This window comes from Zootoca vivipara, chromosome 11, assembly GCF_963506605.1.
Source record: "Zootoca vivipara chromosome 11, rZooViv1.1, whole genome shotgun sequence".
NCBI classification, from domain to species: Eukaryota; Metazoa; Chordata; class Lepidosauria; order Squamata; family Lacertidae; genus Zootoca; species Zootoca vivipara.
The window spans coordinates 24,565,733-24,709,911 of record NC_083286.1 but is presented as its reverse complement, the minus strand read 5'-3'; the positions used below and the strand labels follow the sequence as shown (position 1 = coordinate 24,709,911).

Genomic DNA, 144,179 nt, shown 5'->3' with positions numbered 1-144,179 from the left:
GGCTGTTATCCAAATGGTAAAGCCCTCTGGTAGAGCAGTTTGGGTGGTCAGCCATACAAATTCCTCATAAACACTCACATGAATATCAACTCTTCGGAGACCACCCAAAGATAGGTGGGTGTTTTCATACGAACTTGCACAATACACCATAGCTTGCTGTATTTATAACTTGCCTTTCCTCCAAAGACCTCAAGGTAGGATATGCGGTCCTCTTCATTTTTATTTTCAGATACAGTAAGTGGTCAGCCAGTGAGTTTAGTGGCTGAGCAAGGATTAGTCTAACCTAGTCTAACCATTGCACCATACTGCCTGTACAAATTCTGAGCTTTTTTAAATTGCAAGTATTGTATTCACCCTTTTCAGGTGCATAGACCCATCCACATATGCTCTCCAGAGTTGTGTAATTCCAGAAAAAAATCCCCATAATGCATAATGGAGGCTCTCTCTCTCTCTCTCTGGATAATCCGTATAGGGGATGGGGCTAAGAGGTCATGCCCTGGAAGCATACCTGAAAAGATAACAGGTAAAGTGTCCTCTGCAATAATAATTTTTAAGGGAGAAACGAAAGCAGCACAAACTGTCTGGAACAATTATATATTGCTAGAAATGAGTGCTATGAAAATCCAGTAAAGAAAATAATAATGTTGATTTTGGAGCCATGGTGGATGGATGCGTCCTTAATATCTTTCACAGCCTTAATTTACATTTCATGCAAGTGTGAGGATCTCATTCATAGCAGGCAGCTGAGGACTAAATCAATATTGCTTTCTGCCTACTCTCAGCCATGGAGAAATTTAATATTTCAGGAAGGCTCGGTAGTTAATTTGGATTTTAGAGCAAGCCTTTTTCAAATGTGCTGATACGAAGCACAAGATGGCAGGATTTCAGAAGGCACTCGTATATCATTATGGCTCTCCCCACACCCACCCGTGTTTTGCCTGACTCCGTCTTCTCTGCCTCAGTGACAGAAAATTGAATTCAGTAAAAAGTCTCTTCATTGTTTGGAATAATACTGGGAAAAGTGAATTGTTGTTCTTGCTTTCCTTGCTTTGTTAAAATTCTTAAGAGATCGTTCAGATCATTAAAGCTGAAGAAAGTCTTGCATCTGCAGCTAAGTGGTTTTTCCTGTGCACCCCTTTCAAGAGAAAGCAGCTGAGAGTCAGGCTTTAGAAATGATCTGGAGGAGAGGCTGGTAAGACAACAAAAACAATGGAGTTAACAAAAGAGAGAGTGACAATTGAGAATAATTGCATATATCTGTTGCCTTCCGCACACAGCTTCAGATGGGAGCTGTTTGTGTGCATCCTTTCACAATCAGAATTAGGGTGGGGTTGTATATTTACTCCCGCACCCAAACATACATGCATACATTTCGACTGGGATCCATCCATCCGTCTGCTAAATGGGGAGCTTTTTAGGGTGGTGACTTACTGTACCGACAAGTTGACAGAGTCCACCCCCCTCTCTTCAATAGAAATACTGCTGCTGGTTTTTTAAGCACCAGTGAAACAACCCAATAACATTCCTGCTTGCTTTTGAATAGAAAAATGCAATGAACAATTGTGACATAGCATTGTTCCTGGGGCTGTTTAAGGAAGAGAGTAATGGCTGACCCCACTGAACATTAACATGCTCTTCTAACATGTAAGAATCTACATAGATTGGGGGGCTTTGAGACAGGATGTCTGCTGTGACCTATTTCTAGGTCCCATCGTTCAGCCCGGACACTGAGGTCCAGCTCCGAGGGCCTTCTGGTGGTTCCTTCACTGCGAGATGTGAGATTATAGGGAACCAGGCAGAGGGCCTTCTCGGTAGTGGAACGCCCTCCCATCAGATGTCAAGGAAATAAACAACTATCTGGTTTTTAGAAAACATCTGAAGGCAGCCCTGTTTAGGGAAGTTTTTAATGTTTGATGTTTCATCATGTTTTTAATACTCTGTTGGGAGCTGCCCAGAGTGGCTGGGGAAACCCAGCCAGGTGGGCAGGGTATAAATAAATTATCATCATCATCATCATCAATATCTGGCAACAGACTGGGTTGCTGGGTTGAATCTCATTCTTATTAGAAGACATTGGCACTGTAGTGGTCCCTGGCCCAAATATATTCCTTTTATCAAGATCACTAAAGAGTTATGTTCTATAAAGTTTCTGAAATAAGATAGACCATGCAGGTATCTGCAAAAAAGCTTTGCATTTCCAACCACTACCAGTATATTCTTTTTTCAGTTTGTGCATCATCTTTCCTGGAGCAAAATGCAACTGGCATCCGTCAAGTAGCACTCCACCCAGACTGCAGCTGCTTGCATCAGCCCTGACCATTGTGGATTTATTGGCGGCATAAAGCTATGAGACGTCATGAAATCATGAACTTTGCCTTTGTGAAGGCAGCCTCTCGATCTTGTCGTCAATAACCAGGACATGGTGGATTAAAGTTGTAGGTTTAGTTATGATGCTATGAATTTATTTTGCAAATACTGGATCAAGTTCACCATTCTAAAAAAATAATAAATAAATAAATCCCAATTCCATAATGCTAGTTGGAACTTGCCCATGTCATGTGATTATTTGCCCTAAGCATTCTATTCAGCTTAATGAAAGATACATTTCTCTTTGTTTAGCCTGAGTCTGGATTCAAAGCTCTAATTCAGGCCAGGTTCAGGGTTCTTGTGTTAATTCACAAAGGTCTTGGTTCCTTATGCTCCACCTTGATCACTGAGAATGGACTCCCTCAGGATGTTGTGGACTTTCCTTTCTTGGAGGTTTTTAAGCAGAGGTCAGATGGCCCTCTGTTGTGGATGCTTTCACTGAGATTCCTGCGTTGCAGGGGGTTGGACTAGATGATCCTAGGGTTCCTTCCAACTCTGCTATTCTATGACTATTTATAGGACACTTTTTGTGGACAATGACTGTGCAGAACTCCCACTTTTTCCTTTTTTTCTTTAATTGATTTATTTTCTTATTTTAAAAAAATGTAAAAATGTTTTAAGCAAATAGTGAAACAAAATTATTTGACCCTTTCCCCTGGAGCATTCTGTGTTTTAAATGTGCACCTCATACACTTAAGAGAATTGAAAATATACAATTTGGGTCCTGCCACCATCACTTCCAGCTCTGCCCCAAATATTTGAAAAGGTGATTAATTTTAATTCAGAAATGTACAGGTTTAATGTAATCACCAAAGCTCCAAGATTTCCATATGGTCTCTGTGATTGCTTATTTTTCTTAAATATTTAAATGCAGCTCTTTATACCGTACTTGTGATCCTCTGAGCTAATTCCCACCCAACCAGTTTGACAGTCTAAATATAGCATTTCTCCTATTTAAAATTTCACTGTTCTCTTTGGCCTAATTACATCTCAAGATAACAATCCTAATTATAACATCAGGGAGCCCCCTGTTAATTTGTTAATCATTGTATCCTGCTTAGCTAATAAACACCTCAGTTTTGGACCTTGGGGCTCTGGGCGTTACTACTTCATCATAACAAGGCTATAGCTTATCCCCCCCCCCCACTTCATTGTAGATATGGCACTTATCAGCTGAAAGTCACAAGTTAACTACTTTTTATTTTAGTTTTCTGTTAGTCCGCCAACTGGATAGTTTGGGAATCTTCTACTGTAAATAAATAGTTACAGCCCTGCTCTTAAATTTATGTAAAGCTTGCTGGGATCCATTGATTTTAGACAGAAAAGAGTTTTGCATTTTGTATTATTCATTCATTCATTATTAATTAAATCTATACTATTCCTGTGACTCATATGTTTTAACTGTTTCTAATATTGAATTTTAGCTTCTTGTAACCCACACTGGGACCTGCTCAGGAAGGGCAGCTAATACATTTAATAATAGTAATGATGATGATGATGATGATAACAATGATCAATAATAACCGCAATTGCAGGGTGGCCAACACAAAAGAGCTTAAAACAATACAATTAAAATAAATATATATATTTCAAACAATTAAAAGCAACTGAAAACAATCACCTATACCGAATAATTTCACCGTTGCCAGGATCTTTCAGCCGTCAACCAGGAATGTTTTCAAATTCTTCTAGAATGTTAATAGTGATGGAAACCGATTCAGGAGGGAGGGCATCCTGCAAAAGAGGAAGGAGAAAAGCCTGTCATGGGTCAACACCAAGCAGCCAGTGGCAGTGCCACCAACAGGTTAGGCAAATTTTCAACCAGCATGGAAGCTCTCTTTATTTCAGGATAGTGAAGAATATAACATTTAGGCATATGCTTGGGAGTGGGCAGGGAGCTATGCCTATCGATCATATGAAAAAGCCTTATATTTGTATTATTATTATTATTATTATTATTATTATTATTATTATTATTATTATTATTAGAGTTTATATACCACCCTATATCCGGAGGTCTCAGGGTGGTTCACAGAAAAGATCACATGTACAACCAGTACAAAAACATCAACCCAACAACACACACACACACACACACACACACACACACACACCCCAGAAAAGAGCCACATTTTAAAAGTGTATAGGATGTCAAAAAGATCAACCAAAGGCCTGTTTAAAAAAGGAATGCTTTTGCCTCAAGGTGTGCAATGAAAGCGCCAGGCGAACTTCCTTGGGGAGAGTATTCCACAGACAGGGAGCCACTGCAGAGAAGGCCCCATTCTTGTGTTGCCACCCTCCGGACCTCTCGAGGATGAGGCACACAAAGAAGGATCTCAGAAGATGCTCTCAGGGTCCAGGCAGGTTCATATGGAAAGAGGCGGTCCTTGAGGTATTGCAGTCCCGAGCCATTTAAGGCTTTATAGGTCAAAACCAGCACTTTGAATTGGGCCCGGAAACTAATCGGTAGCCAATGCAGTCAGACCAGGATTGGAGTAATATGCTCAAACTTGCTCCGGTGAGCAACCTGGCCGCTGAATTCTGCACTAGCTGAAGTTCCCCAACCGTCTTCAGAGGTTCTTTAGCTCAGTGTTCTCTACCCCCACGGGTTGGGAATGTTTCCAGTCCAACAGCAACATCCCCTTGTGGGAAGGAACATCATGGGGGCAGAAATGAATCCAAGCCCTACATTTGAGCCATAGGCTATATTGCACCCCCCACAAAAGTCAACTGTTTCTACATACACATCATCCTTATTGCCCATCCGGGCAAGCAAGAGACGTTATTACAGCCAGGCAAATGCACTCAGAGTCTGTGGAGCAGGGCAGGTGAGGGGTGTGACAAGAGAAGAGTCTGAGAGCTGGATAATGAGACCTGAGGGGAGGGCAGCAATGCCATTTTTGCAGAAAAGGAATTCCTCACTTGTCCTCCTATAATGGCAATGGTGCCAGCTGAGAGGTGCCTGGACTGAGTTCCAGTGAGTTCCGGCTGCAAAACAGCCCTGCATATATCTTATCTAAAAAGGCCTACCCTGCCTCCACCACAAGACTACTGTCCAGAGTCTAAAATGCCTAAATTCAACGGTGGTTGTCTTAACATACTGAGATACGTACATAAGCCTTTGGTCTGGGTCGTCTGTCCTCGGGCTGCCCTTTCTGGCCTCCCTTTTCCGCATGCTCTAATAAGCCAAGAAGTCTTCAATTAACCATAGTTTCCAATTGCATCTGCACTGGGAAACTGCTCGGGTCTTAAAGCACACCTTCATGTCTCAGTTCATTAAGTGTAAATAATCATTATCTGAACGCACGGCCAAAGAGTGCAGAGTGCATAACTGCAACACAAGCAATTTATCATAAAGAGAAGCTCAAGCTTGGGCTTCTAACCTGCAGAGAGCACCACTCAGTTAAACTGGCTGAGACTCCGAAGGCGCAGCAGCCAGCTGTTTTTAATGCAGAGATATTTGGGGGAAAGGCAGCTTTATGATGCGAAACTAGGACATATTAATCAGAATTGTTTTCGACGCATTAAGACTAATTCCAATGCACCTTTTTTTTATAAATATTTAATGCAGGAGTAAATAAATATGCCACTCAACGAGAGAGAGAGAGAGTGTGTGTGTGTGTATTTAAATGAGATGAAAAAGGAGGGAGATAACTAGGCAGGCAGGACCTTATCTATATATGTTCCCCTCTCACTAGGCTGTGAATTATGAGCCTAGATTTATGGTACTGATGCTGCTTGATGAGGCATTTTAATGACTCTCTAATTCAAGCAGAACACACAGATACACACAGACCTTCAAATATAGGTCACTCCTCTGCGCAGGCCTTTCCTCGCAGCCTGGCGTAATATGCTCAGAGATGCAGAATCTCCTCTTTGCGAGAGTCGAGATGAGCGTGAACCTGCTCCCCGGTGCATTGGCAGCTGCTTCTGCACACGTTGTACTGAGAGGAACGAGAGCTTCTCTTTATTCCTATCGGGAATAAATAAAGAAGAAATTCCCTGTGGATTGCGCCCATTGTTGCTTTGGAATTGGTGGCGTGCATACATGTGAGGCAGCACACGGTGATGATTTGGTTTTGCGAGAGCTGAGAAAAACATCGTTACGGTTTAACTAATTAAAACGTGGCAGGGTTTGTTTGTTTGTTTGTTGTATTACTTGAGCAGAGCCTGTTGAAACATAGTCCCTGGCTATGATTGGATGCCAAGCAGGACAAGTATTTCAACAAGCAATTGCTTCTCCCTCGAATTCAGCTGCACAAACCCCCCACAAAAAAATTGCTGGAAACTGTAGTTTCATACTCTTCAACATTTCTCCAGTGAAAAGAGGGATGTCCTATTTAACAACAACAACAACAACAACAACACCCCGCCCATTTGACTGAGTTGCCCCTGCCACTCTGGGTGGCTTCCAACAAATTTTAAAAAAACATAATAAAGCATTAAACATTTAAATAACTTCCCTCTACAGGGTTGCCTCCGGATGTCTTCTGGAGGTTTTATAGTTATTTATCTCTTTGACTGGGGGGGAGGGGTGTCACATAACTGCATACCCTTCAACATTTCTCTGATGAAAATAGGGACGTCATAAGTAAAAGTGGGATCAAATCCGAAACTGGGGTGGCTTCTATAAACCTGGGACTGTCCCTGGAAAACAGGAGCACAGACCCTCCAAGTGTCCCTCACAGAACGACAATTACCAGCACCTTTAACAAACCTGGGTAGCCTCAGCAGCTAGAAATGCCATTTACAGGCTGCAATGGCCATGACTGCTGTGACCGTTCTTGGACTGGGAGAGCTTGTCCACAATAGTTCAGGATTGGGTTGCTGCCGCAGTGTTCTCTCTGTGGGACTTTGCCTGTGCTTGACCCAGAAGCTGCAGTTAGTGCAGAATGCTGCGACACAATTGCCGGCGGGAATGAGGCCGGGTCGGCATCTAACACCTTTGGTCAGAGACCTGCAAATAGAATCTTATCTGCTATTGGGTCAAGTTCAGGTTGTTACTCTTGGCACACAAAGCCCATAACATCTTGGGTCTCATTTGCTCACTCCACTGCTTTGATCTGAGGAACTGGCACTGTTACAGGTCAGGTGCCACATAATATTTGCTGTGCAAAAGATAGAAATCTTATCTTTTGGTGTGTCAGCGTCTGCGCAAGCCTTCAGTGTACTCTTTCTGGTGCCTGCTAACAGCATGTTTCTTTAGGCAAGCCTATGCAGACATTTTGAAGCTTTTAACCTGGTTTTGCCTCATTGCTGATTTTAAAAAAATTGGGGAATGTTTTAAATACTTGTTTTAACTGTTTTCCACCAATACTTTCATCTTCCATTCTTTTGGCAATCCGCTCCGTGGTTTTATTGCCGTCAGGCAGTGTATAAATACTGCAAAATTCTATATATAAAAATGTAAAAATCGTGAAATTCCGTTCGACACTTTTCTCCGTAACCGCTTGACCGATCGTCCTGAAATTTTGACACAACGATCCAGGCAACTCCTAGAGCGTTGTTGGGGGCAAAAATCCCTCAAATCGCACACCTGCCCAGGTACAGACCTGCTTTTCCACCAAGTCAAACAGCACCCTCAAGTGGAATTCCTCCCACAGTACACCCCCTCCCTTCCTGAGAAATCTAAGCCACACCCACAAACTGAATGACATCATCATCAACCAAGCAACTGAAATACACCAAGGCAGCCATTTTATCTAGGCCTTTGTTTTAGGCCCCTGACAGGCTGACAGGCCTCCACTAGGCCCGGGGAGGGGGATAACCCACAGCAACACACTTGGGGGCACAGCAAGGGGTTTTACTTTACCATTTAGCAACACTACCCCCACCCAAAAAACCCCCACCAAAGAACCAACATTGCCAAGTGGAGGTCGGGGCCTGCCTGGGGGGGGGGGGTTGCCACAGACCGCAGCACAGCCTTCGATTTATGTAGGCCCCTGCACGGCAAGGGGTTTTACTTTACCATTTAGCAACACTACCCCCACCCAAAAAAAAAACCCCACCAAAGAACCAACATTGCCAAGTGGAGGTCGGGGCCTGCCGGAGGAGGGGTTTGCCACAGGCCACAGCACGGCCTTTGATTTATGTAGGCCCCTACACTGCAAGGGGTTTTTACTTTACAATTTAGCACCACTACCCCCAAATAATCCACAAGACAAAAATAAATATGACTTATTTTATGGGTATGTCTTATTTTAGGAGAAACAACTGATTGTAAGCCTCTGTGTCTTTTTTTTTTTTTATAAAAAAACAACCATTCACTTTCTCTCCCCAGTTTAAGTCCTCAGATATTTGCAGTGCACCCCCACCCCACCCCATTTACAATTCCCTACCTTCCCCTTGCCACTTCCTGGGTTTTTTTTATGGAACTGAACAACTCGGGTACTTCAAAACGCACCTTCTGTTGTCAGGCCCTTGCAGGGCCAGACAGAGGCCCGGCCCACGTAGATAAGATAATGTGTCCCTGTTTTTAACCCTTTTGTTACTTTTTTCATTTTACTGATTGTGAATATGCTGACCGAGGCCCACTTTGGATTCAGAGGCCCGTGCCAAGTGGCCCATATGATCCCCCTCCTTCTGTCTGGGCCTGTCTGTTGCTACAGGGCTGTGGGGCTTCGCTATTTGACCCCCCCTCCCCGGGTTGGGATTCTTTAAGTAGTTCTCTGGGTCCCAGGGCACATCATCACGCCCAATCCTTAATCTAAACATATAGAAATGTTCACGATACATGCGCAGGGGCCAATGTATGGAGATACAGGGGGGAGGGGACAACAGAGGGCTCAGACAAAAGTAAATACTGGGAAATGGAACCCAGAAACCGACAGCTCCTTCTCCAAGGATGGGGGCCAATGTAGGAAGATACCAGGGGTAGGGGCCAACACTCCCCAGGAACAACAGAGGGTTCAGACAAAAGTGCATGCTGGGAAATAGAACCCAGAACCTAACAGTTCCTTTTCGAGGGTGGGGGCCAAGGTATGGAGATACAGGGGGGAGGGGCCAACACTCCCCAGGGACAACAGAGGGAAGGATATCCTACCGAAACACAGGGATGAGCCGGGGTAGAGGGAGGAGGGGCAGGATACGTCATGGATCGTGACAGGGTGGGGGGGGATCACAGGAAAGAACCACAGCAACGCGTGGCCGGGTCAGCTAGTAAATAGATAAATGTGCAGCGGGATGCATTTTATTCAGACCCAATGATGATTTGTGATAGCAGTGGTGCAAAAACTGGCGCACTCTTCTTGACAATTCACAGGAAGCTTCTGGGGTTTTTATGGGGAGGGGCAGTGTTAGTTCAGGTGTTGCCTTTTGTAACTCTTCTGTCTCCTTTACATGCAAAGAATTATGGGATGGATTCCTAACAGCCTGGCTTGTTTCTATCAGCTGATCATTTTGAAGTTCACTAGTGAGCAAGTTATACATGACGCACAGCAATCTGTTTCGAAACAACTTGCCATCTGCTGCAAAAGTAGTATCTGAAACAGCTCCTCGGTTTCCAAAGCTTCAGATTTGCAATGATTAAAGAATTTCCAGGAAGCTTTTTTTTAAATACGTCAAATGTTTATGCAATGTGTTAAAATACTTATATCCTGGGACAGCTCAGTCAACAGAGCATAAATCTCTTGATCTCAGGGCTATGGGTTTGAACCCCATGTTGGGAAAAAGATTCCTGCATTGCAGGGGGTTGGACTAGATGACCCTAGTGATCCCTTCCAGCTTTACAATAATATGATTCTACTGCCTATAAGAGCACGGTAGCGCTTGTGATATTGTGGAAGCTGGCTGACTTGTTTTACACTAGCATGTACTGCTGCCTGTGTAAAAAGATAATGCAGCTTTAAGATCACTGACTGCTTTAGGCAAACAAACCCTGTGACCTACTTCATCCCGCTATACACACTACGAGAGCATGAAAGAAATTCCACTCTAGGGTTCCCTCCTCCCAGTAAGCAAAGCCATCTGCTGCATTCAGTGGAAGACATGACCGTAGTCATTCATTTTCTTTTCAAATGTGTCTTATAGACTGACACCAGAACTGGAAGAATAAAGACAATCAAATATGGGACGTTATAGGAACTTAACCACGCCAGGCAGAATTAAAGCAGTTAAAATAATCTTACTACCTACTTTTATTTTCAAATTTTGCCAATTATGGTTCTGCTCAGAACAATTGCTCTCTGGCAAGCGATATTTGCAGAATCTATGCACTCGAGTTCCAAACTGAGGTCATGCAAAGGCTTGATGCATAACAACCCCCAAAAAGGGGGCTGAGAGGAACAAAGCCTATTTAAGGTACAATGAGGTCTTTCAACAGAGAAATGCAATAGCGTATGTTCATGAACTGGAGAATATAGTTTGGATGTGGATGGAGGTTACAACAGAGGAGAAAACTAAATTAGAATCACCGATTCTAGGTTGATTGCCCATAGAGAACTTAGACTGGATCTGTAACCCTTTCACAATCAGGCTCCAGGAAGAAGTTAATCAGCCTATTAGGCTGGTAGGATCGTAGAATACAACAACTGATTGGCCTGCAGGGAAAGACCAATCAGGCTCCAGGAGGGAAGCAGAATCAGCCAATCAGACGGGGCTCACTGTGTAAATAATGTATATAAAAGCCTGAGGTGTTTTTTTTTTGAGGGGGGGGCATTTCATTCACTGTTTTACAAGCTGCAATAAAGAGCATGAAGTCACTACAGGACTCCAAGTATATTTCATAGCTCTTTGCAGTAGGTGTAATATGTGTTATGAAATTGTGCCCCCCCCCATACACTGATATGTCGTACTAAATTTCATTCAACACCAGTGGCCATGGTGTGGCATAACAGTGAGGAGCATGGATAACTTTATCCCTTCAGCTCACACCTGCTTCTGTTTCCCCTATGAAAACAGCAAGAAAGGTTAAAAAAAAAGTAAAGGACCCCTGGATGGTTAAGTCCAGACAAAGGCGACTATGGGGTTGCAGTGCTCATCTCGCTTTCAGGCCGAAGGAGCCAGCGTTTGTCCACAGACAGCTTTCTGGGTCATGTGGCCAGCATGACTAAGCCGCTTCTGGAGCAACAGAACACCGTGATGGAAACCAGAGCACACGGAAACACCATTTACCTTCCCGCCGCAGCAGTACCTATTTATCTACTTGCACTGGCGTGCTTTCGAACTGCTAGGTTGGCAGGAGCTGGGACTGAGCAACGGGAGCTCACCCCGTCGTGGGGATTCGAACCGCCAACCTTCTGATCGGCAAGCCCAAGAGACTCAGTGGTTTAGACCACAGCGCCACCCGCATCCCAGCAAGAAAGAACAGTGTGTGGGTGTACTACCCCCAAAGCCCACCATTTTGCTCACTTGATTTTCCAGGTTAAGGGGACTAAAATTGCTCTCTCTTTTTGGAATCAGATGACACAGAAATGAGTGCTAAACATGCACTATATTCTATTCGTTTTGCGGACGTGGCTTTTATATCATCTGAAAGCTCAAATGCAATGTGGAAATTAACAGAGGGGGAAATATTGTGGAAATGGAATAAACAACCATCTGAACGCAGCAGTAGCTGAGGACTTTCAGACCAGAGACCCCACCCTTGCCCTGCCCAGCCCTACCATATGTTAAGGGGCATTTTACATGCAATGCTAGTGCTTCACCTCTGAGCTACATCCCTTTCTTATAACACAGGGTGATAGTCAACTAAGTCGTACTAGGAATAGTTTCACTGAAATGAAAGAACGTGTCTACTCTGAGTATGACTAATATTGGTTATCACCCATAGTGTTAAGTTTCTCCCATTTTGGGGTTCATATTTCCTTACGTGTTGCCTCTGTAAGCACAAAAGCTTCCAAAATGAAAACTGTACCAAAGACAAGATAAATTATACACATGATGTGACACAGCTAATACAGACACTATGCAATTTATGTCTGCATGGTTATACTTTGCGATCGCATTTCAGTCCAAAGCACATTGAAATCAAGAGGTATCTCTCTGCTGACTTCTAGGTGCTTCAGGTTGGAAGCATCACATGCCGAAGAGGCAATTTGGAGACAATGTATGCTGAATTATCCCCACTTGATTCTCCTTCAGCTAACTCTGTTGGGTGGTGTTCCCTCAAAGTGGCTTGATATTTATGATGATGAAGCAGAAAGTTAAGGTTTTACCTATTGGAATAGCCCAGGATCTCAGTAACAATCTATGTATACAGTACCCTTCCTCCAGTGGGAAAAACAAAATAGTAACCTGTGGAGTTTAATATTATGTTGACCACTTCTACACAGTCTACAAAGATCTTGTTTCTAAGCACATTATTAGATTCTTCATGATTGATGATACTACCACAGGGCAGCAGTTTAAACTCATAATCCTTTCTCACTGTGAGACATCTCAAGACTAGTTTTTCCAAAAATAAAATAAAATAAACCTCAGGCAGTTGCTAAAGGATAGCTTATTCTGACTAATTTCTGTTTATTCTTCTAAGGTACCCTTCATGATAGAGTGGCAATTGCATGAGGAAGACCCATGCAATCATCCACATGCGTTGCGTTGTGAATTCACAATAGCTCCACAGTCTTCTGCCTGTTATCCATGTATAGATGTTGAGCAACGTGAACTGAAGTCATTGTCAATCCTGCAGGATAGGAACACAGCTAACTAACAAAAATGTTAATCTTTCAAGGGAGTGCTTGAGAAACAAGAAAAGATTCTTCTCTGTTTAGATTTGGACACAGATTGGGGATGGATGAAGCTTTCTTTGCTAGGTAGAATTTCAGCCATTAAAATGAATGCATTACCTAAGATGAATGCATTACCTAAGAGTTTTACAAACCATATTACCAGGAGGAATTTGCATAGAGTCTGGGAGAAGTATAAAAAATTGTTGGAAAGGAAAACACTTCTATGGTTATCTCCCATTGAAGCAATTACAATTAAAAGACTTAATATGGATAGACAATGGGTGACTTATAGGGAACTATTGGATTTTACAGGGAGGGTACCCAGGTTGAAACCTATGGAAGACTTAAGGAGTTGAGTCATAGATTGGTTACAATACCACCAGTTAAATGAGATGTTTAAGCTAAATTTAAAAAATGGGATTTGGGACCAAAGCTCACAATTTGAAAGAGAATTATTACAGAACAAGGATAAACATTTGTCTAAAATGTCTTTTGTTTCCCATTCTAATTATACGAGTTAGTTAAAACTTCAATGACACACTGGGCAATAGATATAGGGCATAATATAAACTTGGAGCTCTGGGAGAAAGTTTGGAAGTATGATTTGAAATTTATTGCATGTTATTCACTGGAAGAGAATTATATGAAAATGATTCATAGATGGTATTTAACTCAGAGTAGGTTGCCTTAGATGTATAAGTTAGAATTAGATATGTGTTGGAAATGTAAAGAAATGGAATATACTTTTTTTCATATGTGGTGGACATGTAAAAAGGTAAAAGAATATTGGGAAATTATATATAATAAGCTGAAAAAATGTTTAAAATACCCCCCCCAAAAAAAAACCCCACCCTAGAGTCTCTTTGTTAGGAATAATCTGGATAGAAATTCCCAGATGTCAGAAAAAATTATTTATGAATGCCACAACAGCGGCTCGAGTTTTGTAAGCCCCAAACTGGAAAGTGAGCGAGGTGCCAGATAAAGAGGACAGGCAATTTAAGATGTTAAAATATGTTAGAATATGCAATGACTATATGGAAAATAACTGTACACAGCTGAAAATGCTGGCAGCATTAAGATAAAATCAACAGTGTAATTACTGTTTGAGGGATGTAAAAATGGAGAACTGACAAAAATGGTTTTTGTAAAATATGCAGGAAGAGAAGATAAAATGAACCAAGGAAGTTGAGGGAGGGAAGTTGTTGGACATTTAATAGTATGTAAAATGTTTGTTTTGTTTGTAAAATTGAAAATTCAGTAAAAATTCTTTTTTTAAAAAAATTATTTGCACACGGAGGGACTAAGTCTGGGACCAGCATAGCTTTAATTTTTTTAAATGTATGTAGCATTTTGACTACTCTTGGACCAGGCTGGCCCTCCAGATGATGTTGAACCATCATAGTTAGGGTTGATGGGCATTGTAGTCAAACATCCAGAGACCCAGTCCCTGATTTAGACCTTATTAGGCTGCGTAGACACTGTTCCTTCACAGTACATTCTTTCCCCCAAAGAATCCTGGAAATGTAGTTTTTAAGGGTGCTGGGAATGATGAACCTGTGAAGGATAAGCTAGAATTCCCAGGGATTTTTTGGGGGGGGGGGAGCCGTGTTCTCTTTTTCCAGGATGCATCCTTTTTTTCCATGGATAGAGTCATCACAGCGACCCATAGCTAAAAATAGAAGTTGCCAAATGTGTACCAGAGGGCAGGGGCATAGGAAGATAGGGACGGGGGACGGGGGAATTGCCCCAAGCGACACGATCCCAGGGGCGCCATCGCCGTTGCCTGCCCCGCCCCCAAAAGGCCTGCCCCGCCCCCAAACTCAGCGCGCCCCGCCATTGCACATGCCATGCCCCGCCCCCAGAACGTGCTCACTTCTTCTTTCCAAAAAGTAGGAGGGGAGGGGGAAATTGGGTGAATCTGGCAAATGCAACTATGAGCTTTCAGGCAAAATGCACACATGTATCAGGGATATGTATTTGGCCTTTCATTAAAGGACACTTATGAACTGGGTTGCATATATCCCTGTCAGGTATGAAAGCATTTATAAATAATGTGCAGTATTGATCCAGCTCTATAATGTCTCTCTTTCTCTCTGTTGCTATTTGGTTTGAATGATTTCTTTCACAGGCTAAAGCATATTATTCTATATGGGAAATAATTATTTTGGGCATGGGTTATTCTCGGGGGTTTTTGGGAACAAGAAATACAAGTGAGAAGGTCATACGGTAACAATATCTGTGACTATTATTATTATTAAATAATAATAATAATAATAATAATAATTATTTATTTATACCCCGCCCATCTGGCTGGGTTTCCCCAGCCACTCTGGGCGGCTTACAATAGAAAAATGAAATAAAACAATTAAACATTAAAAGCCTCCCTAAACAGGGCTGCCTTAAGATGCCTTCTAAAGGTCTGGTAATTGTTATTCTCTTTGACCTGTGATGGGAGGGCATTCCACAGGGTGGGTGCCACTACTGAGAAGGCCCTCTGCCTGGTTCCCTGCAACTTGGCTTCTCGCAATGAGGGAACCGCCAGAAGGCCCTCGGTACTGGACCTCAGTGTCCGGGCGGAACGATGGGGGGGGGGGAGACGCTCCTTCAGGTATACTGGACCGAGGCCATTTAGGGCTTTAAAAGTCAGCACCAACACTTTGAACTGTGCTCGGAAACGTACTGGGAGCCAATGTAGATCTTTCAAGACCTAATATTGGTTAAAGAAATCCTTTCATTTGGCTGTGCTTCCAACACTACTAGGTCTTATGACTGTGGTTTGGTGGATGCTGTCTGATACAGAGCCTTTGTTTTAGAGCAGGACCTCAAGGGAATGATATAATGCAACAAATAATCTGTGGATCTCAGAGCTTTCACAGCTAAGCACTTCCAATGAGTCACTGCTGGCAAGGCAAGCAAATGGTTGTGCAGGGAGGGGCATGATTTAATGATGTGGATGACGGTGAAGATTTCTGTTCTGGAGAACACATTCTCTCTCTCTCTCTCTCTCTCTCTCTCTCTCTCTCTCTCTCTCTCTCTCTCTCTCTCTCTCTCTCTCTCTCTCTTCTCTCTCTCCCCCCCCCTTTGCCAGTGTCTTTTTACAACTGGCTGATTTCAGCAAATCTTTGATTCTGCAGTGCGTGGTTGGCCGTGATCTTGATGTGTTCATATTACACAGCATTGAAATGAGCCCAAGGTCACATCAAAGCAGAAGCACAGAGTCAAACATTTAATCTGTCAGACATTATCTAAGCATGCTAGGGATTTGATGAGTTATGCTCTTGTAAGTAGCACAAACAGGTCCCTGTTACTTGGAGAATCTCTTCATCAGGTTATTGTACAGGAACTCATAATGGGGGAGGGGAATGTTTTAAATGTGTAATATTTGTAAAAAAGACCTCGGGTCATTGCACACAGCCCAGCCCACTGTGCCCTTGATGTTGTCCGAATCCCTGCAGTGGCAGCTGTGGCATGGCTCACCAGTCTATGAACTGGCAAGGAAGAAGATGAACGGGGAAATCTGGAGTTGAGTCGCACAGCTTGGAGGCAGGATGATACAACACCCCAACACCATCTTCTCAGATGGCAACCTCTTTAGACACACCCATCAGCAGCACAGAACAAACTCTGGCTCTGGGATGTGGCAAGGGGCCTTAGGGATTGGTTGCAGATGTGAGCAGTTTGGTGCTGCAGTTTCAAGAGTGTCGGCTCGGGTGGTAGGTAAGGCATTGGGTCTGAATCTTTAACATCTGGGTACCCCATTAAAGGGGTCTGGGAAGAATTGCTGTCTGGGAGCCCACATGGGGGCTGATGGACCACAGCACCCCTTCAAGAGGTGGCCCTAGAGGGAGTGTCACACTCAATGTGTGTCGGGGTGCAACCTCCTTTACAGGGGCAACCCATCCCATTGTCAACCAGCAGGCAGGCTGGTTTATCTTGTATACATACCCGATGCCTTCTCCTAATCCGGTTTACGTGTGTTATCAATAAAGTTGTGATCTATTTCATCCCAATAATATTGTCCTTTGTCTTATTTAATATGGTTGACCCCCATCGCCGAGCAGCTTCCTCTTCACAATTGGAAATGCAGTTAGAGTAGATCCACCTCTGGGTCCATCCAGTTGTCAAGATACTACACAGAAAGCCCATGGAAACATGGAAGCATGAAGGTGGTTGCTATGGTCCCAACAGCCCCTTTTACCACAGTGTTTTGTTGACTGTGTATCATGATCACTCTTCACAATGTTTTCCTTATGATTCCCTGCAGAGAGACCTTTTACATCGCTGTGTTGTTTTTAATGACGTTTTGTTCTATTAATACCTAAATGAGTAAGAGCTTCCTGATGCCATCTAACTGCCTCTTTAATTTGGCAGGCAAAGGCAATTAGAAATCTGGCAGGAAAAGAGCTGAACTTGTACATCGTGCAGCAGTAGGATAACCTACCAGTAGGTGCTGCAGTACTTAAGCAGTTTGCGGAAGCAGGCCGGGAGTTGGCAGCCCTGGTAGTGTGCTGAAAGCAGGATCAACTTTGTCCAAGATTAGAAATTAAATTCTGACCAGACCCAACTGGATTCATGTATATTGGCCAATGCTGCGAATCGTGGGTCTCTTCACTGTGGGGTTGCCATACGTCCAGGCGAAAATCCCTTCGATGTCCAGGAAAATCCGTACGCAACCCATGTCGGAAGTCTAGATTTTGGTGAATTTGCTTTAAAATAGCTCAAAAACTTAATTTTGTTGAGATTTTGCAAAAGAAGCTCAACAACTTTGGACAAAACTAAAAACAGCTCAACAGGTTTGCCCCCTCCCCAAATGCTCAACAGCTTCGCCAAAAACGCCTTTTGTGTCCAGATTTGCACTTTTTGAAATATGACAACCCTTATTCACTGTCAACCTCAGCTCTGTCTTCTTCCCTTCCTCTCCACACATCTCTGCTTGGCTTCTCCCTCCCTAACAAAGCTCCGCCCCCAAAGCACATCAGGCAAGTAAGCTTTAACCATTGTTATTTCTATGCAAAGATAACCACAATATTGAAATTAATTGCTTATTATGGTCACTGACCAAGAGCTGCATTATAGCTGCATTATTGCATATCTCCTGTCTCATCCCCCCTTTGAAATGTGACTGCGTGTTCTTTCACCAGGAACTAGTTTGGTTTGTTTTTTTAAAAAAACTGCATCCATAATGGACCTGAAATTGTTTCTATATATGTTTCTGTTATTTTGTTGTTGTTGTTGTTGTTAGATCACTTTGGGATGTTTCAGGGGAAGTGGCTCTTAAACAAAATAAACAAATAACAGTTTGTACAGCATTTGTCACATTGTAAAGAAGCAAAGAGATATAGTGGCTGCCTTGTGAAATAAGGCTGTCTTAGAATCACTAGACTCTGTTGCATAACTATCCTATATAATAAAGTGCAAGTGTCTCTGCGTCCAAGTTTTCCGTGTGTCCCGTTTTGCGCCCAATGCGCATGTGCCCCAGGGACACAGGGATTGGACAAAGAGACTGCACGCGCGCACTCTCCCCCTCCTCTGCCTCCTCCAACCGCCGCTCCCGGCCGGACACCGCCTCACTGCAGGGCACGTCAGGGAAGCGAGGGTGGAGGCCGGCGGAGGCCTCCTCCTCACAACCCTCCCTGGCCCGTGAGAGGAGCGGCGGGAGGCCGCGAAGCAGCGGCGGCGAGGTAGGTGTTTGTGTCCCGCGTCCTTCCTGTCGGCGGCTGGGGGAGAGGAAGAAAGGAGGAGAAAGCAGCGCTTTCTCCTCCTCCGTTCCTGTCCCCTTGCCGCCAACAGCAAGCACAGGTCCCAGGGTTCGGAGAAGCGCCCGTTATTTGGAGAAGCGCCCGTTATTGAACGGGCTGAAATACACTAGTTGTGACATAATTTCCATTACACTGTATTTTGGTGCTGAAGAAGAGTGCGGCCCATTGCATTTCAAACTACTAGACCCATTCAGGTCCAGTAGTATTCTAATACTTAATAAAGCAGTTGCTACATTTAAAATGCTATAGTTACCATCTACTGCAGGCATCCCCAAACTCGGCCCTCCAGATGTCAGTGGTCAGGGATGATGGGAGTTGTAGTCCCAAAACATCTGGAGGGCCAAGTTTGGGGATGCCTGATCTACTGGGTACTGTATTATAATTTCACACACACACACACACACACACACACACACACACAGAGAGAGAGAGAGAGAGAGAGAGAGAGAGAGAGAGAGAGAGCGCTTATGGGTGGGTTTAGGTGTAAAATTGAGTAAAAGACATTCCTCATTCCTCTTTGAAATACTTTGAAATGTGAAGGTGAGCCAGAAGATAGCCTGATCTGCGATGTCCCGACAGCAGCACAAATCAGCACATGCCTGCTTTGACACCATAGCAGCTCATCTGAATTCAGCTCCTGTCTGTTCACGGACCAAACAAATCCAGACAACGTCAGCGTTCCAGATTTTCCTTGTAGCCCTTCTAGTGAAAGAGAGCACTCTTTTCTCATTGGTGCACTATTGAAAAGATGTCAAGGGCAAACAGCTGTACACTGTGAATTGTTTAGCTATTGCTCCCAAGCCTTTGTTCTTTGACCCATAGCGCAATCAGGAGAAAGCAGCAAGAGGCTCGGGAGACAGAGTTGCCCCCCTCCACCGCTCTCTTGAAATGTTTCTGAGCTGAGCCCATTTCTGGTCCGTTGCTTTTGCAAAAACGTCAGGCTAGCATTCTAAGCAATGGAATCAAATGAGGGGAAATTAACCTGTGCTGAAAATTTTCCGTTAGACACAGCCTTCAAATACTGTTGGTAAATATTTGTATTTAGTGTGCATGCATACTCAATAACCAATACAGAGGCCTGGGGGGGGGGAACTGTCCCCTACAAGAATGTTTCTAGGATAAGACTTCCAGAGAAAAGAATGCCTAAACTCAAAGACATGAAGAAGCAAAGTACCACTAAGCCCAAGAAAAACCTGGAAAAATTACTGATTAAAGGTAGAAAGGGCAGGCCAATCATTCTAGAGAAGGCATAGGCAAACTCGGCCCTCCAGATGTTTTGGGACTACAGTTCCCATCATCCCAGACCACTGGTCCTGTTAGCTAGGGATGATGGGAGTTGTAGGCCAAAAACATCTGGAGGGCCGAGTTTGCCTATGCCTGTTCTAGAGACTGTAAGCACATTAATTGTGTAATTCTGTTAGCTATGCTTGCCTTAGGGTTGAAGCTACTTGGAATTTTGACCCTGTAAGCTGCTGTGCTGAAGGAGCAGCTCAAAGGTTCCAGCATTGATGCATGAAGGAAACTTGCCTTCCTCCATGGCATTGGAGCCTTACTCCAACCTTGATGCACAGCTTTGCTGGTCATGGTTGTACAGAAGTGTCATAGCTTGGTGGTAGAGCAACTCTTCTTTTTTTTTTAAGACTGAGGCACTGTTTGTGGATGGTTCCCTAGACTGGGTGGATGGGAGCTTGCCTACTCTTGATGGGGTTACACTACCTCTGAAGGAGCAGGTACCTGAAGGAGCGTCTCCACCCCCATTGTTCTACCCGGACACTGAGGTCCAGTGGTGAGGGCCTTCTGGTGGTTCCCTCACTACGAGAAGCCAAGTTACAGGGAACAGGCAGAGGGCCTTCTTGGTAGTGGCTCCCACCCTGTGGAACACCCTCCCACCAGAGGTCAAAGAGAACAACAATCACCATACCTTTAGAAGGCATCTTAAGCCAGCCCTGTTTAGGGAAGCTTTTAATTTTTGATGGATTTCTGTATTTTAATGTTTTGTTGGAAGCCGCCCAGAGTGGCTTATTATTATTATTATTATTATTATTATTATTATTATTATTATTATTATTACATGGGCCTGCTCCTGAATCCTTTGCTGTTGCTTGAGGTTCAGGTGGCCTCGGTGGCACAGAGCATCTTCCATCCGCTTCAGCTGGTCGCCCAGCTGCACCCTTATCTGGACAGCGATGATGATAATAATAATAATAATAATAATAATAATAATAATAATAATAGCTTAACCTCTGTTGTCTATGCAGTGGTATCATCTAGGTTAGATTACTGCAACACGTTATACGTAGGACTGCCTCTGAAGACAGTATGGAAAATTTAGTTGGTGCAGAATTTGTCAGCCAGATTGCTCACTGGGGCAAGATGGTTTGAGCATATTACACCAATCCGGCCCGACTGCACTGGCTGCCATTTAGTTTATGGGCCCTATTCAAAGTGTTGGTTTTGACCTACGGCTCAAGACTACAATACCTCGAGGACCGCCTCTCTCCATATGAAACTACTCGGACCCTGAGATCACCCTCTAAGGCAGGCATCCCCAAACTGCGGCCCTCCAGATGTTTTGGCCTACAACTCCCATGATCCCTAGCTAACAGGACCAGTGTCAGGGAAGATGGGAATTGTAGTTCAAAACATCTGGAGGGCCGAAGTTTGGGGATGCCTGCTCTAAGGCCCTTCTTCATGTGCCTCCTCCATGTGAAGTCTGGAGGGTGGCAGCACAAGAATGGGCCTTTTCTGCAGTGGCTCCCCATTTGTAGAACACACTCCCCAGGGAGGTTCGGGTGGCACCTTCATTATACACCTTTAGGTGCCTGGCAAAAAATGTTCCTCTTCAACCAGGCCTTGGGGTGATTGACCTCCAATATCCTTTTAAATGTGTTATGGGAGGGGGAATTATTGGTTTGTTGTTATTATTTTCACTGTGTATTTAGTGGTTTTTATATTGTAGTTTTATGTTGTGAACAGCCCTGAGATCTGCAGATGAAGGTTGGAATCCAAATTTTAATAATAACAATTCTACATACAGACACTCCCAGGTTCCATCTCTAGGTAGGGCGGAAGGAAATTCCTGTCTGATAGCTTGGAAAGAGCCATCACTGGCCTGTGTAGAGCATGATGAGATTGAGGGGCCAATGGCTTACTTAAGTCTAAGACAGCTTCCTCGGTTTCTAACGAAATCTGTACTCTTAAAATGTATACAGGGTGCCAGGGGTAAGTGGATCAGCTGAGCCAAAAGTCCATGGCAATTGGCCACATTCATCTTAGCTCAGGACGCCTTTGCATCCATCTTCTTTAGGTTGTTCTGTGTTGTTTTCATCTGTATTGCCATAGTTGGTTTCGGTGCTTTTTGTGAATAGTCATACTTGGATCAAGGCCTAAGACAATAATTAATATACCATTGGAAACAAAGATAATCCCAGTTAGCAAGTCCATTCTTGAACGCAGCCAGACTGTTTGCTACCTGAAGTTATTCAGAATAAATATTCTAGGCTTTGGTAACAATTAAGAAGGAATTGTCTCCCATCCAGAGAAAATGACATATAATTCAAACATTTCTTCATGTTTATCACATGGGAAATGTGTTTCACCTACAATATAAATAAATGCAAAGATTAATCCCAGGAACGCTAAACAATGAAATCATGTGTGTTTTGTTTGTGATCTCTGACCTGACGTAACAGACCTTGGGACATGTTTATGTCATATTTTAGTAGCAGATGACAAATTGCTCAGTTCAGATTATCTCCTGCTGCAGCAGCCAATTTACTGGCAACAGTGCAGGGCATTTCCTAACAAAGGAATGTTGACCTCCAAACTAGCGTCTCTCCTCTTTCACGGTTTTTTTTTAAATAAAAAAACTACAGCCAATCTCATGTAGAAGGTGAGAGAAGGATATGATTTGCTTCACATCCTGAATTATGTGTTGTGAAAAACTGGTCACATGCTATCTCACAACTAAGTAGGTAGATTTTAACTGGCTATATGGATGGGGGAGAAATTTAATTTCCTTTCCATTTTAATGGGAAATGACCTACTTCACACTTCTCTAGCCAAAAGGTGAGCCGCAACACAATGATCCTTCAAATTCTGCACTTCTCCAGATTTTGCAAAGCAGGTCTCCAATCACAGTGTTCAGAATGCATGTATTAGGGGGAAGCATGCATTAAAATGCATACGTTCGTGAAAAACAACTTACCCAAAACGCATTATAGTATGGGAAATTGTAAAATCTGCATACAAAATTGTAAAATATGCATACATATTTCTTAGGAGAAAGTTACACTAAAATTCTGGTGGGTTTCCATGAGGATTTTTTAAAAATGCAGAATGCCGTGGAACTGATGGGGGAAATGAGAAACTGAAATGAACAGATTCCTTATTGGCTATCATACATTTGCTTAGCATATTCTACTGTGGTTCAATCAGTCACATAATGAATGGATTTGTGTGTTTGCACCCATTTACCATTCTTAACCCATACAGATTGTGTACACAAACACTAGTGTCAATGTGGCATTAAGGATTCTCTATGTTTACTCAGAAGTAATTCCCAATGAGTTCAATGGACTGTCGGTTTAGTGCACACACACACACACACACACACACACACACACACACACACACACACACACACTCCTAGGTAAGAGTGTACAGGTTTGTCATTTGACACCATTAAAAAATCTTCAAAATGCAGGGATCCCACTGTCCTTAGTGAAATCATTTTTAAAGCATGAAAGCTGGAAGTTTTGAAATTTTAAATGGTCTGTACAATGGCTGCTCAATACTAATAGAATACCACCCCCCAAAAAGCTACAGTAAAATCAGCAAAGCAGTTTGTTGTAGGTTTGCTCAGCTGATGCAACAGAATGAAACTTAATCAATTAGCAGAGAAAACTTACAGGAAGCAACCATTAGCAAATAATGTCTGTGCCATCATTTAACAAGCTACACCTGACATCATTGTAATCAGGGAAATATAATATTTAATTCCTGATGTGTCCATGAATACTGTACAGTCTCTTTTATGCAATGCCCACAATTTAATATCGCCATCCTTCGGTGTATATGAAATATGATTTCCCCACATTCCCCTCTTTATAAAAACCTATAATCCCCCCATTTATTTAAAATTAGCACTCTATCTTGCTAGTGGGGCACGATGCCAGCACAGCAGATGGGCATATATGTGGGTATGCCATTGAAGTCTGGTTACAAAGCAACTGGATTTTCATCTAAGAATCTGGCAATGCTGGTTGCTTAGGATTCAAGAGAAAGCCTAACTCACCACTACTGTCCTTTAAAGCTGTGTAAAATCAGTTGATGAAATAAGCTAGACATAATTTTGGGGAGGGGGACAGCAAAATGGCCAGATTCTGGTAAATAGAACTTTTTGAAACACAGAGCGGAAGAAATAAAATTTGGTGTCCTTCAGCCAACTGAAAGGCAGTCAGCCTCAAAACGCTGACATTCGTAAGACCTCTCCTCCTCACAGAGGGGAGGGGTTGTGAGCGGGAGGCGTTTTCCCGTGTCGGCAGGGCGGCGTATTCGGCCCCTCTGCCTCAGCTTACCTCTGCTGCCACGCCAAGCCCTCAGCTAGCCAATGGGGCTGGCTGGTGGGCGCGGTTAGGCACTCAAGCAGCCGCAGCAGCACTCTGTCCCCAGTTGGCTACCTGTTTACATCGGATCTCCCTCCCTCCCTTTAGGTCATCTTTATTTGCCTTTGACCTTGCTATGGACTTCGGTTGGTTGCCTTGGTTGCCCAAGGGGCCTGGTAGGAATTTTTTATCCATTTGGCAAACTGGCACCAGCCTCTTGGTTTTTTTGCCTACCTCGTAGCAATTCGTCACAACTTTATGGTATTGGCAGTTAGGCATTGGAATATGCATATGTCTTGTGTGTCAGAGGACAGGTTGTGGCAATCATCCAACCCTCCTCTTTTGGGTATCCTGTTAAAGGGATCCGGCGGTCGTGGATCCTGTCCGGTGCCCTGCTGGTGGCTAGGGCCATGGCACGACCCCCGGTGACGTCTGGGGAAGCTTCCAGTTGTATTTGCATCAACAAGCTCCTCCCACTGGCTGTTAACCCTTGAATGACCTCCCCGCTGAGCGGGGTGGAGTCATGTATTGCTTGTTCTATCCAATGCCTAAGCCAATACCAGCCACACGCTGTAAAAGTTGTGGCCTTATTTTGCCCATTAACCTAAAATAAAATAATGTGTCTTTGTGTCTTATTTAACCCTATGCGGGTGGCAGTTCCTTGACTCACAATGGACCTGTAGTCACTCAGACCACTGTAAAAATAACTTCTGCTTTCTGCAGAATGGAGGTGCACATTTTCTCCTATATGGGACAGGAAAGGGGCTTCATGATAAACCACAAGCATAAATTTCTGGTCTGGTTTGATAAACATTATGCCTTCAATCTTATTTAGATTTCCAGTTCAATCCTACATGTGTCTACTTAGAAGTCACTTCTATTGATGTCAGTGGGGCATATTTCCATGTGAGTGTAGGACTGCAACCTTATAGCCTAGTTTCCGTAAAGACATACCATTGTATGATTACACCCATGATTGATAACACCATATATACATACATCATGATTCTTTCCAAAGAAATATGCTTGATTTAAACAAACTAAAAGCTTTCTGAAATGGCTTTTGAAAAAAACAACTCCCCGCCCCCCCAACCCATAAAAAATTACATTGGTAAATGCCTTTATGATTTTGGCAAGAACATAGAGGGACATCTGGGGAGAAAAATACCAATTCACTGCTGTGAAAAATATCATCAATGTGTTATAGTGACAATAGATACCTATAATTAAGTCAACTGAAATGTCTGCACATCAAATTATATGCTGCTATTTATAACTGCAGTTGTCAATTAGTATTAGCTTGCAAATGTGCTTGAAACTCCAGAGGAAATGGGGAAAATATTATTCAGGGATATTTGAGTTTAATGTTTGTAAAAGCACAGGGCCACAACTCCCAGGAGCAAACATGCACCCCCCCGGCAACCCTTAGAGAATGATGTTTTCAACACCGAAAATAAGATCATAACAACATGTTGCATGAATATAATTGTAGCTCCTCCCGCGTAGTATATGCAGTAAAAAAATATGACACAAAACAAACGGAAATATCCACACAAAGGGCTTTTTGTAGATTTACTAATTGCTTACAAAATTGTGCAGCTTGTAAATTATGAGAGATGTGATGATCAAATGTTACTGAATTATCTTTCGTTAATGGCATTTGCTGGTAGCAGGTACACATTTGTTCTGGAGCCCAGCACAGCATAGCTGCCAAGTTATCCCTTTTTTTTAAGGGATTTTGCCTTATGCTGAATAGGCTTCCTCGCGAGAAAAGGGAAAACTTGGCAGCTATGCAGCACAGAAGACTGTACAGTGGTACCTCAGGTTACAGACGCTTCAGGTTACAGACTCCACTAACTCAGAAATAGTACCTCAGGTTAAGAACTTTGCTTCAGGATGAGAACAGAAATTGCATGGCAGTGCGGCAGCAGCGGGAGGCCCCGTTAGCTAAAGTGGTACCTCAGGTTAAGAACAGTTTCAGGTTAAGAACAGACCTCCAGAACGAATTAAATTCTTAACCCGAGGTAACAATTTATTAGATTCCCCTTCACATCTTGGTCTCCTCCAGTGGTCGGTTCATGAAGTCCTGAATGGCCTGGTTTAATGGCAACCACTTACTGACTGAGGCTCCAAGTGCCGTGATCCATCTGCAAGAAAGGAATAGGCAGAGCTGGTCACTAAATGAGTGGTGTTTGGATAACTGTAAGCTAAAGACTGCTTGAGCTTGCATCAATATGGCAGATGAACAATCATATCACAGCAAGTGCGCTGCCAAAAGTAGCAGGGACTGGAAGCGTGGCAAAGTTTTTGTAAAAAGAATTATTTAGGGGGAATGGACGGTAGCCCTAGTTTTCAACACAACAGTTATGGTTTTTTTTGGGGGGGGGGGTTCCTACATTGCCTCCTACAAATCCTTATTCTTTGATCTAGTTTTAAGCCAGCCATGGAAAGCATTGTGGGATTCAGAATAAAATGGATAACTAACTGACTGAGATATTTCCCTATGGCCAGCCAAAGGCAGAATGTGGTTTGAATGTTTTGACATGTGATAGATAACTGGATTGTCTGCATTGTACCAAGGCCTGGAAATTAATATACAAAATGTGGCTTAAGTCAAGACAGGATAAGCCCTGCTCTTTCTGTGAGTCTGTGATTAAGGATGTGGGAAATTCCGAGGAAAACAGTAATGGAAGCAGAAGTTGCCAATGTTCATTTCATGTACAGGGTGGAATAGCGTAATGACAATGCACTTTACACAATTAATTGTGTAAATTATGTCAGTTGCATAATTTTGCCATATAAATTACATTCTCATTACATTATTCTCCTCTTCAGTTCATTGAAAAGGTTTCTGGTGGAAGACAAACTCTTGTAGAATAGAAACCATACTGTATGTGATGAATACAGGAGGGAATGGGAAATGATACATTCTAACTTCCCTATATGTGATGCATCAAAAGTTTGAAGGACCATTCCCCTTGGCATAGATCACTTTCACAGTGGCTCTGTTTCCTCAGTTACTGTGATGAAATAGTCTTGTATGGGTACTCTTGAATATCTATGGATGTCTCATTAGGATTTTAAGAATTTAAGAAGGCACAACTCATTTCCTTTTACTCTCTTATGTGGGCTTAAAGTTACTATCCTCCAACACACACACACAACGTTAAAGGAAGACTCTCTTGTGAAAGGGTGGAATTAGAATTTATCAGCAGATTTGATTGTATTGGTTTAGGACTCAAGTTTCTCTTCCACTAGAAGTGATAAATTAACATAGCAAAGGTAGAAAGATGCTATTAAATTCCGTTTTTGTTGTTCTGTTTATATCTTGTATATATGTGAGCTTTGTACAGAAATAACACAATGCATTTCATAGCCTTTTCAATGCCATTGTTTACATCCCCACCCGTGTGTGCATTTTATGAATGCCAAAATAAAGATGTCCTTAATGTGTCAGTTGTACTTATTTTCATTTTTTCTTATTCCATAGGTGTTTGAGTTTCCTTCCCATCAAGCTTTCCCATTGAACCTCTCATTCAATGAATCTTTAAAAGAAACAGTAAAATTGTCCCTATTTGAACTATAATTGTTCATAGAAAACTTCAGTTCTACTTAAAGGTAGTCAACCGCCCAGACAATGACTCAGAAGCCTCAAAACTCTCTACTTCACTCATTGCCTACAACTACGGAAAGGTGATGAAAAGGCAGGCAGAAATGGGCTAGAGAAACAATTTCAGAGGAAAGAGGAGATCATCATCTACCGTTTGTTTTCGGTCACGCTTTCTGCACACAAGTAGAAGGTTTTAAACTCCTCCGAAGGTGGCTTCACTTCTATCACGGACCTCCTGGAACCAAGGGCCTGTTCACTCACAGTGTATCCCTGCAGGTAAATCCCACCTAGAAAAAGAAAGAGGGACAATAGGCAAAAGGTGGAGGACACACTATGCACACAGATGGCCCCAGAATCTCCAGCAAAAAAAAAAAAAGGATCCCAGGACCCAGAGGAAATCACTACCAGTATGAGGCTAAATGGGTCATAGGTTCCTGTGTTCATAAACCTAACAGATCGGGTGCTTTTCCTGAGCAAGTCTCCAGATCATATCAGGTCCACAACACCTCATTGACTGACTCCCAAGAACTCTATCTCTGCCCGCCAGCTGTTTATTGACATTTTCTCAAATATTTCTGTGTGTTGCAGAGGATGCACAGTGTCACAACAAAATAAAGTGTATCTTGAAAAGTCACTGTAAGAATCAGGACCCCTGGAATGGCAGGCTAAAGCAATACAGCAGGCCTGCTCCAACAATGTAATAAAGAAATACTGAAAGTAGACCTAGCAAAGCATAGGTCACCTCATCGATTTCATGGCTGAGAGGAGATTTGAACCCCGTCTCCCAGGTCATAGTCCAACACTCTAACTGTTACACCACACTGAAGCTTCCTGTTTTACATTGTTGGCATTTTTGTATTATGTATAGGAAAAAACCCTACTTGGTTTCAAAAAAGGAGGAGGAGGAGGAAAGGTGATCACCTACCAAGGGCATGTGTAGAGCGTATGCTGGGATAAAAATACAAGCAGCCATCTTTCAGAATGCAGTAGTGTTGAACCCACATGTCCTTGCTCTTGTCCAATTGGTGAAGAAGTCCCAGGCACTCCGGGTTTTTGATGGCAAGTGGTGGAAGGCTTGTGTTGTGCATCGTGACATCTACCCAGACGTGGTTCTGCACATTGGAGTTAGTAAAGAGATCACTTTTACTGTTGGTAAATGAGCTCAATGCACACAAACTTATCCAAGCATATTTAAAGCTGCAAGAATTTAGAAAGTTAAGATGGTAGCTTATAATTTGCCCAGTCTATATTGTGAAATGGACAGATCTCTCAACAATTCATAAGGTGCATACTCTGGCCTGTTAAATTCTGATTTCCTGCTGTCGGCATTATATAAATCCATACTGTGCCCATTTTAATGCTCACTTCTCATTTCGGTTATTAGCTTCACGGTGATTTTGGATATCACGCTAATCAGCACATTTCTCAAGTCTCATGCCTTCAAATGTAGCATGTGATATATCAAATGACGATTTGCTAAGCAACGTATCTGGCCAAATACATCTGGTGGGGATGAGAATAAAGAATGCATGCTTGAAGCGGTGAAATGAACCCATTCTTTAATTACACTGACATTCATCTGACATCCGTCTTAATATATGGGTCTGGAAGGCATGCAGTTGGAATCTAACATCAGAAGCTGTTTTCATATGTTAGCGTCTGCAAAGCTTGAAGCTTGCTTTGAAGTTAGCTTCTAGATGGAATGGCCATGTTAGTTGTCTGTAGCAAAACATATTAAGTATCTTGTGGCACAAACAAATACATGATCACATATTGCATATGCTGCACCTGATGGAACAGACTCCAATTCAGAGATGGGGAGCCTGTAAGCAGTCCAGATGTTGTGGGACTCCAGATCCCATGAGCCCCAGCCAACATGTCTAATGGACAGGAAAGATGGTAGCTGTAGTCCTGCCACAACTGGAGGGCCACATAGGCCCCACCCCTGCCCTAGTCTGTGGAAGATTAGCCTTTAATGAGTTTTTTTGTCTTGAAGTTACCACAAAACTCTTGAGTTCTCCCTAATGAAGTCTTATCAGAATGCCTTGCCATGAGTACAAAACACAACTCAGCATATAACTACAAACATCTCTAGTTAGGGTTGAGCAGCATTCAGGGCCGTCTTAAGCATGGCCAGCGCCGTGGTGCGACGGATCCCTCCGGCGCCCCCCGCCCCTGCTTCCCAGCGCGGCAGCCCCAGGCGCAGCTGCACTGCGCCACCCAGCCTGCCTTAGGGCCAGCCCTGGGCCAGGGGGCGCTGCCCGCCCCCTGTTGCGACACCCCTGCGCGCGGCGGAGGCGGCCCCAGGCCTGCGCGCCTCCAGAGAGCGGCCTGAAGCCGCTGAACAGCAGAGGCGCGCCTGGGGCAGCCTCAGCCACGCCTCTCAGCGGGCACAGCGGCACCCCTGTGGCCTGGCGCCCCGTGCCACCGGGGGCAGGACTAGAGCCGGCCCTGGCAGCATTACATTAAGTGGTGGTTCTTGTCTGTGATGGGGCTACTCAGATAACTGCTTTGCTAGAGGTACTTGTTCCTGAGGCTAATAAAATCTACTCAGTCCATATAGTAAATTAAATAGCTCACTAGTTGCTTAAACATTGTCTGAAGCAGAGTGTGCTAACAAACGATTCCAAAGATTCTTAGAAAAACAGAAGACAAAATCCAACTGGTGCCCATCAACCAGCAGAATGACCTTCTGCTTGCACTTCTTCCTCCTTTCATCTGCTTCACACCTGAAATCTGCTCCAGAGGGCTGAGAGTTTGCAAGGAAAAGGAGCAGCAGGAGAAGTAAAGTCCTTTGCATGAGTGGAAGTCTGCTCACACAGCAGAGGATGCTGTACAACAGTTCCTACTGACATTTATATGAAATTGGAAGGTTGTACAACTTAGAGAACAGCTTGAATGAAGGCCATCACTTGATCTATTGCGATTGTTTATCTCTCGACATCTTTCAAAGATTCCCCTGCTGCTACCTGGAATGGAGGGTGTGCATATATCCATGGCTAGTTATGGAGAACAGGGCTAAAAATGGTAACAAAACTCTTGAGAATTAAATCAGGTTGCCACGGTCTCGTGTACAAACAAACGCGTGGCTATGTGAAAAGGATCAAGCTGCAAACCAGGTCATTTCTCCTCATTTTCACATCGGATGGAAGCTCAAGAGTTGCGCCTCGGTGGTCTAAACTAAAGCAAATGTGCTTGTTTATCAGCAAAACTGGTAAGCAGTATAGCTAGCAACCTATGTCTTTGCTCATTTGAAGTCCTTGGAGAGAAGCCATACAATGTTGATGATCTATTTCCCTTTAAATTGCATTATTTCCTCTGGAGCCTTGATGAGCCTGCAGAGGAGGAGATGAGCTAACTTCAGGAAATACTGTTAAGTGCATGCCCCGCCATGCCTTAAAGGTGAACCTTCTGGGATGTACGGCGGCAAAGTGCAAAGAGAGGGATGAAAGGATGCTAAGCACATGTGCGGAATAGATGCTTTACTCTCAGTCTCATTAGGATGACATAGCACCAATGTTTCAGTTTGCAATAAAGAGAACCACTGTCCATTGCAAATGGGAGTTCTTGTTATTTTGCCTTTTTTTAATAAAAAAAAACAACCCTCTGGGTGGCTTGTCAGGCTAAAGAGGATTGTATTTTAGCATTCGCTTAGTCCGTTACATTTTTTTTTTAAAGGGAGAAACCTTAAACTGTAAGCAAAAATTACTAATGAGACCTGTTATGTGGTTGTATTTGCATCTGTTCATGTGAAATGAAATGAAAAAGAAAACAAAACGATGTCTTAACCAGAGCGTAGCAGCGAAGTAGTAATCTATAAAAATAATGGGTTTCCCAAGCAGTAGAAAATTGCTAAAGGGCTGAAATGGTCTAAAACCATATTATCCAAATAAACCTCTCACCCCTGCTCTTAGCAATGCTTGACTTATTTTTACATCCTGCATAGTTCTGACTGCTTTAATATTCTTGTATATATGTAGTATTTTTGGCAGCATTTAGACCAGGGTAGCCCTTCAGATGATGTTGAACCATCATGGTTAGGGTTGATGGGGATTGCATCTGGAAGGCTGGAGAGGTTCCTTGTCCCTGATTTAGATCTTCTTAAGCATATTCTTTCTGTTGAGGAATTCTGGGCCTTTAGTTTGTTAAGGGTTGCTTGGCGTTGCAAGTCTGGATACCCTACCAGAGTTAATGTTTCTGTTTTCAAGAATGGCTTAGCAAAGCTGTTGCTATGGCTAACAAAGAACAAATACAGAGAGATCGCAGAGTGCAGGGCAGCTTCACAAAGCAGCTCACCTGTTGGTTTGCAAATAACATGCAGAACACTTGAAGTTGGTTCTGCCTGCCCCATGAACGACTTTGCCAAGAGCTGAGGCCCATGAAGATAAAGTACTCACTCAGCATGTGCCCAAGGATTGGCATATGTGAGAAAGACCAGAAGGGGAACTTAATCCCTTGTCAAGTACTCTCTCATAGACTTTGGTGAGTCTATGCCAGGCACCCCCAAACTTCGGCCCTCCAGATGTTTTGGACTACAGTTCCCATCTTCCCCAACCACTGGTCCTGTTAGCTAGGGATTATGGGAGTTGTAGGCCAAAACATCTGGAGGGCCACAGTTTGGGGATGCCTGGTCTATGCACAAGTTAAGGTCACCCTCAGCATGTAAAGTCTGTAAATTAGAAATGGACGTGCACAAACAGAAACAAAGGCTCTGGCAAGGTTACCTGATGAACGGGATGCACAGCTTTCTCCATGGCCTCCAGCCACCTATGGAGGGGAAAAAAAAGATAGATGATAATAGGCTTGCTTGACAGGAATAGTGCAGCATCCTGCATGGGGGCCTTTTGGCCCTTTGGGGAAAAATGGTAGATAGCTGCTCACTTACACAGGCTTGTATGATGAAATAATTGGCAGGGCCAATTTCAAACACATGCAGGAGTCTGTACCTCACAAAAACAGGTGCTATCATCCTCGCAGCATTCCTCATAGTGGTATGAAGAAACATTTTGCAAATGTTCCTCATCTCCACCATTGCCATACTTCTTTTCCTCTGCTATCGGAGGACAAATATGCACATAGCCACCAATATCTAAAACAGTATTGGTGTCTCCTAGTAGAAGGAATTATGTACGTATAGAATATGCAGAGAATGCGCAAATGGAAATCTTGAAAGCAGGCTGAATACAGTTGCTGGGGAATGACAGTGAGTGAAGACTGTTGACCTCATACCCTGCTTGCGGATTTCCCACAGGAAACTGGTTGGAAACAAGGAGGGAGCCAGTGTGGTGAAGTGGTTAGAGTGTTGGACTAGGACCTGGGAGACCGGGGGTTCTAATCTTCACTTGGCCATGAAGGCCGCTGGGTGACCTCGGGCAAGCCGCTCACTCTCAGCCTAACCTCTAGCTCAGAGAATTGTTGTGAGGATGAAATGTACATCAGCTCAAGCCCCATGGAGGAAAGGTTGGATATAAATGCAATAAATAAATGAAAAATGCTGGATCAGAGAGGCCTTTGGTCTGGTCCTTTCCAGGAGAGCTTTTCTTATATGATTATGCTAAAGAACAAAACAAAAACAAAAAAACCCAGAGCAACGCAAAATAAAATAACATATTATGCAAGTTACTAACAGAATGCTGATGGGGAGGGGTCAGTGCAAATGTTTTCTCTCCTGTAGTAAGAGACTGCCTGCTGCTTATGCAATTGACCTTAATAAGCAAATCCATTTTGCAGAACTGGGAAGAAAGAAAACATAGAAAGGAATCTAGCGAGTGGATTATGTACCTCTTCATCTCTTGGTTTGATGTGGCACAGAAGTAAAAAATCCTGTTTCCAGTCTGAGGAATGCACTTAAATACAAAGGGTTTGCCCAGGCTACTGTCCACACCAATTTCAGCACCTTCTAACTTTGTGACTTCTAATGGTCTGCACTTTCCTTCATCCTGTAATGAAGACAAGAAAAGAAAAGATTCTGAGAAAAGCCATGGGGGGCTTAACAGACATGGTGGTGGTGGTGTTTTTGCTAAACATCCCCTTTAATTCCACAAATTGCTTCTCATCTAAAAAGCAAAGATTGCATAGTAAAGCCAGTTACTATGGGATTGCACTAAAAGACGCTAATTCCATAGAATCATAGAATTGTAGAGTTGGAAGGAACCCTGAGGATCATCATGCCTTCTATTTAAAGTCAAGGAGATTCACCGCAGCTGTCCAAATCCCTTTTGCTCTACTTAGAAGGAAACATATACATTAACCTCCCCTGAATGTGAGAAAAAGAAGAGAAAATGCTTGCATGCTTTGGATATATTTTACAAGTGGTTGACATTCTAGTCCTGTTCTTTTCCTGTGATGCTGGACTTAGTTCCAGGGTTTTTAGGGGAATCATTTTATGCTTTCACAGAGTTGGCCCTGTCATTAGGCACAGTGCGGTAGCTGCCTCAGGTGGCAGATAGTAGGGGAAGAGGGGCAGTGGCAACAAAGTGTTGGAGGACAGAGCTTCTCCCAAGCTAGCTTACTGCCTTCGAGTGTGGCGAAGGACACTGTCCTGCCGATGTACGATTCACCCTCCAGTCCAGTTGGCTTCTGTACATGGACCGCACCATCTGGTCCTTTGCCCCAGGCAGCAAAATGTCTTAGGCCAGCCCTTTGCTTGCAGTGAACCAACCCTCTAGCACTTCCTATTGGGCAGGCTACTCTAAATTTCCAGCAGCTGTGGTTTTCATTCTCACCAACTTCAATATTTCAGAAAAAGTAAAACCCTGCAGCAAAAGGAAAGACTATCTTTGTGCTCTTCTGCTTTTAACTCTGAGAGGACTCTTCTCAGAGCATATATTAGGACTACATGCCTAATATACTTAAATAGCAATTGCTGTGAAAACTGGGTCATAAACTTTCCTTTGCAAGTGTGATCTATTAAGCTCCTCCCTTGATGAACTATGCATTTTGTTTCCTGACGCAACCTCACTCCCAGAATTTCCCAATGGCTATGCTGTGTGCCCTAACCTTTGTGCTGACTGCCAACACCAGTTTACATCACTCCCTAAAGAGAATGGATGAGTTCAGATGTAATGCAAATGGAACGCATGGCTTGCGCTAAGCATACTAAAGAACCTACTACTCCATGGTTTTAGCTTCCATGTGCACAGCAGGCAAACAATCTTAAGCTACTTGTCGGCTTTGTTTCTCATTTGCTCAAGGCTCGGCATCATAAGTTCACTTCCATCTCCTAGGCACAGCAGCCTCTTGCGGTGCAGCAATGACTTTAACTGTGGTTGGTCAATGGTGCTCGAATTCAGGCACAACAGCAAAGAGTGGTGTGCAGATCAGCTTGTAAAATGGTGGTTTTTCAAACCAGGTTCCAATTGCAATTCTAAATCGATATTTGTCAACCACAGTTTGTGGGCAATCTTAGGTTCAAGCAAACCATGGTTTTGTGCTATACCTGAACCAAACCGGTGGAACAGGCTGATGAAAGGAAATAGCTCGCCAAACCTACACAATGAGTCCGTCCAACTTACACCCCAGACCTCTTTGACTCAGTTTCAACCCTGCATTTACTGGGCTATTTTCTTACTACACTCATTTTTTCTTGCTTCTCTCTCTTTTTTTAAATATATTTTTATTAATTTTCCAATTAAAACCAATTATATCACATTCATTATTTCAAATTATACACATATATATATCAATCAAACCGAATGTTATGCCAAATCGTCTAAAGAATTTTTTATTTGGGTTCCCATGCTTCAAGAAATTGGGGATTCCTCGCAACCGTCCACTGCCGTCTTTTTTCTAAAGTTCAAATCGTCCTCCAAGTTCATAATAATCCAGATCTTCCCCTTACAGTCACATAGATGTTTTCCACTTTCAACCGATTGTTTCCCAGCTGCTGAGATAAATATCAAACAAGGTTTCACAAATGTTCTTTCTCCTGTGTGGGTTAATCAGTCCAGCCTCCCCATAAATCTTCTTAGTCTGGAGCTCCCTGTTGCGTCGAAACAGCGCCATCTTAAAAAGCTCAAATCACTTTCGTTTTCTCTCATAGCCACGAAGATTAACGATCTTTATAAAATTTACAGCTTTTCCAGGCAGAAGACCCAAACATCAAACCATAAACTCTTGGTAAATTAATGGATCTCCTTGCCCTATAGCTGAACTTAGCTTCAGGTCGCTGCTCCAATTCAAAGTGCGTCACAGCTCATAAATCCTCCGAACGCGTCCAGGACTCCTTCCGTCCGACTAGGGGGGGGGGGCTTTTCTCATCGGCAACTCCACATCTTTAAAAAATATGCTCAATAACAACAGTTTATAAAGTTCAACTCACACAGTCTTTTGCTTCTCTTTCACTCCAAACAAGCCAGGACATCGCGTCTGGGAAGGTACGAAGTAACTCATATGAAGAAAAACAAAAAAAAAACTCAATTCCCTTATCGCTCCGTCCCCATCAATCCTTCTTCCAGATGGTATACAGCCTTTGACTCCTCTCCCTCAGCAGCATAAATTTCTCAGCAGTAAACAGCGCTTCTTCCCCTCCTTCTGAAGTATGTCCATAGATTTAAGCCTAATTATCTTCTTTAACCATGGAAATCCCCGCCATGCAGATTAGCGTCCGGGAGTCCTGGCCCTCGTAAGTGCTTTTCAGCCCAAGCTCCCCCCACTCCATAAACAGTCGGAGTGGGTCTGGGGGCATCGCGGGCCAGCGGCCCCTCTCCGTAACCCCCGGAGAGGGTAGGGGGTTGCCATTTACTCCCCTAGCAACCGCCAAATTCCTTACGAAGGTCAGAGGGGTGGAAAACAGGTCCGCCATTCCTGCCGGCGGAAACCGGAACCCCATTTTTTCTTGCTTCTCTTGTGAAGCATCACTGACAATCTTACCATCTGAAACAGGAACAGTCTCGGCACAACCTGCTTTTCACACCAGATTGTTGATCATAAGAGCAAACAATTTTTGTCAAAGCAGGCCCTCCCTAAATTTCAGTGAAGGGCTTCTATTGCAAAAAATAAGGAATTGCATCACAAATACACAATAAAATATGGTACTGATCTGCAAAAAAGAAGCATATGCTAATTTATATCTATAGATATAAATGTAGAAATAATAACTGTAATTAAATCTATACCGCAGCATGCCAACAAAGACTATGACCAGGTGCTATGCAGTCACAGACTCTGTTAGTCTGCTGTACAAGCTGCCCTTTGATGATTCCTAATATTGGACAGGACAGCTCACCAAATAGGACTGTGCTCTGTAAAAATAAAATAAAAGCACAAGGTCTGCTTTACTTGAGACATGATGATTTCTCATATCTGAGTCATTACAATATTACGGTATATTGTCTGCTCTTATCCACCATCTGTTGCAAACTCTGCATATATTATGGTGGTGGTGATGGCAGAGGTGGAGGAATCTGGCCAGAGAAAAAGCAGAAATGCAGATCCATTCCAGGCCTCCCCCAGTCCGGCTGTGCTACTAGAAAAGAAGTCCATACACAGTTGCAAAATATTCAGAAATGCAAATGAGCCATTAGAGAGAAGCATAAGCATTTTGCTGCTTGTCTAAGACTACATAAACAAGGTCAGATCTTTTTTAGTGTGGCATAATTAATCTCAAATAAGATCCACTGCCACATTTTGTATGCAGAATCACTAACACTGTTTGGACCATAGATGGGCAGCCTGGTCAGGAATGATGGGAGTTGTAGGGTGCCACGTTACAATAGTCCAATCCCAAGGTTACCAATGAATGATTCCCTGAAGCTATAATGGTATATAGAAGCCAATGCTATGGGACTCTTAGCCACTGAGGTCACCATGGACAAAGATGGATCAAGGAGCACCCTTAGACTGTGCATCTATTCCTTCAGAGAGATTGCAACCCAGTCCAGAAGAGGCACGTACACCCAGGAATCACTCGCCCACAGAGCTTCCATCTAAGGATTGGGCTTATTGGCTGTCATCTAGCCCACCACCGTGTTTAGGCACCAGCTTAGGACTCCCCCCCCCCATACCCAATTCAGCTGTAACAGAGAACCAGAGCTAGGTATCATCAGCACACTGATGACACCATGCTGTGAATCTCCTAATGATCACTCCAAACAGCTTCCTATAGATCAGGTGTGCCAACTCTAGGGGACGCCTCCTCAATATTCCTTAGCCAAGCTGAGCATGGCAAAGCATCAAAGGCAGGCTCCTCCTGAGCATGAGGGAAGAGGAGCCGGGGACATTGAAGTTGCACGGCACTGGGCAAGGCCTCCTACCAATGATGCGCCTCCTTTCACCACCACATGCACACCGGGCCACTGAGCCCCCCACAATCTTCGGCCCAAGGCGGTGCCTCTGCTATAGATGAGGGATGGGGGAACTTTTTTCAGCCTGAGAGTCACATTCCCTTCTGGGTAGCATCCCGGAGGGCTAAATGTCAATGGTGGGCATGTCCAGAGACAAAATTCACCTGAGTCCACAGCCACACTTCCCCTTCTATCCTCCAACCAGAGCCATTATTAGAGTTCAGGGCAAAGAAACTCAAGCACAGTGCAAGGCAGGGTTGGTGAGGGGTGTGTCTCGGGAGGGTGTGAGTCACATTGCTTCTACACTCCCCACACGAGACATGGGTGGCGCTGTGGTCTAAACCACTGAGCCTCTTGGACTTGCCAATCGGAAGGTCAGCGGTTTGAATCCTCGCAACGGAGTGAGCTCCTGTTGCTCTGTTCCAGCTCCTGCCAACCTAGCAGTTCGAAAGCACTAGTGCAAGTAGATAAATAGGTACCACTGGGGCGGGAAGGTAAATGGTGTTTCCGTGTGCTCTGGCTTCCGTCATAGCGTTCTGTTGCGCCAGAAGCGGTTTGGTCATGCTGGCCACATGACCCAGAAAGCTGTCTGTGGACAAACGCCAGCTCCCTTGGCCTGAAAGTGAGACGCCAGCTCCCTTGGCCTCCAGCCTTTGACTGGAGTTAACCATCCAGGGGTCCTTTACCTTTACCTTTACCCTCCCCACTCCTTTGTGATACCCAAACCATTTCTTCAATACAGTGGCTCACAATGTAGTGAGCTTCCAGCCCACAGGGGCCTAGCCTGGGTAGTCCACTTTGTGCTGGAAACAGAAGTGGAACTCCAATCTAGGGTCGTGCAATTCCCTGGCAAACTGTAGATTGCTCTTTCCATCTCCAAAGAAAATTAATCAGTGACTAATAAGAGGAAACATAAAGCATGCCACAGCACCTTGAAAGACCAACAGATTTATTGTGACATAAGCTTTTGTGGAATTAGAGCCTAGATAAAACCATAGTGTTTAATTAGCAAACCGATCCACTCACAATGGGCCTCACAGAGGCTCTGCAAATGGAATCAGATTGCAGGCTGGTTATAAAGAATGGGACGACTTTCTGCCTGTGGAGGATAAAGCTCTCGGTTAGAATGAAGAGCAAATGCACATTGTACCTCTAGGAGGAATAGCTCAGACCTAAATCTATTTATAGTTAAGCCTTTTATATAAACCACTTAGACTTAGCAGTGAATACGTGGGCTTGAAAGAAGATGGGCTTGGATGTTCCATCAGGGAGTGAGACAATGTGAAAGGCCCAGACCCAGGGAGCTGAAAACGTATTTTATATAAACTGGGCTCCGGATGCAATGTTGGAAATTAAGATAATTTTAAATATTTTTTTCTCCCTCTCTTTTCACCTTGCAACCATTATTTGGTTCAATCATAGGGGGGTGGAGGCAACAACAGGTGAAATGTGTATGGGAAAATTAATACCCCAAAATATTTTTATAGTCCAACTTTAGCTCAGTTGGTAGAGCAGGAGACCAATTTCAGGGCCATTGGTTTGAGCCCCACACTGGGCAAATGATATCTGCATTGCAGGGGGTTGGACTAGATGAGACTTCATGATGCCTTCCAACTGTACAGATCTTTGATTCAATGATTCTGTAAGGACATATAGTCACAATGGCTACCGTGTTTCTCCTAAAATAAGACACGTCTTATATTTATTTTTCTGCCCAAAAAACACAACATGGCTTATTTTCAGGGGATGTCTTTTTTTTTTTAAGCTACTACCCTGGGAGGCTCGGCTCGCCGCTGCCGCAGCCGACGTCCTCCCAGGCGGAACGCTCCGCAGCGCTTTGCCCCACAGCGAGCCCTTCAAGGCGCCGCCACCGCCACCACCGCCGTTGGCCACCAGGTGCTGCTGCGGATGCGACGTCGGCTCCTCCTTCCGCTGGCCGCCGCTCATTGTCTGTCTTTGCCGGCTCCCGCTCGAGCCCCGACCCAGCAGCGGCCCGGCGAGGAGGGAGGGAGGCGGCGGCGGCGCGCCTGTCTTTGCCGGCTCCCGCTCGAGCCCCGACCGAGCAGCGGCCCGGCGGGGAGGGAGGGAGGCGGCGGCGGAAGAGGATAATGAGCGGTGGCCGGCGGAAGGAGGAGCCGACGTCGCATCCGCAGCAGCACCTGGTGGCCAGCGGCGGCGCCTTGAAGGGCTCGCTGTGGGGCAAAGCGCTGCGGAGCGACTCAGCGAGACCCAGCGGGACCCGGGAGAGACAATACCCCAACACGTCTTATTTTGGGGGGATGTCTTTTTTTCTTTTTCGAAAATCGTGCCATGGCTTATTTTAGAGGCACGTCTTATTTTAGGAGAAACACGGTATTACCTTCAGTGTCAGTATTCATCTGAATACCAACTGATGGAGAGCACAGGAGGGAGAGCCTTGTCCTGCTCCTGCCCTCCTTCTAAGCATGTGAAGGATAGAAGAAGGGGAGGAGGAAGGCAATAATATAAGGAAAGGTTCACTGTTATATTTTCTCACAACTAAGCATAAACTATGGTTTAGCATTATGTCTGAAATGGGCTGGCGGTTTCCAGGCAAGAGAGATTGCTAAGAGTACAGGTTGTGCTGGATGCTTTCTGAAAATTTATTATTATTATTATTATTATTATTATTATTATTATTATTATGCCTATGGATGGCTAGTTGCTCAAACTGGCCAACTCCTTTACAACTGCTACTTAGGAAGCTCTCAGCTCTTACACAACCAATTATTAGTTTAGGGGTTGGGTCCAATTCCTCTCCAAGCCTTGATTCCTTTTCTTCTTCCAAGGCTGGCAACATCTACTTGGTGTGGAATGCAAGATCCCCAAAATAGAATAATTCCCCTGGCATCCGGCCAGGGGAGCCATGTATGTAGTAGCCAGTTGGACATGTGGTACTCGATCTGGCAAGTGGCGTACGTGTATGTACAGAAGGGAAGCTTGCTTGTGTATACACAACCCACACTTGCAGGATTAGGTTTACCTGGCTTAGAGAAGAATAGACTGAGATAATAAGATAGCCCAGGCAGTACACATCTTCAGATAACCAACGCCCTCTGGTGATAATCAGGCTAAGCCATCTATTAATAGTTTATAAGACTAGGTACTGTTGACCTAGATTGTCTGAGTGACCCACTGCTGTGGTGAGAAAGTACACAGTCTTTCCCTCTCTTTCTTGCTGTCCTTTGCTATGCAGTTGCAAAAGCTCTTTGCCTTGGGGCTTCCTGAAGGCACTGAGCTTGTGCACCTACTGTAATGCAGGGTGTGGTTCTAAAATAGAGTTTTATGTACCTACCTTTCGGAGAGAAGCAATGACAAACCTAGACAGAATCTTAAAAAGCAGAGACATCTGCTGACAAAGGTCCGTATAGTTAAAGCTATGGTTTCCCCAGTAGTGATGTATGGAAGTGAGAGCTGGACCATAAAGAAGGCTGATCACCGAGGAATTGATGCTTTTGAATTATGGTGCTGGAGGAGACTCTTGAGAGTCCCATGGACTGCAAGAAGATCAAACCTATCCATTCTGAAGGAAATCAGCCCTGAGTGCTCACTGGAAGGACAGATCCTGAAGCTGAGGCTCCAATACTTTGGCCACCTGATGAGAAGAGAAGACTCCCTGGAAAAGACCCTGATGTTGGGAAAGATTGAGGGCACTAGGAGAAGGGGACAACAGAGGACGAGATGGTTGGACAGTGTTCTCGAAGCTACCAACATGAGTTTGACCAAACTGCGGGAGGCAGTGCAAGACAGGAGTCCATGGGGTCACGAAGAGTCGGACACGACTAAACAACAACCTTTGGGAGGAAATGTCTGCCGGTAAGCCGGCGAGAAATCTTATACCGTTTTGAGCAACGCGACTATTTGCTGCTCTTCCTTTCTCATACTGTGTGACACTGGAATCAGAATAGCACAGAGAGGTGACGAGCTTTGTTTTTTTTTTTAAGGGAGGGGATTTGCATATGGGAACACTCCTGTTTAAACAACTGCTTGCATTCGCAAGGTGAGCAAAACTCGGGTCACCTTGCAAATGTGAACTCCTGCTGATGCCTTTCCTTCCAAGTGCCTGCAAAGTAGCAGATGTTCCAACTTCCTCGCACACCAACCTTAACCAACAAGAAAGAGCCTCGGAGTCCCAGCATCCCTGGCTGGAAACGAAGCTACTGGCACGGCCTTCTCCCCAGCAGAAACAGATGCTGATAGCATCATTTTTCCCACTGAGGATGTTGGGACTTGTGACCTAATCCTCTCCTTGGTGGTAAACAATGTTTCTCTAGGGAGGTGTGGCTCCTTCCACTTCCTGTCTCTGCAACATCTGTGGGTCCTTGAGCAGGCAGAGGAAGCAGGAGCTACAGCTCCCGAGGCTAAGCCTCTTTCATAAAAGTAAAAGTCAAAACACATATTCAGATCTTAAATAAGCACTTGCAAATGCAAACAAATCTCTCTATAAGCAAAAAAATTGGTTAGTATGGAGCATTTTAATGATAAAAAGGCCTTATCATCCCCTCCATTTCCAGTGTTCAGACATGAGTGTCATTGCCTATGTAGCCAAAATATCACACCTCACACAAGAGGGATGGTATCAGCATAGTTGGCTTGTAGAAAAGTAAACATGATGATGATGATGATTCTCCCCCCCCCCCCCGCAAGACCAATTGCAGTCGTTAACAGTCATCAACAGGTTTACCACTCCTATCAGCCCATCACCCATTCCCATCACCCCCACCCTCTGAATATACATAAGGGTCTGGTGACTTCTGTTTCAGTGTATCTGATGAAGTGTGCATGCACACAAAAGCTCATACCAAAATAAAAACTTAGTTGGTCTTTAAGGTGCTACTGAAGGATTTTTTTTTTATTTTGATGATGATGATGTTATATTTATACCCCACCCATCTGGCTGGGTTGCCCCAGCCACTCTGGGCGGCTTCCAACACACATAAAATAAGAATAAAACATCAAATGTTAATAGTAACAATCTGATCCAATATAAAAAGTCACAATAACTTTAAAATAAACAACTTATATCAAATAAATAAATATTCAATAACGCATTTGAACCCAATAGTAAACAGTAAAATTAAACATCGCGGAAGGGGGACTTAAGAGGGTAGACTCCCTAAATTGCCCAATGAGGACTATTGATGATGACTCATAAAGTGCTGAATGGGGATATAAAAAAGCATGTTAGGAGTGGGAATGGAACGTTTTAGCGGAGTGAAGTTTCATTCAACATCTTAGTTTGTTTGGAAGCCATTCATCACAGTTCCTCATTTGTACATATTGGGAAACTATGGTTAACTGCTAAGTTTCCCAGGAGACATTGGAAGCGTGTACCTTGGGGGTGTGAAGTCAAACCATTGGAGAGTTACAGCGCCTGCTGTGGCTGTAGAGACTGAAATGGGAGAGACATTGCAGGTGGGGCAGATGAAAGTATCTGGATGCACCATGGCATTTCTTCTCTCTGCAAGCCTCCCAGCAGTCACCCCTCCTCTGGTCACTGCTGTGGATAAACAACCTGACTGCCTCTCTCCAGGCACTGCAATCCTCTGCATAAGTTTCCCATATGGTTGATTCTCAACCTTTTTATTAACCTTTTGCCACATATTTGCCTGGTGGTACTGCTGGTGGTACTGCTGCCAACTCCCTAGGGCCCTGGGTCCCCAAGCACCCACAAAAGTCCCCATGAAAGGGCTAGGCACCCACAAATTTTGGTGCCACGGCCAATACCCATGGCCCTGAGTGCCACAGTCGTGGGGCCAAGCTGACACTCCTGGCTGTTATTGTGACCCACCTTAGGTCAGGTGGTAATTCAGAGGTGGGTCGTGACCCACCTGTTGAAGACCACTTTTCTAGACTAAGTGGAGAAGTTAGCTCCTAATGTTTAACATACTATTTAGATTAAGTGACACACAATCGCCCTGTTAACAGTTTAGCATTGTATGCAAAAGGGGGGGGGGGAAGAATCATGTTGTCAAACATATATGCACACCCATTCACACACAGAAGAGGTAATATTTTGGGTCTATCTTAAGAATCCAGATTTAATTCGGAACATAGGAAGCTGCCATATACTGAGTGAAAGTACCGATCCATCTGCAAATGGCTATCCAAGGTTTCAGACAAGAAACTTTTCCAGCTCTATCTGAAGATGCTGGACCATCGACAAAGCAGATGTTCTACCACTGCACTTCAGCTCTTCCCAGTTACACTGACCCTTTATTTCATGATAGCAGATGGTTTAGGGAGCTAAAATGCACTCAGGTCTGATAAAAATTTCATTTGAGGACCCACACACTGACTTTTTCTAGTACTTTCAAAAAGATCTCTGATCAAAGTTCCCCACCTGCTGGATATGTTTTGAAATTAACACTGGCTCTTCGAGGGTCACTAAATACAAAATGGGTTCTCAGCGTGAACTAATTTCTAACATTGTTGAGTTTATTATTTATATGAATAAACAAAATAAACAGAAAACAACTCTAATGTAAATATCTATGCTACATTACCTGTACAGTTACTGCTTATTTTAGTGGGGATGTAATAAGATGTGTCTCCCAGCAACAATCTTCAAAACGTAATTTGCTTTAAGCCAAGATTCATTAAATCAAATTTAGAAAAGCAATCAATAATTATTAAATCACCCAGTAGATTAAAAATAAAATAAGGGTGTACTCTAAATTTATTCCTCAGATTGCAAGAGGGAAGAGGAACAGGCCTCAGACTTGGATGATCCCTTCCATTTTCATCTGATTGGAAGTAGAACATATCTTGTCTATTTGAAGATCCATTTTGACCCTCTGAGAGCCTTTTAGCCTTTTAATCAGGGGTGGGGGACCTGCTACCCTCAAGCTTTCTTCAAATGGTCCTTGGCCTATTTCATGTGGGGAGTGGGAGCTCAGAGGGAGAGAAGGCAGGGAGGAGAGGAAAAGGGGGCAGGCAGGGACAAGATAGAGGGATGGATGCAAGGAGGGGGAAGCCCTCTGTAACTGATCTGTTCCAACCTCTGACAAGAGCAATTTGTTCCAGATGTATGGTATTTTGCACAAAGAATGGTGACCAAAACACGCATTAGGTATGAAAAAATAACCCCAGCTGCCTCGGCAGCTAGTCTCCAGAAGGTTTGTGTATGGTCTGGTCTTGATTGCTGCAGAGCCTGGTGAACTGGAAGAAACCAAAAACGTAGACTTGAATCCCTAGCATTACACTGTCCCAGAATTCCAATGCATGGTGTGTGTGTGTGTGTGTGTGTGTGTGTGAGAGAGAGAGAGAGAGAGAGAGAGAGAGAGAGAGAGAGAGAGACGGCACTCAAAAACGGAGTATGGTATGGCCTGCCCACTACAGTCGTACCTCGGTTCCAGAACGCCTTGGGAGTCAAACATTCCGGCTTCCGAAAAATTGAAAACCAGAAGTGAGTGTTCTGGTTTTTGAACATTTTTTTTTGGAAGCCGAAAAATCCGGCACGGCTTCCGCTATTGTTTCTGGCGTGCCTGCACAATTGGAAACCAATCGGAAGCCTTGCCTTGCTTTCTGAACATTTTGGAAGTCAAACGGACTTCCGGAACGGGTTCCGTTCGACTTCCGAGGTACAACTGTACTTAATTTGGACACACCCACTACCAGCATGCTCCCTCAATGGACAAACGAAAAAATTATACACAGGCCTTACCTTTTTGTGTTTGTAATAGTAGAGGCAGCCATCGTGCTTTAGCACAAACCATCTCTTCCTCCAGCCCTTCAGGATTCCTGACTGGGTTCGTTTGTGCAGATATCCTCGACATGTTGGGCGAGGGGTGTTGGGACAACGACTGATATCAGAGCCAACCAACAATGTCAAGATATCTGGACCTGAAATATTTCATTATATTGTGGTCTATTACAAGGTAAATTAAAACCTAGTCTATAAAGTAGGGAGGTGGGAAAGACTCTTCTATATTATTATTACTTATTAAATTTGTATACCGTCATTCATCCAATACAAAATGAGAACACAAAATACATGATAAAATGAAAACTAACGAATAACCCCCCCCCCGTTGTCGCAAGGGTGTTTGGATGTTAATCAGCCTAAGGCCTGGTTCATGCGAGGGGGTATCCTGACTGATATATATATATATTAAAAACACTCCTTAGTAAACAGAGGTAGATGTGGTAAATGACTGCCATTCCCTTCAAAGCAAGTGTGTGAATTGCACTCCTATAATTGAAGAATTTGGTATGTGTGTCAAGGTAAATTTGTCAGTCACTTGTGAAATATTTTTTCATTATTAAACCTTTATTGATCTCTGTCAAATTCTTATCCTGGTGGAATTCAGTATGTGGTGGAAGTAACTGGCATGCACTAAAGGGTACGGTTTGATTTTAATATATCCCAGGGAAATAATTCAAAATTAATTTAAGTGGCATTTTGTTTCCCCTGTATAAAACACTCTCCTCCTCAAGTAACGTATTAGTTGCACCTGGATGTTGGTTCTCTTATACACAGACAGGTCTGTTCATTGAGCCAGCTATGAATTTTCCTCCTGAAGAAACACCAGACATAAATAGTAGATTGATGTCTTGAAGGCCACTGTCAGGACCCATCTGTCTTTGAGGCATGGGACCCAAAAGCAATATTGCTAAATGTGCTCTTTCCACCTGACATTTTGGCCTAGACTTAAGTGATACTATGAGCAGATAACAATATTAGTAGCTGGCACAAAGAGAAAATGAGGGTCTTTTATCCAACCAAGGCTTTCCTCTTGGATCACTGTCACCTTATTGCTCCATCAGTCTCTGCATGTCCAAAGTAACTTGCCCTTACTGTCAAAGTCAGCTTTTCCAATGCAGCTGAGTGATAAAATTCATAGGCAGGCTCTCCCTTGAAAGATTTTTTTAAAAAATTGAATCTGTGGCACTTTCAAGCACACTTACATCAGAAATGTCAATCTGTTTTCTCTGGCCTCTCTTTAATTTGCTCCTTCTTTTCCCCTTGCAATTATTGCAAGAGCTCATGAAGGAAAATAACCCCCAGGCCAGCATTTCTTTTGCACATGCGGTTAGGAGAACAGCCTGCCCAAAGCTCCTTCACATGTGTTTCTTTCAGATAAGTTATTTTCTCAACAGAAACATTTTCATTTGGGATAACACAATAGCCCTTTTGGGGCATTCTGATCTTGTGAGCAGGAATAAAAATGCCAAGCTCTGCCTTCATCACCAACCCTGTCACTCTCCAGCTCATGGAGAGAAAAGTCTGATTGTAGCTGCTGAAGAGTGCTGGCTCTTTGGTAGTGAGTTTGGCGAACAGAAGGATGTTAGGCTCCTAGAAAGTGGCTTTAAAAATCTATATAATCAAATTTGACTAGACAAAATTGGGGAAGGCAAGGACCGAGTAGTTTCTGAACCAATGAATTGATTAATAGTTGCACAATGCTCCTGTTGTTGTTGTTTAGTCGTTTAGTCATGTCCGACTCTTTGTGACCCCATGGACCAGAGCACGCCAGGCACTCCTGTTTTGCACTGCCTCCCGCAGTTTGGACAGACTCATGTTCCTAGCTTCAAGAACACTGTCCAACCATCTCGTCCTCTGTCGTCCCCTTCTCCTAGTGCCCTCAATCTTTCCCAACATCAGGGTCTTTTCCAGGGAGTCTTCTCTTCTCATGAGGTGGCCAAAGTATTGGAGCCTCAGCTTCAGGATCTGTTCTTCCAGTGAGCACTCAGGGCTGATTTCCTTCAGAATGGATAGTTTTGATCTTCTTGCAGTCCATGCGACTCTCAAGAGTCTCCTCCAGCACCATAATTCAAAAGCATCAATTCCTCGGCGATCAGCCTTCTTTATGGTCCAGCTCTCACTTCCATACATCACTACTGGGAAAACTATAGCTTTAACTATACAGTACGGACCTTTGTCGGCAAGGTGATGTCTTTGCTTTTTAATGCTCCTATACACCTTCAATTAGTGACAGGCAGACCTGTCAATTTTGTGCTTCTCATTTTTCCAGTCTTCAGTTCTCCCCCCATTTCCACATCAGTTTTTGATATTTTTTTAAGGCCTTGTGAAAATTTATCAGCATTTTAGTGCGATTTTCTCCTCATATGCATAAATATGCATGCGATTTTGCCTAATATATGCACTTCGCAAACCAATTTTCCCTGTTCTAATGCATGTTACTTTCACTGTTTTCATGAACCTTGTGCCTTAGTAATATATGCCTGTTTGAACACATTCCTTGGCACGAAAACTGTGCTGCAAAATTACGAGGAGTGTGGATTTCAAGAGATGGCTGTGTTTTGGTCCATGCATTGTCTTGGAAAGTGTGATTTTGGAAGTTTTTGTTTTAAATGTGAACTGAATTTAATTTCTCCCCTGTCCATATATGTAACAGACTTTTGAGCAGGAGCATGTGTTTGTGTAAAAATCCTTGGACATTCATGGGAGGACACAAAAATTCTTTGAGATTCATGTGTTGGGGGCGGGATTGCTACATTATGTACAATCTATTTAAAAAATGTTGCCCAAGGGCTGGTATCTATTTTATTTCCTTTTTAACTTTTGAAATGAAGCTATAGTTGAGGGGCAGAATACACAATAATGTTGCTGCCATGCACTCTTTCTCCCCTGGAAATGTTGCCATATTGTGTCATTGACAGGGCACTGTAGCAAAAAGAAAGAAAGAAAGAAGGAAAGAAAGAAAGAAGGAAAGAAAGAAATGTGGCTGCCTCCTATTTATTTTCACTATTTAAGTTTATGGTTTTTGCTTTGTAAAAATTGATAAATCTTGGTTCACAAAACCTGTCCAAAAAACCTCAGCAAAATACTTTACTGCATTGGAATCATTACCTTTCCTTGCCAAATTTGCAGCCTCCGAGTGTGGCATGCTACTAACGTCCGTTCCATTGACAGCCATCACAATATCTCCAATCTGGAGGCCTGCTTCTTCTGCTGAGCTGTCTGCAACAGAAGGGGGAAAGGGCCCTTATTCGGGACATTTTGATAATATGCCAAGAGGAGTTTACTTTTCATCCCTAAATAAATACAACACAAAGTGGTCAGGGGATCAGTTTTCCTTCTAGCCAATTTTTTCTTTGGGGGGGGGGCAACTTGACAAACATAGTAAACTTTAGCTTTCACATGCTGGCAGGGGCTGATGGAAGTCGTAGTCCAAAACATCGGGAAGGCACAATGTTGAGGAAATCTAGAATAAGCTCTGTGGAGTTGCCACAGCCAGGCGCAAGCCAGGCTCTGATGGCAGAGCCTGTTGTAGGGGTGCCCCCTCAAAAAAAAGTGCGCTGGGCCACAGCCTCCCCCAACATGGGGGGAGAGTGTTGTTCCACCTGACAAACTGAAAATATTGGACTGATTGCCATAGCACTATGTTGAATTCCTCCCTTAAAAGTGAAAACAAAGAGATCATACAATGTCACAAACTGAAATAAATCCAATGTTGGTATAGAGACCAGAAGTACAGGCAAGAATTCCCACCCGCCCACTGTTCCATTCATGGGAAAGGCATTTTAAGATCAAAACACAGCAGAGCAGAGTCTGCGTCAAAGGCCTGAATTTTTCTTGCTCTTGAGCCGTAGCCTTCCTCATTATTGCAAATAAGGACGGAAGCCATAAATATCATTCACTTAGAAGGAAAAACAATTGCTGGTAGGATAGAAAAGCATGCCTGACCTGACCCAAAAGTGCTAAGGTATCCTCCTTTGGGTTATTGTTCGGCAGCTGAAAACTGCATGGACTACTTTTAGAGAAAGACTTATGTAAAGTCAGGCTAGGAATAGACAAGAACTTACATAAGCAGAAAATATGTTCAACGTAGGTGCATTTGAATCCTACGAGGATATGTACCAGAACCATCATTTTACCTTCCGTTTTCAGTATATAATTAAACTGTCATAATGTACCAGGTAAGCATGTTTCCCACCCCCCGGAAAACACACACACATAAATGTCCTCTTTGATTAACTTAAGTAAAATTTTAACATTACTAGTAGCTTGTGATTTCATAAGTGTGTCTTACAACATAAACCCCACAGTCCTGTCTTAGAGCAACGGGGAAGGAAATCAGAAGGATGACAGGGAATGAGAGATACAAGACCACTGTGAATTTCTGCTCTTTCCAAAAAAAGCAAAATGATAATTTATACATTAGGACCATTCTGCTATTCAACAGACTGATAACTCTAGAGAGGCGGTATAAGATTTCTGAAGCTATTCCAGTATGCTCAACAATTTAAGGACTTCAGATGCAATTTTTGTGTGATCTCTATTTGCTTCATTTTGGACGGAAGAAGCCATTTTGTAAGAATTTGTTCCAGAATTATTGGCTCTTGCCATTTGGAAATGAAAGCAAATGGCCAAAATGGTAACTACTTTAGGCTTGTCTGTGTTCTACTCTTGAATCGTGTATGGCTTCTGAAAATCCACCTCAGTCACTAACATTCCCAAGACCCAAACATAATGTTTCAGAGAGCATATGGCTTAAGGAAGAAATGGAAGTCTGGTCCCAGTATATAGCAGGAAAATTCTAATAAATGTCAATATCAGGCAGGGGGTGCTGACTTGAATAAAATATTGGGGGAGCCCAGGTAAGGCCTGCCCCACATAATCGATCACATGACGCAGTGCGTGCACACCATTTGAATGGCAATGCCCATCAACTGGGGGAAGGGCAGGCACCTCAAATATTTTTCAGGGGGGAGCTGAAGATTGGAGTTGGCTCCTATGTAATCAAGGGTTGGCCCTAACACAGCAACTTCTCCATCCTGGCTGCACACGGTCCCTCAAAATTATAACAGCATTCAGATGTACTGCTAAAGTGTGCTTCTCAGACACTGGCTACTTCCCTCAGGTGTGGGTGGCAACTAAAAAGTTCCGTCCCTGATCTAGTAGCAAACCAACTTGCCGCTTCATCTGAACCTGATAAGTGACGGTTTCTTCAAACCATAGTTTCTCCGTATGCTAGGATTGCAAACAGCGGCTTGCAAATTTCACCGGTGAGCAAAACTATAGTACAGACAAGCCATAGTACACTAGGCTTGTATGAAATGGCAAAGTCAGCATTGGAAGCTCTCAGTCGCATGAGGGGAAAGAGAGGAACATATCTGTGAAGTAGTAGGCTTGTGTTTATAATCCTAAATAATTCCTATAGGCAGTGCTTTTTTTCTTAAAAAAAAAGTTTAGGAGTACTCTCATTTTCCTACTCATATTGAAATACTGCCCCTCAATGAGGCCAAACTTAGATTCACAAAATATTTAGGGGTATGCATCCCCCCAGAAAAAAAGCACTGCCTATAGGAATCCTATTTAGCTATTACAGGAGCAAGTCAGATGTAGGGAGCTGATCTTGTTAAAAATTCAGAAAGAGAAGAAAAAGCTCGTATGATTTTAAAACTGCCAAATAGTTTCTTGCTTTATATGGATCACTGACCTTTTTTGTCATGATCATCACCTCTCCTTAGCAGAGATATATGGTTGGGACGGGGAAATTGCCCCAGGCTATGCCTGACCCTTTTAGTTTCATTAAATGAAAAGTCAGTCAGAGAGGATCATTTATCAATAAGTAAATGGCACATAAATGGGCATCTGTTCCTCCTCTTACCATTTTCAGTATAACAGCCAACGTCATTCGCAAAAACAACCCCTAATCCATTTGCAGGAGGGCTATAAAATTAAGTACGGGTGTAATGCAGAATGACACTTTTATGTTGCTATCTATATTGCAGAGAAAATCAACTTCATAGCAACAATAATAAAAAGAACACAGGAGACTTGTTGAGCTGCCAGCTAGCTGTTTGCCCTGAGGCTCTTTGTCATCACAAATTCAGTGATGGTCCTTAGCTTCTTTTTAAGCACTCTGCCATGCAAGTCACTTAGGATCTGCTCATAAGGAAAATGTGCTTTGTGGGTATCACTTACTGGTGTCCACTTCAGTTACCAGGATGGGCTTCGAGAATTGGATCCGGAATCCCCAGGGGTAATCGCCTGTTCCTTTAGCAATTCTTACAGTTCGTTCACGAACTAAAACAAGAAAGAAAGAGAGAGAAATAAAGCCCCTGACTTTGTGTATTTCTAATATAGCTGGGAAAATCCAGCTAAAGACCGCACCCCCTCCCTCAGAGGCAGATGCTTTTTTTGTTTTTTTGTTATTTTGAATTGCAAAGAGTACTGGCTACAGGTGAGACTCTCTGTTTAAACTGGTAATTTGAAAGAAAGAAAAAAGGTATACACAATGTACATTCGTAAATCTGAGGAACGGAACCAGGCACGTACAAATAAAACCATCAGTGTTACCTGCTACGGGTCTGGGCCTTTTGCTAAGACACCTGGGGCTGTTATTCGGACTGGCATCATCCCCTCTAAACACCCAAGACATTGAGTGGAAGATCTCGGTGTAGAAACCTCTCTCTTCACTTTCACCACGCAGACCTAGATCCACTGAACGGCCATCCTCTGAGTTTACTGGAAAGTGACAAGAGAAGAGATTTGTTTCGTTTCCCTATTCCAGAATCTTATTTTATTTATTTATTATTATTAGGTAAAGGTGAAGGGGCCCCTGACCATCAGGTCCAGTCGTGTTTGACTCTGGGGTTACGGCGCTCATCTCGCTCTATAGGCCGAGGGAGCCGGCGTTTGTGCACAGACAGCTTCCGGGTCATGTGTCCAGCATGACAAAGCCGCTTCTGGCAAACCAGAGCAGCGCACGGAAATGCCGTTTACCTTCCCGCCGGAGCGGTCCCTATTTATCTACTTGCACTTTGATGTGCTTTCAAACTGCTAGGTTGGCAGGAGCTGGGACCGAGCAATGGGAGCTCACCCTGTTGCAGGGATTCGAACCACCGACCTTCCGATCAGCAAGCCCTAGTTTAACCCACAGCGCCACCTGGGTCCCTATTATTATTATTATTATTATTATTATTATTATTATTATTATTTTATGGCAAAGATATAGGGAGGAATTCAATGTAGTGCTATGGCAACTGTTCCATCAGTGGAAGCATTTTAGCTTGCCAGTGGGAATGATCTGGCACATGTCAAAGGGCCCACATGTATGTCGAAGTGTAAATGGTCTCTAGAGGAAGGCTTGTGGCGGTAACCCTCCAGTGAATTACCATAAGTGCAAATGATGGGAGACAAGTCTGTTGCTGCCCCCCAGCCATATAAAACATTGTGTGTGTGAAGGCTGCCAATCATGCTTTAACAACTACCGGTACTGCTGGTTCATTAGAAATAGACTTTTTCCACTTCATGGGCATAGCCAAGTTTTTTGGGGGGGGCAGCCAAAGTTGTTGAGCTCCCCACCCACCCCAATCTTAGAATAAGAAATCAAGATAACGAACTTTTTATAAGCAAATGGAGATGGTTTTCAGATAAATTGTAAACAGATAAAAACATTAGCAGGATTATTGTAAAGCCTGCAGTTTTATAAGAGTATATATTTACAGTAGAGCAGAATTTGGATTTGCAGAAGATATTAAAAATTTAGGGAATTGCAGAAAGAGGGGGAAGGATGTCAAATTTTGAAAATCTTAAATTGATTGTAAAACTAATAAAAATGTATAAATTTGAAAAGTATAAATAAAAAATCATCATCATGGGTAAAAATACCCCATATATAGGACATTGCGAGGGACAGGCTTCTGCTGGGGGGCAGGGGGCGGGCAGAATCTCAGATAATTGAGTACTTTCAATGGTTTTCAATAATATTTGTGGATTTAGGGGGAGCATCTGCCCTCCCTGCCCCTCCCCCATGTTCCACTTATATCTATCGATGGCTAAATACATGTTAGTGACTTAAAAGACAGCAGGTTTCAAGTTGCATTTGTACATTGCTATACACACCAGGGAGGGGGCAGGCAAGCCTTCACCTGATGTTCCTTGCCTGATTGCAAACCACCCCCCCACCCCCCGCAATCTCTGTTCAGAAAGCAGCCACCTGCACATGCTCAAGGGCTGTCTTAAATGCTCACACCTCAGCAAACTGAACACAGCTCCCATTTTCGAACAGATGGTAGCTGGTTCGAGGGAAAATACATCAAACAGGGGTTTCCCCTCAATATAATACTAGTGGGCACATATGGATTGTGGCTAACATCATAATGAAGGGAGCACATTGGAGCCAGAATAAATGGTAATGCATGCACAACCTATATATCTACAATTGGAGGAAGAATAAGGAAAAAACACACATATTTTGGGCAGAAAATATTATCTGAGATTATTTTGTTTTTTCAACTTTAACATTAGCTTCTGCTATCACGTTAAAACTGTATTTTATTCATCTCCACATCATCCGACTATGAGTTCCTAGGGTAAAGTCAAATGGGAAACTGATGTATCTCTCCTCCATGGGAAGTGGTTGAGCAGGATTTGCATTAGTAGCCAAAGTAATATAGGGAGCTAGAAGGGTAGACACTGGCCAGAGAGTCCCAGATTCAGCTTCCTACCATGCTCGGCCATGAAATTCACTGGGTGATCCTAAACACTCTTTGCTGAAACGGCCTTATAAAATAGGAGGGGAGGGGAGAGAACAGTCTTGGAGCTCCCTGGAAGAAGGGCACAACATAAATGGAATAAAAGTGATGAACAGAAGTGTTAGATTTTTAAAGGTTTGATCCAAGGAGGCTGTTAACTGTTTCAAGTTTTCTAGATTTGGTTTCCAAATATATAAAGTTAGAAAGGTCAGGCTTCGCGGTCATTGTAATGGATTACACTTACGGACAGTAAAATAATCTGATTTTCAACACACACACACACACACAGAGAGAGAGAGAGAGAGAGAGAGAGAGAGAGAGAGAGAGAGAGAGAGAGTGTTTGGAGGTAGTGCATATTCACAAGTCCAAAGGGTGTAAAGTGTATGCATGAGTCACATTCCCACCATGTACAAAGGATGCAAGATAAACTACAGTACTGTACTTCCCCAATGCCATTCAGTTACTAAGTCAATGGCTGAGCAAAGATTTGGACCAAAGTTTCCTGAGCCCAAGTCTAGCGATGGCGGCATTTACAGTATGCTCATGACACTAAAAGCACTTCTTTTCTGTGTGTACATGTATGGAGATACAGTGCCTGTTCCAGGTTTGGGGGTGGTCCTTGGGCAAGGTGGCTTCTTCACCCCCCTTTCCCATGAGTGTCTACTCCTTGGCCACTGTCCTCAATGCTCCCATTTGTTTGCCCTGCCTCTCTCTGGGCCCAAGTCTACACGACTGCCCAGAATGGGAGTGCAAGGCAATTGGAACCATCTCCTTAGTGCTTTCATGGCTCAGAGGGGAAAGATGAACAGGCAGCAATGGCAACGAAGAGAGTGGCAGGGCCCACAGGGTCCAGGCCTTGGTAGTGGACCCCACAGGGATATGTGGGTGCCTGATAGTACTGACCCACTGAACACTGCTAACCAGGAACAGAAAGCAGGAGAGAGACACTTTCATCCTGATGCAAGCCTACGCAACTTGGGACCTCCACCACCACCTCTAATTCCAGACACACATCGCCAGACATGTGCCCCAAAACTTTACTGCTCCTGTTTGTACAGCTAAACAAGGAGGACCATCAAACCTGGTGGGCTGCCATGCATGGCTGATACAATGCCTTCAATTTGGGAGGTCACAAGTTGCACATCTAGCCGATTTAGTTTTTACATTCATGCTAGAAAATGTGGGGAGGGGGAAGTATTTGATGTCACACAGTCTAATTTCTCTTTTTGTTACCCTAGGAATCTAGGACACACTAATTTCTATGTCTGCATAAAATCAGAAAAGTTGCTCAAATACACACTTTCCCCCATGCCAGTGAAGTTCCATTGATTTAATGCCCCGCTCCCCAGTTCAAGTTGTCTGACCTCCTCAAACAAGCACTCTGATGCATTCTTCTTGCTTAGGAAAACAGATGAGGTTTCTGGAGATTGAGTATTATGAGCCAGTATTCAGAAATGCTCGTTAATGTCAAGAATAGAAACTGGCAAGCAGCGGGTGTGTGTGGGAAGGAAAAAGTGAATCTATAATAAGTAATATCACTCAAGCAACGCTGGAGAGGTTTGAGCATTCATGTTAATCTTGACTCTTCAGTTCAGGTAAAAACCAGTCTATCAGAATCTCAAACTTTATTCCTTTCACATTTAGCCACCTTCCATTTTAGCCTGCTAAGTTTAGAACCAGAAGCGTCTCTCTCTCTCTTTTGTGTGTCATCAAAGCATCTTAAAAATATTCTCTTCTTCCACATCTGAACACAGGACTATCTTAACATTGACCAACACATTTTGACAAGGTCTGATGACCTCCCTTATTTTGCTCAGTATCACAGAGGCAGATTTACAGAAAGCAAACATTTCTCTGTGGCTCAGTTTTTACACGCCAGGTTTTTCCTTCCCATTAGCTCCCTCCTGACAGGTAATGTAACCTTAGCGTACTTTGATCATGGAACAGAAAATCACAAATATAGACTTCCACACAAAAGCCCACCCACATGAACTTACCTTTGTGTTCTTGTTTTGACCACTGAAGGTCCATGGGCCACAAATCTACTATCTTTGTCAAAATCCACAGGCTTTAAAGCTTAGTGATTATTGTTTAGGGTTGCACTGTGTAAAGACGGAGAGGGAGTTTCCCAGGAGCAGATTTGATCATATGGATGAGTGATTCACAGTTAATTCAGTCACTCAGACAGCGCTCATCAACATGGTGTTACATAAGGCACCACAACATTCATGATGTAGCACTTCCAAGTAGCAAGTCATTAGGCATGTCGCATCTCTTAATTTTCCAAATACACGATTCAAAGAATCATGCAGTGTGTCAAGCCCAGTGCTTGTTCGTGACATCTGCTACTGAGTGTTTTTCAATTCACACTGTAACCTTAGAATTTAAAGTCACTTCATTATTTGTTGTTGTTGTTTAGTCGTTTAGTCGTGTCCGACTCTTCATGACCCCATAGACCAGAGCACGCCAGGCACTCCTGTCTTCCACTGCCTCCCGCAGTTTGGTCAGACTCATGTTGGTAGCTTCGAGAACACTGTCCAACCATCTCATCCTCTGTCGTCCCCTTCTCCTTGTCTTTCCCAACATCAGGGTCTTTTCCAGGGAGTCTTCTCTTCTCACCAGGTGGCCAAAGTATTGGAGCCTCAGCTTCACGCTCTGTCCTTCCAGTGAGCACTCAGGGCTGATTTCCTTCAGAATGGATAGGTTTGATCTTCTTGCAGTCCATGGGACTCTCAAGAGTCTCCTCCAGCACCATAATTCAAAAGCATCAATTCTTCGGCGATCAGCCTTCTTGATGGTCCAGCTCTCACTTCCATACATCACTACTGGGAAAACCATAGCTTTAACTATACGGACCTTTGTCAGCAGGGTGATATCTCTACAAGATACCAACTAAACCTATCTTACAAAACGATAAAACATGGACATGATTTAGACTCAGATGGGTCTGTTTAGAGCATAATGCGGCTTATGACCTACAGTACGAAGTGCTGAGTCATCATGCAGATTAAAGTTGTGCCAATCCTCATTCTGTCTGTATTTATGGACCCAACATTATTTCACTGAGTGAACTCCAACTACCTCAAACTCAGAGTATATTGATTGATTTCAGTGGGTCTGCTCTAAATATATCCTGTTACAGCTTGTTCAGTTGGAGAGATTCAGTCCAATTCAATAGATAGGACGCTATTCTCAGGGTCTCATGGGAAAACATTATCCTTTATAACAAAATGCAGCAGAAAGTGTCTGGGTTTGTACGCAGCCACAAGGCCAACCCATCAAACCCTTTCCTCCTTCCTAAACAGGCTACCTCATTTAGACCTTGATGTATCCCAAGAAGGGTACCGGGGCAACTCTATGAAGAGCCTATAGAGTGATGGTTCCAGATGGTTCAAGTGAGTCAACCATGTGGAAAGTAGTAAGTCAACCTTGGCACATGTGATGCAAGTGGGCCTACAGGACTGCCTTTGGCAGACAGTAAAAGTGGAACTCCTGCCTAACTCAGTCACAGTATTGCTGCCTGGTTCTTAGTTCAGACGAGTAGAAGGAAAGCCCGACAAAGAACTAGAGCAGCTTCCCTCAGTCTGGAGACCTCCAGATGTTTTGGACTACAACTCCCATCAGCCCCAGCCTGTATGGCCAGTAGTCAGGTTGATGGAAGTTGCAGTCCAAAACATCCAGAGGGGGGGCCCAATGCTTCTTCTGGGTTCAACTTAATATTTGGCTGGAGGATTGCTGACTATCTGCTTCCAGAGGAGTGTTTAAAGAAAGTGGTTGGGGTGAAACCAATATTAAGTCAAATAACTGCCAGACAAATGTGATTTTGGGGAGGGTGAAGCAATTGCTTTTTCCTTGTTTCATGGCTGACAGTTAATTACATTCTTGTGATGTACTCATTAGAGAAATCTTCTGCAAAGGCATAGACATTCAGAGTAAATTAATTTTTGATTTGTAAATATTGGGATAGGTTGAATATGAGCAATGGTATAGTTGATGAATTTGGCTATTTTTGTTTTTATTTAATCTCCCCCCCCCACTTTTTTCTTCTTTGGCAAATTCTGGAAAACCTCACCAATTTGCGGGGGAGGGAGGGGGGACATCATGACAAAAACATCCCGTTTTCAGTGAAAAGGATAGAAATAAATAACCTATATGCAACTCCTTTAGTGGTAGATGTAACAGCAATAATTAATTATGTATTTCAGGTATATAGTTTCCCTAGTTTATTTTGATATGTACATTCATATAGTTTTACTGACCAATCAGAAGACGACATCTGCATGTGTGTATCGAAGCGTTTGCTTTCCCCTAGACATTATGATTTGCACTTGGGGAGCCCATCGGCCTGCACTACAAATTCATTAGGCTTGAATGCTATCCTCTTGAGACTCCAAACTAGTATATTGGGCATACTTTTAAACAAGTGAAAGGAAAGCAGAAATAATAATGAGCTAGAGGAATAACTTTTAGCCAAGAGATTACGAAGGTTAATCCAATCAGTGGAGGTCACGGAGAAAAGCCCTTGAGAATTTTATCTATCTGAATAGAGGGGAGATCTTATTTCTGCATCTGTGACACGATTCTGGAGGTGTTTCTTTTTCCACACTCTCTTACGCTGAATATTGTCTAGTTTTGTGGAAAGCCAGCAGTTGCTAGGAACCAGTGTGTATAGCAGCCAGTTAAACTGTTGGATGAGGGCCTGGGAGGGCTGGGTTCAAATCTCCACTTAGCCATGAAGGTCACCAAATGCCCTTGGGACAGTCACTGTTTCTCGGTGTAATGTATCATCTCGGAGGATAAAATATGGGAAAATGAGGGGCAGCTAGGTATGTCACTTTGAGCTCTTTGGAGTAAAGGTAGGATATAAATACAGAAAAATAGATAAACCTAACTACACACACACACAAACCCAGACTCTGACCTCCATATCTGTAGATAAATACAGTAAATGGAGAGGCAGGCTGAAAGAGAACAGGGCCCAGATGTTCTCTCAGTGTATTTAACCATGGTTTATAAAGCTTAGAACACATGTCATGCCCATTTGTTCCTTTCATCTCTTCTGCACATGTGGCTATGGTTCCCCTACCATGTTTTGTTCATCTAAGCTGTTTAAAACAAAAAAAAATGCAATGCCATGCAATGAGCGCTCCTCCCTTCAAACCGGAAGGATTTATTCATAGCTCTTTGTATAAATGTCTTTTCCTGACCAATGCAATAAATGTGGAACACTCACCTGATCCCTCTGTGATACTGCTGATTATGGAACTCCCACCAGCCGAACCACATCTCTTGCTGTTTTGGAATTGTTTCCTTCGTCTGGCCCAACGATCTACCGCTTCCTCATGGGAACTGCTGGCGTCATTTGATGCTTGCTCATCAGACAGTATTTTGCCCGTGTCTTCCAATGCAGCAGCTACATTATTGCATAATTTTGCAGGAGGAAAAAAAAGCAAAGTGTATTTACTATTAAATACTTGTTATAAGCCATGCTCCCTTTTCTACATCAGGATAAAACTGCAAGGCTACTCTTATTTATTTGCAAGTACTGTAAATTATGTTGATATAAGAGATTTACTTCCATATACTTTCACAGTATCAAATGGTATAGCGCAGAAGTATTCAGAACAGGGGTCATCAAACTTTTTCAGCCGTGGGGCGGTCCACCGTCCCTCAGACCTTGTGGTGGGCCAGACTATATTTTGGAAAAAAATAATGAACAAATTCCTATGCCCCACAAATAACTCAGAGATGCATTTAAAATAAAAGCACACATTCTACTCATGTAAAAACATACTGATTCCCGGACCATCCGCGGGCCAGATTTAGAAGGCGACTGGGCTGGATCCGGCCCCCGGGCCTTAGTTTGCCTACCCATGATTCAGAAGAACCCCCAGCGCAGTACATGAGAGGAGGGGAGGGGCAATAGTTTGGTCAGACAAGCTGGAATGCATTCGCAGGTGAAACAATTGGAAGAGTGTAGCTTTGAAGTCCACCCACAGTGTTGAATAGATTAATTGGTAAAATTTCTCAGTTCAAAACCTTCAAGAGATTCCAATTGATTTCAGGGAAGATTATTTTAAAAATTGAATATTCGAAATACAAAACACTTGTAAAAGATCAGCAGATAAAAATTCCCATGCCTGCCGTGACACATGCATTCAATCCTAATGAAGTGTATTTTTTTAAAACATCAGGATCTCAAAGCTGTCTTATTACAAAATAATTTCAGAAATAGACTTGAAAGAGAAGTTGCTAAATTAGAACTTATTAGTAAACTGAAAACTATGAAGAGACCTGGTTTGAATAGCGATACAGTGGTACCTCCAGTTGCGGATGGGATCCGTTCTGGAGCTCCTGAGGTTTTCGCAACCGGAAGTGCCTGTTCTGCGCATGTGCATGGCACGGTAGAGCGCTTCTGCGCATGCACACGGGGCGAAACCTGGAAAAATACTTCCGGGTTTGCCGCGTGCGTATCCCAAAGGATACATAACCAGAGGTGCTCATAAGTAGAGGTACCACTGTATTGGATTCTTGTCTGATTATATATGCTAAAACTATTTTTGGTCATCTGCATATTATCCCTTGCTTTTTCTCAGAGGAATAATTGCAGTCGTTAACAGTTGTCAACAGGTTTACCATACCCATTGAGTCAATCACCCATCTCTTACTACCCTTCTGAGGAAAACCCCACCCCACCCTCCCACTATATATAAAGCTCTGGTGACTACTGTTTCAGTGTATCCGAAGAAGGGTGCATGCACACGGAAGGTTATACCCAGAACAAACTTAGTTGGCCTCTAAGGTAATTTTTTATTTTTTAAAGTTATTTTCTCTAGTGTGCAAATTTATCACGGTATTTAACCAATTAACCACAACTAAAACACATATATTTAACAACTAAGATTTCTTTCATTGGGTGATTGCCTTAGAAATACTTACTAGCCTTTGATTATTTAGGCTGCAATCCTATACAGTGGTACCTCTACTTACGAATTTAATGCGTTCCGAACGCACATTTGTAAGTCGAAAAAAATTGTAAGTCGAATCCCATAGGAATGCATTGGGAGAAAAAATTCGTAAGTAGAAGCAACCCTATCTAAAAATTCGTAAGTAGAAAAAATCCTATCTAACCCGCATCCAAGATGGCAGGCGGAGCTCCATTCGTAAGTAGAAACATTCGTAAGTAGAGTTATTCGTAAGTAGAGGTACCACTGTATACACAAATCACTTATCTGGGAGTAAGCAGAACTAAACTCAGTGGGGCTTTCTTCTAAATATGTAAGCATGTAAGTGGGCAAGTGTATAAATCAATGTTTAACACAGAGCCACTTCCATGCATATTACTATATTCAAATGTAATTGTAAAATTTTGCATTCAACTAAGTTTTACACAGAGTAGAACCATTAAAATCAATAAACATGAGTTAGCGGTTAGAGTTATTTTTAATGGGTGTATTCTGAATAGGACTAGCGTTGTATGCAACCCTTTATTTTAATTTACTTAGAGCAGGCTTCCTCAACCCCGGCCCTCTAGATGTTTTGAGACTAAAATTCCCATCATCCCTGACCACTGGTCCTGCTAGCTAGGGATCATGAGAGTTGTAGGCCAAAAACATCTGGAAGGCCAAGGTTGAGGAAGCCTGGCTTTGAGTACTGAAACCGCACCTTGGTTGAATATTGTTCATTCACCCAGCTCAATCTATAAGATGCCTGGTCTGGTGGGAGCCTCGCTCCAGTAAACAAGTGTTTTTGGAGACATCCACGCTTTGGACCAAAGTCCAAAGTTATAAAAGCAAATGGCTTTGCAACAGAGTTTTAGGTTGGGATCCAGAGTGCAAATGGAGATCCTGATCTCTTTAAAGAAAGCGGGAAGACTTTATGTTTGCAAAACCCATGTAAAGTAGCCATTGCTTCTTCCTTCTCAAGAAACAATGGGCCCTTCTATGAACAAAGCTTTACCCCAAATGGTCAAGACAGGTTTTTCTCCCCTTTGGTTTCATTGAGTGATTCCCATTTTTTAAAAAGTATCTGCTAATACCGCCTCTAGCTTCCTCCTTTGAAATGATGCTTGGTATCTCTTTTTTTGTTGCGGGGGCGGGTTGCAATGACAGAAGATCAACCAATTTGCTGCAGTGACCAGGAGGTGTAATCATATTGCAGGGAACTTGCTTTCATAACATTGGTTTAAACCCAGCCTTTCCCAGCCTGGTGGGATGTTTGTGCTACTGACAGCACCCCAGTGGGAGTAGTAGTTCAAAACACATAGAATCATAGAATTGTGTTGGAAGGGACCCTGAGGATCATCTAGACCAACCCCCTGCAATGCAGGAATATGCAGCTGTCTCATATGGAGATCGAATCTGCAACTTTGGCATTATCAGCACCACGTTCTAACCAACTGAGGTAGTAATATACAGAAAATCAACTATGCAGGTTTTAAAGCACAAGAAAAAGAAATATTAAAGTGACAAGAGTTTGCGGCGAGGAGAGGAAAACCAAGATGCCCTTTAATAATTTAGAAATTATTCACTTTCCTGCTTCTTTAACAGGGGCGGGAGCGGAGCTTTGAGATACAGCTTTCTTCCCTGTATACACTTTCCAGAAACTAAAAACTTCCTTTCCTCCTCACAGGGAATATTTGATTGCCTCTTTGTTTATATCCATCTCTATTAAGCTGCCGTTGCAGCATCCTGTCCAGGAGCAGGGTTTGTAAAGCCAGTCATGTGCCCTTTAGATGATTGCTTCTTCTTCTTTAATTATGACTTAAAATTTTCTTATAGATTAAGGCAGCAATGATATATGCATCAGGAATCAAAGCATGATAAGGGGAACAACCAATTATAAAGAGTGATGAAATATCAAAAATTTGACATAGGTTATGAAACTATTCCCCCCCCCCCTTTTTACCTTGCCATCTTTCAAGCGTCAAAATAAGCTTGACACACATCTGGAGGATAGTGAGCTGGCTTGGACCGCATATAAATCACTATTTGGCCTGCTATGATGCATGGATTTAAGCCACCTGAAGAAAGTGCTACTTGTTTATCTGAACTGGCTTTGAGGAAATTGCAGTGCTTGGAGTAAGTGCTTTGGGCCTTCCAGACTGTTGCTATTCTTGCAGGTAGGATTCAACTGCACACTGGCCAATACACAATCCAAATAGATTTTATGTTTTTGCGCAACAAACCCATTTAAAAACAATATAACTAACTTTTCATGGTCAGTGATGGGGGAATGCAAAGGAAAGTGTTGGGTAACAATTGCTTGAAGTAACATCAAATGATTTCAGCTGCATGTTGCAGTGAATTCTGGGAAGTCTTTCAGGTGCACACTCATTTTCTACAGATGCTGTCTAGGCATAGACTCAGCCAGTGACCCCACACAGTTCCATGTTTTAAGGAAAGATGGCCAACTCTAGGGAAGTTGCCTGACACTATTGGCTTGCTAACTTAGGAACCCCATTAGAACTGGATTAGAGAAATAAATACCTTACTGAAGGATCACGTTAGCATTTTACCAACCGTACCGGCATTCCCAAGTCCAGCTCTACTTTGCTAATATGTGACATTTTGAGTTTAAAGCATACTAATATTAATTCTACTTAGAACATCTGAGGCCTACTTCAGGAAGGTATCTGCACAAGCAGTAAGATGAGACAGCAAAAATACGTGTCCTTCAAGCAGGAGTAAAACTCGCAAGTTGTGTCTAGACTGCTCCTTCACTGGAGTTAAGAAGGGGACAGGGCCGTCTCTAGGCCTGGGCGGCGCAATGCGCCAGGGTGCCTGGCCACCAGGGGTGCTGCTGTGCCCGCCAGACAGCTGATGTCTGAGCCCTATGGCTCCACTGCCTCCTCTTCTCCTTCGGCCCGCGGGAATCCCCTCAGCCGCTGCCCACCGAGCCGCTGTTGCCTGTGGGAGCGGCGGCGGTGGGAGCGGCTCTCAAGGGGCCTCCTCCACATCTGGTGCCCGCCGCCCCACCACCACCACTCCTGGGGCACAGACGGCGGCGTGGCAACCGCCTCCTATTCCTTGGGCTGCTGGGAGCGCAGGCGGAGGCAGCGGTGGACCGGTCAGCCGGCTGGGGAACAAGCGGCGCACTGCGGGACCCAGAATTCACCGCTCACGCTTGTTTCCTCTGGTGCGGATGGCGGCCGCTGGGCCACGCGGCCTCCAGGCCAGGGAGGTGGCGGGAGCTGGGGAGCTGCCCACGCCCTGGCTGGGGCGGAGAGGAGTCGGGCGTGACCTGGGCTGGCAGCGGGACACTGCTGGGCCACACAGCCTCCAGGCCGGGGAGGTGGTGGGAGCTGGGGAGCTGCCCATGCCCTGGCTGGGGCGGAGAGGGGTCAGGCATGACCTGGGCTGGCAGCAGGACACCGCACAGCAGGTGAGGGGCGGCGGGAAGCCTGGGCTGGTGGTGCTGGGGACCCTGAGCCAGGGCGAGAGAGAGCAGCTTGGGGAAAGGGAGGGAGCGCCGAAGGGACCTTTGCACCACGGCGCTGGATTTACTTAAGACGGCCCTGGAAGGGGATCCCTTTATGATTAACAAAGCTGACTTCAGAAGGACATTTCATTGCAACCCTTTGCCTTGATGCATAAAGTAAGAACAAAGTATTGTTTCCAAGGAATCTGGAAGTACTTACCTGTCTGGTGGTTTGGCGGCAAAGTGTCTGGGCTCTGGCCCAAATCCGTCTTTATTTCACTTTGTACCTCTGGTTTTTCACAACTAGGTTTGAGTAACTCCTCTATTTGATCTGTTGCTAAATGTTTTCCAGAAAGATCAGACGAACATATGTCTTGTTTGCTGGAAAGCATCTCGGGGGCTTCAGTATCGGCCAAAACCTGCTCATCTTCTAAAGAGCAAGATACAGCATCCGCCTGGGCAGAAGCATCTCGGCAATCTTCATGCATGTCTTCAGACATCTCCTCAACTTCTGCAGAGCTCTGGGATTCATTATCAAAATCTGGTTCCTCAGCATCCAGCAGAGGTGACATAAATGCTTCCCTTATGCTACAGGGCAAGAAGGGCTCCTTTTTTATTGCCAAGTCAAAAGATTCTGCCACAGACTTTCTGTCACCTTGAATGATAAGTCTTCGTTCTAATTCTCCAGTTATTACAGTCATCACTGATCTTCTCCATTTCTTCGTTATATCGGACTCTGCAATACTTAGCTGATGATTTCCATTGGGCTGTTCTGCAGAGAATTGGCCTTGGGTGCTTTCTGTAGCAGCAATGCTATTGTCATCTTTATAGTCATTAGACTGGTTTCCAGAAAGCAAGGAAACTTGATTTAATAATTCTTCATTCTGTAATTCTATGTTTGCTTGGACTTTGTAGTGATCACTGCTTAGAACTTCACAATCATTTCCACCATTTGCGAGTTCATTGTATTCCTCAGATACATCTAGTGTTCTCAGAGGCTCAATGGGTCTACATTCTTCCTTATGTTCTTCATTGGACTTGACAATGGAATGAAAATCCCCTCCAGCCACCCAATCCATTTCTCTACAGTTCTCTATGTATTCTAAAGAGTGATCCATGAAAAAAGCATTGCCTAGCTTTTCTTCCAGCTCAGCATGGTACACAGTCATTTCATGGTCATACGAGGTGAAGGAATAGCAGCATTTAAGATCTCTGAGATTACCGAACAACGATGCAAAACTTGAGGAAAGTTCGGTACAGCTGGTAGGCGTATGGGCATTCTTGCTGTAAGGGTTCGATGCTTTGCTTGGCTTGGGTAGCACTTTTAAGGATAAAGATGGCATTGAATAGAAACCCGAGTCTCTTCTAGGGTGAAATGATGACAATATATCAACAGGGGCGGCTGGGAAAGAATTGCTTCTTGTGTTTTTTCCTTCCATATGTGAAACAAGCATCATATTCCTTGTGTCTATTAGACTGTTGTTCCTTACTTGGTGAGCATCACTTGTCTCATCGTTAGGTTTTTTTACAGGATATATTTCTCTGGAACTGCAGACTTTTGGAGGAGATTCTCCAGTATAGCTAAATTCTGAAAAAACCATTTCTTTATAGAAATCTTTTCCATTGGCACACTCCTTCCTTCTGTCACCTTTCGCTTGGCAGAGATCACTTCCTTCTCCACAATTTAAGGCAGCTGAGAACGTATCCGACATGTTCACGTCACCTGCTGGACTTAAGGATACAACTTCAGTGGCGCTATCCAAGCAGATTTCCTCAGAGTCAGCAAATTCAGCTGGTGGAGGAATCGGGGCATACCACTCTGGACCCATGTAACTTGTGAATGATTCCTCCTTCTCCTGAATGCTAAAATCTGACTCAAAATCTGAATAAGATTCCTCGGTGGTAGAATAATCTGTATCACTGGACATGTTTCCATATTTTGAGCTCCTAGCTGGGCCACATTTCCTTGCTTTGACACCAGGCTCGATACTAACCCTTAGTTTCTGCTTCCTATTGATATATTGCACCTTGATTTCCTTCTCTACAATGCTAATTGACATGGTTGGATTTGGGTTACTGGCCATTTGGATTGTGCATTTAAATGGTGTCGCATATTTTCCAGGAAGATTGGTGGATGGTCTTTGCTCCTCGTGCTGCTTACAACAGTGGCCTTTATGATAACACCGATTCTTAGGGCATTTCCATTTTCCAGAAGCGGAGCCTGCTCCAGAAAGTGAATCTTTCTTCACTTCCACTTTCATATTAAAGGAACCACATTTCACTTCTGCAATAAACGCATTCTCTGACTGAGGAGAGCGCACACTGCTGGAGTTGCATTCAAGTGTGATGCTTCCTGTTGAGGTTTCTGATTCATCAACACTTATCACTGCTAAGACTTCATCTTGCCGAGTAGAAAAAGCCAGCAAAGGAAAATCTTTTTCTTGTTTTCCTTCTTTCACACTGTCGGATATGTTTTCTTCTTCTCTGTTTTCAAGAGCACCCTCATTGTTCTTTCTCCCATTCTCTAGTGTGCAAGAATGATTAATTCTATTTTTGTCTGACTGTCCCATGTCCTCAGCTTCATGATTATTAGCTTCTGCTGGGTGCTCATTTCCTCTGCCTTCAACACCTTCATGCAGAAGCATTTGCTGGCATCTGCAGATGACTGGCATATGTTCGTCTGAAGAATGAAAACAAAAGGAATAACAACATTACTATTTTTAAAGAACACCTTGAAATCTAGGCTGGGATGGTTTTTTGTTATTTGGAGAGTGGGAACCATCTGCACTATACATTTAAACCGGTATCATATCACTTTAAACAGTCTCCCAAAGAATCATGGGAGCTGTAGTTTGTTATGGTTTCTGAGAGTTGTTAGGAGATTCCTATTCTTCTCACACAGCTACAGTTCTAAGACTGGTGTAAATCCTCTTCCCAGTAGCTCTGGGAGGAGACTAAGGTTCTCTTAACGGCTCTCAGCAGCCTTAGCCAACAGCAATTCCCAGGATTCTTTGGGGAAAGACATGGTGGTTTAAAGTGGTATGGTGCTGGTTTAAATGTATAGTGCAGATGGGGCCATAGTTGGAATGAGGATACATTGCTCATAGTCACATGGTTTGCACAACGTGGAAAGCCAAACTTTGGTTTACCAGGACCACACAAATGTGTGACCACTGTATATGCGGATTATATTTAGGGTTGCCAGACTCAATAGAGGACAGGACTTCTGTGCCTTTAATTGCCCTGCTCTCTTTTGAGTCTGGAAACCTTAAAGAGAAACCAGCAGACCCTTTGCTTGGAAATTAAACAAAGGGTCTGCTGGTTTCTCTTTAAGGTGTCCAGACTCAAAAGAGAGCAGGGCAATTAAAGGCACAGAAGTCCTGTCCTCTATTGAGTATGGCAACCCTAATTATATTTGGTGGTAAAGCTGGTTTGTAGGTTTTTGTGTTGTTTCAAACAGTCTGCAAGCTCTGATTCGACCTGAGATGCTAAAGGGTCCATCATCACCAATGTGTTGGGCACATCTTGGGCAATAACGACTCTCTCAAACCACTGTTGATTTTCTCGAAAACATCACCCATCTCCAGCATTATTGCCAGCTTCCACAAACTCTACTAATCTTATGAAAGGTTATTTTTGGAAGCGGTGCATGCATTCATAATTGCTGACTTGCAATATGCCAAACAGTCGATTTCTCCATGTGTGCCCCCTGCTCAACAGTACACCCCACTTATATGGTACATGCTTATTATGCTCAGCTGCTCCCACAGTTCACAAGAAGCCATCATTTGTCATACTTGGCAGCAGCTGCGTTTCCCTTGGCCCCTACACCCTGCCTGTATGAATTCATCAATAGCAACTAAGTTGTCATTACTACGCTCAGTCATAATATTCCACATCCAGAATAAATGAATTATTATAGATCTACCAATACAAGTCAGCTGGAAAGCCTGATGATTTCTCTCTCGGGTCCCTTCAATGGGTGGTCGCCTTTCCTTTTGGCAGGAAGCCGAACAATCAGTGTAATTGACCTAGCTTCACAGCAAAGGGCATGGAAAGCTCTCTTTTGGTGTCCTGGTTGCGCGAGAGCCTGGTTTGCATAGAGGGAAGTTTCCATGGTCTCCTATTATTGACTGGCATCTTGCCCTCCATTTAGGCCATGTGGTTCATCATAAGGGGTGATAAATATTGTTGTTGTTGTTGTTGTTCATCATCATTAGCCTACCTATCTGCTTGGGTTGTCCCAGCCACTCTGGGTGGTTTCCAATGTAATATAAAAAGATAACTAAACATCAAGCATTAAAAACTTGTGTGTGCTTACATAAATCCTATAAGCTCTCCATGTAAACAACCAAGAGCAAGAATATAGCATAGAAACTGCACAGTGGTGTATCCGAGAACACAGAATATTCAGCTGAACTCACTGAGAATTTGGACACTGAACCGAGCAGAGCATTAAGCATAAAGTGAAAGAGTTAAAAACAGCCTTTTGAAAAGTGCATATCCTGAAACAAACTGTAATCCCACAGAACTGGAACCTCATCTCATAAAGCTACTGCTCCCATTTATAATTTTTTCGGGAATAAATATTAGCATATGGAACACATCAGTAATTCCAGCAGAAAATAGCTTTATGACACTGCACCATCTTGATTTCCATTATTTATCTTTGGGGTGCATCCCATCCCATTCAGCACAGGCCACATTTTTGGCAACTGGTGCTTGCAAGGGGAGGAGTTTTTAAGGATCACCAACCCAGTCCCTATTATCAGGTAAACCATTGTTGCAAACTTACTTTCCCTGGTATCTGAGCTTTTCCTGCTCTTGTAGCTTCTCCTCCTTTTCCTGCTCATGTTGGAGGCCTGAAGGTTCTCAGTGCTCTTCTGCTCTGCAGTGGGATAGGGAGACAATCATTAGAATGTATTCGCTTTCAGGTTTGCTCTCCTCTTTAATTTGTCTCCTTTTCCAGGTCAGTATCCACAGATAAGTTCAGAACAAGACAAGAAGCCTAAACTGACAGTATGTTGAATGGTTTCACCTATCACCTGATATAGCACCATAGCCCTTGCAATGCTGGCAAAATGCAGTAATTGGCTGGTTCTTGTTGGAACTGGTAGAGGGGATAGAAGGGAGACCAACAGCAGGTGGAGCCAGAGATCCTTAGAATCATAGAATTGTAGAGTTTGAAGAGACCACAAGGGTCATCTAGTCCAACCCCCTGCAATGCAGGGGTCTTTTGGCCAAGGTGGGGCATGAACCCACAACCCTGAGATTAAGAGTCTTACACTCTACCGACTGAGCTATCCAGCTGCTCTTAATTCTAGTTTTGTCCCCATCCTTGTCTCCACTGAGTTGTTCAAAGACATCTAAGTCAAGGACCTACCAGCCAGTGCTACCCCCTCGAACTGGTTGTAGGCAACAAGGCAGGCAGGTGGGGCTTGCTGAGGCCAGATTGAGGGGCAATGCTCTATTCACTGGCAAAATTTCATTTTTTCCGAAATACTATTTGAAGGCTCATGGACAGGGCTGGCTCTAGGTAGACTCCCAGGGCACTGGGCCGGTAGGTGGGGCGCAGCACGACGAAGCCGCACGGAAACCATGCTGCGCCCTGCGAGGGCGGGGGCGCCGGAGTGATCTCTGCCCCTCAGCGCCAGGGCGCCCGACCTGCTCGAGACTGCCCTGCTCATGGAAGTATTAGGAATGGCCAGCGAGTCATTCACACACCCCTGATCAGATAGATACTGTATATTTTGACAAACCAGGTTGAATCTAAACTGGTAAGTCCTACTTGGTTCCACCTGAAACCAATGGGACCAGTTAGCCATGAATTCTGCTCAACTAATTTTGTCTGGATCCAGATTGAACCAGTAGATTGAAATAGTAGATTTGTTCCATTATTCCACATTAATCTGCAATCCAGAAGTTGTTCAACACTACTTTGCTAGATGGACCAATGGTCTGGCCCTCTATAAGGTAGCTTCCGATGTTCCTGAATCCCCTCTCAGCCATGAAGCACACTGGGTGTCCTTGGACCAGTCACAGCCTAACCTACCTCAAAGGTTGTCAAAGAATCATAGAATTATAGAATTGTAGAGTTGGAATGGACCCTGAGGATCATCTTATCCAACCTCCTGTAATGCAGGGATATACAGCTGTCCCATACAGGGATTAAATTTGCAACCTTGGCATTATCAGCACCATGCTGTAACCAACAGAGCTATAGTCATGAGGATAAAACTGTTGCCTTGAGCTTGTTAGGAGGGAAAACGGAATAGAATAAATGAATTAAATAACATGACTTCACTGGATTTTCCTACAATGGGGTGCTGTTTGAGCTGGAGCACTCAACACTTGAACACTGTCTTGTCAATCACTTTAGGTGGGGAATATACTGTATTATGAACATTATGTTTGACACTTTTTATTTTTTTAAAAAAGACAATAGCAATCATGAAACAGGCACCCACTGCCTAATTTAAGAAGTGTTATTCTCTACAAACAAAAAACATCCCTTCTAATCCCACAGGAAATTCTAGCACAGGGGTCCCCAAACTACGGCCCGGGGGCCAGATGCGGCCCAATTGGCCTGCCAATCCGGCCCGCGCCGCCGCCCGCTCTTACGGTGCGCAGCGCGGCAGCGCTCTTCCAGGTCAGGAAAAAAGCGCCGAAAATCCTTTGTGCGCATGCGTATGGGCCTCTCCCGACCCGGAAGAGGTCATTTCTGGTGCACTTCCGGGTCGGGGGAGGCCCATACGCATGCGCACAACGGATTTTTGGCGCTTTTTCCCTGACCTGGAAGCGCGCCGCCGCGCCAGTAAGCGCCCGTGCGCATGCACACTCCCCCGCCTGCCGGCCCGCACAGGCGCACGCTCCCCCGTCCTCTGGCCCGCCGCGCAATCGGCGTGGTGGGAACCAGCCCAAACGCCGGTAAGTCTGGGGACCCCTGTTCTAGCAGGGCTCTCCCTGTTTAACCTCTCTGTTTGGCAAAGTGCTGAATATAATGCTTTAATTACTGATTAAAATCACTGTGGGCACTGCATGAAACGATGCTGAGTTTCATCCAGTGGCAGTGCAATTTTTAAGTCCAAGGCAGGGGAGACATTAATTGACAGTACTGCAAGAGTAAAATATTTTATAATGTCAGATTATAAATATAAAAAGCTGCTACGGAACTCAAGATATCCGTTTTTTGAAGGGTGTTGATAGGAAGTTTTTAGCTCTGTCACTTGTGTTGACATGGTACTTAGAAAAATCTCTATTTTTTAAAAATGGAACACTTTAACTGTCAGATGATGAAAAGATAGACTGCATGAGTTTCCCCTCCACCCTTAACTCTTAATAGCAGAATATAGCAATATATACCTTTTTGAAAGTACAGCCATCTTAAAAGGATCAACTTAAAATGGGCGCTTTCAAAGCTCTGTACATATAACAGTGTGATTCATCATTCTTATGGATCGAAGAGCCACACTAATACTTTAAGCAATTTCCCCTTTAAAGAATGTTTCTAACATCTCCCCTTAGGGAATTACTTTTTTATGAGCTGCACAATATCCCCCGAAAAGATTGGCTAAACAAATCTGATAGAGGCAGAAACGGACTTAATCAAAACCAGGTGGATGATATTTATCTATGAATTTTTCTAAGTCTGAACAATCTTGGTTTGAATGTCTAGATGCTACCCAAAAGGTTAAGCAAACCCGGAACAAAGTGAATTTTGTGACACCTCCTTGACACTTTCAGTTCACATTAAAGGGAATGTTCATGTACGTAGGGAAACATCTCTCTCATAAGACCAGGATGCAGGGTCATCCAATGAAGCCAAATGGTAAGAAAACGTATGAAGTGTGTGAACTTATTTCTATTTCTTTCTTTCATGTGTTGGCTGTAATTGTGGTAGATTCTGTTGGAATTTATTAATATTCCTTTATCATACTCCGCAATACCATGTGAAGATCAATGTCCATAGACCAGCTGCATCCAGCCCTCCTAAAAAATAATTTAACCTGGCTTCTTACAGACTTCACAGAGAAGCCCAAACTTCAGGCACCCTTCTCCTTGCCCCTGCATAAAACAGATGATTCTTTAAGAAGCAGATATAGGTAGGTAACCATGTTGGTCTGCCGTAGTCAAATAAATAAATAAATAAATAAATAAATAAATAAATAAATCCTACCAGTAGCACCTTAGAGACCAAATAAGTTTGTCATTGGTATGAGCTTTTGTGTGCATGCAGATACACTGAAACAGAAGTCACCAGACCCTTATATATAGTGGGAGGGTATTACTCAAAAGGGTGGTGGGAATGGGTGATTGGCTGATAGGTGTGGTAAACCAGTTGACGACTGTTAACGACTGCAATTACAGGAAAAAGCAAGGGATGAGATGACCAAAAATAGCTTTATCATGTATAATGAGATAAGAATCTAATATCTCTATTCAGACCAGGTCTCTCCATGGTTTTAAGTTTGGTAATAAGTTGCAATCCAGCAACTTCTCAATTTCTGAAAATCTTTTGTAATAAGACAGCTACTTTGAGAACTTGTACAGAATGTCCTTGGAGATTGAAGTGTGATTCCTGATGTCAGATTTATGTCCATTTATCCTTTGGCGTAGGGTTTGGCCTCTTTGTCCAATATAGAGAGCTGAAGGGTACTGTTTGGCATTTGATGGCATACACAATGTTAGAAGATGAGCAATTTAATAGTCCTGAGATGGTATGTTTGATGTTGTTGGGGCCAGTAATGTTGTTGTCCGGGTTTATGTGGCAGCAAAGTAGACATCTGGGTTTATTGCTTTAAGAAGCAGTTTGTGTTCTTCCAATCTGCCATTAGTTTAGTGAAATCAGGTGGAATGCCTTGATTTTTTTAAATCAAGATTTCTCGAGTGGAAAGAGTGTTAACCTTAAAAGCCTGGCAATTGGCTGTATGAGCTCGCAAGAAGCTGCATGCAATAGTATGATAGGAACCCATTCCTGACACACAGGATCTTACGCAGCCTTCTAAAGAACTGCACCAGATGTCTTCAGTTGTTTTCCTTCCCCGCCACCTGCCACACTGCAGGTTTCTCTTCAAGGTACATTGAGTCTAATGGGAACGACACTGATCCAACAATCCTCAGACATATGAATGGCCCCATTGACTTCCGTAAGGATTACATGAATGAATGAGGATTGCAAGATCAAGTCCGTATCAAGCTCCTAAACTTAGAAAGTACCTAACACCCTATTTTTCTCGTCTCAAAGATGGCAGTGCTGCTCAGCCATTTACAAGATTAGACTCATGCCATATGAAAATAGTGTTCATGTCACAAGGTTATTCCCAAAACAAGCAGCAGCATTCTGGCTGGATCCAGAATAAACAGTTAAGAAACAGAGAGTTACTAATATTCGCCCACCAAATCATTAATATTTTTTCTGATGGCACCTATCATTATGCACAATACCTGCCCTAGCATGATTTATTTTATTTATAAGCTGCTAGCTTCTAAACTGCTTGCTATTTCTGAAAAACAAGGAGAGAAATGACTTTATAATGAGGCGCATTGGCTGGAAAGAGAAGACAAACAGAAGTTGTCAGGGACTATGAACAAAATCAAGAAGAGGACCAAAATGACCAAAAAAAGAAAAAAATGGAGTGGAATTTTATCAAATTATTTACAAAATAATGTGATTACTTTTCTCCTGTGATGAAGTTTGGTAGCACATTTCCAAAATAGGACTTTTATAGTCATAAAACATATGTAGTATCTGAGCCATAGTATCAAAATCTGCAGTTTGTTACCTCAGTTGGTACAGCATGAGACTCTTAATCTTAGGGTCGTAGGCTTGAACCCCACCTTACACGCAAAAAAAAATTCCTGCACTGCAGGGGGTTGGACTAGATTGTACTTGTAGTTCCTTCCTACTCTACAATCCTATGGCTCTGTGCAATAAAGCCTTTTACTTTCACTAAAAAAATCCAAGTGTGGCCATAGCATCATAGGAATTCACAAAGCATATATACCTTCAAAATGATTTAGTTTTACCACTCTGGTCTTTTACACCCTCCACTTTTAAACAGCTCTTCCTTTCCACTGGTTTATTCATCTCTTTCAGACTTTCCATAGTACATTAGAGGTGCAGAGCAATGTGATGTGTTTTCTGGAGAATTTTGAATTGCAAAACGCAGATTAATTTGTATCCAAGCTTTTTCTGATGTCCTGAAGAGTGCTCTAATTTAGTATTTTTATTTTACCTGTATTCAGTATAGAAAGCTAGAAACTTAAAAACAGCTAAGAGTGACTAATATTGGACTTGCAATTGATACCTCTAGATTCTCATTAATAAAATTATGGAATGGAACCTTTTAAGTAGAAAAATAAAACTGGAAAATTTCCCACTTCACACTGTAGTATAAAGTGTGTGTGTGTGTGTGTGTGTGTGTGTGTGTGTGTGTGTGTGTGTGTGTGTAAATCTTAGAATTATGAGTTGCCCTCAAAGACAGCAGAAAACAATTGCAACCAAATATACAGATGACTATATTTTTCAGAGGTGGAGTTGCATATTCCTAAACTACCAGATATCATCCAAAGCAAAAATTGAAGTGAATTTGGGATCCCACGACAGCAAATCACCTTAAAAAGTGTGATGTACCTTTTGATAAGACTAGCAAGATGTTCAGAGGATTTATTTAAATGTATATTCTGATATAGTCAAATTACACACTTGATGAAGTAAGCAACGATCCCAAGTACACTTATTCACATAAGTAAACAGCACTGCATTTAATAAGATTTGCTACAAAGAAACTGGGTTAGGCTTGAACTTGCAGAATAAAAAAAAAAGGTTGGTGAGCTCCTGCATTTAAAAAACACACACTTAATAACCTAGAACTAATTTTACTCTGAAGTTTATTAACAGTACACTCCTATGCTGTTCTACCCAGAAATAAATTGGACTGAATTCAATTGGACTTGTTGTTGTTGTTGTTTAGTCGTTTAGTCGTGTCCGACTCTTCGTGACCCCATGGACCATAGCACGCCAGGCACTCCTGTCTTCCACTGCCTCCCGCAGTTTGGTCAAACTCATGTTGGTAGCTTCGAGAACACTGTCCAACCATCTCGTCCTCTGACGTCCCCTTCTCCTAGTGCCCTCAATCTTTCCCAACATCAGGGTCTTTTCCAAGGATTCTTCTCTTCTCATGAGGTGGCCAAAGTATTGGAGCCTCAGCTTCACGATCTGTCCTTCCAGGGAGCACTCAGGGCTGATTTCCTTAAGAATGGATAGGTTTGATCTTCTTGCAGTCCATGGGACTCTCAAGAGTCTCCTCCAGCACCATAATTCAAAAGCATCAATTCTTCGGCGATCAGCCTTCTTTATGGTCCAACTCTCACTTCCATACATCACTACTGGGAAAACCATAGCTTTAACTATATGGACCTTTGTCGGCAAGGTGATGTCTCTGCTTTTCAATTGGACTTACTTCCATGTAAATGTGCTACTTTACAATTGCAAGTTTTTTGTTCAAAAGCAATTTTCTTCATGGCTAACAGGAGATGATTTTCTCATCGTGGAAAATTAGACAATGTTTGCATTTCATAGGAGCAAACATGGTGAATTAACAGAATTATATTGTCACATCAGATCTGGCTGACATTTGGCTAGTGATATGCAAAAAGAAATTCTTACACAGAGACTAGGAGCTACATATTTTCCTTAGATATGAATGATTCCCATTTGCTAAAGCAGGCGGCAGAGCTACAAGGCAAATGCTCTACCACCAAGTTATGATTCAGTAGTTGCATTAAGAAGGTTACTATGTGGATCTACTAGGAAACTTAATGGGGTTTATCATTCAACCCCCTTTCCCCACTGTCTCTTCTCCTCTCCTTTTACATATCCCCCCTTTTTACTGTCAAACTTGGGTCAGTAATAACAGCACAAGTGAATTCCTCTAGCCTTCTGACTGGTGAGGGCGAAAAAGCATACAGTTTATTGTCAGTGGTGTAGCAAGAAGAAGAAAAGCAACTTACCTGAGCAAATTCTATATAAAGTCTCCCTAGTTTTGCAAGGAGGTTAAAACAAAAATTGGCATCCAAACAAAGCGAAGAGATGAGACAGTCTTGTTAAGTGTCACTGGCCTGGTCTACTTCTTTCCATTGCTATTTTTGGCCCATAAGCTCAGAATCTGATTAGTATATTTAATTCCATGGAGCTTCAAGAATGGCCTACCTTTAATCAGCCTATTGGCACCCACCTCCTCTTTTCCTTCACGTGTTTTAACAGACTGAGGGGGGAGAGAAAGAGAAGGCCAGGGTTCCCCCCCCCTTGCGTTAGGGCAAATGTAAGCAACATCTTAGGCAAAAGATATTTAATAAGACTGAATCACAATAAAACACCAGCAGCAAATACTTTTGTGGCAAACTACAGATAAAAGAAATTGAGTGCGGCATAAGCACAATGTATAGCCTCACTTACTCAAATGCCAACCTTACTTACTGTCCATATTGGATTTGGTATACCATTTGTGCAAATGAGGCAACCAAAGTACAGCAGGATAACTGTTTCATCTGGGTCTATCATAGTAATGAAGAGGTTTATATTTAAGTGGAAAAATCATAAGGCTATGTCTTCCAATTACTTAAAAGTGGCTTTTGCAGCAGCCTGTGGCTGAGGGATACAGAGGCCTTAGAATACCCGCTTCTAGTAGATATCCCTCCCAGTCTTCTTCTATCCTAATGGCTCTCCTGTGAAGCAAAAAAGTCCCTGAAATATAGGTATAGGCTCAAGAGCCTGCTCCAATACACAAAAGCATTATCTCTTTGCAATCCTTTTTTTTCAGCCCAGAGAAAGCTTATTTTCTTCTGCTCTGGTTTTGAAAAATGGCTGAATGCCTTTAGGTAGAATGATTTAGGCTGTAAGTGTATCCTAGCCCGAAGCAACAGCCCCGGAAAGCTAAAATCAGAGAGGTGTAAGTAAACTCTGTAAAATCGAGAGTAACCAGTTGGAAGTGAATGCAACTTTCAGGTGGGAAGTTACATCTCATCCCCGACTTTAGGCAACATTAGACCTTGAGCGATTTGAGAAATGAACCGTATGCACAAATATGTTCTGGAGACTAAAAGACTGAGGTTGCAATCCTAACATGTTCTACCAGGGAGCAATGACCTCTGCACTCAAAGAAAGTACACATGCACAACTATACTGCAAAATCCCTAAAATGGTCACATGCGATGCTGAATGATTAATTACACCTAGCTTAATTCCAACATAGTAGCAGCTACAGCAGTGATACAAGACAGATAAATCAGCTTGCTGGATTTAAAGATTAGCGTTCATTCCAATCCAGTGCTTTATCAACTGGTGTGCAATGGCTTGATGTGGTGGCACAAAGAAAGCACTCTGGTTCCTTTTGTTCAGAATTTCCAAAACCTGAAATATACAAAATATCATATTTGAGCAAGTTAAACCCGGCACAGAAATTTGTGTAGTTCGTCAGGTTAATGATCCACTATATGAAGGATTTTACGGCTAGCAGCCAATTGCTTTAGAGAAGAGATGCGCAACAGGGCTAGCCTCAATCTGTTTCACAAAGTATTTGAGCTCACTCATCCTTGTGCAATTAATCGTTTTACTATTTCCCTCTGCTGAATGCATTACTAAACCTGCTGGAGAAAAACCACACACGTGCTTCATGACCTTCTCTAGAAAATATCAAAGACACTAAAATATCCTAGGCTTCGGTGTATGTATGTAATCTGACACGTTTGCCAATTACACTTTGTTTTTCAGTGAGTATAAGCAAGGGGCAGGTGGGTGGTCTCTGAATTGCATTTATCTGATCTGTCCTTTAACCTATGATGGTTGGAAATGGAAACAACCAAATGTTAAAAAGCAAAGAGAGTTGAGAGTCTGAATATTTTTATACAAATGGAAGCTATAATTATAAAAAGAAGATAATCCCTTCTATTTTAATCTCTATTAGTAGCAGGATGGCACAAATGGTAAGGCAAAATCTGGATGATTGCTATGGCTACAAGACTTTTAGTGCTTGTTTATGAAATTTGTCTATGCAACTCACTGGAAAGATCTAAGGGCTCAATACAGGAACAATTGTCTATACCAATTCTTTTAGCAACACATAATTTTCAATTTCAATGTAATCACTGTACAATAAGGAGAGTACGAGGACTCTTTTGTCTGCCTGGGGAAAAAAGCATATCCATACTGCATGCTCTAACCAATACAGTCAGAGGGCAATCAATAAGAAGGGGAATTAAATTGAACTTTACCTCTTCTCTACTGAACCAGCGGGCATCTTCTATTTCAATGTTGTCAACTTTAATTTCTGTAGACACTGCCGCCGCTATGCAGCCAATCATTAGAGACGAGGGCATTGGCCATGGTTGACAAGAGACATACTGAACATGGCCCACTTTAACTCCACTTTCCTCCTGTACTTCTCTTCGAACAGCATTTTCAATTGTCTCACCTAATCAAAGAAGGGAAAGAACAGTTAACTGACACAGCTCCAACCTAGAATCACATCCTGTGCTTTATAGCATCTCAAAAGATCTGAAACTTTCTGCACAGATCAGAACACAAATCAGAAGTATCACAAATAAAAGGCAGGCAATATTTACAATAAAAATTGCATCTAAAATAGCCACCCTGACATCATGCCTTTAGGGGGAACGCGGGTGGCACTGTGGTCTAAACCACTGAGTCTCTTGGGCCTGCCGATCGGAAGATCAGCATTTTGAATCCACATGACGGTGGTGAGGTCCTGTTGCTCTGTCTCACCTTCTGCAACCTAGCAGTTCGAAAGCACACCAGTGCAAGTAGATAAATAGGTACCGCTGTGGCAGGAAGGTAAATGGTGTTTCCATGTGCTCTGGCTTCCGTCATGGTGTTCCGTTGTGTGGTTTGGTCATGCTGGCCACATGACCCAGAAAGCTGTCTGTGGACAAACACAGGCTCCTTCAGCCTGAAGCAAGATGAGAGCCGCACCCCATAGTTGCCTTTGACTGGACTTCCGTCTAGGGGCCCTTTACTTTTTTTTTACCATGCCTTTACAGTCACTATTTGGCTGCAATCCTGGAGCACATCTTGGGTGTCATGTGGCCTTCACTTTTCAAGGCACGTAAGACATATATACAGTAGTTTTAAAAAGATTTAATGACCACAATGTATGTTACAGGAAAGCAGAATTTACATCTCAAAAAATTACTGACAATTGCTTATTAGTTCCATGGCATCCCCACTGTGGAAGGTCTTTCCATTCACAAAAGGGGTTCCAAAGGCCTGGGGAAATGGGTTATTTTTCTTTTTGGGGATGCCAGAAGCTACAGGAGAAAGGGACAAAACCCACCCCAGTCTGCTCACACAACTTCAGAACCAGCCCAGAGTTTACAAATTAGTGAATTATTGAAATAAACCCAACAGATTTTCAGGTATGCCTATACACAGGAATATGGTTTCTTGCAGGCCAAAGTTCAAAATCAGAAATCAAAGGGCAAAGGAGTAGTTTTATATTTAACATCTGGGATGGAAATAAAGGAAAGAAACAATATATACAAAGAGAACTCACCAGGCTCTATAAATCCAGCAAGGCAAGTAAACATGCCTGAAGGAAATCTTTTTTTTCTTCCCAAAAGGCAGTGGTTACCATCTGGATGAATCACTTGCATTATCACTACGGGATCTAGAATGCAAGTGAAAGAAATGTATTCAAATTTAAACAGTTTCAAAAGACAGCAAGAAAGAACACAAGTGCGCTCATTCTCACTCAGCATTATCATCTCCTTTAAAAGCCTGAAATCCAATTCTCTCCAAGCCCCCCAGACGGTAATCTTATTGCAGGTTCCTTAAAAATACTTATTCACCTGTTTTTTGTAACACAAATGTCTTGCGGGAATATACCTGCCTAGACCAAAAGCAAACTTGGGAGATAAATTACCCTGAGCTGCAGTATGCGTTTGGAAAAAATACTGGAGTAAATGACCTAGTTGCACACTCGACAGAAAGCAGTGACCTAATCAGCAACAATTCTTGCCTTCAGCTTCAGTCACAGATTAATGGTCTAGTGGAATATATTTTCAAGTGCAATGCACAATTCAAAGTACAGTAAGATTCAGCTTCCTGCAGAGCAGTGTCACGACAGCAAGTTTTCCAGGTCCTGTTGGATACAGAATTCTCTCTTATGCTTTCCGCCTTCTCTCAATTATCAATTCCAGAGTCCCTTTCTGGAACAGAATACAGTGGTACCTTGGTTTACTAACTTAATCCGTTCCAGAAGTCCGTTCTTAAACCAAAGCATTCTTAAACCAAGTCATGCTTTCCCACAGCAGCGGGGGACTCAATTTACAAATGGAACACACTCAACAGGAAGCAAAATATGTTCTTATTCCAAGGCAAAGTTCACAAAACAAAACACCTACTTCCGGGTTTGCAGCGTTCTTAATCCAAGTTGTTCATAAACTAAGCTGTTCTTAAACCAAGGTACCACTGTAATCTTCTCTAGTGTGCATTTTCACTGGGTGATCTTAGGTCACTCACTCACTCACTCTCAATCTAACCTACATAACAGGGTTGTTGTGAGGATGAAGTTGGGAGAACTATATATGTCACTTTGAGCTCCTTGGAGGAAACTTGGGATATAAATATAAATGATAACAATAACAAAAGTACATTGAAAAATCCTTACAATTTTCTGATGTCCCCAATCCTACTAAGGCATACCTCAGGTGAGGGCCATGGTTTGCACTGCTAGTTTGTACAAAACATACTTTTCTGAGTGTGTGAGGGAGCATACGAGTCTGAGGTTTATGCCTGCTCATTCCCATGAAAATAACACCATAGTTTGGTTTTGCATCTGAATGGACCCTGTAATTCTTGTCTGTATTTTGGTGTGAATTGTTATAAAATGATGCTCATTTGTCCTCCTCTCTGATGTCAAACTATCACTGATTGGAAAAAAGAAATCAGCAGGCCTTTGGCCTGATCACCATTTGATGGTTTCATTCAAGCTTTTCATTGGTTGCTTTGTTGTTCATAACAGTTCTGTGACTCTGCTTTTAATCTGATGGATGAACAGTCAATGATTGAACATAGGAAGTTGCCTTCTACAGTGGTACCTCGGTTTATGAACACAATTGGTTCCGGAAGTCTGTTCCTAAACTGAAACGATCATAAACTGAAGCAAACTTTCCCATTGAAAGTAATGGAAAGTGGATTGATCTGTTCCAGACGGTCTGCGGAGTACTTAAACTGAAGCGTTCATAAACTGAAGCAAACTTTCCCATTGAAAGTAATGAAAAGTGGATTAATCCATTCCAGACGGGTTCCCGGAGTACTCAACCTGAAACGTACTTAACACGAAGCATGGGTGTAATAGGTTCTGGAAGTCTGTTCATAAACTGAAGCGTTCATAAACTGAAGCGAACTTTCCCATTGAAAGTAATGGAAAGTGAATTAATCCGTTCCAGATGGGTCCGCGGCGTTCGTAAACCGAAAATTCGTGAACTGAGGTGTTCATAAACCGAGGTTCCACTGTACTGAATAAAGACCACTGGGTTCATCTTGCTCAGTGTTCCCCACAATGACTGGTGGCATCATGCCAGAGATTTAAAGAGGGTGGTTCCATTTTAAAGCAAGGAAGAAGTGTTTCATCAGTGTTTCTCAAATTTGTGTCCCCAGCTGTTGCAGGACTACGACTCCCATCACCCCTAGCTAGCAGGAACAGTGGTCAGGATGATGGGAGTTGTAGTCCAACAACAGCTGGGGACCCTGGTCTGATAAACACTGCTTTAAATGGTCTCTGAATACTGAAAGAAAATACAGAAAGGCTGGGTAGCATGGGTGCCATTTTCTAGAATTCCTGCTGGATTGCAAGGACAATTCCCCCTTGGCACAGGGACAGCCATATCAAAGCAGATGATGTCAGGGGGCAACTAACTGGCTGATAATGCACAACAGAAACAAAGTCGCCTTACTTACATAACTACAGTCCTACCAATTATATTATTTTCCAAGGTCAGGTAAATACAGCAGTGTTGGAAGGAATCAATACTTTCTTTCTGCTTTGGTTTTCCTTCTTATTCTGCACATTATTATGCCCGATTCATTCTCTGGTCATCTTTTTTTTTGCATCCCACTCTCCTCCTATAACACTTGGTTTTGCTGCTGTCTCCCATTTCCTTTGCAGGGTCTCCAGACTTTTACCAGAGGTGCCAGTAGAGGAAAAAAATATTAAGCACTGAGAGCAATTGCAACTGCTGGACTTCCTCGTCTCCATCCTTCCGTTTATATCTACCCATTTTCCTCTGCTCACAGCAAGCAGACCTCTCACTTGGCCTGAAAGTGGGTGGGGGGATGCGGTGCAAAGCCAATCCTTTTGCACTTTGATATTCAACCTTCTTGCTGCATTCTCCCCTTTCCGTTGGCTGCTCAACCTATGCCGTTTCCTTGCTGTCAAAATGACAGATATGACAATCCCATTAGGTAAATACATTTCAGAGACTGATGACCTGTGGAAAATGTATATGCTGCAAGGCATCCAGCAAAGGTTTCAAATCTTGCTGACTTCTAGTTTTCTTAAGGAAATGTCACTAGAAACACCAACTGTTGGCTCAGCGGTCTTGTTCATCTCCTCCTGTTCACAACTCCCTTTGTTTAAGCTTCTGAAGGACCACTTAATACCACATCCAACCAACTTTCTCTGTGAATATTACAGAACTGGTAATATCAGTCAAGATCGCGAGGACAAAATAAATAAACGGTTAAAAACAAAAGAAAGGACATGCTATGAGAGGAAAGGGAAGAAAGATGGCAATAAAGCAGTGTGTAAGCAATGCATGCCAAAGATCAGATAAAAACTTTAAAAAGAATATCTATACTAGAATATATTTTGAGTGCAAGTTGAAAGGAATAGGATGGCCAACTAAGTCATCCTTGGAGTTGATCCATTGCTATCAATGAACTTAAGACCACTTATTTCAATGAATCTACTCCAAGAATGACTAATACTAGCTGTCACGCAGGGTCTGTTTTTAATACAAAAAAATAAACAAGGAACCAATGTTTTTATGTTGTTTTTCTAGCTGGCCACAGTCCCTTCCTTCTCCCTTTCAGTGTGTGCAGTTTTGCTAGGTCAGTTTCAACTAGATAATAAGTTCAGATTGCAAAGAACTACAATGGGAGAAAATAACGTATTTGCAATTCTCTTACCGACTCGTGGGTAGCATGTGTTGTGAATGCCCTGATGGCTGAGGCAGTCTTCCTTTAAGCAGGATTTCCTGTAGCCCCCATCTTCTAATTTGGTTGCGCTGCCGCATGTTGGGCAGAACTGATACCGGCTATCCCATGCCAGGACAGATCTAGCCTGGGCGATGACTCCTTTAAAAAGTGACCACAAAGTGCAAATAATCAACATGCAGGGTTCTTTATACAGCACACATTGCAACACCAGCATTCCAATTCACCATGAAAATCAAGAGAAGAACCGTCTCATGTTATGCTATTAAAAGCTGATACAGAAGTTCTCGTTCTAATACTGTGTTACTTTTGGCTACTTTGGGTCTTTACATATGGGGGCAATTTAGCTCAACAACATCATGGTTTCCATATCACTGAAATGTTCCTGATCATGACCCATGAGGTTGTGGTTCACGTAACCAGAATGCTCCTGTGACAGGCAGCAGACAAGGGCAATGGAAAATCAGCCCTAACTTTCTTTAGCCAAGAGACAAAATACGGCTGCATCTTGAGGAGCAGCGGTAGAGAACAAGGAAGGAAAGAAGACAAGAAAGGCAAGCAAGGCACATCAAGCTGTGTCCACAGCAGTGACTGCGATAACCTTATTCCTAGAACAATATAATGGTTTTCGCTGAAGAAATATGCTCAATAGAGGCAATCCAGTAAGCAGTAACCTACAATACAAACTGAATGCAGAAAAACCTTGCTAGGCATGAGAACTGCAAGGGATTAAATAAAACCAAACAGTTTTCTCCCAGCACTAAAAAGAGACAGGTAGGTAGTCGAGTTGGTGTGATGCAGTCGAAATAAATCTCTGAAGAAGTGTGCATGCACACAAAAGCTTATATCCAGAACAAGTTGGTCTCTAAGGTGCTACTGGACAATTTATTTATTTCGACTAAAAAGTGAAACACTTAGGGATCTTACCAGCTTCATTTTCAGACAATTGCAGCAAGGAAGGCATAGGCGGATGAAGGAAATAACACCCTTGATGCTTCTGTATAAATCTATCCGCAGCAGTAGCATCTATACTGAGTGCAAACCAAGCGACCAAACTATCGTCTTCACCTTTGCTTGCCTCTTTCCCCTTCGGAATAGGAGGCAAGCTGCCTTTCACCTGAAGTTCTACTCCAAGAAAAATCAACGTGGTGGTTTCTGGCTGCTCCAGGTATTCCTTTACATCCTTATAAGAAAGCTTATAGAGTTTAACTTTTGGAGACTGGGAGGTATCTTCACCATCATCTGATGCAACTAATGGACTTAAATTTGAAAAAAGGATGTATACAGTAGTTGTCTGCTTCTGTTTTATGTTCAACCATTTAGCCTCTGTTCTCTTCTCACTCTTCCTATCGAGAAAAGTCCTGCAAAAATAGATATTGCGCTCTCCACTTTCACTGGTCAGGAAAAATGGCTCCAGTCCACTCTTCACATTAGCTAATAAGTTAGCTATATTCTTGTAGCCCCAAAATTTAGCAATGTCGAGTGCTGTCTGGTTGGATGCATTGGTCATGGACTTGTCACACCTTATTTAAAAACAAAACAAAAACAATTTTTTTTTTGAAAAATTGTTAACATACCTTAATATACCGTAACCAACATTTTTATATAGAACTTCACAGCATATAAGGTGCCATAAAACCATTGCACGATACACCTTCCCTCGCTCACTTCTTGCCAGCAGTTCTGAGCGAGGAAGGGCCACTCGATTGATTCATTTATTTTGCGGCAACCCACATAAATGAAGTCGCAAACAAGTGGAATGTGCATAAGTTTGGATGGCGTGTGTGCCTGTATTGTATTTAATGTATTATAATTTGCATTTCATAGGATACAGCATAACATACAACAATAATAGCACTTGATGTAAAATATAAAAGCATCCATTAAGATACAATTAAAAATCAATATGAATACTTAATGCACCGCACCCACTGCTCACAGCTGTTGCTTCCACTCCTAGACACATTGTGAACCCCCTGAATGAAGGGCACCCACCACTGGTGGTCCTTGGACCAGTTTGGGAAACCCTGCTCTCAAAGTACACCAATCCTCTTGCAAAAAGTTATTACGTGCTGAATCTTATCAATTCAAGAAATAGTGGCTAACAGAATTAACCTCCCCAGCCCCTGCCCAAGGCTTCAAAATGATCAATGGAAGCATCTCTGTGTACACGATGTTCACAGAATAAGAGAGTTTGAAATATAAGAGGATTTGATTTGATTTACTTTTATATTCCAATGTTAATTTTAGCCCTGAATTCTGTATTGTCCTATCAGGATTAAAACTACAAAGATAAGCAATTTCCCTTTTCCCATATAATCCCCATATAATCATTCCACTGTGTTGTGCAACATGGCAGCAAGTATCTTTAGACAAATTGAATAAATTAGTTGGCTGTGTTTTTCTCACCCCTTTTCAAGCAGAGCCTGCACGGTCTCAAAGTGCCCATTTCTAGTTGCATACATCAGGGCTGTCCAACCATTCTTCCCAGTTTCATTGATAAGCGAGGGAGAATGACTGAGCAATGTTGTAAGCCTGGCCTTGTCTCCAACAGCAGCAAAATTGTGAAGCTCAGTAATCAACTGCTGCTTGGGATTCCCTTGAACGTCTGCCATTTTCTGTGAACAAAGTTTTAAAAACATGAACAGGGCATATAGTGTGTCAATCTGGTTTAATATTATATTGCAATATATACAGAGGACAATATAATGGAAATGGCTAAATGTAACTGGGACAACCCTCATCCTCAAATGATTGTCAGGAAAGCCATTCAGGCTGTTTGCAGAAAAAACAACTCAGAACTGTATATTATACCACCAGCAGCAGCGGTAGACTTCTCTAGGCTCACTTGGCAAGCACTTTTTTTTTTTTAGCACACTAAACATGTTTTGTTTTTAACTTCTGCCACCTAATAGGTCCACGTAAGGCTGCACAATCCAATTAAAAACAGAACTCTTGCATTATCTGTTTTCATTAAACCGGTTCACTAATGTGCAGTCACCAGAAGAGGTGTTTGTACACCCTGAAGATAATCATAGAACCATAGTATTGGAAGGGACCACCAGGGTCATCTAGTCCAACCCCCTGCATTGCAGGAATGTATTGCCCAACCCCCTTTTAGACAGCAACCCCCAGATTGCTCGCTATCCCGTCTGGCATCCTCCTGTTGCCATATAATATAGTACCAGAGTTAGGATCTCCTCCTCCCCTGCCCTCCTTCTCGCCAAAGAGGAAACTTTCGGGGGCAAAGTCCAGCCAGACTCGCTCTAGTCTAGGCGAAGGGAAGGCAGACGGGGGTTTTTAAATGGGAGGCCTCAGAAGCAAGGTGTTGAGACCAGGGGAAGGGCGCTGAAGGAAAGACCCTGGAAGAGACCGTTACACCACCTTACGGTCCTTCGCCTCCGAGAAACGCTTAGGTAACTCGCCCGCGGACACTTCCTTCCGGGATCACCTGGAAGCCCTCTCCCGGAAGACGGAGCAAGGCATCCTGGGAATTGTAGTTTCCTCGCAACCGGTTCCTTCCCCAGCCCTCTAATAAAATACCTTATTTCATGCAAACAAGTGCAGGATATTTTAAGCATCTGCATTGAAAAATAAAATAAGAAATGGGATGCTTTCGTTTATTCTTTCTGGTGTTTGTATACTATTTTGGGGGGAGAATAACAAAAAATGGTTCTCTGGTGGTGCGTCTTTTTTAAAAAGCAGATTGGGCTCTCGTTTCTTTGCAATAAATAAATAAATGGTGAGCTTGGTGGAATAAATGGTAAGCTCAGTGGACATAATAATAATCATAATAATAATAATTAATAAACCATAAGACCCTCCCTTAAGATGGGCATGAGGCAGCAATCTAGCTATCTAGCAAAAAACGGATTGGGGGCAGGCGGTAAAAGATGACACGAGTTGTCTGTCAGGGGAAAAAAAATCTGTGCAAACAACAAAAATCTAAATATAGAGCATGTATTGCTTTAGAAATGCTTCGAGAGTATTAAAGTTTAACAGAGTAACTTTCACAGCACAATTCATGCACGCTGACCCAGTATCAAGGTCTACTGAGTTCTGCTGGGACAGGTTTCCCGCCTGCAATCCTAAACTCACTTACCCGGGAGTAAACCACCTAATTCTTGAAATGCACATCGTAAACAGGCACCATCTTACCTAAGTTCCAAATATCAGGTTAACATGGTTTTATATAGTGTGTGTGTGTGGGGGGGGGGGGGACGTTCTTCACAGCCAGTGTGCAAATTCTGAATAATATAGTAGTAGCTACAGCTGATATTTAAACCAGGTGGAAACTTGCCACCATTATCAACTTGGCATCATTTTCAAAGCTATGTAGATTGCACCTATACTAATTGACGGGCAGAACAAACTCATGACCAGTTATTGGGAGGGGGGAGGCTGGAGGTGAAGAAGGACGATACACTGTTACTATGTCAGTAGAACAGCTGCTGTTCTGTGGCCTCTTTACACCAGTGTAATTTATGTATAAAAGCAGTGCTTTTTTTCTTTTTCCAAAAAGGGGTACTCTCATTTTCCTACTCATATTGAAATACTGCCCCTCAATGAGGCCAAACTTAGATTCACAACATGTTTAGGGGTATGCGTAATCCTGAGTCTCCCCAGGAAAAAAGCACTGTATAAAAGCGCTTTGTTATTGATTTACAGTGGTACCTTGGTTCTCAAATTTAATCCGTTCTGGAAATCTGTTCCAAAACCAAAGTGTTCCAAAACCAAGACACTCTTTCCCATAGAAAGCAATGCAAAACAGATAAATCCGTTCCAGACTTTTAAAAACAACCCCTAAAGCAGCAGTTTAACATGAATTTTACTATCTAACGAGACCATTGATCCATAAAATGAAAGCAATAATCAATGTACTGTACTATAAAATAAATAAGACAGTATTGTAGCTGATAAAAATTAAAATTATTATTTTTTCTTACTTGCACTGATGATAGTCATTGTTTGGATGGGGGGCTTTTATCCATTTCCGCAGTTACACAATCAATCAGTCAATCAGTAGCTGATTGCCATTCTTTAAAACACCAAAAGCGCCAAACTTAATCTGTTGCGGAAGTCAGTTTGACTTCTGAAATGTTTGAAAACGAAGGTGCCCCAGAAACAATACTCAACAGCCACATCAGGCATCCGGCTTCCGAAAAATGTTCGGAAACTGGAACAGTTCCGGGTTTTCGGCATTTGGGAACCAAGGCGTTTGAGTACCAAGGCGTTTGAGAACCAAGGTACCACTGTACAGTAATTGTGGGGGATTCTACAGGTATCCAGCACAACCTCTGCAACCCACCAAATCAAATGCATCCCACCAGTCTTGTGTGTGGGCTGCTTTGTCTTTGTTTATGAAGTCCTTAGCCTAATGCCATACATGTATTCAGGTAGTCAAGGCACATGAGTTGTGCAAACCTTTAGTACAGCTTCTATATTATGGATCTCTCTGGAGTTACTGGCAAATATTTCTTTGTACTGCAGACACTGGCAGAGGAAGAGGAATGCAAGGGGAGTGCACCGCCCCTGGCAGCGCGATCCCAGTAGGGTGCCATCGTGGCCGCCCCACCGCCCGTGTTGGTTGCCCCGCTCCCAGGATGCGCACCAGCCCTGCCCCCGCCTGCTCTGCCCCCCCGCCCCCGTGCTGGAGCATGAAGCTCCACCACTGACTGCAGAGATCATACTCTGAAACATATATTTAGTGCTGGCCCAAGGGTTTGTAGGCTTTGGGGCAAGATGACCTCCATGGTTCTTCCCTTCTGCCGTCCTACTTGCTCCTTACAGTTCTTGCTGCTACCCCATTCACTTAACCTTTCCTTACAGCCCTGATCTGTAGCACCATCCAAAGGGGTGAGCAGAAGCTGCTGTAGTTCTTGCTGCTCAGGGAGGGCAGGTGAGCAGGTAGCAACTGGCAGGAGGAGGAGGAGGAAGCAGCAGCAGGGCAAGGGGGTTGAGAGGGTTGGTAGTGGGGCCCTGCTGGGACTTGAGCTTCAGCAGTTATCTATCAAATGCCAGCCACTGATCATAGAATCAAAGAGTTGGAAGGGACCCCATGGATCATCTAGTAGCCCAACCCCCTGCAATGCAGGAATATGCACCCAAACATGTGACCTTGGTGTTCTCAGCATCATCCTCTAATCAACTGAGCTGTCTTCCTTGCTTGTAATACTTCTATTAGATAAACCCACTTTGCTTCTAGAAGTTTTTTTTAACAAAGGCTTTGTCAAAAACAAACATGTTCTTCAAACTATAAAATGTAGCTGTCTATCTGTCTATCTGTCTATCTGTCTATCTGTCTATCTGTCTATCTGTCTATCTATCTATCTATATCTATCTATCTATCTATCATCATCATCTCTGTTTGTCTGTCTGTCATCTCTAGCTATCTATCCATCAACATCTATCTATCTATCTATCTATCTATCTATCTATCTATCTATCTATCATCTATCTATCTATCTTATTTGTTTATTTATTAAATATACTTATATGCTGCCTTGGAACCTAAAAACCTCCAAGATGACTTACAAGTAACTGAGTTCGATACAAAAACTAATATCACATAACCGGTAAAATACAAACCTAACAATAAATTTAATAACTAAGAAAATCAGCAGCTTTCTGATGGCTGCTTCCATCTAATCCTAAAACTGGTTTGCCCCTGCAATCATTTGAGGCCACAGCTCAAACATTTTGTGCTCTTGAGATAAGTGATTGTTTTACAAATTGACCATCAAAGCTCTGCTCTAACACTGCCCTCAAAGCTTACTGATATTTTAAAACCAGGACATCTCCTCCTGCACCACCACCATTAAATAATGAAATGTCTTAAATCAAGTTAAGCATTTTAAAAGGGAAGAGGTAGAAAACAGTAATTAGAAATAACATTTTAAAAGAGAGGAAGTTTCATGCTAGTTGAAGGGTACCTTCCTCCCTCATTACTTTTGAGAAAAGTCCCAGTGACAGTGCCATGTCAGCAGTCCCTAATGTGTCTGATCTTTAACATCTCTGGGAGCGTTTCAGCTGTCTTCCAAGGTATCATTACGACAGCAATGCAATGCTGATTGCCATGTTATTCAGAGAATATATTAAAAACCACTGAGAAATCCGGGTTGACTAATAAGCAACCTCCTCAGCCTTGCAGGCTGGCAGCTCTGGTCTGCCGTTTCTCCACACGTATGTCTCAGTCTCTTGTGAAATCGTACAGGTTTTAATTGTGAAGCCACTTCTGATGGTTAAAAATACAGTGGTACCTCGGGTTACAAACGCTTCGGGTTATAAACACTTCAGGTTACAGACTCTGCTAACCCGGAAGTAGTACCTCGGGTTAAGAACTTTACCTCAGGATGAGAACAGAAATTGCGTGGCGGCGGCACGGCGGCAGCGGGAGGCCCCATTAGCTAAAGTGGTACCTCAGGTTAAGAACGGTTTCAGGTTAAGAACGGACCTCCAGAACGAATTAAGTTCGTAACCAGAGGTACCACTGTAAGTAGCAAAGATTTATGCGCGATGTGTATTGATCTGTCTTCATTCCTGCATTGTGTTTTAGAACAGTCGTCAGCCTGAGTGTACTTGGACTTTATTTGCCAAACTGATTTTGAATGCTGGCAAGACAGAGGGTGATTTGTTCCTGAGTTCAGATAATTGACCAGTGGCTTGGTTTGGATGGGTTCGTCCCTCTCCCTTGAAGGAACAGGTTCATAGCCTAGGAGTGCTTCTGAATCTATTGCTGTTACTAGAGGCTGAGGTGGTTATGGTGACCAGGCGTGCCCTTAACCAGTTTTGGTTGGTGGGACAGCTATGGTCTCGGTTTAACACAGGTGAGTTTCCATTCATATTCATGATTTATAGCCACATAAAAGAGTACCAGATCATGCATTTCCCTTTATTCTAGGAGAGAAGCGATACAGCCATTTTACTGAAGCTAAGCCTGCCTGAGTCTGATCTGTGCCTGGATTTAGCTTGGGGAGTGTATGATGGAGCCTCACAATGGAAAGCGGGGAATAAAAATGTGCTAAATAAAGCAATGATGCACCTAATGCAGGTGTGGGAGGCCTCCAGATGTTGCTGGACTACAACTCCCTTCATCCCTGGCCATTGGTCATGATAGGAGTTGTAGTTCAGCAACATCTGGCAGACCAAAGGTTCCCTACTCCTCATCATATGTGTTCACAATACTGTGAATATTATACAGTATTGTAATGGTTTGATCGGAAGAAAAAACAAAACCCAGATATTAAAGGTCCCATGCTCTACCGACTGAGCTATCCCAGGTGTACAAAGCCCTATATAGCTTGGGACCAAGATACTTGAAAGATCATCTCAACCCTTATATTCCCAACCAATCACGGTGTTCTGCAACCCGAGAGGGCAAAATATCAGGAGGCATAATGTCTGCATAATGTCAGAATCGGCGTTTTGTGTTGCAGCACCCACCCTCTGGAACTTCCCATAATATATCAGATAGTCTCCTTCTCTATTGTCTTTCTGACACCTGCAAAAGATACTCTTTTTTCAAGAAGCCTTCTGAATGGATATTTTAATCCCTGTTTGGATCTGTATTGGATTTGAATAGATTTTAATATGTGCTGTAATTGTTGTTGTTGTTTTTAAATGCTTTTGTATATCAATTGTTTAAACTGTTTTTAATATGCATAAACATTTTATATTTTTCTATGAAATTATAAATTGCTTCGGGAACATCTCCCGGGAAGCCATTTATAAACGAAATAAATAATAATATTTGTGAAGGCGAGGCACAGGTGTAGGTCTAGGTAAACCTCAGATTACTGGTTTTCCTTTACAGTTTATAAATCTCGGTGTTTTCTAAATGCATCTAAATTACAAATCATCACTGCTACCATGATTGTTCTGTTTAATCACCTGTGAAAATAACACAAGGCAGAGACGCTCGCATTAGCAGCTGCCGAGGGAATGTGTAACAATTGCTTGCGTTGAAAATGACTTATAAAATCAATGTTGCTGTTGCGGATGACTCCGTTCCTTACAGATATGGCTACTTTGCTGATAGCTACTTCGCTCGAGACAACTTTCCTATCAACAGCAGGTGGCACTGTTAGCAAAGCTTGAAGGAACACTTGGATTCATGTACTGTACTGTATAAAAATGGTCCGATAGGCAATTGTGTCAATTTTTGAACAGGACGTTTCAAAAGAAACTGCAGCTTGTGAATTTGCTAAGTAGACACTACATATAGTAGTAGTCTCAAGAACTGGACAAGTTGAAATATAGAAAAGAATGTATGTTTTGGACAATCTTAGCTGGCATCTTTCTCCCAAAGTAGAACTACCATCTCTTGAATTTCTGCCATCTCAGTAGGCTTTTATTGGTGTATATGATTATATATACAGTACAGACTTTTATTGTTTACCTTTTTGGACACAGGTTCACTGTCTGTAAACACTCTTGGAATTTAGCCATTTAGGGGGCAGTTGACAATCTATGAGAAAGGGAAGGTACATTTTTTTCTTTCTTTCTAGGCAGCAAAAGAAAAAGGAAGGCGGACTCCCAAAATGGTGTTTCAGCATTATAAAATGGCAATAGCTATGTCAAGAAGTCTCTGATCATTGCATATAATTTTGCTTTAGCTTACATTTTCAGCTTTTAAAAGTCCATTTCAACACTTCAATATAGATTTAATTACATAGAAAAAAAGATGCTTTAACTGCATTGTGAATTGAGCACTCAAAGTCTAAAGGAAGGAGTCCTGCTTGAAATGCGTACAAATCAATTCATGATATTGATCTGAAGTGGGCTGTGCTCTAATTTAAAACCTAGATCACCATAGGCCAACCTTGAAAAAGTCTGTTGTGTGGGGTTTTTTTTTTTTGAAATACATTAAATGTTTGGTAGATAATCTGCAGAGAAAAAAACCTGCAGCTTAGAACACAGTCAAGCAAAGAATCTCCATTACAAAAAAGAACCTGTCCCCCAGAACAAATATAAAAACAAGACCAGCGTCATTCTTTGAAATTTACCCATAACTTAGTCCTGTTTCTATCAATACAACTTTCTATGTGGCTGGGACTCTCTTCTCTTTTTTTATGCTCTTGCCAGACCCTGGCAAGATTACATACCGTAGTTGTCTGCTACAAAGGACCACTGATTACCACTGACATTTGTTGGAGTTTTTGAAAATTAAAACCCCAAGCAGTGATTGTAATAAATAAGAGGTTGCAGTTGCCAAATATTAAATTGTGGAGCAGCCAATGTGAATCTCAGGTAGTGCAGCTGTTCTTTGAAGAAGGTCCATTTTCTTTCTTTCTGTTCATAATTTTGGATTCAAGTGGAACATCGCTGCCTTTCCGTTTGTAATCCCCCAGGCTGCAATTGCAAGAGGCATAAACCCCAAACACCCACTTATCAGATGTGAATAATGTAGGCTGCTTTGGAACAAGGTGTTGTTGTTTTTTTTACCTGATGTGTTGCTTCTGATATATTTATTTCCTTCCATTTCCTCTTCTGCCTCCTTGAGCTGAAAAACAACAACAAAACCAAGTAGCATAAATTGCTTCTTCTTAAGCTCATGCCCAGGGCCAGCCCAAGACATTTTGCAAATTGAAGCAAAGAACAAGAAAGCACCACTTCACATTCCATGTACAAAAGCTGATCTGACTGGCAATTCAATTTTTCTTCAACACTGGTGATGGGAGCACATTTTCAGCTGCTTGAGCCCAGGAAGCTTCTCTTCGACTCCTCCCTACCACCATTATGTCTTCTGAAGAAGGAAAGCTGTTTGTTGGGGGGCTGAATTTTGACACTGATGAGCAAGGCCTGGAGCAGCATTTCAGCTCTTCTGGACCCATTTCTGAAGTTGTTGTGATCAAGGATAAAGAGACCCAGAGATCAAGAGGCACTGGCTTTATCACCTTTGCCAATCCTGAACATGCATCAGATGCCATGAGAGCCATGAATGTAGAGTCTGTAGATGGGTGTCAGATAAGAGTTGATCACACAGGGAAGTCTTCCCGTGGATCTAGAGGTGGCTACTTTGGAGGCAGGGGGCGAGGCTGTGGTTATTCCAGAGGGGGTGGAGACAGAAGCTATGGTGGGCGATACGACAACAGAAGTGGAGGCTACAGCGGTTCCCGGGACTACGGCAGTCAGGGGGGTTATAACGATCGCTACTCTTCAGGAGGCTCTTACAGAGACAACTATGACAACTGAGCCCACACTGAGTAAGAATCCTTCCTGAATCAAGATCGTCCTTCCAATGGCCATATTTATAAAGATTTTTGGAGCTTCGCTGAATCTTATTTAGTTACCTACTTGTATCTTCCCCCATATAACTTTTGTCACATGCAGACTGAAAGCTTCCTTTACAAGATGGCCTGTTTAGACTTTGCTCAAGAGTTGGTTTTTTCAAGAGTGGTTTTTTAAAGCATTTTTGAAATCGGTTTTATTTGTCTTGCTTTCTCAATCCAAGGTTTGTTTTAACGTGACACATGGGGCCCTACAACTTTAAACAGCTGGAAGCTGAGCAAAGCTTCTTTTCTTTTTTTTGAAATAGTGCAATGCACTTGAGTTCAACTCTTAGCATAGTAAGGGAGGGCAACAAATGCAAACCACCTTGGTATTAAACGATTCACGCTGGTTTAGTAAAAAGCTGTTTTACTGTAAAAAGTAAATCCAGAAATCAAAACTGAACACTTTGAGAGGTTCTTGAAAATGTTTGTTTATATTGTCCTTTTTTTTTACTGAAAGAAACGTGCATAATTCAATTGACATTGTATTTGAAGTGGATAAGGAAGTTCCTGTACTGAGTTTTTGGCTTTACGAAGCCCATTAAAATCCCATCTGAAACAAAAAAACAAAAAAACACTGGTGATGGGACAGTGACTTCCATTGCTTCTGAGGCAAGGGAACGCTGCATGCCACTCACATCCCTCTCCTCCAATATCTTATTGCTGCTCTCTGTCCATCGCTTCCTGCCCTCCCAGTGTGTGCCACCTGAGGCAACTGATTCACTCTGCCCAATGTTAGGGCTGGCCCTGATTAGACCCACTCTTCGCTTTGTGCACACATTACAAAGGTGAGAGGGGTGGTGCTGGAGGATCTGATTGCACACTACAGGGGAATAGCGACTACAGGTTGAAGGTTGAGGGCTGAAGGTTGCAGAGAAAGCTGGTGACTTTGGTTAAGAACATAATTAGAGCTTGCTGGTTCAGGCCAAAGGTTCATCTATTCCAGCATCCTGTTCTCACAGTGGCCACCCAGATTCCCGCGGGAAACCTCAAGCAGGACCCAAGCAGAAGTGCACTTTCCTCTCCTGTGTTGGTGATGACCTTTAAAACCCTAAACGGCCTCAGTCCAGTATACCTGAAGAAGTGTCTCCACCCCCATTGTTCAGCCCGGACACTGAGGTCCAGCTCTGTGGACCTTCTGGTGGTTCCCTCACTGCGAGAAGTGAAGCTACAGGGAAGTAGGTAGAGGGCCTTCTCGGTGGTGGTGCCCACCCTGTGGAATACCCTCCCATCACATATCAAGGAAATAAACAACTATCTGACTTTTAGAAGACATCTGAAGGCAGTCCTGTTTAGGGAAGTTTTTAATGTTTGATGTTTTATTGCTTTATTATTATTATTATTATTATTATTATTATTATTATTATTATTATTATTATTGATATTTTGTTGAGAGCTGCCCAGAGTGGCTGAGGAAACCCAGCCAGATGGCCGGGGTATAAATAATAAATTATTATCATTATTATTACTGTGGTTTCCAGCAACTGGTATTCAGAGGCATTCCTGCCCCAGACCACAGAGGAACAGCATAGAGCAGAGTGAGACAGCCTTGCCTAGTTCATTGCCATCACGAATTGGCTGGTTCACAGTGTAGGTAGGCCATTGTCAGCTATTTTGTGACACTGCTGCCTTGTATTGTTTTAATGATTGATGGGCTGTGCTTTTATTGTGTCTTTTGCTGCATTAATATGCTCTTCGCTGCTTTGCTATAGAAGCAAACCGTAAGATACCAATTCAAATAAAAACCTTTTAGGGTGTATTGCAGCATACCTGCCTTTTTTATTATTAAAAAAGCAACACTATACTTTCAGATGAAAACCAACAGACAATCCAGTCCTATACATCATCTTTTAGTTGGTGTGGCACAAGTTAGAAGCTCTAGCGTACTCCCACCCAGTCGTTTCTCATACCCTCCAACATTTCTCCAATGAGAATAGAGACGTCCTATTCCATAATTGTAATTTTACTATTGATATCCTGCCCATCTGACTGGGTTGCCCCAGCCACTCCAGGTGGTTTCCAACATACAGTGGTACCTTAGTTTTCAAATGTAATTCATGCCAGAAGACTGTTTGACTTCCAAAACATTCAAAAACTGAGGCACCAACTGAGTCTGCAATTTCAATGGAGAAAATGCAATAAACTAACTAACTAACTAACTAACTAACTAACTAACTAACTAACTCAGTGGAAGCCATTCGACTTCTGAGGCACATTTGAAAATGGAAGCATTTACTTCCAGGTTTTTGGCGTCCGAAAACCGAAACATTCAGTTTCCAAGATGGCCAAAAACTGAGGTACCACTGTATATAAAAACATAACAAAACATTAAACATTACAAAACTTCCCTATACAGTCATACCTTGACATCCGAATGCTTCGACTTCCGAAGTTGACAACCCCCGGAAGTCCTTTCGGCGCGCGCGGCCGACGCATGCGCAGAAGCGTGAAATCGCGCTTCGTGCATGCTCCGTAGCGGCGCTTTGACGTCCGAAAACCTCGACTTACGAAGACGGCCGCGGAACGGATTGTCTTCGTAAGTCGAGGTACCACTGTATACAGGACTGCCTTCACATGGCTCAGTGGTTGGATAACCGTACATTTCTCTGATGAATATAGGGACATCCTACCATACCTTCCAAGGGACCCAGGTGGCGCTGTGGTTAAACCACTGAGCCTAGGGCTTGCTGATCAGAAGGTCGGCAGTTCAAATCCCTGTGACGGGGTGAGCTCTCATTGCTTGGTCCCAGCTCCTGCCAACCTAGCAGTTCGAAAGCATGTCAAAGTGCAAGTAGATAAATAGGAACCGCTACAGCGGGAAGGTAAACGGCGTTTCTGTGCGCTGCTCTGGTTCGCCAGAAGCGGCTTTGTCATGCTGGCCACATGACCTGGAAGCTGTATGCCGGCTCCCTCGGCCAATAATGCGAGATGAGCGCGCAACCCCAGAGTCGGTCACGACTGGACCTAATGGTCAGAGGTCCCTTTACCTTTACCATACGTTCCAGCATTTCTCTGATGAAAATAGGAATGTCCTAAGGAAAAGTGGGACATTCTGGGATCAAATAAAAAACTGGGATGGCTTCTGTAAATCCAGGGCTGTCCTTGGAAAATAGAGACACTTGAAGGATCTGCTTTCTGCCTTCTCAAGGCCTGCATGTAGTGGTGGATCCTTGGCTTGGACTGAAGCTGATGTCAGGACCAAGCTGAGCAGGGGCACTAACCTCTGCAGATTTAGGGGACCACAACTGATTTGGTTGCACTGGGTTTTATAGGGAATGCTGCAATTATGATGTACAATGGAAGGCAGGATGGTGGTGGTGCTGCAAAAGTTGCACAGGGCACCGCTGAAATGTGAGACCATAAGGTCCACTACTGCCCTCAAGTCCCATCTTTGCTATACATCCAAAGCTGTATCATACCACTTTAAGAAAGTGTGCCCCCCTCCCCCCAATCCTGGGAACTGTAGCTTGTTAAGGGTGCTGAGAGCTGTTAGGAGACGCTTATTCTCTGCACCGGGCTACAGAGTGCTTTAACAGTCAATCCCTCTTCCCAGGGAAGTTGTAGCTCTGTAAGGGGAATAGAGGTCTCCTAGCAACCCTCAGCACCCTTAACAGGTTCCAGGGTTCTTTGGGGAAAGCCAGGACTGTTTAAAGTGGTATGATACTGCTTAAAATGTGCAGTGCATATGGGCCCACAGTCCCATGAACCTCAACGGAGCTTTGTCGTGTCAGTATTCAGGCTGCTTGTATGTCAGTGCTTGCATAGCCAGCCAGTTCTTCTGTTAATGTATTCCCATTATTAATTGGTTCACCTGTTGTATATCATTGTCTTTAGTTAAAACTTCACTAAGCTCTTGCCGTGAAATATCGGTAGTACAATCTTAATATTACTGTTCAGCTAGAATCACTCCAGTGGAATTAAACTGCTACCCATACACCAGTATGCCGCTAGAGGGTGTACATTACCTAGGTATTGGAAATATATAACTACTCCCTTGCTTAAATTGTTGTATAAAGATGCTTGTCTGAGGAAGTTCAGAATGTCAGACATTTCCGGGGAAGGACATAGGTTTACAGAGCTTTCTTTAGTTTTCTTCCTGATTCTATAAGTGTAAGGGTAAAATTTAAGGTTAAATTTCTCCCCACACTGCCAACAGTTCCTAAATTTTCATTTTCATTTGCCAACATGCCCATTCTTGCAGTTTTGAGGTGTGTTAGTTTCTGTGCTACAGAGCCAATGAAAAATTCAATATGTTTTGGATATGTTTGTTTCTTGCAATGCGGTCCCTGCAGTTGTTTAAGCTGTGAGGCAAAACAAATGATCTTCCTTTACTGGAACCGTAAGCTACCCAGTACTTGGAAAGCTGATTGCCACACAAGGCACAAAAGAGTATTCCCCCTCGCATATTTCTGTGAATGATTCCTATATCTGAAAATCACCTGTGGGAATAACTCCAAACGCATTCAGCTTGAAGATCCTGATGGGCAGGCACTTTTCTTCAGAGCTGGATGTGTGTTTCAATTGCCACAAGCCATACATGGCACACATTAAAAAAAAAAGATGTGCTTTCAGATAATTCAGTAGGCCACAAACTACTTGAATTAAGTACTTTGTCATGCAGGGGTGGGAAATCCCTGTAGGCGTTGTTGGACTTCATCTCCCATCAACCCCAGCCAGCAAAGTCAATGGTAAAGGATGGTGGGAATTGTAGGCCAATCACATCTTGGAAAGCCACAGGTTCCCCTTCCCTGTTGCAATGGAATTAGTCATGGTAGGTGGACTATTAGGCAACTAGTCCAGAGGCCATAGAACGGTCTTTGTTCCTTTTTGTGGTTGGACTCCAACTTCCATCAGCCAGCATGGGCCATAGTCAGGGATAATGGGAGCTGTAGTTCAGTGAGGTATCGAAATCCCAAGGCAGCAGAAAAGACTATTTATGTATGCAACCGCGGCTGCACAGATGTTATTGGCCCAGAGATGGAAATAAGATAAAAGTTCCTACCAGAGAAGAATGGCAGAGGAAGTTGGTGGACTATGCTGAAATGGCTAAAATGACCGGAAGAATCAGAAATCAGGAAGATTTCAATGGGGAAAATTTATAACTTGAAATTTATAACTACTGAAAACAGTTAAAATCGTTAGTAGGAGTGGAATATCACTTGTAGTTTAAGGGTGAATTCTGGAAACAATGGAGATGTAAGAGATTTGGACCATCATAAAAGATGCAGGAGGAAATGATTAATAAGAGGACCCACAAAGGGGAGGATGGAAGTCCAGGAGGTCTTGTTTTTATGATTTATGTTTGATACATCTTGGTAAAATTTTAAATTTGAAAAACCAAATAATTTTTTTTTAAAGGAACTGTAGTCCAGGCACATCTGGAGGGATACAAGAGAGCCTCCCATTCTTTAATACTGTGTTAAGAGTTTATTGCTCTTCTAAGTCAGTCACCTGCCTGGCTCTAGGCATACAAAGCCAGTTGTGACCATGGAAGGCTTGGGTGGTGGTCCTGGTGACTATTACCTTTCCGGCTGCCATTTGGGTCAATTGCTTTGATAGCATACTACTAGCCTGGTGCCACCAGAAGTGCTTTATTTGAGAATAAAGAGAAAACATGTAATTCTGGATTCTGGGCAACTGGATAGCTCAGCTGGTTAGAGCATGGTGCTGATAACACCAAGTTCGCAGGTTTGTTCCCCATACAGGACAGCTGCATATTCCTGCAGTGCAGGGGGTTGGACTAGATGCTCCTCGGGGTCCCTCCAGCTCTACGAATCTATGTTTCTATGCTTCTACGAACCATGCGCTAAGGTAACAATGGAGTATATTTCTGGTCCAATGAGCTACCAATGACACGTCGGTACAGACTGACTGAATGCCCTCCCTTTTAGTAACATGCAGGCAGTACTTTTAAATAGATTTATTTAATGGGATAAAACGGTGTGTGTGTGTGTGTGTGTGTGTGTTTTCTTCTGGAGAACTCTTAATTGTTTTTGTACCTGGCATCTTCCGAGGTCACGTGTTGAGAATAGAGTTAATTTACATCAATGCTGCTACAGTGTTGCCACTGTGTAACACATTGTAAACGAGTAGCAACCACAAGGAGGACTCACTAGGCAATATCTGAAACCCAGTCTCCCTAAGGTTCAGTGTGGTGAAGCAACCATAAATGACACTCTCCCCCAACATAGTGAATTCCCAAATGCTTTAGACTAGAACTCTCCTCAGCCACAGGCAAGATGGCTGTGTTGCCTGGGGCTGATGGGAGATGCAGCCTAAAATATCTGGAAGGGCTCCAAGTTTAAGAAGGCTGATAATGGATAGTGGATTCCTCCATCCATAGAATCCGCTTCTGTGCATTATCATCATTATCCTTGTGGCGTTTCACCTCTAGATGGTCTAGCAAGAGTTAAGTTGCAAGGGAGGTAAAGAGCCAATAGGAGCTCTCCAGGCAGAAGCAGGGATATATAAGGAGAAGCAGGCAGTCAAAAGGGGGGAGTTGAGGGAGTTGATGAGAGAGGTGGAGAGGATTTTTAGATAGAGAGAGGGTTAGAGAAGCTAGTGAGGTGAGCTGTGGTGCAGAATCTGTAAGAGTAATAAGAAGGGAACTTCAGTCAGGGAGGAACAGGGGGAGAACTAATACTAAAGGTTAAGTTAAGTAAACATATTTGAGAAACCGTGAATGATTTTTTATGCTTGTAAGATCTTCACCTAAATAAACTTAAGTGTTTTGTTCACTGATCATCTGACTGGATTCCAATCAATTGTGTACCAGTGCACAGATTTACTGGTTAGTGGCAGCAAGGGGAAGAAATAGGCAAGGGAGGTATTGGGTCAATAGACCGTCAAACGTCCGAGGACCCTTTACCGGTGTATCTCGCCACAATCCTCAATACCTTAAGGATCACCTCTCCCCATACAAACCAACCCATACTCTGAGCATGCCAACTGAGGCCCTTCTCTATGTCCCTAGTCCCAGAGAGATTTGGAGGGTGGCAGCAAGAGAACAGGCCTTTTCTGTGCTGGCTCCCTGACTGCAGAATGTTCTTCCCCGAGAGGCTCACCTGACACTGGCAAAAATATCCCTCTTAACTCAGGCCTATGGCTTTTAATAATCTATGGGCTGTGAAAGTGTGTGAGGAGAGGACGCTTAGTAACTATTTTATTATTTGTCTGTCACTATGCTTTTTATTATATTTTATCATTGATGTTCTGCAATATGCTTTTAATGTTGTACACTACCCTGGGATCTTTTGATAAAGGATGGCATAATAATAATAATAATAATAATAATAATAATAATAATAATAATGCAACCATGCTCAAATCAGGGATAGGGAACCTGTAGCCTTCCAGATATGGCTGCGACTGATGGGAGGTGGAATCTAACAACATCTAGAAGGCCAAAGTTTAGCTTAGATCATCCTTTAAGGATGTCTTAAAGACAGTGTCTTGGCTACCTCATCTAGAGCAGGCATAGGCAAACTTGGCCCTCCAGATGTTTTGGGACTACAATTCCCACCATCCCTGGCCATTGGTCCTGTTAGCTAGGGATCATGGGAGTTGTAGTCCCAAAACATCTGGAGGGCTGAGTTTGCCTATGCCTGATCTAGAGTATGCTCAGATGCCTTCTAGAAGGAAGTAACTGTAGACTATAGTTGGACTAACAAGGATGTGGCAATAACAGGATCTTCACCTAATTACCTTCCTCTTTGAAGTCTCAATGTCAGGAAGCAACAATGAAGAACGGACGGGGTCTGTGTGCCACTGTTACTGGAACTGGTTAGGTTCACAGAGCTTCCTTCACCCAAGCAAACTACTGCTGTATGACTAACGCTATGTGACACTTATCTTTCTGCATTTCATTAAACACAACAGAAACCTAATCTCCAGTTACCTGCCTCCAAACTTTAATGATTCAGAATGACACAAATACATTTAAATGTGAAGAACGTGCACTCCCAAACACAAATTATTCTTGCTAATCCTTTGAAAAAATCGGATCCTAAATGTCATGATACATCAAGGTGTGTTTGATCATGTTGGTTTTGCAGCACACATCCCTCATTACCGATCAGGTTATTGTTGCAGATCACCGGAGGGCCCAAAAGATGGTGTATTTTCTTCCTTTGAACAGCTTCTGAAATTAATTTTGGGAGAGATTATGCAAGCCCGCTGAGTCATGTCTACCATTCCCTACAGCAGCTTCTTTATTTCCTTTTAATGTTTGGAGATGAGATGGGAGAAGGCAGTAACCACTGAGGGAAACCAGAATGGAAGTTGCTGGAGTTCATAGAGACTTAGGGACAGGGCATCCTCTAGCTTAAGCCTTCTAAGGCAGGAGGAAAGAAATTGGTTTTTCTTCTTTTCCTCCAGGCAGAAGGAAAAAATAAATCTTAGCCATTTCATGCTCATTCTAAAAAGAAACAAAGATCTAATGACTTGGAACTTCCAGAATGGTTAAATTTTCCCATGGTCTCCTGTGTACAAATCAGTTCACCTCAATGTGGAGTCAAATACCAGTTCATGCCACCATGCCTGAGAAATTTTAAAGGGAATAGAGCCTAGGAGAGGAGAGGTGAACAACTCTATTTCACTTAGGTGAGATCAAATGCCATTGAACTCAGCTGGAGTCCATTCTGGGTAAAGAACATATATAAGATTTGGGTTGCATGCAGGAGAATAGATGTGTGAAAATCACTGTATATAGGCCTTCTCCAAGCCAAAATATTAATGGAAAAATACACTCCTATTTCTACACTGAATACCCAGTAAGGTATAAAGGAATGGGTGGTTAAGTCCTGTCAAAGGCGACTATGGGGTTGCGGTCCTCATCCCGCTTTCAGGCCGAGGGAGCTGGTGTTTGTCCACAGACAGCTTTCTGGGTCATGTGGCCAGCATGACTAAACTGCTTCTGGCGCAACAGGACACAGTGACGGAAACTAGAGCGTACGGAAACGCCTTTTACCTTCCTGCTGCAGCGGTACCTATTTCTCTACTTGCACTGGCGTGCTTTCAAACTCCTAGGTTGGCAGGAGCTGGGACAGAGCAACAGGAGCTCACCCTGTCACAGGGATTCGAACCGCCGACCTTCTGATTGGCAAGTCCAAGAGGCTCAGTGGTTTAGACCACAGTGCCACCCACGTCCCTAATACCCAGTCAACACTGCTGTATTCATAGGAAAACACCAACTGCAAATCTTGGCATCATTTAAAAAACAGAGGTTCCTTCAACCTTTCCTCATAAGGCTTGGTTTCTAGACCCTTGATCATCTTGGTTGTAGTGAAATGGAGTGAGAATCCTGAGCAGAAGTGCTCCAGGCTGCAAAAGGTGGGTGTGTTGTTTTTTTTTGCAGGTACCACTTGCAAATGGTACCACTTGCAGGTACCACAAACAAAGCTGACCCATTTTCTGAGTGCTTTCTTGTAATAAGGGGGTGGGAAGCTAGCCAATGGTCCTTCAGATGGTGTTGAACTTCAACTTCCATCAGCACCATCTACCAAGGTCATGGATGATGAGAATTGTAGAAGGTTTCCAGATCCTAAGATCTAAGGTAGAAACATTTTCTCACAATTTGCAAGGCTACCCGGAAAACGTTTCAAAATGCCAGGAACTAACACAAATCCATGCTAGGCAAAGGCCTTTCACTGAAGCTTAAGGATGTAAAGAGGGGCTTCTCTCCCCCATTCCCTGCCGGCATGCAAGGCATAACCCTAACTATTCAGATTTGATTGATCCTGAATAATTTACACAGATGTTCTCTAATAATTCATTCATTTCTATTAGTTCCAGGCTGTCTGAAATAGCTTGAACATGTGCCAGGGGTTCACCCTACAGTTTTAAAAAATGGTTTCATTAAAAAGCAGTGAGTAATATCTATCGTTTTATCAAAAGTACAAAGCAAGAACTTTGTGGGGGGAAAGGAATAAAGAGGGAAAGGCAGTGTAGGATGATCAAAGCAGCATGTGTACTTTCAACATTAAACAAAAAAATGACTGAGGAATGGAGGAAATTCCTCTCTGCTGCGATAGCATTTCTTTCTTTCTCTTTGCAAATGTGGGGAGGTGAGGAAAGGGATAAGGTATTTAAAGGATAGCAGGCTGCCCCCCTCAGCTTCCTTTACATATTTTATTTTAGAGTCATGATATCTGCTGAAGGATTTTCGATCACACCAAATAATTCCAAATGGAGTGCAGGTGTTTAGACAGAGCAATTTAGGGGGGGAAATAAAATGAAATGCTAGGAAAGCGTTTGAACAACCCTTCCCTGCAGCCTTTTATTAATGGCTTCGTTGCAGTGAGTCGTGTGCGTTTTTCGCAATTGGTCTCTCTCCTTCACCTGCCACAGTGAGTTTGGTTATTGGGGCCAGATGCTGAAGTCAAGTAAGAGAATATTCACACCCGAAGACAGCTGAGCGTTCATGCACTGAAAGCAGATTGAAGCCGGGGAACAAGAGGGAACCAAAGTGGAACTTGTGCGGGAAAGAAGAAGTTTTAGGGAAGCTTTTAATGTTTGATGGATTTCTGTATTTTAGTGTTTTGTTGGAAGCCGCCCAGAGTGGCTGGGGGAACCCGGCCAGATGGGCGGGGTATAAATAATAAATTATTATTATTATTATTATTATTATTATTATTATTATTATTATTAAGTTGGTCTCTTATCCTAAAGTGAGGGGCAGATGGGGCTCATCAACCTGGGAAGGTAGCCCATCTAGGAGAAGGAAAACTCTGATCCTAAACCTCTGCTACCTTGCTGGATATACTGTAGTCGGGAGAAGAAAAGGCAAAGGAGTAAACCCTACACAAATCTGGAGTCCCTAAGACAGTTGGATGGCAAATTGTACTCCTCCTTCCAGGAACTCCTGCAGCCAAGCTGGTGCCAAACGTATTTCTCTGCTTTCTTTTGGTCTACATCAGTGAGGCTGAGGGTGTGTGTGTGTCTTGTCATCTGGGCAGCCCAGGACCTCCATACACACTGCTCAGGGTTGCACTCAGGGAAGGTCACTTTGGGGCTGCCAACGCAGTGGTTTGACTTCACCCCCAGAGGCATACTCCATTGTCTCTCGAGGCAGATGGATGCCAAGCACTCCATAGCAACTCAGAGAATGGTTTTTAGTGCAGCAGCTTCTGTTCTGTGGAATAGCATCCCTATTGAGATATGAAAGGCACTCGCTATTTGTACTTTCTGGAAACAATTGAAGACATTTTTGTTTTGACAAGCTCTCCCAGCGGGATGAGGATGAAAGATATTATTTTTTTAGGTTTCTGCCTGGCATGTATAGTAGCATGGCTTTTAAAAATATTTTTTGTTGTTGCTTGTATGGTTTTTAAACATATTTTTAGTTGTTTTTAGTGTGTGATTGAGGCTAATGTGAAATTCAACTCATCATGAGCGTGAGCACTACTGGAAGAATGCTCGCTTGTCCCAGTGGAAGCCCTCCTTTTACTACGGAGGACTCACAGAGGCACAGAGGACTCAATTGAGATTGAGGTTGCAGCATAAGCACAGAGGAGCTGCCTGCTGCATCAGGCCAATGGCCCATCTAGTTCAGCATGCTGTCCTCAGGGAGGACTCAGGGAGGGAGCGACGGAGGGGAGAGTGAGGCAGCGGCCTGTCATCTCCCCAGCCCAGCGAGCTCTGCCTCCGCGCATGGCCCTGCCCTACCAGGCACTGTTGAGTGGCGGATGGCAGCCAGCAGCATTGGGGTGGCCTCTCTGTGATGACGGCCACGGCGGCCGTTGTCAGTGGAGGTGCGGAGGGCCAGGGGGCGCTGCCCCCCGCAGAGTGGAGCACGGGGTGACCTGCCCCTCCGTTGCGACGCCCCAGCCCACAAACAAGACCCAAGCACAAAAATACTTTCCCCTCCTATAGTTTCCAGCAACTGGTATTCAGGATGTGGGTGGTACTGTTGCCTAAACCACTGAGCCTCTTGGGCTTGCCGATCAGAAGGTCAGAGGTTTGAATCCCCGCGACGGGGTGAACTTCCGTTGCTCTGTCCCAGCTCCTGTCAACCTAGCAGTTCGAAAGCACGCCAGTGCAAGTATATAAATAGGTACTGCTGCAGCAGGAAGGTAAACGGCGTTTCCGTGTGCTCTGGTTTCCACCACGGTGTTCCGTTGCACCAGAAGCAGTTTAGTCATGCTGGCCACATGACCCGGAAAGCTGTCTGTGGCCTGAAAGCGAGGTGAGCACTGCAACCCCATAGTCGCCTTTGACTGGACTTAATGACTCAGGGGTCCTTTACCTTTTTACCTTTACCTATTCAGAAGCATTGCTGCCTCCGATTGTGGAGGCAGAGCAGAGCCATCCTGGCTAGTTGACAAAGTGCTTAAGCCCCATTCCCCTTGCATACCCTCCAACATTTCTCCAATTAAAATAGGAGCATCCTATTCAACAACAACAACACCACCCCACCCATCTGACTGGGTTGCCCCAGCCACCCTGAGTGCTTTCCAACATATATAAAAACATAATAAAACATTAAACATTAAAAACTTCCCTATGGAGAGCTGCCTTCAAATGTTTTCTAAAGGTTGTAACTTATCTCCTTGACTTGGGAGTCACATAATTCCATACCCTCCAACATTTCCCCGATGAAAATAGGAACGTCCTAAGGAAAAGCGGGATGTTCCAGGATCAAATCAGAAACTGGGATGGCTTCTGTAAATCCGGGACTGTCCTTAGAAAATAGGGACACTTGGAGGGTCTGCCATTGTCCTGATCTAGACTGAAGCCCCACGCTTATTTATACCAATAACACAATCTTCATATTCATTTGGCCCAGAAGGGGAGAGAGAGGAAGGATGGGGTTATGCAGTCACACGGAATGCCAAGCAGCTGAATTCTTCAACACCCAATGAAATATACTCGGCGTCCTGTAGTGACTTCATGCTCTTTATTGCAGCTTGTAAAACAGTGAATGAAGCGCCCCCCCCCCAACCTCAGGCTTTTATATACATTATTTACACAATGAGTCTCATCTGATTGGCTGATTCTGCTTCCCTCCTGGAGCCTGATTGGTCTTTTCCTGCAGGTCAATCAGTTGTTGCATTCTACGATCCTACCAGCCTAATAGGCTGATTAACTTCTTCCTAGAGCATGATTGGTTTTCTCCTGCAAGCCAATCAGTTGTTGCATTCTAGGATCCTACTTGCCTATTGTTCTAGGATCCAAGCTTAAACACAAAACACCCAAGCTCTGAAATGAGCAGTCACCCCGGGAATCGCGTCCAACGCCTTATCTTAAATGTGAGATGTGACAAAGAGGCAGGTTTCCTTGGTGGAACCTTTTCATTTTAAAGTGGAAAAGAGACATGTTGAGACATCAAACATAAGCAGTAAGGTGGACTTCTCCATCTGAATTATTAATGAAAGCATTGCTTTTAGAATATATATATATTTTAAAAAACCTACCGTATTTACATACACAACCATCTTAAAAGGACATTATGTTGGTTGCAAAGTCAAACATTTACACTCTAGGAAATGTTTTATTTATAATAGCAAGTGGAACTCTTTTTGGTTCAGCCTCTTTGTGCATGCTGTGAAATAAACAGCGAAGAAGTGCATTACTTAGAATTTTAGATCACCCGAATACGGTAGGGCCATTTCAATATTCAGATGCTGTTCAGAGAATAACTGGGAGGATACCTCAACCTTCTCCTCCCACAACAGTATTAAAATGGATGTGTGTCATTCATTTTACATTTAATTTCCAAGTGACTTTGAGAGAGAGGTTAATAAGTTTTGCTATGCTTTATATTTGGATCATCTCGATGTTTCAGAGGCCTAGCAAGTAGGGATGAGATGTGGGCAGACACCTTCATCATGTGTTTGGTGTGCTTTGATTTAAATAAATTTCTTTGATTTCTTTGATTTAAATAAACATCCCCATGATACTCACCCTTAAATTTACATTACATTTCAAAACTGATTTCTTTTTTTCTTCATTTTTTCTTCGAAAGTACATACAGTATCTTTAAACATCATTAAATTAATTTAGATCATTTTGAGACTTTTAAAAAATGACTGGTTTTTATAGATTATAACAAAATATAATAAGACAATTAAACATAATCCTAACAACTCTCCTGCCTTGCATTTCACCACCTTACTGTATTTATAATATTTGTTTTTCTACAAAAGGTTTCTCCTGTTTTAATATATTTTGGAGCTGAGAACTGCATCACAACATTTGGAGAAGTGTGAAATTATGGCCAGTATTAAACTAAATGTTTGCTTTACCATCAGAATCAGTACTACTGTAGTGCAACTGGACTTCCCCCCACATATCCTGTATGCCCCCAAATCTGCAGTGGATGGGGGAAAATCTAGAGCCGGTTTAGGGGTGGTTGGAGGGGAAGGGGAGAACATTTTGTTTTGCAATGAGAAATCCCAAAAGAAGAAGGTTGGCAAGTGTCTTACTCTGCTTTTTAGCTTATTGTTGAGTTTTTTTGATTGTCTTAAATAGTTTTTAAAAACTTCTTTAATGGGTATTCATTGCTGTGCCCACTTTTGCCTCTGACCCCATTCACACCTGGTATGTAGCCAACAGATTGTATGGAGCTGCCCAGATATGAATTTTAAAAATGGTCCCCATTTCTGCCCATAGATGAAGGAGACTTTCTCTCTTTCCCGCACCCAAAACCTCTCAGTCTCCTGGGCATCTTTACTCAACATGCAAGGAATCGCTGGTACTGGCATTGGCTAGCAAGAGAGCAGGTCTGTGAAGACTGAAGCACTGAGCCCCAGCTGAAAATAAATGGCCCAGGTGGGTCTTTGCCTGATGATTGAGAAACACTGGCATAGGTCATTTGTGATTATCACATATTATCACTCTAAACTATATATATATATATACTGGGACCCAGGTGGCACTGTGGTTAAACCACAGAGCCTAGGGCTTGCTGATCAGAAGGTCGGCGGTTCGAATCCCTGCGACTGGATGAGCTCCCGTTGCTTGGTCCCAGCTCCTGCCAACCTAGCAGTTCGAAAGCACGTCAAAATTCAAGTAGATAAATAGGAACCGCTACAGCGGGAAGGTAAACGGCGTTTCCATGTGCTGCTCTGGTTTGCCAGAAGCGGCTTTGTCAGGCTGGCCACATGACCTGGAAGCTGTACGCCGGCTCCCTCGGCCAATAATGCGAGATGAGCGCGCAACCCCAGAGTCGGTCACGACTGGACCTAATGGTCAGGGGTCCCTTTACCTTTACCTTTACCTATATATATATATATATCACACACAAACACCCCAAAACGGTTGCAATGAGTTTAATGGCACTTTCTCCCAAGTAAATGTGCATAGGATTGCATTGCATACTGTCCAACATTTCTCAGATGAAAACAGAGATGTCCTAAGGAAAAGCAAGACATCCTGGGATCAAATCAGAAGCCAGGATAGCTTCTTTAAATCCAGGACTGTCCCTGGAAAATACAGACACTTGGAAGGTCTGGGATTGAAGTCAGACAGCCTGATCATATGACTGTTTACTTGGAATTATTTCTCACTGAGCTCAATTGGGATCACATCCAAGAGTATTGTGTACTCTGGTCCTAATGGATTAATGCAAAAACATTATATATAAAGCAAAATAACTTGAGCGTATTACCAACTTCACTGGGTTCCCTCCACCCCAGATTTGTCATATAAAATCTCAACAAAGCTTTGAAGTATTTTTGTTTTCTGCTTTCCAATGCCTGCCTTCTCTCCTTCACAGAACAAATTTCTCCTGAGTCCATTAATTTATTTTTAAAGTGCATTCAACCTAGCACTCTTAGCGAAGCTGAAAAACTTGATGAGTTAAGGGTCTTTCTCCCACGCAGGATTGGACCTTCAGTGCTGTATTGTTCTGCAGAGTGTTGTTAAGCAGCTGCTCAGGAGGCCCCCTTAGAGAAGCTGAGCCTTCCACTGGTGGGAGAGTCAGTCTCTAAAAATCCCTCGCCAGTTGCTCAGGGATGTTGTTGGGATTAATTAGCTAATTACTTTAAAACTATTTAAGATCTTGGTTGCCGTATGCTAGAGACATGCAAAACATTATTAGGAGTGCCGTTAGTTGAAGGAGATGCTTGCTTGGGAATGTAAGCTACAGTTAGGGTGGAATACTGCAGCACGGTTGCTGACAGGATTGAGACCCTGTCAGCATATAACTCCTCTGATCAGAAACCTGCATTGGTTTCTGAGCAGAGGACAAGTTACTATTAGCACCTAAGCCATTAACAGCTTGGAACCAATTTACTTGCAAGATTGCCTTACTCCACGGGCAAATCTACACTTGGTTGTTATGACGTTAAAATGTGTTGTGAAAATGTGACACCAGAGGGCGCTGTAGAGCAGTGATCCATTGTCAATGGTAATTGCATTGACAGGTATTATTACGGGTTTTTAAAAGTGTTTTTGCAATCAGTGTAGATCCAACCCATATATCCGTAGCTGACCACTTCGATTGGCAGAACTGGTACAGTTACAGGTGCCATATTATGCATTTGTAAGAAATCTATCTTGATAATTTTATTGCTTTATTTCCTTTGTAAACTGCGTTGAGGTTTCATTATAACCAAGCAGTATATATATTTTATGCTGTGTAACAGCTACCGTATTTGCGCATATAAGGCTTGGTGCACACAAGCACCGCAATGCTAGAAACTTGAGGTGATAGTAGGTGCAAAGGAGGTGACAGTAGGTGCAAAGGAACACCATTTTCTAATGTCCCCCTTCCCCCCCAAAAAAACTCCCTTTAAAATAAATAAAGAAGCACAAGGAACATAGCAGGGAGGAAATATAGAGGCTGGATCTAGATGCATAAAATGTGTTGTAAAGCTCATAATGGGATAGCATGTTGCCAAAGGATTGAATTCTACATTGCCATATTGTGTCGCAGTGTTATAACGCATTTAAAACACTTTAAAAAAAACTACAAATGTAGCTGAGTCCCTAGTCAAACCCTGTTGTGTCAGTTTTCTTCTTGCAGAGAGGTTTCATAGTATCATAGAATTGTAGAGCTGGATGGGACCCCCAAGGGCCATCTAGTCCAAACCCCTGCAATTCAGGGATCCTGCCCACAGTTGTCCCTGGGTGGGCTCAAACCACCAATCTTCTGGTTAACAGCCAGACACAGTGGCCCATTGCACTACTGCTTTTATGCTGTTGTTGTTCAACCCTCTCCTGAATAATTGTATGCAGGAAAAGATGTCTGCTTCCATGTACCTATGGGGGCAGCCATTCCACCTCCCGTACAATATCCCAGGTAGCATTACAAGGCCACTGAATGGGTTATGCAACTTATTCCATAGCTCTATTTTCCAATCCTTGCATGAGTCTGAGGGGCTTGGCATAGATAGGTTTGCTGCAAAATACAGAGGGAACCAGAACCACCCCCCTATCCCTAAACAGATGCCAATATCTCAAAACACTGCCTTCCATTTTGGTTTTGTAGAAGGCCACTACGGTGTAAGTGAAAACTGAGATTTGTTTATTTATTGGAATGTGAGTTTCCTTTGCATATGGAGGAAAAACAGTGGAAACTACATCATGATTAATGAGGAGAAGTGTGTGGATATGTTTTGACCTTCAGTCGATTTTGCTCCATCAGCTAATATTGCCAAAATAATTTGCTGTTTCCCCTCTCTAAACTGCAAATGAGCCAAATGAACGCTGCATTAAGAATTAATATGGTAACAGAGTCAATTCGCTGTACACCTTGTGAACTTTTGCCAGCACCTGGCCAGAGCCATGGGAGAATAGCAACATGTGTTTCACAAGAATGTAAGAAGAGACGTGCTGGATCAAGCCACAAATCTAGTTAGCCCATCACTCTTATTTTTGTAGACTGAATGCTTTGATCAGATGCCCAAAAGGGTCTAGGAGGTGCATAAATGCAATGTTAGGAATACTCATCATGCCTGACAGCTTTGGCCATGGCTTCCTTTCATTGAGAGGGTTGCTGGCTAATCGCTTTGAAAAACCAACATGTAACTGTGATGTCTGTTTAGCTTGCTGAATGGGGCTATCTGCATTGGAGATGTAACCTTACTCAGTGCTATTATTTTAGGAAAAAGAGGAACTCCCCATGAATGCCCCGCTTGTTCTCTTAGAATGGCAATGGCGTCCACTTGAGAGCTGCTAGTGAAGGGAGAGGTTTGCCAATTGTGTTATTGAGCTAGATCTGATCCTATAGTTTGCATTGCCCCCCCCAATATTCCTCCTAAAATGCTTCTTAAAGAAGCTTTCCTCTTTGCCTCTATGCCTCTGTGTGTTAAAGTGCAATGTAACAGTGAGACTGGCTATCAAGGCTAAGAGCTGACCTTGTCTGGAACACAGAGGCAGAGAGGTTTATCAGTGGTACTGCCAGCCTGACGCTGACGCTGGAATCCTTGACGCATAGTCTTACTCAAGGCTGAGTGGGGATGCTACCGGGGCAGCATGAGTCAGCATGTGTTTATGCACAGGACCGGACACAGGAAGATCCATATATGTACTTGTGACCCCCTTGTGTACGCACATTTACAGAGGAGGGGGAAAGGAGCCCAAGGAGTGTATAAGAAGCTTTGCAATTTGTGTTTCTTTGCTCTTGTCGTGAGGCTTAACCACCAAGAGTCTCTTAATTAATTAAGAATTAAACTCTTTCTCTGGATTCAACCCCCGGTGTCATTATTGGCTATCTCTGTCCTGCCTGGGCGCAACTTAAAGGACCCTTAGTAGCTGATAAGGCTATACTAGAACTGAGTTCCGGAAAGTTCTGACTGAAAAAAGAAGTTCTGCCCTTACTTCTTCCAGATGGAAATGGTGTGATATAGGTCTCTCTCTGTATGTACAAGGGTCCAAAGAAAAGTCTTGGTTTAAGAAAGAGGGAAAGAGAGACCTGGTTTTAAGAAAAATGGAGAGATGGGGAAGGAAGGGAGAGTTGCTGCTGAAAAGTGTTTTTGGATGTGCTGTGGTGTCTACCTAGAGAACTTCTGCTTGTAGGAACATTATGCCATCTTTGTCTGTACCTCTGCTCAACTTGTATAGTTATAAAGGTAAAGGGACCCCGGACCATTAGGTCCAGTCGTGACCGACTCTGGGGTTGCGGCGCTCATCTTGTGTTATTGGCCGAGGGAGCCGGCGTACAGCTTCCAGGTTATGTGACCTAAATAATCATTTTGTGTCTCCAGTAGAACCTAACACAGGTAAGAACTGCCCCTGAGACTTCTCACTGGTGAGCAAAGTGGTGAGAATGTAACAAGATAATTTTTTGTTTAGTTAGTAAAGTTATAAAGGATGAGGGGGGAAAGAGCCCAGGCCAATATGTAGAATTTTAAGTATCCCACACTCAAATCTTTGTTCTTGATACTCATCCCCAATTCCCTGACCCAAGCTGTGGGGAGGGCTTTTACCCCCTCACTCCCAAATGTGATGAAAAAAGCTGGCCCAAATATTTCAGGCCAGTACTATATTTTATTGTCTTTTGTAAATGCTTCATTGATGTCATTTTGAAATACTTTATCTTTTGAAGTGTACATACCTAGTGCATTTTGTGACTCACCAGGCTGAATGTAGTCCACCTTCCATGAATGGTGTCTCCTGTTTCTTTCTACCTGTCTGGGAGTACCAACCTTCCCCCAAAAAACCTCAGTGGGCTGCACAGATGGCTTATGTTCTCAGCTCGGTGACTCATAAATTGCGTTGGCCTAATTCTGCCTCCCTTCACCATGATCTCCTGCTGTGTGCTTGGGTGATCAGTAATACAGCGAAAGAAAACAACTGTTTTTTGGTGAGCTTCTCTTTAAAATATAAAGCAGAATCCATAAAAGCAATTGTCTCTTAAGAAGATTTGTCTTCTGAAAGGGCCATTGTTTACCAAGCACTCCGATTCTCCATCACAGTCCCTTTTCCAGCTTAGAACCAGGACCAGTTCTAAAAAACGCTCTCATCTCTGATTCCATGATATATTTTCTCCATACCAACTTAAAATATTACCAGCAAAACATGCTTTCCATGTGCTGAATCTGTCAGGCCTTTAACTAGTTTCTCCTTGGGTGTCCATTGAAGATGAAGCAGGTTTTGAACAAATGTGTCTTGGGGACTATTTGTTAGCTAATTTTTCATCTGAGTTTCTAGCTGTAGTAGCAACCTGAGAGTGAAAATGTTTTTTTTTTTTGCCCCCAAAGACAAATAATGTCTTAGATGGAACTGGAAATATAATGCTAGATATACATCTTGGAAGATAAATTGTTTTCCCCAATTACCGTGTTTCTCATATTATAAGACACGTCTTATATTTATTTTTTCCTGAAAAAAACACACCATGGCTTATTTTGAAGGGATGTCTTATTTTTTAATTAAGTACCGGTACCGGTATCTGTACAAACCACAGACCTGCTCCTACCAGGTCTTCGCGCGCGGCAGGCAAAGGCTGCAGCCAGGTCCTGGGGCTGCACGCGCGGCAGGCAAAGGCTGCAGCCGGGTCCTGGGGCTGCGCACGTGGCAGGCGAAGGCTGCAGCCAGGTCCTGGGGCTGCGCGTGCGGCAGGCAAATGCTGTAGCCGGGTTCTGGGGCTGCGCGCGCTGCGCGCTGAGGCTGCAGCCAGGTCCTGGATGTCCGCGCGCAAAGGCTGCAGCCAGGTCCCATATGTCCGCACGCAAAGGCTGCAGCCGGGTCCTGGGGCTGCGCGCTGAAGCTACAGCCAGGTCCTGGGTGTCCGCGCGCGGTGCGCAAAGGCTGCAGTTGGGTCTTGGGGCTGCACGTGCTGAGGCTGCAGTCGGGTCTTGGGGCTGTGCGCGCTGCGCGCTGAGGCTACAGCCGGGTCCTGGGTGTCTGTGCGCGGTGCGCAAAGGCTGCAGCCGGGTCCTGGGGGTTAACGTGGCAGCAGCAACCCTTCTTTGCCACAGACCTGCTCCCACCACCCGGTACGGCTTATTTTCGAGGTATGCCTTATATTTTTCCACCTCAGGAAAATCCTGCCATGCCTTATTTTGTAGGGATGCCTTAAAATATGAGAAACACGGTACCACCATCCATTGCTTTCCAATCTGTGCATTTAGTTAAAACAGTTGGCAGTGGCTCTGTGATTCTGAAACATCATTTGGAGGCTCTTCATAAGAATTTTAAACCTGCACCTATCTAAAGTTTCCAGGAGCATATAAATGATACATGGTGTTGTAAAAAAAGGAGTGTTCATAAAAGAGATGCATGGGAAAATAGCATCTGCTGATGTCACAGCATGCAATCAAAGCATGCAGTTATTTATTTGGTCCATTTATAGACAGCTTGCTGCGCTCAGATCTCAAAGCATTTTATAATAGTAAACAGTCCAAATGCATCCATCAATATACACCACCCATATCCATTATAACTGTATCTGTAAAATTAAGTTCTAGGCACCATGACACAAACTCCCAACCAACAGAGAAACACATTTTCACACAACCAATCACACGATAACGGCACCTTCACCATCTATTCCCACAGCCACTTCAACTATTCACAACCTAATACAGTACAAAATAAAGTACTTCTTCATGCAATGCATCATTAAACTATATAACTTCCATAGGAAGCAGCGATGGTCACCAACTAGGTTAGGTTTAAAAGAGGATTTTTTTAAACAATTGCAAGCCTGGTAGATGAAGGGAATGCTGTGGGTGTAGCCTATCTTGATTTCAGCAAGGCCTTTGACAAGGTGCCCCATGATATTCTAGTAAAGAAGCTGGCAAAATGCAGGCTAGACAATGCTACCATTCAGTGGATTTGTAACTGGCTGACTGACCGAACCCAAAGGGTGCTGATCAATGGCTCCTCTTCATCCTGGAGAGAAGTGACTAGTGGGGTGCCACAGGGTTCTGTCTTGGGCCCAGTCTTATTCAACATCTTTATCAATGACTTGGATGATGGGCTTGAGGGCATCCTGATCAAGTTTGCAGATGACACCAAATTGGGAGGGGTGGCTAATACCCCAGAGGACAGGATCACACTTCAAAATGACCTTAACAGATTAGACAACTGGGCCAAAGCAAACAAGATGAATTTTAACAAGGAGAAATGTAAAGTACTACACTTGGGCAAAAAAAAATATGAAAGGCACAAATACAGGATGGGCGACACCTGGCATGAGAGCAGTACATGTGAAAAGGATCTAGGAGTCTTGGTAGACCACAAACTTTACATGAGTCAACAGTGTGATGCAGCAGCTAAAAAAGCCAATGCAATTCTGGGCTGCATCAATAGGAGTATAGCATCTAGATCAAGGGAAGTAATAGTACCACTGTATTCTGCTCTGGTTAGACCTCACCTGGAGTACTATGTCCAGTTCTGAGTACCACAGTTCAAGAAGGATACTGAAAAGCTGGACCGTGCCCAGAGGAGGGCAACCAAAATGGTCAAAAGCCTGGAAACAATGCCTTATGAGGAACGGCTTAGGGAGCTGCGTATGTTTAGCCTGGAGAAGAGAAGGTTAAGGGGTGATATGATAGCCATGTCCAAATATATAAAAGGATGTCATATAGAGGAGGGAGAAAGGTTGTTTTCTGCTGCTCCAGAGAAGCGGACACGGAGCAATGGATTCAAGCTACAAGAAAGAAGATTCCACCTAAACATTAGGAAGAACTTCCTGACAGTAAGAGCTGTTCGGCAGTGGAATTTGCTGCCAAGGAGTGTGGTGGAGTCTCCTTCTTTGGAGGTCTTTGAGCGGAGGCTTGACAGCCATCTGTTAGGAATGCTTTGATGGTGTTTCCTGCTTGGCAGGGGGTTGGACTGGATGGCCCTTGTGGTCTCTTCCAACTCTATGATTCTATGAGGATCAGGCAAGTTTCATGGAGGACAAGGCTATCAACAGCTATCAGACATGTTGGCTATGTTGCTGTTCCTGCATAGCAAATGGATGCCTACAAGCGCACTGCAACGATGCCACAGATAATTCTACCCATGTTGGCTATGTTCAACTTCAATTTTCAGAGGCATTATACCTCTGGATGCCAGTTTCTGGAAACTGGGGGTGGGCAGAGTGCTGTTGCGCTTGTGTCCTGCTTGCAGGCTTCCCACAGGATGCTGGACTAGATGGGCCTTTGGCCTGATCCATTGGCTCTTCTTAAGAAGTGGTCTGCTGGACCAGGCCAAAGAGCCACCTTAGTCTGTCATCCTGCTCTTACATTGGCCAAACAAATGCCTATGAAAATTTTGGAGACATGACCTGAGTGCAACAGTCCTCCCCACAACTGGTCCAGAGACCCTCCAGGATAGAGTGACGAATAAAGATGTGCACAAATAAAGATATCCTCCAGGACAGAATGATGAATAAAGGTATGCACACCTTTGTTTGAATGTCATGACTAGATACTATGTATCTTTCCCCCTCTCTGGCTGCCCTCCTCCTGAACATCCTGCTAGAATACTTCTGTGTGGCTCAAAGACAAAATGTTAGTTGGTCTAAATCAGGCATCCCCAAACTGCGGCCCTCCAGATGTTTTGGCCTACAACTCCCATGATCCCTAGCTAGCAGGACCAGTGGTTGGGGATGATGGGAATTGTAGTCCAAAACATCTGGAGGGCCGAAGTTTGGGGATGCCTGGTCTAAATCATGGGAGGCAATGTGGTACCCTCCAGATGCAGAACCTTATAAACCAGGCAGTGTGGCCAGGAAAGGATGAGGAGAGATGCAGTTCAGAACATCTGGAGAGCATCACATTCCCTTATCCCTGCTCTAAATAATCCATTATCTCGGTTTCTCTGCATTCTGATTTGGATCAGTTTCCGCCTGCCAACGTCCACCCCACCCATTTTTTGTTTCCATACAATTTTCCAGCACAAATTGTACATTTACAGAGGTTTTAATAGGGAATGTCAGTGCTCGTCACATTTTTTGTACAGTGTGAATAAAGCCTTTTCTTTCTTACTCTGCAAACACATCACCTTCAGTATGCTATTGGCAAAATCAAAGAATGAACTTGCTGGCACATGACAATGGTAGATTAGTCCTCCTAGAGAGAGGATAATTCATCCTGCATGAACCCAGGAATCCATGAGGAAATGTGCACTGCAGCTGCTCCTCTTCTTATGCTGCACTTGTACTGTGAAGAAATATCTCCCAGGGCCACCAGTGCATCTCCTATTCATTAGGCACAAATACCCACATTTTCCCACTCACATCTCAGCAATTTTAACTAGTGGTGCTGTCCTCTGTTCTTACTCTTCACAAACTGGATGTCTCTCCCTGCCTCTCCAGGGTTCTTTGTATCTTTTTCAGTGTCACATTTGCTCTTTCCATGTGTCAGTTGTCCTTTTGTGCAGAGAAATTAAATTAGTAAAGGGGAGAAATGGCAATATTTCAGGGGTCCGGTTGCAGAAAGCTGTGTTGCAAGTCCATTTTTCTCTTTTGCTTAAGATATTTGATTGTGTCGTTTGCGTGTGTTTTCTAGAGGGTTAACACACAGGCTGGTCTTTCCTGCCACTCTGGCATTACTCATAATGGAGTTGAAATCATGAGCCTTCCTGACAGCAGTACGGAGAGCACAACAATACAAGCGGAAAGAATAAATAATATAATGACACCTACCCCAGCAAGAATCCCTGGTAACTGTGACTGCCAACCAATGTGGGTAGGATGCTCCTAAGCCATGCCCACTTTGCTGGCAGTACCCCAACAGCACAGAGGTCACACCAGCAATGCGCAGCAATGTGCCATACAGCAGGCACCATGACTGTGAAACCTCAAGATCATTTTACCACTGAAGTGCACAAAGCAGAATTTAATAGCTATCTTCACCCAGCGGATATAAGCCTGTTAAAGATTCTGTTGGACTTTAATAAAGGCGAGCCGAATCAAGAATGCAAGGCACTTTGAGCGGTCAAAATGCTTTATAATTGCGAAATTCTATCATAGTCTTTAAAGGGCATTGCATTTTAGGCGAGACATTATAAGAACATAAGCAGTGGAATGGTGGGTCAAAGCAGAAGTCCACTTAGCACTCTGTGTCCATCATCCACATGCCCTTGGGAAGCTCACAAGCAGGGCGAGATAATAACAGACATTCCTTGTTTGTCTCCAAGCATCCAATTATCGGAAGTATATTTCCTCTGAATGTGGAAGATGCATTTCTAGCTTTCGCAGCTTAATAGTCACTAGTGGATGTTTCCTCCATTAATTTCATCTCATCATTTAAAGCCCTTCATGTCAGTGATCATCACAATGTCATGTGGTAATTCCTTAGGCTAATTTGTCTTGAGTCAACTTCTTTAAATATAATAGCCCTGTTCTTATGCTGGAAAAGAGAGACAGAAGCCGAAGAATCCAACCTTTCTCAAATAATTGTTTTCATTATTTAATCTCCAATTAGTCCCCTCCCTTCACATCTTTCCTTCCCTCCCCATAGTAATCCTAGGCCCATATAAGAACTGGATCCATAAATTGCAATGGTGGGTGGGCGTTCTTAACCTCCCCTCAGGTAAACATGGGAACCAATTTTGACAGTAACTTGCCACACTACTCACAAAGCAGAACTCTCTCCAAGCCTTCAGATTAGGTGTTAACATGTAAAGGCAGGCTGTGGGAACAAACATAGGAATCATTTGATCTGTACTATCAACAAGCCCCAGCTGCAAAGGACCAATGAAATCAGATGTGGGGCAGATTGGTGTGCTGTGGCGATAATGGCTTTGTATGCCAAACTGGCCCCTTGCTGGGCCTAACTGGGTCTGAAGGATGGAGGTTCCCCACCCCTGCTCTACATTATTTTTTTCTGAGGTGGAGTTTACTACTGAAGTCAGAACTCCAAAACTGGGTACAGAAGAGGTGCTATATAACTGAATTATTACACTTTTACCAACTAGTTCCATTTCATCACAATTCCTTTCACCTTTTCGCTGCTGCAACACACTAATCTGAGTTCAGTAACCTGAGATTTATACAGTCTCAGTTCTATGTACAGCATCAGAATGGAAATAATTCAGATTTACTTATAGTATCTTCAGCTTCCCATGAGTAATTTTTTTTTTAAAAAAATTGTTTACATGAATATCCCGCCTTTCTCCCCAAAAGCAGCCCAAGGCAGCATACATGAGACTTCCAGGTATAGGACGGCATAAATTCAATTAATAAATGAATAAATAAAATAAAATGTGGATCTGTCAGTTACCCATCAGGCCCAAACCTGCTTAGGTTCAGCAAGATGGTGGCCTTGTGTTCCTTCATATTATACTCTGGGACCTATCGCTTACCAAGAGACTGTTAATGTTCACAGGTGTGAATGCTAGTGAACCATTTGGGGAAGCCATGTTGATTCTTCCCTCAGCAAAGCTTATTGTTTAATACGGTTAATATTGCTGCCTTTAAGAATGCTTGTACAAATTTACCAGGATAGAGGTTAGTCTAGGAAGCCTGTAATTTCCCAGATCCCCTCCAGGCCTGGAGATGATACAAGTATTGCATTTGGTTTCATGTATTTGAAACTGTTTTTAGACTTGGCAAAAATATGCCTTAGTTTATTCTTCGGAACTCGAGTACTTTTAATGCAAAATAACTTCCATATTATAAGACCACCCCTGTACAATAAATGCTACAGTGTATTATTGCCAAGTTTAAACAGTTTACAACAAGAATACCACACAGAGGCACTAAAGCAACTTAATATTTTCAGTGGCAATATAAAACGTTTTATAAGCTCACGAAGATAGTCCTTCTGAACATTTTTATGAGAAAGCAACATGATGAGCTATAGTGTTTCCATAGTTTGTAGTTCAGGAAAGCTATGTTTCCCTGAATCTAGCTTCTACTTTCACTGAAAGACCAATTCTGTGGGAAACTCAAACAGAGAGAGAGAGAGAGAGAAAGAGAGAGAGAGAGAGAGAGAACTGCTGGTGTCCATGGAACACTGAATGCCTGTTGAGGAAAAATAATCCCAAAACAAAACATGGAGGGGAGGGGAATGGACTAGAGCAAGACTTCTCAAACTTTTACTGCCGGGGCTCACTTGAGATGTCTGAGAATTATTTCTGAGGCACACCAGTCACTAACATCACTTTCTAATCCACTGCTAGAAACGCCTCTCAAAGTAATTTTCACTATCTCCTGTAACTTCTTCTCCCATTCTCCTTTCACACTCAGCTTGTACCTTCTGCCCTCTACCCTCCTTCTCCAGGTAGTTTCTCTCATCCTTCCTGGTCCTTTCACAGTCACTTCTTCCTCCTAGAACAGCTTTCCTCTCTTATTCCCTTCTGTTCTATTTCCCAATTTATTGTTGCTGTAAGCAAAAGAAACAAAACAAAAAAACCCCTTTTATTTTCCGTTCTAATTTCCTTCAACACATTCTCTGGACCTTCCCCCTTCCCCTGGACTTTCTTTCTCTTGCAATGAGTTGCTGGTGCTGTCATTGCATTGGTCCACCCAAAAGGCTATACTGCATGGCTTAGGAACAGGGCAGGTAATGAGGAGGCAGTGGAGAGGCTGTGGTACCAAGGCACACTTGAAACTGGCACTAGACTCACCAATGGGTTCCATGCCACTGTTTGGGAAGCATATTGGAACGGAGTATGCTGGGAAAGGGCATGATTGGTTGGAATGCTGTACAGGAGCACTCCATACTGCCAAAGCCTATTGCAGGCCCTACTTGTTTTACCCCCTGACAAATATTTGGGGAATGTTTACAACTGCTGTTGTCATGACTCATAAGTCACGATGAGACTTCAGTTCCATATACTGCCTGGTAATTCTGAGCCCAATTCTCTCCCCCGCCCTGTGGTTCTTTAAGAGAAATTAATGGCATTATGTTTCCAATCCATGCTAAAGAACTCAAGTGGAAATGACTGTCACTGCTTGATGCAAACAACTGTCACCTTGACGCGAGTGAAACTGATAACCGTAAGTGTTTTGAGCATCCTGTGTGAAGCACCTACTTAATATGCAACAAGTTGTCTTGCAACGTGTTTGATTTCTGTTGTTGTTGCTGCTCCCTAAATGGATAAAATGTTCGTGGGCTAATTATAATTTTAACTCAACTTTGTTTTGAGTCCAAATATTTTATCTGTGTTTGTAAATGGGAGGCTTTGAGAGAGTAACGTGCGCGGGCCAATTGATGCTCCCGCTTTACAGATTGCAGAGATGAAGTAGGAGATATAAAGGGATTAATGTTAAACTGGAGGTAAATTCCTGAAAGCAAACAAAGGCAGGGGGAAAACAATGCAGGCAAGTTTTCAAGGTTAAACGGAGCAGTTATTCCAAGAGCTAAATGGGTTTTAAGTCTCTCATCCAACCCGCATCATCATTGCTAGTGAAAAGGTTCATAAAAAGGTTTCTGCCTCCCCTTCTGGACTCAGGGTTTGTATGTGCAGAGCAAGACCCCTGAAATGTCCCTTTCACTTGAACAGAAAATGCCATTTTTGCAGAGGCAACACTACTGCTTCAGTGCCCAGACTTCGCCTTCTATGTGAGATAAGGTTCTTCCCAAAAGCAAGCGCCAACTTCACACAACCATATTGTCACATTATAAACATGGCTTGGATATACCAATGTTATATATATATATATAATCCAGATTGCTGTGCAAAAAGTCAAAGGTTCAATCCTTGCCAACTGCAGTTCAAGGGATCAGAGATTGAGGTGCTTGGAGACTTTCGCTGTTATTGGGTAGGAATCAGTCACATACCAGAAAATTCAATTAAAGTGAATCAGGAAGTTTTGCACAACAAACCCAGATTGCTCTTTTTGCAGTAAGGAAAGTGAGGAGGAAATGCATTAGAAAGTGTGGGATAACACTTGCTTTGATGCAGTGTTGGCTGTGTACACACCACATCTTCAAAGCACATTCAAAGCACATCCTTTCCTCCAAAGAATTCTGGGCACTGTAGTTCACCTCTCACAGAATTCCAATTCCCAGCAAACTGTGCTCCAAATATGCTTTAAAGGCACAGTGTTGCCTAGCTGTTGCCTAGCCTCCAATCAAACAAATCAGGATGAAATCTCAATAAGCAGATAATCTGGAAGCAGCCCTGGTGATCTCAAAGACATCTATTAAATTCCTGAATTGTAGCTCTTTGAACTCTGTAAAGAACTGTTTCAGGATTGCTTTTAGGGGTGTGTGGGGCTGTGCTTCAAATGCACTTTAAATTTATACAGCCCAGGATCTGTTAATAACTGTGCTGTTGCACAAGGCCACTGATGAATCAAACTGGAGTTATCCCAGCCCAGCATTCTCTTTGTAAGAAATCAGGTCCTCCCTCCAGAGAGGGCACTCGTTGCGGTGGGTCCCAGCAACCAGGTCTAGGTGTTGGGGCGGTGACAATTGGAGCAGCCACAACACCCTATTGGTGGTCCATCTGACGAGTGCAATTGGGCTGTGGGCATGCCAATCAAAGCAGTCAGATAGCCACCACTATTTAAGCGCTGCACGTGCTGTAGAGAGCCTTCCTTCTCCGGCACAGTGCACTGGAACACCCACCCACCGCTCCCTTATTTTAGGGCTTTCGCTTGACCTTGCTATGCCGTTGTGTGTCGTCTGCCATTGGGGCAGGGGCACGGCAGGAATTTTCCCCACTTGGCTGATTGGCTGGTGCCACTTGGGTTTCGCCTGCCATGTAGCAATTCGTCACAACTTGCAAGGTTGGCGGATAGGCTCTGGTTCACGCTCATAGGGGTGGAATGAGCCCTTACCACCCTATCCACGAGTATTCCTCTTAAAGGAATCCATGGGACTTCTGGTTGGTATTCCCCCAAGTGGAGCTGTGCCCTCTCCAGAGTTCTGGGCACACATGGGGGAATCAGGGCCTGGCGCTAGTCAGGACCCTGTCCCAGGTGTGAACCTGTATGCTGACTCATGGTGCGCCCAGAGTTAGTGCTACCTAGGTAGCTTTGGAACCAGAGCCTATGCAACCACTCACTTGATTTGTAATCAATAAAGTTGTGGCCTAAAGTAAAGGTAAAGGGACCCCTGACCGACCCTGGGGTTGCGGCGTTCATCTCACGCTATTGGCCGAGGGAGCCAGCGTACAGCTTCCAGGTCATGTGGCCAGCATGACAAAGCCACTTCTGATAAACCGGAGCAGCACACGGAAACGCCTATTTATCTACCTGCACTTTGACATGCTTTCGAACTGCTAGGTTGGCAGGAGCTGGGACCGAGCAACCGGAGCTCACCCCGTCGCGGGGATTCGAACCACCGACCTTCTGATCGGCAAGCCCTAGGCTCTGTGGTTTAACCCACAGCGCCACCCGCGTCCCAAAAGTTGTGGCCTAAATTCTGCCAAAAACCAAACCAAAAATATGAGTCATGTCTGAATTTATTTCTAGGCCTAGGTTAAAGGGTCTCCACACACAATACCAGCAACCAGTAAGTGCAACTATGCCCAATGGAAACAGAGCAATGGTCCACCTTCTGTCCCCCCAGTGATTTTGGTAGTAATGCAGACTCACCGAAGATGGCTAATATTTTGGTTTAGGATATTTTGCTGTGAATTAGGTATGCCAGCCTTGGTTTAGGAGGCTGGAATGGGTGAAACAATGAAAGTAGCCTTTGATATTTAATGCTGTTACTAATCAGTTATGGGAACTTACTTTCTTTTTTAAAAAACTTAGTTTAGGAAGGAATACAAAGGTACAGCCATTTTTTAAAAGATCTCTGAATTCACTTTGTATCGACGTTATCCTGAAATCAATAATTGAGGAAATAGGTTTCTTCACCGTTGAAGTTCAAATTAAACAGCTTGTCTACTGAATCAGGCTGAAATCTACTTCTGTATGCAGAGATGCATTAGCTCTAAGTACTTATCACATCTCTTTCTATCCCCTCCTGAAAGCAGTAAACTCCAAATAGTCATTTTCATTGTAATCACTATAAATTAAAAGTCGCTGGTGTTTCAGTGGTAAATGTTTGTTTCCTGAAGTTTGCAACTTCACTGTAAAAGTCAAAATTGAAGTGAAAGAACCATAACAAAAAGATAATTTTAAAACACACAACATCTTGCAACGACGGGCAGCAAAAAACTTCAAGCGATCTTCCCAGACCCTCAGCAATTTTCAAGTGGTCTGTGGAGAATATTTTTTTCGGAGCCACTGCCCAAATCCATGCATTTTTCATGCACATTTTAACCTAATGTACACATGTTGTATAATTTTGGGGGGGCTGGAGAACTGAACTGCAAAATTGGGAAAGGTTTGAATTTCGGTTCATGCATTGGCTTAGGAGTGTGAAGAAAAATGCAGCCCTTTCTCCCTGCTCTAGGTTGGGTCTTCTTTAAAAAGAAGAAATGATCCTCAGTTTCTAATGCCTGTTCAATTATTAGTTTTGATTCTTGAAATGTCCAAACAATAAGCACCCATTATTATGTAAGGCAGGATATAAATAAGTTTTCTAAAGAACACATGGGAATTTTGTTATGCTGGTCAGGTTAGGAGGGCAGTTGCAAGCAGATGGTATTGCCACAAGTGCAATTCTGCAGTCTTGTTATTTTTCTATTATCTCCCAACATGTTATGTTCTTGAAGATTTGTTGAGCAGTTACTCTGCTCAGTTATACAGGCTGTTTTTGACCAGGGATGTCAACACTCACAAGGCGTGGGTTTTCTTGCTGGCTGTTCTTGGAGACGGAGTTCTGGCTCAAGATAGCCTTTTGGTCTGATACAGAAAGGGAATTATTTTATGTAATTTACAATAAGTGGAAGAACTAGTGGAAACAAATTAGGAGTACCCGACTTGACTGCTAGCATCAGGAAGTCCAAACGACAAGGCTATGAAAGGAAAAGAAGAAACAAGTTAATGGAAAGAGTGGAAAGTAAGTCTGAAAGAAATTAATGTTACCTGCTATAACTCTCAAAGCAGAAGAACTATGCAATAAAATTGCCGGGAAGAGCAATTCCAATGTAACTGAAAGCACTCTAGGGCAAAATGAAAAAAATGTTTGTTACCTTGGGGAGAAGTCAATCTATAGATTAAAAAAGGGTGGCAAATTGGATTCATTTTGTAATCATCTTCTACTTGAAGCAAAATGTCTGAGGCAACAGTTGCAACAACTCGTTCCCAGGAAAAAAATATTGCTGAAAATCCAGTTGTATAGATTAGAAATGAACCTATTCCAGCCCATTGGATATATTTAAATATACACTAGCTGTAATTTTTAATGCATTGCATATATGGCTATTCTCTTGAGTGTTGGGTGAACTCCTCTCAACTTGGAGATGCAAGGATTCTGCTCCCCTTCAAAGATCCGGTCTGCAGTTTGATAGCACTCCTGGACCCAGACTTACTCCTGGACACCCAAGTGGAAGTTGTAGCCTTTGCTTAGCATTGACTTGTAGTAATAATAATAATAATAATAGTAATAGTAATAATAATAATTTATTATTTATACCCCGCCCATCTGGCTGGGTTTCCCCAGCCACTCTGGGCGGCTTCCAACAGAAAAATAAAACACAATAAACTATCATAGCTGCCAAGTCTCCCGTTTTCCCTGGGAAACCCCCGTTTTTACTTACCTTTTCCCGGTGGTCCCCCGTATCACTTCGTCTCCCGTTTTTCTCCGTTATTTTCTCCTGTCGGCAGCCATTTTTTTCTTTCTGATTTGCCCTTCTATGGGCACAAAAAAAATGGCCGCCGGCGGCTTCAAAAGCCGCATTTACGCATGACCGGAAGTGCGTAGATGCGACTTCCGGTGTCGGCCATTTTGGTGCCCATAGATGGGCGGGGCGACACCGGAAGTTACGTCGACGCAACTTCCGGTGTCACACAGCTGCCGGTCCCAGATTCTGCAGTCCGGGACGTGGAAGGTAAGTAATCTATTAAACATTAAAAGCCTCCCTGAACACCCCACCAGCCCACAGTTTCTTGCATCATGCAGTTGTGTGAAAGGTCCAGACCCCCCCCCCTCGGTTGAATAAAGAAGAAGAAGAAGAAGAGTTTGGATTTCATATCCCACTTTATCACTACCTGAAGGAGTCTAACAATCTCCTTTCCATTCCTCCTCCACAACAAACACTCTGTGAGGTGAGTGTGACTAGTCCAAGGTCACCCAGCAGCTGCATGTGGAGGAGCAGGGATGCGAACCCGATTCCCCAGATTACAGTCTACCACTCTTAATCACTACACCACACATGACTCAAGTAACTTTATTGGTTACAGACGATGAGCGGTATAGGCACTGGATCTAACCGACTATATCTGACTCCAGCCTGTCTGCAGGGAATCTGGGAAGGGTTAACCACCAGTAGGGGGAGTCCTGCTGATGCACATCTACTAGGAGCTCCCCCGGGGGTCACCGATAGGGGTTGTGCCTTAGGCCCTAACCCAGGGGTCCCCAGACTTACCGCGCAGCGGGCCGGAGGGCAAGGGAGTGCGCGCGCAGCGGGCTGGAGGGCGGGGGAGTGCGCGCCCTTGCGCATGCGCACACGCACACGGGCGGGGGAAAAATCGCCGAAAATCACTTGTGCGCATGCGTATGGGCCTCCCCCGACCCGGAAGTGCATTGGAAATGACCTCTTCTGGGTCGGGAGAGGCCCATACGCATGCGCAAAAAGGATTTTCGGCGATTTTTTGCCGATTTTTCTGATCGTCGCCGCGCCGCACGCTGTAAGAGCGGGCGGCGGCAGCGGGCGGCGGGGGTCGTCGCGGGCCGGATTGGGAGGCCGATTGGGCCGCATCCGGCCCGGGGGCCGTAGTTTGGGGACCCCTGCCCTAACCTCCCTAGGCTTCAGACAGGGCCACGCCCCCCAGAATCTTTTAACGGAATACCCTTCAATATGCAGGGCAGGTGATGGCGCTACCTCTTCTCTTCTCTTCTCTTCTCTTCTCTTCTCTTCTCTTCTCTTCTCTTCTCTTCTCTTCTCTTCTCCATAAATATTCCAATGCCTAACCATCAAACCTTAAAAGTTGTGACAATTTGCTACGAGGTAGGCTGGTGCCAATTTGCCAAGTGGAACAATTCCTACCAGGCGCTCCTCAATGGCGACCATAGCAATGTCCATAGCAATGTCAAAAGAGATGAAAACCTTAAAGGGCGGGAGGGTGGGAAAGCCGGAGCAGCTGGAAGCCGGAAAGAGAGAGATCTCCCAGCTGCGTCCTGCCTTTATCGGGCAGGCCACACCCCCAGACCAACCCGATTGGTTGGCCTGGCCAGTGACGCAGCCGGTAATCCACCAGTCGTGCGGGGCTGGTCACCTACCCCCTGCACACGTGGAGGGACCCGCAACACCACCTTCTCCTTAAGGCAGAAGTGGCCTTGTGTGGCAAGGTCCCCCTCCCAGTTGAATAAAGACACATGACTCAAGTATTTAAGGTTAATGGGCTAAAAAAAAGGCCACAACTTTATTGGTTACAGATGATGAGCAGTTATTGGCTTAAGCATTGGATCTAACTGACTATATCTGACTCCAGCCTGCCTGCAGGGAGTCCGGGAAGGCTTAACCACCAGTAGGGGGAGTCTTGCTGATGCACATGCTTTTTGTCACTCATGCTTTTGGTCACATAAAGATTGGACTGCTGCAATGCTCTACATGGGGTTGCCCTTGAAGATTATTTGAAAACTACAATTAGTGGCCAGTGAAAACATTGTCTTGAGAAACTGAGGAAGCAAGTGTGTTAACAGGTCGCAGTCACTACATGACCAGAGACTATAAACGAACGGTTGTCAGAGGTTCCATTTTTTTAAATGGCTGCCAGGCAGCTTATGCAATACCACTGGGGGAGCAGGGATGGAAAAAAGAGATAAATCAAGGTTTCTAGGTGTGGCCAGGAAGCATGAATTTTAATGGCATTTAGTTTCTGATTCACCCTCAAACCTGTGAACAAGTCAGAGGTTGAAGTCAGACCAAAGATTGTAACCCAGGCTAACTGATTGTGTAAGCAGGCTGTAACAGTACTACCCTACAACCCTTGTCTATTCAAAAGCAAGCCCCATTAACTCCAATCAAAGTATTTGTGTACAGAATTATAGCCATAGTCACTAATCGGACAAACTGTCCAATTCTAAGCAAGTCTGCTTATGAAAAAGCCATTCCTTAACAAGTACATGTAGGAGTGCGCCTGCCTTCATTCATTTTCTGGTAGTCACTGTTGATGTCACAGACAATCTGTAAAAAAAACAAAGCAAGGCATGCATAATCTAAAACAACAACAAGAGCACAACCGTTTTTGAGCTATTTTTCATGAAATTCGCCAAAATATACACTTCCGACATGGATTGCCATATGTCCGGACAGCCCAGCGATCGCCACTGTATATGAGGGTCGATTACTGGCTACGTCTGGGGAATTCTGGATATATGGCAACCTTAGTTTTAAACTTTTAAGGAATTAGATATGCAATATACTTCACAGATGACATTTTGCCCTTTGTTTTTAAGAATGGACTCTTTTCTGTTCCTTCCTTCCTCTCTTTTCCCTTTTGCACTCATTATTCAGAGCACTCTTTATTTTTAACAGTGACATTTTTCTTGTGAATAATGTTTAATGTAGATTTATTTCTTGCTATTTCTGGAATGTAGATAGAGGCTGTAGGGTTCTTTCACATTTCCTAACTCATTATAGCCAAAAGGTGATGCTGCTTGTTAATGCAGCAACCTTTTTAACAGCGAAGGTTCTGGGCGCCAACCTGGCTGAACTTGCAAGCGGAAATGAGTTTTTTAGCCTCCATTTGAGTCCTTAGTGAATATCTGTCCACATCACAAAACCACAATAGCAGATAAGTGATGTCAGAAGAAGTCCAAATCTGGAATAGCAGGGGTGTTATAGGTCAAGACTGAAATACATTGCCAAAGCTCTGCAGGGAAACTAGTGTAGCATCTGCTAACACTCTGACGGCTATTTTTAACTATGGCTTCCAATTCCATATGTATTTCGATAAATAGAAGAAGAATTCACTCCACGTTTACAAAAATTCCTTGCTGCTATTCTAAAGGCACTAAACAGGAAGTGTATGAAGCCTGTTTATTGCAACCCTGCAATTTTAATTGTGATATTTGTAAAAATCAGTCTTCTTAGTTGGAGTATTTCCTGGCCCAAACTTTTAGGATAGGGTGAGGTACAGATTAATATATAACCTAAACTGTGTAAGAGCCTTTGCCCTCTGCAGAAAAAAAAAAGTTCATGGATATTCCATAGCAGTACAATTAATGACTAAAGCTGGGAATCACAAAATGCAGGCAAAGGTAGGTGTGATGTGTGTGTGAGAGAGAGGGGGTGAGTGGGTAGGAGGAATAGAACTACTAAAAATAATTGAGGAGAAATATGTTGGAGAAAGTTGGACGTACCACCAAACTAGGGATGTCCTAGTCAGCCCATCTGACTGGATTGCCCCAGCTACTCTGGGCGGTTTCCAGCACATATAAGAACATAATAAAAATTAAACATTAAAAAGCTTCCCTATCCAGGGCTGCCTTCAGGTGTCTTCTAAAGGTTGTATAGTTACTTATCTCTTTGGCTTGGGGGGGGGGAATCACATAATCCATCCCCTCCAACATTTCTCCAATGAAACAGGGATGTCCTAAGGAGAAGGACATCAGAAACTGGGACAGCTTCTGTAAATTTGGGACTGTGCTATCCTAAATATTATTCCTTGTGGCCACTAGATGGATATAATAAGGCTTGATGGAGAATGGAGACCCTTCCTGGAAGGCCGATCCCAACGTCTTAAATTTGGCCGGCTAGTTATATTGAAAGTGTGTGGCGATTCTTCAGCAGTGATCTCACGCGTTGACCATAACCAGTTCCCTTCAACAGGTGGACTTGCAGCATTCTGCACCAAAGCGGCCTTAAGGGCAGTCTCATATAGAGCAGAAATCTCTGTGAGGTTATGAGGTTACTGGGCCTAGACCACCATGGCCAAGCTACTTTGAAACAGGAACAGTTGCAGCTGCCATACCAACTGAAGCTGGCAAAAGCTGGTTTCCATTCCATTCCGGCTGTAACAACTGTAACTTTAAGAACGGGTGCCTACGTTTGCTTCCCGCCCCTCCTTCCATTTTCCTCATATGTCATGTATTTTAGATTACAAGCCTGAGGGTAGCTATTATCTTTTTTCCTGCCGGTCTTTTTAGCGCTCTCCAGGAGCCTTTTAAAGAGTGAGTGAGAAATACTTTAAATAAATAAATAATCACTCATATCTCTATAACTAGGGGGTGGAAGTGCCTTTAAATGGTGTTGAATTGAAGGCAGGATAGAGCTGGTAGTAGGAAGCAATAAGGCTCTCAGATGGTGGGCATAAGGATTTTGATGCAGTTGAGGAGCAGCGCTGGCTTGCCCCCCCCCCAGCCGACTGTGGGTGAGCGGGGCCACATGCCGTCACCAGGGTGTGGCGCTCGCTTGATACACCACCACACCCCCGCCATGTTTGTGCTACATCATCACGCCCCTCCAGCATGATTATGTAGCGTGTGCCCTAAGGCGTGCATGCACAGCTATGTGCCGGGCCCCCTCATTTAAAATGTGGGAGCCAGGGCATCTAGGGCTCTGGGGACTGGGCGCATACACAGTTGAGGAATATGACTTGTACTCCGTATGTATTATAGGCCATGTTTTCGATAGTGCCCTACTTAAAAACACAACTGGGCCCACTGAAAGAAAGAAATGGAACGAACCAATCCAGTATTTAAGAACTGTGCTGGAGCAAATGACTCAGCATTGAGTTCTCTGTCTCCAACAAGGGGGACGGGGGACGGGACACTTCTGTAAGACTGATAAGCTGCTTTGGGAATCTTGGGCAACAAAGAATGGCAACACAGTCCAATTCAGGAGTCAGCGGAGAGCCCGACAGGGTGGTGCCAGGGCTCCCAGACAGGAAGGAGCACAGCGATATGGTGCAGGAGCAGAAGGATGCTGCCAACTCAAGGCAGCCAGAGGAGGTGTCGGGAGCAGCAGAACACAATACCGTGGAAGTGGAGGTTGCTGGGGAGAAGCAACTGAGCAGCTCAGGAGGGGAGGGGAATGTGGTCCCTCCATCCCCCCAGTTGCGCAGAGGGGAAAAGCGCAGGGAGCAAAGGCGTAGGTTTAGGTTTAGGGCGCCAAGGGTATTTTGCTGGAGAAAGTCCTGCCAAGCGGCACTTCCGGATTCTGACTCAGACTGAACAGGCATGAACCTTTTTTAGCTCTGTCTTGTACATATGTATATAATAAAACTCTGTAAAAACCAGTTATGGAGTTTGGAGCCTCTTGCTTGTGAGAAGCACCCTGAAGCCCTGACAGGTACACTTGGAGAACATGAGCAGATAAAGGGATTAGCCCACTCAAGGGAACGGAATGCGAGGAATGGTTAGGTAGTTAAGGGCAAACTGAAGGAAAAGGAATAGAGATTCCTTTTGGTCAAACAAAGCTCTGCAAAGTGTAAACAGAGGCACTTAACCCAACATGAAGGAATTTTGCCTTCCATGCAAAAGGTCCCAGGTTCAATCTCTGGTGTCTCCAGGTAGTGCTGAGAAAGATTCCTGCCTGAAACAGCCAGTCAGTATAAACAATATTGGACTAGGTGGACCAATGACCTGACCTGATTAAAAGCAGTATAATCAGTACTGTTTTTCCAGAGAAAGGTGCCAGAATGCACTTCCCTCTGAAGACCCAACCCACTTTGGGCTCCAGGGAGCGGGGGGTCTCCTTGCCAGCTCAGAGGCTTGAGACTGCTCAGCTCAGGGAGGCTCCTGCACCTCAGCTGAGCAGCTTAATGCAGCCCCCAACCCCTCTGACTCACATGAGCCAGAGTGGCATTGGGGCTTGCTCAGCTGAGGCGCAGGGAGACTCCGGCACCTCCTCTTGTTCAGTGGAGGTGCTGCTTTCCCATGCATCAGCTATTAGCTGGGAGGCCGAAGAGCCTCAGCAAAGCCCCTTTGCATTTCTGGCTCATGAGGAGACCCTCTCCGGAGCCCATAGACAATGTCCCCTTTTGGGCTCCGGGGAGGGTCTCCTCAGGAGGCATAGCAGGGCTTTGCTAAGGCTGACCAGGTCTCTCCCCACACTTACAGGGCCTACTTGAGAGGTCAGAATGTCGCTCTGACGTGTTCCTGTTAAAAAAAAATCCCTGAGTATAATAACCCTTCAAATAGTCATGACTTTCCTCAAGAATACCCAAAGAGGTTTAACAGTCAACCCCACTTACCAAGGGACTCTGGGGACAGGGAACCTTAACAAACCTAGCAACTCTGAACACCCTTAACAAACAACTGTTCCCAGGATTCTTTGGGGGAAGCCATGGCAGTTTAATATGGTATGATACTGCTTTAAATGCTCAGTGCAGATGGGGCTTCAGTATAAAGCAGTTTTCTATGTTCCTGTGATTTCCTCTTTCTCTAAGAGGTCAGTTTTGAACTACCACGTTTGATTTGGTTTTCACTTTAATATAACGAATGCCTTGTAAAATAATAAAATGTGGGAAAAGTACAAGAAGGGCAATCAGATTAATACAAGGACTTGGAGGGATGTTGTTGTTGTTAGTGTGCTTTGAGACACAAAAATGATACCTCAAGGAGATACAAGATACAATTTCTGAAAATGCAATAGGCTATTTGAAATATACTCGGAGTCAAGAGTGAATTTCATGCTCTTTATTCAGCTCATAGTCATCAAGGAGGAGAAGAGAAGAGGAATGGCTCTTTTCCCCAAACCATCTGCTTATATACATTATTTACACAATGGGCCTTGCGTGATTGGCTACTTCAGGGCTACACCTGTGGGCCAATTATATTATGGATTGACTTCTGCCTGCAGCCTGATTGGCTGCTCCTACAGGCCAATCAGGTAGCAGATTCACTTCTGCCAGCCGCCTGATTGGCTGCTCCAGCAGGCCAATCAGGTTGCGGATTCACTTCCACCTGGAGTTGGATTGGGTAGCTCCCGCTGATTCTGAATCCTATTGTTCTAGGATTCAGCTCAGTACATAACACCCCTCCCCTCTAAGTTCCAGTCCTGCCCGGGAAGTTGCATTCGTAGTCCCCAAGGTCTGCTGGCCGCCTCCGTGTGCGTTGTGGCCTGGGGTGTTCCTTGGTCAGGGGTTCTGGTTCTGGCTCGTGTTCCGAGGCTGCTGGCTGTGCCAGGGCTGTCTGGTCTGGCGCCACTGAACCACTAGGTTGTAGCTCTGGTTCCGGTGTCCTTCCAGCCTCGGGGCGCCCCTCTGTGCCTACTGCTTCTGCTTCCTCTGCCCACCCCTCTCGCTCTACAGGCCTCACTGCCCTGCTGTCCCCTTGGGTCCCCTCTGTCCCGCTCTCCTCCCGGGTTCCTCCTGGGAATCGTCGCCGTAGCTGGTCGCAGTGGCGGCGCCAACATTGCCCCCCTTCCGTTAGTACCTCGTACGACACGGGACCGGTCACCTTGGTGACTGTGGCGGGTACCCATGCTGGGCCTGCCCCAAAATTCTTTGCATACACTGGGTCCTGGGCCACAAATGTCCGGGGGTTCCTGCCTTTCCCCACCACTACCTCATCCTGAGCTCTGTCGGGGTGAAGTCGGTCCAGTCTAGTTGCAAGGCGCCGGCCCATTAGTAATTCAGCTGGGCTCCGGCCCGTCGTTGTGCTTGGGGTGCTGTGCTGTGCTAGAAGAAATGCGGCAAGGCGGTATTCCCAGTCCCCTTGTGTCATGCGGCGGAGGCTGTCCTTGGTGGTCCGCACCATGCGCTCCGCTTGGCCATTGGTGGCAGGGTGGAATGGTGCTGAGCGGATGTGGCGGATGGCGTTCTGCGCTGTGAAGGTCTGGAACTCCTCTGACGTGAATGCGGTTCCATTGTCCGAGACGAGGGTGTCAGGGAGCCCGTGGGTCGCAAACAGCTTACGTAGTACCCGGATGGCTGCCGCCGTAGAAGTGGATGGTACCAGTGCGACCTCCAGCCATTTGGTGTAGGAATCCACCACTATGAAGAATGTTTTTCCCTGGAAGGGGCCAGCGAAGTCCACGTGCAAGCGTGACCATGGATGTCGGGCGGACTCCCAGGGCTGGACTGGGGCCCTTGGGGGATCCGGGCGGGATTCTTGGCAGGTCTGGCAGTGTTGGACCCAGGCCTCTATCTCTCTGTCAATCCCCGGCCACCACACATAACTCCTGGCAAGGGCCTTCATCCTCACTACCCCTGGGTGTGTCTCGTGTAGGGCTGTGAGGACCCTTTTGCGGAGGGGCTGGGGAACAACGACCCTGCTTCCCCATAACAGGCACCCCTTGTGGGCCGACAGTTCATGTTTGCGGTTTGTGTAGCCAGCGAATTCTGGCCCGGGGCTGCTGCTGGGCCATCCTCGCCACACCCAGTCCAGGACCCGGGAGATGACCCTATCTTTTGTGGAATGGTGCGCAACTTCTTGTGCCTGAATGGGTCGGTCGGGAAGCAGCTCCAGGGTCATAACCTCTTGCGCAGGCGCTGGGTCGGGGCCTGTTTCTGGTAGTGGTAGCCTGCTGAGGGCGTCTGCGTGGCCCATCGCCTTCCCAGGGCGGTGGATTAGTGCATACTGGTAGCCGGCAAGGAAAATTGACCACCTGAGGACACGTGGAGACAACACTTGGGGGGTCTGCTTCTCGGGGGCAAACAGGCCAAGCAACGGCTTGTGGTCAGTCACTATGGTAAAGGGCCGCCCGTACAAGCAATCATGGAATTTTTTTACGCCCTTCACGATTGCCAGACCCTCCTTGTCAATCTGTGAGTAGTTTCGTTCGGCTGCAGCAAGCGTCTGGGAGAAGTATGCCACCGGCACCTCTCTTCCATCCGGGAGTTGGTGTCCCAGGACAGCGCCGATGCCATAGGGAGAGGCGTCGCATGCCAGCACCACTGGCAGCCTCTCGTCGAAGTGTGCTAAGACCGAGTTCGAGACGAGCAAGTCCTTGACTGCCTGGAATGCGGCCCTTTGTCGCTGGCCCCACACCCAAGGGGCCCTTTTATCTAGGAGTCTGTGTAGGGGCTCCGCTACCGCTGCCTTATGGGGAAGGAAGGCATGGTAAAAGTTCAATAGTCCCAAGAATGACTGAAGTTCGGGCTTGCTCTTGGGCGCTGGGGCCTCACAAATGGCCCGTACCTTGTCACCGGTTGGATGGACCCCTTCTGCGTCCACCTTAAATCCCAGAAAGTCCACCTGCGGCACTCCCAGTAAACACTTTTCCCGCTTCACCTTGAGGCCCGCCGTCTGGAAACGGTGCAGGACGGAGCGGAGGCGGTCCTCAAATTCCTCTGGTGTGGGCCCGGCGATCAGTACATCATCGAAGAAGGGGGTGACGCCAGGAATCCCTTTAAGGAGAGAGTCCATTAGATTCTGGAATATGCCTGGTGCCACGCTAACGCCAAATTGCAGCCGCTTAACTCTGAATGCCCCTCTGTGCGTCACAATCGTCTGAGCCTCTGCTGTGGCTTCGTCCACAGGCAACTGTTGATACGCTTGGGCCAAGTCCAGTTTGCCAAAGATTTTTGACCCAGCCAGGGTGGCGAGGACATGGCTGACCACTGGCACTGGGTATGCATGGGCCGTGAGAGCCTTGTTTATGGTGCATTTGTAGTCTGCACAGATGCGGACCGAACCGTTAGGCTTGACGGGTGTGACAATTGGAGTTTCCCAGGGGGCGTTGGGCACCGGCTCCAGCACTCCTTGCTCCACGAGCCGGTCCAATTCCTCGTCTATGCGGGGTTTCAGGGCGAACGGGACCCGGCGGGCCTTGTGCCTGATGGGTCGTACAGCGGGGTCCAGCTGTAGGGCAATGGGGGGTCCTGTATATCGTCCCAATGCCCCATCGAAAACCCCTGGAAACTCTTTGCATATGGCGTCCACGTCCACTTGTAAGCTAGTGCGGTTCACCCCGGTAACGGCTAGCCCCAGAGGTCCAAACCATGCCAGTCCCAGTAAGCTAACGTAGGGGCCCTTAACTACCAGCAAGTCCAATTGTTGCTTTCGCCCTCGATATTGCACCCTGAAGGTCCCCACCCCCATAGTAGGGACCTTACGTTTCTGGAAGTCCCGGAGGGTGAATGGGGCCGGCCTTAGTTTGGGACCCCCATTAGGGCACAGTTCCCTTAATGTTCGGGCCGAGATTATGGATAGAGTTGAACCCGTGTCCAGCTCCATGCGGCATGGGGCTCCCTCTATCTGTACCTCTATATAAATTTTCTCTGTGCTGGGATGGGGCAACTGGAATACCTGGTAGTCCGTGATCTCCGTCGAGTTGCCTTGGTGCATGGTGCCGTGTGACCTGGGGCTCCTGGGTCGGTCATCTGATGCTTGTCGACGCGTGAGTCGAGCCCGACACACCCGGGCGATGTGTCCCAATTTTCTGCACTGCCTGCACTCTGCGTTGCGGAAACGACAGGTCCTCCTCTCGTGGTTCTCCCCGCAGCTTGCACAGTTCCCTCCTTCTCGTCGAGGCTGCTGTGGTGTGTGTGCTGCTTGAGTGCGCCGCTGTACTCGGTGTACTTCCTCCCTGTCAGATTCGGATTCGTCGGTGAGGTCTTCGTGGTAGACCCTCGGTTGGGATGGCGGGGCCGGTCGTGCCTCTTGCGTTGACCTCTCGGCGGCTTCGGTTGCCAGGGCTTCCTCCAGAGCAATCTGGAACGTGAGGTCTTTTTTGGCGTAGAGGCGTCGTTGCAACATCTCGTCCCTCAGGCCACCGACGAGGCGGTCACGAAGCATGTTCTCCAATTCTGAGAAGTTGCATAACCGGGCGGCTTGGCGGAGGGAGGTCACAAACCCAGTTATGGTTTCCCCCGGGGCTTGCCGCTTTGCGTAGAAGGCATTTCGGCAAGCTACCACCGAGGGCTGTGGTGAGAAGTGCTCCTTCAGCCGTTCCATTATTGTTTTGTAAGAGACGGTAGCGACATCTCTAGGTGCAAGGAGAGCCCGGGCGATTTCAAACGTCTCCTCTCCACAGACGCTGAAGAATGTCGCCCTCTTCATGGCATCGTTGGTGACTTCTTTCGCTTGCAGGAGGAAGTTGAAACGGGCGGCGTACCCTTCCCAGTCTCCTGATGCTGGTTTGAATGGCGAGAAGCTGCTGTCGGTTGCCATTCTGGGTTCCTTGGGTCCTGGAGCTGAAGCCTGGATGCACGGTGCGATGCAGCGGTGCAGCAGGTGGCGGTGCTGCGGTGCAGTGCGTGGTGGCGGTCAGCTCAGCAGGATCCCATCTTCGTCGCCAGTGAAATATACTCGGAGTCAAGAGTGAATTTCATGCTCTTTATTCAGCTCATAGTCATCAAGGAGGAGAAGAGAAGAGGAATGGCTCTTTTCCCCAAACCATCTGCTTATATACATTATTTACACAATGGGCCTTGCGTGATTGGCTACTTCAGGGCTACACCTGTGGGCCAATTATATTATGGATTGACTTCTGCCTGCAGCCTGATTGGCTGCTCCTACAGGCCAATCAGGTAGCAGATTCACTTCTGCCAGCCGCCTGATTGGCTGCTCCAGCAGGCCAATCAGGTTGCGGATTCACTTCCACCTGGAGTTGGATTGGGTAGCTCCCGCTGATTCTGAATCCTATTGTTCTAGGATTCAGCTCAGTACATAACACTATTTGTCTCAGTAGAAAGGCTCAGAACAAGGGCACATGAGCTTAAATTAAGGAAGTCAGACAACTAAAAGCTTTCAGATTGAATTCCTTCGTACACTCTGTGTATTACAGGGAATAAACTACCAAAAGCAACAGTACAAATAACTATCACTCATAGGCTGCACAGACTACACTGAAATGGCAGTCAGTAAAGAAAGTGATTTTCAGGGATTCCATAATGTTTACATTGGGTTCAAAATGTAAATATTTTTAAAGACATATAACTATTTTTTGTATTGACAACCTCTGATGGAATATTCGATTAAACTTCGATTAAAAAATCAAACATTTAGAGTGGACATTTGAGCACATGCACCCATCCACAGCCATAACTAATTGAAGTCCTCTTCTAAGAATTGAGGTAACTAGTCTGTAAACGGAGTACCATACTAGTGACAAGAATTGATACAACTGCCACAAATGGATAGAAAAGTTCTCATACCCTAATCTTATATGTCCCATGGTTGTTGTTTTTTTTAAGCTGGAACTCGCCGGAACTCAGTTCCGGTACCTCTCAGGTGGATGCCATTGCCAAGGGAGGCATTCCTGGTAAATTCCAGCACCTCTTTTTCTAGAAAAACAGTACTTAGCATAACTGTTTAGGGTATGGGAACTTTGTAGTCAGGGTCCAGAAGAGAAGTCTCTGTCTGGGACCCAATGGGCCATAGCACCCTTCCAAATGGAGGTCCTCATAGATTCACCCCAATTTGACCAATGTTATGGGGCGACCCTCAACCAAGAATCGAATTATCCCCCGCATCATTCAGCAGATGGGCTAGCTGATGCCAGATTCGTACCCAATGCCTTCGCCAAAGCCTACTTACATCTGTAATCAATAAGAAGTTGTGGCCTATTTCAATGCAAATACTGATGTCTTGTGCCTAATTTCACCTCTGGTCCTGCCCGGCTGGGCTCTGTGCCTCCTGCAACTCAATCCCATCCCATTCCCCCCTTCTCTCCATCACACACATTTATACCCAACATGGCTGTTTCATTTAGCTAGAATCAGAAGGAATCCGAGGGTTTTCTGGCGGTTCCCTCACTGCGAGAAGTGAAGCTACAGGGAACCAGGCAGAGGGCCTTCTCGGCAGTGGCGCCCGCCCTGTGGAACGCCCTCCCATCAGATGTCAAGAAAATAAACAACTACCTGACTTTTAGAAGACATCTCAAGGCAGCCCTGTTTAGGGAAGTTTTTAATGTCAGATGGGCAGGGGGAAATTATAAATAATAATAATAATAATTATTATTATTACAAATTATGGCTGAATAAGGATTTTACTAGTGGCCAGGGCCAAGAGCTTTAATGCCCTGATTAACCCCTACCCCAGTTACTCATAATTAGGAGAAGCATGATAAATTGTGCAAATAATGCACGCTTGCATATGTTTCAAAAGTGGCAGAGTTCAGCAGGGCTTATTCCAGCTTGGACTCGGCGGACCTCAGTTCCAGCACCTTTCAAGTGGGTGCCATCACCATAATAAGGGGGGCATTCATGGTGAGTTCCGGCACCTCTTTTTCTAGCAAAATAGCACTAGAGTTCAGCCATTTTTTAAAAAAGAAACTTTACGATGGAAGTACGTCTTACATCTACTTCCACTCCCTCCCCCACTCCCATTTCAGTATTCCATAGGAAGCACCTGTTGCAACTACAGTGGTACCTCGGTTTATGAACACAATTGGTTCCGGAAGTCTGTTCATAAACTGAAGCGTTCATAAACTGAAGCGAACTTTCCCATTGAAAGTAATGGAAAGTGGATTAATCCGTTCCAGACGGTCTGTGGAGTAACCGTTCATAAACTGAAGCGAACTTTTCCATTGAAAGTAATGGAAAGTGGATTAATCCGTTCCAGACGGGTCCGCGAAGTACTTAAACTGAAGCGTTCATAAACTGAAACATGGGTGTAATTGGTTCCGGAAGTCTGTTCATAAACTGAAGCGTTCATAAACTGAAGCGAACTTTCCCATTAAAAGTAATGGAAAGTGAATTAATCCGTTCCAGATGGGTCCGCGGCGTTCATAAACCGAAAATTCATAAACCGAGGTGTTCATAAACCGAGGTTCCACTGTACAGTATAGCGATTGAGACATTTTAGCTGTTTCACATCTCCGAAAATGTTCCTTTATCTCTTCCCCAGTGGGTTAAAAAGCTGCTGGGATGAGGGGGGTTTTCAGTGGTGCAATAGGTTTGATTAAGAAGCCTCTTCCCCTTCCCCTTCAAATTACAGTATTAGTGTTGTCTGCAAGAAGAAGAAAAACCTATTCTAAAAAAAGAATCCCATAACTACATATAATGTGTCATTGTGCTCTGAGTTAACTTGGCACAGAATTTTGATTTTGTAATACACTTGAATGCTGACTAGGGCCCAGAGCTATATAGTAGGCATCCCCAAACTTCGGCCCTCCAGATGTTTTGGACTACAATTCCCATCATCCCTGACCACTGGTCCTGTTAGCTAGGGATCATGGGAGTTGTAGGCCAAAACATCTGGAGGACCGCAGTTTGGGGATGCCTGCTATAGAGCATCTTGCCTAGGTGCATAAAATCCCAGGTGTAGATTATTTTCTTTTTACACTACAAACAACAGATGAAAGTGTTCTAAATACTTGTTTACTTTTATATATTGACAAAAAATATTTTTATTTTTTATTTTTTAAAAATACTTAGTTCAGAAATATAAAGAGCAAACATTCCAGGAAAGGGCTTGATAGCTTTTTATGGAATTTGCATTCTATTGACTTTATAAGGATTTAGGCACTTTCCAAACATGCATATTTACTCAGCAGACCGTAGTGGCTTCAAAGGAATCATTATAGTCCATCAGCGAAATGTGTCTTTTAGGCGCTTTTGCAGATGAATGAAAATGCATCTTTTTGAATAAGAATACTAATAAGTCCAAAATTAAACGAAAACAGATGCTTAGAAAAAAGGAAAGAAGATTCCTAGCAGCGTTTAATCCAAGTGGAAAGTAAGACCCCCAGTTTCTTAATCTAGCAATGCATTTGTTTCAGGATTCACTGATTTCAGAAGCCACATTTAGTTAGAATCTTAGAATACTGCTGCTCCTCCTTTTGACTCCTCACTGTGACTGGTCAATTGTAACCTATTTTATACAAACAAATGAGATGGTGTATGTATGTGGTGGTGGGGAGAGGATCCCAAATGCAGGTTCTAACCCCCCCTCCCAAGGAAAAAAACCCCTATGCATGTTCAGTACACAGTAGAAACAGGAGAAAGATGCATGGAAACAAAAGGGCTGGTTATATGGCTTAGGCTCGGGCTATCAGTGTCATGGAATATTGATCCAGAGCAGATTCCAACATATAGTTAGCAGAGTAAAAACTTAAACGTTGCAGGATTCCCAAAAAAATAGACCAGAGGCAATTGTATTTCATCCAGCAGAGCTTTACTGCTACTGAAGGCAAATGAGTATAAATGGTCACAAATCCAATACATTCAGGATTGGCACTGTCCATAAGAAATCCAGTTGAAGCAGACTTAACCTAAAGCTACAATTACTTATAATAAATCTAAAACCTTAGCACTATATACAGAACACCACACCAGAAGGAAAAGAGATAAGAAAGAGAAAGTGAAACCCAGGCTCCTTCTGGCCTTACTTTTATAGTCAGCATGACCTTGACAGAAAGAGATAAGAGAACCAGCTTAAACCAGCTGTACTCAGCTTCTCTGAAGGAATAACCCAAACAACATGAACCTTCTGCTTGTTTCTTTCACACAGAGAAGCTTCTAGAATCCGCTTGAATTAATTAGAATTGGAAAAATCTCTACACATCAGATCAATACTTTCTGCACTAAGAAATGCAAACTGACAATCTGTAATACAGTATGCTCTCATACAAATCCTATTGGGCTCTGAGATTTTTTGGGGGAGGCCCATTTCCCAGTTCTGCCACCCTCCAAGGGCCTTCTGCTCCCATACTTTATCATAAAATCCCAGTCGGAATTGCTTTATTGTTGAATCAAAAGCTCTCATCTGCGCTCCAGCCATCCTAGAAACATAGAATTGTAGAGTTGGAAGGGAACCAAAGGGTCGTTT

At 43.8% G+C, this 144,179-nt stretch overlaps 3 protein-coding genes and 1 long non-coding RNA gene across 9 annotated transcripts; 2 read left to right on the top strand and 2 right to left on the bottom strand.

Moving 5' to 3' along the window:
- Nucleotides 1-26,107: 26,107 nt before the first annotated feature.
- LOC118076873 (uncharacterized) lies at nucleotides 26,108-70,721 on the bottom strand. The gene is made up of 12 exons (XM_035100030.2): nucleotides 69,977-70,721; nucleotides 65,402-67,861; nucleotides 59,996-60,184; nucleotides 52,583-52,750; nucleotides 52,208-52,309; nucleotides 49,127-49,237; nucleotides 45,977-46,155; nucleotides 33,791-33,948; nucleotides 32,734-32,776; nucleotides 28,935-29,121; nucleotides 28,161-28,296; nucleotides 26,108-26,546 (listed from the first exon to the last, which is right to left on the bottom strand). The coding sequence occupies exons 1-12, from the start codon at nucleotides 70,032-70,034 to the stop codon at nucleotides 26,447-26,449; spliced, it is 3,891 nt and encodes a 1,296-aa protein (XP_034955921.2). The 5' UTR covers nucleotides 70,035-70,721; the 3' UTR covers nucleotides 26,108-26,446.
- Nucleotides 70,722-72,097: 1,376 nt separating this feature from the next.
- Nucleotides 72,098-85,305, top strand: LOC132592800 (uncharacterized). The gene is made up of 3 exons (XR_009558321.1): nucleotides 72,098-73,009; nucleotides 73,202-73,283; nucleotides 83,367-85,305. It is a non-coding gene; the product is annotated as an uncharacterized LOC132592800 (long non-coding RNA).
- Nucleotides 76,635-87,854, bottom strand: NUDT12 (nudix hydrolase 12). 6 transcript variants are annotated; one of them, XM_035099654.2, is made up of 6 exons: nucleotides 86,825-87,841; nucleotides 85,343-85,938; nucleotides 84,389-84,556; nucleotides 80,751-80,864; nucleotides 79,453-79,652; nucleotides 76,635-78,592 (listed from the first exon to the last, which is right to left on the bottom strand). In XM_035099654.2, exons 1-6 carry the CDS (start codon nucleotides 87,157-87,159, stop codon nucleotides 78,482-78,484), a joined length of 1,524 nt encoding a protein of 507 aa, XP_034955545.1. In that variant the 5' UTR covers nucleotides 87,160-87,841; the 3' UTR covers nucleotides 76,635-78,481. The 6 variants fall into 6 exon arrangements, 5 of the variants coding, with proteins under 5 accessions (XP_034955545.1, XP_034955547.1, XP_034955546.1 ...); XM_035099656.2 differs by having other exon boundaries at nucleotides 78,466-79,652; nucleotides 86,825-87,033; nucleotides 87,800-87,854; XM_035099655.2 differs by having other exon boundaries at nucleotides 78,466-79,652; nucleotides 86,825-87,033; nucleotides 87,601-87,844.
- Nucleotides 87,855-94,745: 6,891 nt separating this feature from the next.
- LOC118076727 (RNA-binding protein 3-like) lies at nucleotides 94,746-96,260 on the top strand. The gene has a single exon (XM_035099657.2). It carries the CDS (start codon nucleotides 95,153-95,155, stop codon nucleotides 95,606-95,608), a length of 456 nt encoding a protein of 151 aa, XP_034955548.1. The 5' UTR covers nucleotides 94,746-95,152; the 3' UTR covers nucleotides 95,609-96,260.
- The last annotated feature ends 47,919 nt before the right edge of the window (nucleotides 96,261-144,179 follow it).

Coding starts and splice junctions, on each gene's coding strand:
- LOC118076873 (XM_035100030.2), bottom strand. CDS start 70,034: ATGAGCAGGAAAAGGAGGAGAAGCTACAAGAGCAGGAAAAGCTCAGAT. Junction 52,751..59,995: donor CAGTATCACAGAGGGATCAG/GTGAGTGTTCCA, acceptor GTCACTTTCCAG/TAAACTCAGAGGATGGCCGT. Junction 32,777..33,790: donor TCAAACCAAGAGATGAAGAG/GTACATAATCCA, acceptor TCCCCTCCATAG/GTGGCTGGAGGCCATGGAGA.
- LOC118076727 (XM_035099657.2), top strand. CDS start 95,153: ATGTCTTCTGAAGAAGGAAAGCTGTTTGTTGGGGGGCTGAATTTTGAC.
- NUDT12 (XM_035099653.2), bottom strand. CDS start 87,159: ATGAGGGTTGTCCCAGTTACATTTAGCCATTTCCATTATATTGTCCTC. Junction 85,939..86,824: donor CAGGCTCTGCTTGAAAAGGG/GTGAGAAAAACA, acceptor TTTTTAAATAAG/GTGTGACAAGTCCATGACCA. Junction 79,653..80,750: donor TGCTGGATTTATAGAGCCTG/GTGAGTTCTCTT, acceptor TTCTTTGATTAG/GTGAGACAATTGAAAATGCT.